Source organism: Xenopus laevis, chromosome 3L, assembly GCF_017654675.1.
Source record: "Xenopus laevis strain J_2021 chromosome 3L, Xenopus_laevis_v10.1, whole genome shotgun sequence".
NCBI classification, from domain to species: domain Eukaryota; kingdom Metazoa; phylum Chordata; class Amphibia; order Anura; family Pipidae; genus Xenopus; species Xenopus laevis.
In genome coordinates, this window is record NC_054375.1 from 156199090 (window position 1) to 156343268 (window position 144179).

At 40.6% G+C, this 144179-nt stretch overlaps 2 protein-coding genes across 5 annotated transcripts; both read right to left on the minus strand.

Moving 5' to 3' along the window:
* Nucleotides 1–12451: 12451 nt before the first annotated feature.
* On the minus strand, nt 12452–21262 carry gstp1.L (glutathione S-transferase pi 1 L homeolog; the record flags this gene model as incomplete). The annotated part of the gene is given in 6 exon segments (NM_001088783.1): nt 12452–12640; nt 13552–13659; nt 15107–15210; nt 17062–17149; nt 20097–20209; nt 21227–21262. Coding segments are annotated over 6 exon segments (638 nt in total), but the record flags the coding sequence as incomplete, so codon positions are not given.
* A 31651-nt stretch (nt 21263–52913) lies between these two features.
* On the minus strand, nt 52914–79516 carry pld2.L (phospholipase D2 L homeolog). Of its 4 annotated transcripts, none has more exons than XM_018253836.2 (25): nt 79388–79516; nt 71707–71830; nt 71500–71630; nt 71263–71414; nt 70879–70978; nt 65660–65725; nt 65480–65538; nt 65267–65359; nt 64904–65056; nt 64633–64782; nt 64289–64372; nt 63752–63830; nt 62609–62719; nt 62171–62344; nt 61265–61397; nt 60841–60959; nt 60654–60761; nt 60464–60568; nt 59376–59464; nt 59151–59264; nt 58818–58867; nt 57806–57943; nt 57298–57451; nt 57000–57117; nt 52914–54350 (listed from the first exon to the last, which is right to left on the minus strand). In XM_018253836.2, exons 2-25 carry the CDS (start codon nt 71816–71818, stop codon nt 54126–54128), a joined length of 2817 nt encoding a protein of 938 aa, XP_018109325.1. In that variant the 5' UTR covers nt 71819–71830; nt 79388–79516; the 3' UTR covers nt 52914–54125. The 4 variants fall into 4 exon arrangements, with proteins under 4 accessions (XP_018109325.1, XP_018109321.1, XP_018109322.1 ...); XM_018253832.2 differs by having other exon boundaries at nt 61265–61400; XM_018253833.2 differs by lacking the exon at nt 79388–79516 and adding an exon at nt 76103–76253 and having other exon boundaries at nt 61265–61400.
* Between the last annotated feature and the right edge of the window lie 64663 nt (nt 79517–144179).

Below are 144179 nucleotides of genomic sequence, written 5' to 3' on the forward strand. Positions count from 1 at the left end.
GACAGGCCATTCATCTAACCAAATACCTTTCTCTTTTGTACACAGTGATTACGCCCTTGTTGAATCCCCTCATATACACACTGAGAAACCAGGAGATCAGGTCTGCTCTAACTGTTTATATCTCAAAGTTAGTTGATTGGTTTTAACCACACTATTTTAGTTACCCTCTCTCAAAATATAAAAGATAGGAGCTATTGTAAGAACAGGAGAAAGCACATGCAATTTTTACTTGAACTAGAAAGACTTTCATATATGTGGTTGATAGAAGGAATCTAGAAGGTTCTGGAATTGTCACAGTTTTAGCAACCAAGACAAGGCAATACCTCTCCTGCACCTCCAAAATGGAATAGCAGAAATCTTCATACATGAAAATTGGTGTAGACAGAAAGTACCTGCAATAATATTCGTCAAGGTGTTACCTCTTTATGGAATTGGGTTTTTTGAAAAAAATAACATTAACCAATTGTTTGTGCTTAGAATGAGAAATGAAGGAGGTAAATCAGACATATGGCATTGTTATTATTGGATTTGAAGGAACCAGAAAAAATAAAATATTAATGTCTGTAATACTTTTTCTTCTTTACTTGAAGACTTTTACGTCTATAATGAGCCCTAAACTCAAATCCTGTTGAGCATGAGTTGTTGGTTTGTAGCCTTCAGTTTAGCACTCTTGTTTGTTTGCCATATGTTTGCCTTACAATTTTGTGGCTCTAATGTAATAAACCACTTCTTTAGTGACCTTCATCCTCTTTTGAAGCTCTCCTGCTCAGATACTTTTGTTGACATTGAGGTTCTTGTGATGGGAATTCTTATAATTGTCCTGGCATATGTATTAATTGTTGTAACGTACATTGGGATCTTCCACACAATTTTAGCGAGGTCAATGGTCAAAGGGAGACAGTAAGCCTTCTCCATTTGCCCCTCCCACTGGAAGGACCACAACAGTTGCTAATTATATGTCTGTATTGTACACAGTGATAACACCTTTGATAAATCCCATCATATACACACTGAGAAATCAGGAAATCAAGTCTACTTTAAATTCTTATGTCCACAAGACTATTGAACATCCAGGTTCAATATAGAGGGATATGGCAAGTGCCATTGAAGTGCCTCAACTTTTTTGATTGACCTTCACTTGACTCATTGTATATTTAGATGATAATAGAAAGAAAAAATGCAGGTTGTTAAAATGAATGTTATTAAGTGTTTTTGCTGTGAAAACCTCAAATTGTTGGGAAAAAACTAATATCAAATCTTTATAAATAATCCTCCAAATGCTGGCACAATTTCTTTTTTGCTTCACCAAACATAAGAATAAAGTCTCTTCCTAGTCAGATTCATGTTTTTATAAAGTTGTAAAATCTATATAATTGATAATAATAATAATAATATATTATTCCCTCTCTTACCAGGGTTTATGGCTTTTCTGAACAAGCAGACAAAGAATCCATACCAATAAGGGGCAGATTTATCAACGGTCGAGGTGAATTTTTGAATGAAAAAATTCGAATTCAAGCTATTTTTTGTGTACTTCGACTAGGGAATAGTCCAAATTTGATTAGACAATTCGAATATTGAAATTTATCATGCACTGTCTTTTTAAAAATTCAACTTCGACCATTTGCCATCTAAAACCTGCCGAATTGCTGTTTTAGCCTATGGGGGACCTCCTAGAACCTATTGGGAGTCAAATAGTGGACTTGAATACGAACATATTCGATCAAAAACAGACCTATTCGACCAAAAAAAAAAATCTTTTAACTTAATTTCGGTTGGTCTTTTTGAATTTGAATTTCGACCCTTGATAAATATGCCTTTAAGTGTATATTAAAGTGATTATATTGAATACTACATGAATGGATTGTTACACTAAAACACTATTTACACTATTTAAAGTAACAGTTACCATAACCCTAACCCTAATGCAGTTACATTATTGTTACCACCAGAGCAATGGAATAGAGGTCAGTTTCATTATGGCTTCCCTCTGGTCTGCAGTCCTCACAAGCTCTGTTGTAACAGGATCCTCCATCTCTTCACCCAGGCTGCTCTCTTCTCCAGGCTGCCCCCCAGCTGCTTCCCCATCTTCATCTCCCAGGTGTCCACCTTCATACAGGTTTTTGATACATGCCCCCACAGCTAACCTCCCAACTGACCCCTAACCTGCCCAATTGCAGTTGAATGAGTTCCTTACATACAGAAATGAGTTATATGGTTCCAGTAGCAACATACAGTCAAAGTACCATTACCAGGAAAACCTCAGTGTAACTTAAGATGTAAGTTTCATGGACTACCAGTTCTCTATGAAGTATATATTACCATATACTCTGTGTAAAACACCCTTGCCCTAGCCATCGGCCAGGAGAGCAGCCAGCAAGTTCACATGTATTCCTCTGATGGGTTTCAAGATTTGTCTTCTCACCTCAGCATCCTAATTTATGGGTTGGGGTCAGTCAATCAGAGCTGACCCTGTCATTTATAAGGCCAGCCCTCCCTACAACCAGTACCTAAGCATTGGTCTTTCTGAGCACTGCCCCTAGCTCTGGTTCCTGATCTGGGCTGAACCTTACCTTGCTTTGCCATGTCTGAACCTTGAATCTTGCTCATGCCCGGCTCTGCATTCCAGTCCTGTTCCAGACCCTGACTCTTCACCCTCATCTCCCTGATCCTGTCCTTTGCTCTTTGTGTCCCATGTGCACTAACAGCTCCTGCCTGAAGGACTCCTGATACCTATCCAACCAGCTTGGATTCCCATATAATGGATTGTGGATTGTGCCAGGTTTCTTCTGACGAATTCCAATTTCAGTTGGAATATGTATAACATTATGGCTTTACTGCTTCACAGCAATTTGTTTGTTAATAGGTGATCATCCTTCTCAAAATAAAGCCAGACAAAGCCTTAAAGAAGAATTGAACCCATTTGTAAAAAACCGAGTACACCCCAGGTTAAGTACCCCCCCCGGGGAAATGCCCCATACTCCATACTTACCCTTGGCACAGATTCTTCCAGTTGAGTTCAACACGTCCATCTTCTGCGTCCTCGGTAAGCTGACTGGGAGACCGACAATTTCTGCGTAATTCTGTGCATGTGCAGTTGTTGCAAACCAGCAAACTGCTGCAACTGCGCATGCGCAGAAATACCGTACTGTGCTGCTCTGCCCGTTTAATATTGACACGGCCTGTGACCCCAACGAAGCTATTGTTTCCTGATTCTGTACCGCTCTGCCTGTTTGGTAGTGACCCGGCCTGTGCCAGCTACGCTTCTTGTTCTCCGTTTCTGTATAATGTTTGGTTCCCTTGCCTGCCCAGAACTCTCTCCCTGGTCCTCTCATATTAAGACCTGGTGGCACCCAAGTAGCGGAGGGTGTCTCCCGAAATGAAAGATGGTAGTTATAAGCAGAAGACTGAGCCGTGACTGGGACCTTGGGGTTTGTTCTTGGTTTGGGATACCAATCGTAACAAAAACTCCATTATACTTTGACTGCCTGACCTAGACCATACTTTTCCTCTTTTTTAACCCCCTGATCTTTTATCTCTCTGCCAAGGAGCAAGTAGACATTCACCAGTAGCTATTTCAATACGCTGGTACAGTTTGAGATCATTACAGTAGCAGAAGACAAGAGCATAGTCAGAAAACAGGCCGGGTCAATAACAATATGCATCGTCAATACGGAAAAAGGAAGAATGGTCAAATACAGGCAGAGGTCAGGACAGGCAGCAAAACAGGACTTGGTCAGGATCAGGCTGGGCCAAAACAACTATAAACACACAGAATCACACCCAGGAACTATGAATATACCTTTATGTTGAGAAACTTAAAATTGGAGCCTGCACCTTTAAATATTCGAAGCTCGCAACAAACCACGAAGATGTCATCCGCACCACTGTTTCAAACCCAGAAACAAGCAGCGTGGCTATCCTATCAGTGTGCGCATCGGTGCTGAAGAGAGAAGATGTGGCGGGCGTCTCCGCCATGGGTGTGACGGACGTCCCCATTGCACCCCTGATAGACCACCATGGTGAGTTCTTACAGTTTTACTCAAGGCTAGAATTTCAAATAGAGTCTGAAACCTCTCCACGAATGGTAAAGAAATCAAATTAAGGGAAAATGAATGTATATTTACCTTTATACTTTTCATTAGACAGATACAAAGAGATCATGATAAATGAGGGTATGGTGGCTCTTTAGGAATTAATCAGTAGACTAAGGAATTAATCAGTAGATTCCTCTTTTAGAAAATATAATTATTTGCTTATAAAATAAAATAAATTCAACAGGCTTGATAGTTTCACTCGAAATTCAGTCCTTCAGGAATACTCAGCTCTCTGCAAACTCCACAAGGACATGTTCTCTAACCTATAACTGGTTACTCATGTCTAGCAATGTTCTCAGAGCTCCTTGCACCCATCCCAGTAACAGGCCTCCATGTGATAGACACCATGGTGAGTTACTGCTCTTCTGTTTGTAGGGACTGGAGTAAATAAGAACTGATAGGAACATGTTGCTTGTGTTGCCTTCCTCTTAAATGAGGGAAGAAGTTCCTACTTGCTAATGATAAGTTTCTCTGGACCTTTTTGACACATTAACCTGTTTAGTAAACTAACTTTTCCTCTGTAGGTAATACAGAAGAGATACAGTAAGTGAATCCATTAGAAATAAGTGAATTGCCTTTCTTATCTCTGTATACCTCTTTCTCTTCTTTTTTTTTCTTAATTCTTCCTATTTTTTCTCTTTATGACATTTAGGGGGCCCATTTATGAAACGTCAATTTTTTTCTGGTTGAGGTTTTTTTGTATGGAAAAAAACTTGAATTTTTAGAGATTTATCATACCCCAAAGCTGCTAACAATCTGAATCCAAAAATACTCCTTCTCAAACCTGTAGAAGTCAATGTCAAATGTCCCGGAAGTTGTTTTTGAAATTGTAATCTGCACTAGATAATCCGAAGAGTCTGGGTTTTCAGACAATTATCCGGAATAGTTTCGTTTTCGCAGCAAAAATTTGATAAAATCGAGTTTTCGGAGCATCAATCAGCCTCTTAATGTGGATATGTCTTATTTTACTAATTGAATCTGTTACCAAGGCTACACTAGGTTTCATTGCATTCAGTAGACTAGATGTCAAAGATTTGCAGCCTGGCACATACAAATATGCTAAATCTTACTCTCTCTATTTTACTGCTTTGAAAATGAAAAAAAGTAAAAAATAAAATCATTTTACGCTTGATTTAAATATAGCTGTTTGAAATGTATAGTGTAATTAAATGCGTGGGTTCCCTACATTTATGAGATCTGTGCAAAGGACCTTTAAGTGCAGTTGGCAATGCACAAAGTCCCATTAGTTAGGACACTAAAGGGATACTTCTATCAGGGCAAAAAATTGGAGGTCCGGATAATGATTTTGTGGTGGGACCTTGTAGCTATTTATAGTATTGTGGCAAAATGCACGATTGTATTATGATACTTTTGGACACCACCTAAATTAACATACTTGTTGTCCACAGCTGGTGGGAGCATGGTGGTCCTCTGCATTCAAGCAGAGCTAAGAAAAGCTGGAATATGCCCGACGTGAAGACTTGACTATGTCACATCAAATAAAGTAATTTAATATAAGGGATCATTGAAAACTTTCTTATGATACATATGCAGGCAGATAAAAGGGGTCATTTAATTACGTACCTGCCTCGAGTGTAGATGCATTAAGAGGTGCATCATCTTCAAGACCCCCAGTGCTCTTTTTCAAAGCATTTTTCACCCCACATGAAAGCACAGTGCGAGGGTCACTTTATTTTAGAATTCTAATCTAGTACATACTATACTATAAATGGAACACTTTTAAAACACCTAGAATATGTTGGCATTTTATCCATAAAGGATAATATTAACCTAGAAAAAAACAAGAAGGATCTGATGCAGAGAAGGAATTAACTGACTTGTTTAGGCAGCAGTCATGGAAAAGTTTTACTAGAAAGTGTCTGTGTAGGGAGGTATAGCTAAGGCCTTTATCCAATGATTTATTCCCAGAAAAAGAGAGATTGGGCCATTGGAAGAGACCAAGGAATGATTTTTTTCAAGGGTAAAGCTAAAAAAATTGTATTAACCGCTTTTCAATGCTTGGTGTGAGAAATGACGGAGACAAATCAGACGTCTGCCTTTGACATTATTATTCTTGGATTTGAAGGACCTACCCAGTTTAGGACATTATTGTCCGTGATACTTTTTCTTCTTTACTCGATGACTTTAGGAATGAATTCCCTAATCATAGTGTTAGTTTTAATCAGGCATCGCCTCCATTCTCCCATGTACTTTTTCCTGTGCCACCTGTCTATAACAGATATAATTGTTCCTTCCACCATTGTACCAAACTTGTTGTATGTCACTTTACTAGACAGAGGTACAATACCATTTTCCAACTGCCTTTCTCAAATGTTCTTCTTTGGTATAGCAACAGATGCCGAGTGTCTTATCCTTACTGTGATGTCCTATGACAGATATCTCGCCATATGTAGACCATTACATTATATGCCAATAATGAGTCTGAAACTTCAAATCCTGTTGGTTACCAGTTGTTGGTTTGTAGCTTTCAGTTTAGCCCTTATGGTTGTTTGTCATGTGTTGGTCTTACAATTTTGTGACTCCAATATCATTAACCACTTGTTTTGTGACCTGAATCCTCTCTTAAAGCTCTCCTGCTCAGATACATTTGTTGTCAACATGGAAGTTCTTGTCACTGGAACCCTTATACTTGTCCTGGCATGTGTACTCATTGTTGTAACTTACATCTGGATCTTCCACAGCATCTTAGGGAATTCTACCACTACAGGGAGGCAGAAAGCCATCTCCACCTGCAGCTCCCACTTGACAGTTGTCTGCACTTACTATGCAACACTGGTTACAAATTATATGATCCCACTGACTGGAAGGACCACAACTTTTGACAAATACACATCTCTTCTGTACATAGTGGTAACACCACTGATGAATCCCATCATATACACACTGAAAAATCAAGAAATCAGATCTGCATTAAATTTTAATATTCACTAGGCCTGGGAAGTATCCAGGTCTACTATATGTAATATATGGGCACGGTAAGTCCGATGAAAGTATTTCTTTTGCCTATGACTCACCTTGACAATATTAACTGTATATTGTAACATATTGTTGTTGTATGGAGATGTCATTTGATTTATGGCAATGGGATATATCAACCAACAGCCTGCAGAACATACAGCATGTCTAACAAAACTTTATGGCCTGGGTCCATAAGGGTATCAAAAAACAGTATTTCTTCGGATTCACAACCCATTCACAACATAGGATGTGCAGTTTAAGGGAGAGGATGTGACAATAAGTTGTGACAATACGTCAGGAGAGCCTTTATATGTAATGGATTTCCCCAACACCTTTTAGTGTCCCTGGCTTTCTTTGGCTTTCAGGAATCCTACTCCACAGATAAGCAAGACAGTTGATGGTAAGAAGGACCAACAGACACAGAAAATCAAAATATGGGTAAAGGACCATCACTATGAATTGCAAGACTTAAAAAAGCTCATTTACATCCTCTTTCCCCACAGTGAGTTAAGTCTAAAACCACGATCAATAAAGGTACTTGAGTCCAAAAGTTCTCTGCTCACCCACATAGTTGTGCTCAGTACTGATCAGTTCTCCTGCCTAATCTTCTGAAATGATCTCTGCAGCGCCTTTCGATGCATGATGCTGTGCGAACCCTGGATCTAACATCAGGGCCTGATTTACATAGCAGGCACCCCGAGGCCCGATGTCGTTCATCACCCCGTCCCCTCCCTTTTATTCAATCAAATTTTCATCATCGGGACCAGAACAATGGGGATTGGCATACAGGAAATTTTAAAAACTATTGTATCTCCTGCGCCTCCCCAGTGTTTCTGAACTAATGTGGGTGTTGTTGGGCAGCATGCCGCCCCCTAAAATCCTGCCACCCTAGGCCCGGGCCTTGGTGGCCTCTCCACAAATCCAGGCCTGTCTACCATCAACTGCTGACCAGGCCGTAGCTCCAAGCACCCTGCATCAATAGATGCAATGCAATTGCAACTAAAGAATTTGGTACATATGTCATTCACATACTGAACACTGGAACTGACGTGAGTGAACACCAGAATTGACACCAGGCAGACTATAAAATATTCAGGGCAGTTTATATCAGGTTTACCAGGAATTCCAGCGAAGATGGACTCAATTGAAATGATAATGACGCACAAGTGGCTCACACAACGCAAATCCTACCTGAAGGTTGAACAGGAGGACTGCGGGTGGAGAGAAGCCAGTGAGACTATTTAATAAAAAAGAAGCGAGGTACCAGGGTTAAGACAGAAGGCTTGGTCAAACAGGTCCAGGTCAAAGGCAAGCAGCATAGGTTCAGAGTCAGGTAACAAGCAGAAGGTCAAGACAGGCAGTAGAGGTTCATGGTCAATAACAGGCAGGATGGCAACTGGATATCACAATAGTAGGAGAAGTCTAGGCTTTAGGAATACATCTTAATAACCAGGCACATATTTGCTTCTGGCTTTTCCTTAAATAGTGTCAGATTTGGTGCCAATTCGCCAGTGTCCGAGTGTTATGTGTCAGAGCGTAGGCGATGTGACGCCCGGCGTCCGACGTGATGGGACGTCACCGGGACACGCAATGGACACTAGTAAATATCCTTACAATTTAAATCGAATCACATGTTCAGTTGCATAAATTTTTGTGAATTGGACACCACGCCCATGAGTCACACTTGCATACAATTCAACAACCGCACTGTGTAAACAATAAAGCATGAGTTGTGTGTGTGTGTGGGGGGGGGTGGTTATTTCCCAGCTTGGACACAGGGTTGGGAAGGAGCTGTAATGAATACTAACAGACTGGTAATTGGTTAAAGCAAACAAATCAGGAACAAAAGAGAAAAGGATAAGCATTTTTTATTACCTGTTATTTTAAGGAAAGGGTTATATATTTAAAGGGGTTGTTCACCCTTAAGTTAACTTTTAGTATGATATAGAGAGAGATATCTTTTGTCAAGGTCTTTGTGATACAGAATGGAGTGCAAGGTCCCAACGAATTCAGTTCTGTCCACATTTGGCCCTCAACCCATCCTCTTACTACTGTGTCATTAAGAGTCCAAGTTAGGAAGTGCCAGTGGGCTCAAAGGGCAACATTCAGTGCATTTATACACAGTGTGTATCACAATTCCTTTTGATTTGAGGATGAATACAGTATTATAAACATCCTATAAAAATGTTGAGCAATTCTATTGACTATGAGTTTTTTCCCCAGGTGCAAAGTTTCAAAATGTTCCAAAACTGACACACCCACTATAGATCCTACACTACAGACTTCTAATTCTCTCTTGCTTCATGGTCTCCTATGCTTTGCAGCCTGACTCAATCCTAGAGATTCCATGAATACTTCTCACCTATTCTGGAGCTCAGAAAATTAAAGTATTCATCTAAGTCTGGGTTTTTTGAGTGTTGGAGTCTCTATAATGACCCATATGCCCCAAGAGAGGTCAAGAACTCCTTAAAACCTAGAAGCTGAGAGGTGCTAAGTTGAATATACAGCCCTATATTGGATACAGGGATAGGCAGAGTGACATGGCAGAAGAGGAGCGGGTGCTTAGATGTATAAGCCTGGCAGCAGCATTCATTATGGACTGGAGAGGTGACAGTCTCTAGCAGGGAAGGCCAATTAATAGAGAGTTACAGTAGTCTAGACGTGATATGATGAGAGAGTGAATAAGAATTTTGGTGGCACCTTGGCTGATGATGGTATTTTGGATATGTTCCTTAGGTGAAAGTGACATGATTTAATAAGTGACTGGATATGAGGAGTTAAGGACAGGGCAGTACCTAGGATAACCCCAAGAAAAAATACAGATGCAGCACCTCTTTGTTGCAAAAAGTGAAAAGTTGGATTTAGTAGGTCAGACAACTATGCAATGTTTTGGGCCTCTTGAGAAAGGGCGAGAGTAAGCCTGAAATGTTGCCTGGTTGTCTGACCTAATAAATCCAACTATTCAAAGAGTTGCAGTAGCGGTATTTTTTCTTGAGTCTATGTAACTTCTGGCAAGAGTTTCTGGACTGATTCGCACCCAACTCACAAGGTTAAACAAGATGGTTGAAGCACACACAATTTTTACTACTCTAGGATAACCCCAAGGCACCGGGCCTGGGGATAAGGGGTGATAGTGGAATTGTTAACTATGATGGATACTTCTGGGATGTTACAGGTGTTAGTTGGGGGAAAGAGAACCAATTCCATTTTAGAGGTAGCGTTGTGACATCCAAGTAGAGATAGCGGACAGCTCTGGGTTAAGATCAGGAGATGAGAGATAGATCTGAGTATCGTCAGCATAGAGGTGGTAGTGGAAACCATACGAGTTGATTAGTTTGCCGAGGGAGGAAGTATATAGAGAAAATAATAAGGGGCCCAGGACAGAGCCTTGAGAAACCCCAACAGAAAGAGGTAGGGGAGAAGATGTTACTCCATTGTAAGGAACCATTTGTGAGGTAAGAAGAGAACCAGGACAGGGCCATGTTGCGAAGGCCAAACGAATGGCAGGATTGGAGGAGGAGAGGGTGATCCACAGTGCCAAATGCAGTCGAGAGATCAAGCAGTATTAGTAGTGAGAAGTGGTTGTTGGCTTTTGCTGTTAAGGGGTCCAGCAGGTTATTGTCAGAGAGGAATGGCTTTAGTTGGTTGTAATCTAGTTGTAGAATAATAAGTAGTAGAGATGAAAGGTAGCAGAGAGATAGGTTGGAGGTAATATAGATTGGAGGGATCAAGAGAGGTTTTCTTAGAGATAGAATAGAATATGCATAACTTAACTACTAGAAAAAGAGTAGTTTATTGGAGGGGGACATTGAATGCTACCATAGCAACATGAAGCCTATTGAAATCAGCACTAATTCCAATCTAATATAAAACTTGTAGTGCAATGTGTCTGCACATGATCAGCATGCATAGTGTGTTTTCCACATTTAGATACAATGCACCAAAAAAAAACCCGCCTGGCTTCACCTGTTAAAAAAAAGCATTAACTCAGAGGATTAAAACATAATTTTGCTTTTTTATAGGTCCCTGGTAAGGCCTCACCTGGAATATGGGGCAGTTTTGGGCTCCAGTCCTTAAGAGGGATATAAATGGAATTTATATTAAACTATAATTATTTTGAGTTTGAAGGGTTATTTCACAGACAGATCTGTGGGACGGCAATGGGACACCCTTTGCTCCTAATTATCCAGGATTGTATGTGGGTCTGTGGCAGGAGGAGAACGTGTGGGTTAATTCAATGTACCGTCAATTACCTGAGTCAATTACCTTTCTGGATTTAAGGATCGATATTATACAGTAGATGGTCAAATAATCACCTCTACCTTCTTCAAGGAGTGGATGCCAATTCCTATATTAATTATTGGAGCTGTCATCACCATCATTGGGTTGATAATGTGCCCATTGGACAGTTCTTTAGGATTAGAAGGAAATGCACAAGAGACAGTGAATTTGATAAACAGTCGGATAAATTGAGTGATAGATTGAGAGATAGGGGATACCCTGAACTCTGTATATATAAAATCGAAGATCACAACTTATGATTCCTAAAAGTAAATGTGAGATAAGGTTAAAGAATACAAGGGAAATTGTCCCCATTGTGCTAGATTGTAATGCAGATAGTTACACGATAAACAATGTAATTCATAAAAATTGGGAAATATTGAAACAAGACAAGGATCTATCATGGTTTATGTGGGATAAACCGAAAATAATTGAAACACGTGCAAGTAGTTTGAAAGAAATGTTGGTTCTATCAAGACTAAGAGAAAATAAAAGAGAAAAGAGGGATGATAGCCATGTTTTATCACCGTTATAGCAATGTATAGATATAACAAATGCGTTAATTGTAAGTATGTTCAGAAGGGCAAGGAGATTTATTTTGGACAGGGAGAATATAAATCATGTTGTGTGGCATATGGATTGAGCTGTATGTGTAACCTATATACAACATTGGGAAAACTGTTGGACCATTTACAGTTAGAGTGAGTGGCCACAAAAAGATCAGTGTCTATGATGGAAAAGAAATGTCAGATACAGTTTCCCAACTTTTTTGGAAACGGTTGTGTATATATATATATATATAAAGTCTGTGAGACTGCTGCACACACTTCAAAGAGGGTTAATGCCCTGGTGCTAACAGATATAGTATGTACCCTGTTATATATATATATATAGTTTTACCTGGAACTTGTTTTAGAAAAAAACTGAAACGATACAGTTATTTGGAAATAGATGGAATTTATTTGTATATAAATTGTATTTATTAAATGCATATGGTATTAAGTTACTCATGTAGCTATTATTAGATGCTGAGACCCTACAGGTAAAATAATGAATAAAAATCACTTCCCATTTTGGGGTGTCATTTGTTTTGGTCACTTTTTGTGTTTGGGGGTGATAGGCCGTTTATTGCGGGCATCTGATTTTAAGTATTCGCTGATTTTTGGCCGGGCAACAAGTCTTTCAACATAGGCAGTGAGCAAAGGGTAGGCTGAAAGGGACTTTGAACACAAATCAAGGTGACACTGAAGGATATCCAGGAGGTTATAATCAGCAAAGGAAATCTGTGGAAAGAACAAGAGAGAAATCACTTTATGAACATGGCAAAGCTCACACCCCGTTCAATAACCATCCCCCCAACCTCAAGCTGCTTCAAGATCATCTGGGGTCACTGAACATTGTTTTTCACATAAAAAGGGCCCAACCATCATTTTGTGTGGCTGGATGATGTAACAAAGGCTGCTCTACCTCACACTTGACTTTTTGGTAGACGTTGTGGCTGTGCCACTTGATATCTGTCTGGAGTAAAGATTTTTTTGGCTACCCCAAGTTTCATACAGTCAATAAACATATAAAACAGGTCATATGCTAATATATCAATGTATTTCTCTGTGTGTCCTCACTCAGGGTGGCCTTAGTTTTGCCTTATATGAACATGAACAGGCTACTGGTAAAATCTCTGCTTGCATGTGGCCAGCTTGTGATTAAAAGCATGGAGACATATGTAGACACCCTTCTATTATACAGTTCTGTACAATATGTTGGAGCTTAAAAATACATGTTAATAATAAAAATAATAAATGTGCCCAAGGGATGCCACCCCTGAAGCTTCTGCCACACTTCCCCGCACTTCTAGATGTAAATGATACATTTTCTATTTGCAACTAGTCATGGGCGAATAAATTCGCCAGGCACTAATACATTTGCGAAAATCCAACGAGACCAAAAAATGTGTTGCGTGTCAGAATAGTCATGCGCATAAAATTGTCGTGCGCCAGAATTATTCAGACGCCCATTGACTTTAATGCATTTGGACAAAATAGTCACACATATAAAAATTGACGCTTGCATCAAAATTGTCGCACGTGAAAATTATTTTGACACCCAATTGACTTCAATGCAAATTTTTCGCCCATCCCTGTTTGCAACATCCTACATTCCTGCTAACAATGATACTTCTAGTAATTATAAGTACCTTCTGTCCCACAACAAATTTAGATCCATTAGCATTTTTAGAAAGGATCCTCTCGAAGAAATCCAACTGACTGGGAAGGTCCTTGAGATATTTATCTTTACCTGTCTCCTGTGGAAAAAAACAACAATTTAAAGGAGAATTCTGCATATTTTGTAAGATATACAAAGTTTTCTAGCAGCACCACTGTACCATTGTTCTGAGCTAGAAAGCCTGGACTGATTTGGGTTCCTCATTAGCCTACAGGGGTTTCATCAGGACATCAGCATGTTGGCAGATGGTGCCAAATTCAAAGTGATTGGCAATGCAATGTGGGTCCCTTAACATAGGGGTTACAGGCAATGTAGTCCGAGTAGAAACTGGTTGGGGGGGTGCTGTAAGGTTTAATGGGGGTTAAAGAGAGAAATTAAATGAGAATTCAACAGATTTTGTGAGATGTTGTCCACCCCTCCCGAATTACTACAGAGTAGTAATTTGTACCACTGTGTCTGAGCTAGAAAGCCAGGACTGTCTTAGGTGCCTCATTAGCCCATGACCATCATATGGGTAGATGGGGATGTCCCTTAGCAAAGGGGTTATGGACAAGGTGGTCCTGTTAGTAATCGGTTGGGGGTTAGGCAGTAAGGTTTTTTTTAGGGGGGGTTAAAGAGAGAAAAGGCTTCTTTTAATTCCCCCCACCCACTTAAGAGGTAACAACAGTTGGTGGGTGATGCAATTGTCAGTCTCAGCCAGGCTCAGAGATGGGCAGTAGGCGAATGGTTGGGTCTAAAGCTGGTGGTTATGACTATAACATAAGCAATTGGAACAATCGCACACCCTTGTAGAGATCAGCCCGGTGCACAATATTAGAGGATCCGGCAACCTCACAATCGAAATGGGAAGAAGATATCGGCACACAAGGCATTACCATTGCAGGGAGGACACTGCTCGTTGCATTTCGGCACAATAAACAAGCAGGTTGCTCCCTGCAACGGTAATGCCTTGTGTGCCGATATCTTCTTCCCAGATCAGTTATGGCTAGAAGCCAATGTTGAGACTGGAGTAGTATAAAGTACCAAGCTCAGGGTTTTAATAGAGTGGGGAACATGATCCCCCCCAAGAGCTTCCTTCAGTGGATAATTGAGGTAATCTGTTTGGACAAATGTTTTCAAAATTGATGGTAATTATGCTTTGATTACGCATATAGTTACATTATATCAAGTTTACTGTGGGCTTTTCATCCCAAAGTAGTGTCTGTGAGAACTTTAGTAAAAGGAGTGATGGTGAGTGGTGGTGATAGGGATCATTCATGGGGCCACAACACCCATTCTACCTATGTCATTAATATGGGAGCTTCACCTGTAGTCCTGAAGGGAAACACTTCCGACATTATCAACACTTTCAATTAAATTAAGTAAAATCATGGATGGGAGTTTTAGTAAATAAACCCCCAAATGTCATGATGGTTTATGCAACGTTGTTGGATCTGATTAATACCAAATAAAGTATCACTGCCCTGAATCTTAATCCAATGTCGTAATGTTACACCTTGAAAATTTCCAGCCACTTCCATACTTACATATTCAAAAAAGATAAGCCGCCCATATTTCTGTCTCAGATCTTCCACGCCATCGTTCACCATGTCTATGTGACCACGTTCCTCATCATTGGCTCCAGTCAGTCCTGTAAAATGCGGAGACAATAGTTATATTTCATCCACTATATAACACTTTCATGGTCTGTATAGCAGTGGAAATCATTCCACTTCCTTTATTAAAGTAGAAAACCCCCATCTGAAGTTTCTCCTAGAGGGGGAAAAATGATTTCCTGACTCCGAGATTGAAGTCAGACCAGTCCCTAGATCAACTTTGTACTGAATTTCAGTATTTCAGTAACCCTGTATTTTGTTCAATTGCTAAAAGTTATCTCGTTATCTAATGTATCCACAAATTCCATATCTTACAGTTACATAGTCACATAGTTAAATCGGGTTGAAAAAAGACAAAGTCCATCAAGTCCAACCCCTCCAAATGAAAACCCAGCCCCATACACACACCCCTCCCTACTGTCACATAAATGATATATACCCATACCTATACTAACTATAGAGTTTAGTATCACAATAGCCTTTGATATTATGTCTGTCCAAAAAATCATCCAAGTCCCTCTTAGGGGCAGATTTATCAAGGGTCGAATTTCGAAGTAATGGGAGTTTTTTTGAACTCCCATAACTTCGAAATTCGAAGAAAAAAAGACCAACCGAAATTTATTAAAAACATTGAAGTTTTCTTCTGTGGGTGAATTGGCTGTATTCAAATAGTTTGAATCTAAGTTTTATCGTATTCGATCGAATTCGAATTGAAGGATTTGCCCCAAAAAACTTTGATTTTTCAAAGTCCACCAAATCACTCCAAATAAGTTCTAGGAGGTCCCCCATAGGCTAAAACAGCAATTCGGTAGGTTTTAGATGACGAATAGTCGAAGTCGAAGTTTTAAAGAGACAGTACATGATAAATTTCGATATTCCAATAGTGAATAATTTTTTTTCAAATTCAAATTGAATTTTGGCCTATTCGATAGTTGAAGTACACAAAAATAGCTCGAAATTCGAATTTTTTTACTTTGAATTTTCAATTCAACCCTTGATAAATTTGCCCCTTAATTCAGGCATCGGAGTTCACCGCAGCCATCTTCTGGGTCTTTGTGTCTTCTTCCGGCGCTTTGGCAATTTCCGTCCATTTCGGCACATGCACAGTTGTCATGAACCGGGAAATTGCTCAAACTGCGCATGCGCCACTTCACCTGTCTCCGTCTCAGCTTACCGAAGACCCGAAAGATGGCTGCGTGGAACTCTGATGCCTGAATCTGCGCCAAGGGATAAGTAAAAAGTTAGGGGCATTTCCCTGGGGGGGGCAGTTAGGCTGGGGGGAGGAGGGAGGGGGTCTACGTGGGGTGGGGGGTAGGGTTTTTTTTGCTAAAGGGTTGAATTATCCTTTAAAGTCATTAACTGAATCAGCCATCACAACATCAACCGGCAGTGCATTCCCCAACCTCACTGTCCTGACTGTGATGAACCCCCTACTCTGTTCCTTTAAATGAAACTTCTTTTCCTCTAGTCTGAAGGGGAGGCCTCTGGTACGTGATCCACTTTATGGGTAAAAAGGTCCCCTGCCATTTGTCTATAATGTCCTCTAATGTACTTGTAAACTCTAATCATGTCCCCTCACAAGCACCTTTTTTCCCCCAGAGAAAACAACCCCAACCTTGTCAGTCTCCCCTCATAATTTAAGTCTTCCCTCCCTCTAACCAATTTAGTTGCACTTAGTCTCTGCACTCTCTCCAGCTCATTTATATCCCTCTTAAGGACTGGAGTCCAAAACTGCCCCCATACTCCAGATGAGGCCTCACCAGGGACCTATAAAGAGGCAAAAGCTCTGGCTGTTGATGACATTCCATGAGAACAATCACACACATGTAGATGATATTCGTTTAATATTTAATTAAAACTTCTCATGTTAAAGGTATCATACTTACCATGTTTATTACCCAGATACCTTAGAATACTGTTACTCTGATAAAGGACATAGTCTCCATCCTGAAACTGAGGCAGCTGACCGAATACCTAAAACAAAAAGAAATTGGTTAAACAGCTGATTAAAAAGCCAGGAGAGCTCTTTAGGATAGTCTCTCAGGGTACAGACCTCAAACAGTATAAAGAAAGCCAGGATAATTAAGAGGTATGTGCTCCTACTGAATATGAGGCTCATTAATGAACATTTACTAAGGGGCTGATTTATCAAGGGTCGGAGTAAAAATTAGAATTTCAAATTAGAATTTTGAAATTAGAATTTTTGAGGTTTTTTTTTGTGAAATTCGACTAGGGAATAGTTAAAATTGGATTCAAGTTTTTAAAAAAATTTGAGTTCGGTTTTCGAAAATGTATCATACACTGGCCATTTAAGAATTCGAATTTGACTATTCGCCACCTTAAACCTGACAAATTGCTGTTTTAGCCTATGGGGGATGACCTGGGATCAATTTGGAGTTGTTTGCTGCCTTCCTGACATTCGAGTTTTTTCGGAGAATAAACTCGAATTGAATTCTATTTGAATTCGATTCCAGTTTGCGGGTCAATTCCATTCAAATATGCAATTTTGCTGTGGTGTGCAGTTTTACTTTTAAAGCAACAAAATTTTTTAGTTCAATTAAATCAAAAAGTCACATCCCAGGAACCCCCAGTCCAAGGGTTAACCATCGTTTAGTGGGATAAATCAGGCAAAAAATCGGGAGGGACCTACTGTTAAAGTGAGAAAGTAGCCCAAGTACTATTTAAAAGTTAAGAAAAATCTTTATTAGGACATACATTAGCCTAATGCGTTTCGTACCTAGGTGGGCCATTACTCGATTCCATTCACCCGAGTTTGAAAAATTTGAATTAATTAATAAATTCCGATTGGTCAATTTTGGTCGAATTTCGAGTTCATGGGAGTTAAAAAAAAACTCCCATGAACTCGAAATTCGACCCTTGATAAACCTGCAAGCAGGCAGCTGCCATTTTGTGAATAATGTTATTAAGGAAAGCTTTGCATCATGGCAAAATCGTATTTATGTGCCTGAATGGGGGACCCGATACCCAAGCCCACAAATACAGGCCGTGAAGAGGAACGGGGAATGTGTGAAGAGCAGAATGGAAAGTGAAAGTAATAGCCTGCCCCGCCTTTATGCCCGAGGCCTAAGGCATAGACACATGCCAGGTGATATATGATTGACAGCTGAGATTTTTAAATATCTTTATAACAGGTACGGTTGCTTTAATAAAAAAAAATAAAAATTGGACTTTTGTTATACAGAATTTTATGTCTGGGTGACATGCAGTAGCACAAGAGCTTACCTCCCAACATTTAGGAAATAAAAAGAGGGACAGAAAGAGTTGCCAAGCGTAGCGCGTCACTTTTTTGACCACGCCCATTTTGTGGCCACACTCCCTAATTACCATGTTCATTTTACAAAAAGTGGCAGTTTATGCACTTTGAACACATTTCTGTGTTTTTTTTCAGTTATTACAATTTTGCTAATGAAGGTGAATTGCCCTTTAAGCTGTGAGTCTAAATTCTCCCAAGAGACCTGTTTATCTTAATTGTTACAATTACTTATTTGCTTATCTCAAAACTGTTACAAAAGTATCTTAGTGCATCTGGTGGCTGTTCTGGGCTCTCTGTCAAAAGCTAATTAAGTTAGAAACTTTGTATCTTTTTCTGGCTGTTCAGTGCAGTGAAAGTCGGGACATTTCAGTACAAACGTTGGACTGTGAGTTGAGCTGTCAAAAGCGGGACTGTCCCGCTCAAAACTGGACAGTTGGGAGGTATGCAAGAGTAGCAGAGTACTTTTGTATGTTCATGAAGCTCCTCTGTGACTTTTAATACTCCTATAATGTAAAATAGGGCACCATTATTCTCTTTATATACTTTATATACTCCTTAATCACATCAAGGGGTTCAAGTTGATATAAGGGGTGATTTACTGTCACACAATATGCAAGTTAAAGAGCACTAAGGGGGACAAAAGCTCACACCATAGTGATTTAGTGGGTGAGTGCAAGTCCTGTGCTTCCCTCCTGTCATAGGGCTGGGGGTAAGTACAACACCCCATTGTGGCCTGCACTCATTGGCAGATCTGAATGAGATGTAAGTAAGGGGGGATATAGTAGTGATATAGTATTAAAGGGGAAGTAAAGTGTAAAATAGAATAAGGCTAGAAATGCTGTATTTTGTATACTAAACATAAACATGAACTTACTGCACCACAAGCCTAATCAAACAAATGATTTATGCTTTCAAAGTTGGCCACAGGGGGTCACCATCTTGTAACTTTGTTATACATCTTTGCAAGACCAAGACTGTGCACATGCTCAGTGTGGTCTGGGCTGCTTAGGGATCGTCATAAATGATCAAAACATCACAAGTCAAATAATATCTGCCAGAAGCCGATACAACAAGACTGATTAATAATCAGAATATACAGACTGCACTGGCTCCTGTGTTGTCATGTAATCTAATGTGGATTTTATAGTTTTTGTATTGTTTAATACAAACTTTCTCCAACTCTGCAGAACCAGTGGCTGCAGCAAAATAATCCTCCAAATAGAATCCCAGTTTATCTGTTTAAATCTGGCTCCATGATCTTTGTCCCTGCAGCTGGAGTTGGAAACAGTAAAGGGGATGTAAAGGCAAAAATAAAATCCAATACAAATCTCTACACAGTCACCGACTGCTCTACAGGGAAACAAACAAAGCTGCTTGAGTTCTGCATGGCTGGGAAGTAAGGCGGAGCTCCCCCTGCTGTACATAAGTATGATTGTTTCCCTGCAGAGCAGTTAGGGACCGTCTGACAATTCCTATCCACAGCAGTAAATGAAGGGAGAATTTCACTGCATACAGTCAAGTTTCTTACAAAACAGTACACATTCTTTAATTAAAGTATATTGGAGATAGGTTTCTTTTTCATTAAAGAAAGTAAAAATTGGATTTTATTTTTTTGCCTTTACATGCCCTTTAAGAAAAAAAACTCACCGCCTCTTTCTTTCTGGCATCTTTTCCTGAAAACCAGTCTGGAATCTGCACTTCATCCTCTTTCCAGGAAATGCCCTGATCTGCCAACAGCAGCCGGATAGGTTCAGCCCTTCCTATGAGAGAGTGATGGGGTGCCAGATATTAGGTGATCACCAGGAAGCACAGGCATAATAATAATAGTACAGGTATGGGACCTGTTATCCAGAATGCTCGGGACCTGGGGTTTTCTGAATAAGGGATCTTTCTGTAATTTGGATCTTCATACCTTAAGTCTACTAGAAAATCATATAAACATGAAATAAAGCCAATAGGCTGGTTTTGCCTCCAATAAGGATTAATTATATTTTAGTTGGGATCAAGTACAAGCTACTGTTTTATTATTACACAGAAAAAGGAAATCATTTTTAAAAATGTAGATTATTTAGATAAAATGGAGTCTATGGGAGATGGCCTATCCGTAATTTGGAGCTTTCTGGATAACGGGTTTCCGGATAACGGATCCCATAGTACTCTATGCATTTGCTTTTATTGTACATGTTCTGCTGCCCCTCAGCAACAAGACGAGGGAACAAGCAGGCCTTGGGGTGCTATTCCTCCCTCCAATTTTCAAATACCATATTGAAGTATGCGAGGACTATTTCCCCTAAGGCATACACTATCCTGAGTTATAATCTAGATAAGGACTGTATTATTCACTGGGTGACTGTATTGTCTCTCCCAGTCCTTCATGGGAATCTCACTGCTAATAGGTACAGTAAGTACTCACTAGTGATGGGCGAATTTATTCGGCAGGTGCAAATTCGCGGCGAATTTCCGTGTTTCGCCGCCTGCGAATAAATTTGCGAAGTTACTGCAAAAATTCACCGGTGTCCAAATAGTTTTGATGCTGGCGATAATTCTGACGCGGACGACAATTCTAGGCGCCCATTGACTTTAATGGGCGTCAGAATTGTCGCCAGCGTCGGAATTGTCGCCAGCATCAAAAATATTTGGACACCGGCGTCAAAATTTGCGTTTCGCGAATTTTTCGGCGAAGCGTAACGGGAAAAATTCGCCCATCGCTAGTACTCACACATGGCTTTGGTAGAGTTTTACACGACTGAAAGACATTTGTTCTTATGTGCACTTACCTCTGACGGGGAAATAGGTGAGGACGTAGCCAGGCACTGGGGGGAAAGAAATGAGAAGTAGCTTATTAAATGGCCACTTATTGTACAATGCTGCCGAATATGTTGGTGTTTTATAAATAGCTGATAATCTTAATAACTGTATTTGTGTGCTTTTTATTAGAGAATCAGGAATCCTGCCATTTAGATTGGTACATAAAATCCTCTGTGTGCCACAGCCTTAACAGAAGCTTCTGACACTGCTAGTGCAGGTAGGTATTACTGTGTTCAAATATTAGAGCATAATATTAAAGGGGTGCTTCACCTTTAAGTTAATTTTTAGTATGTTATGGAATGGGCAGTTCTAAGATTCTGACTCCAGCTTTCAAATGGGGGTCACTGACCCCATGTAATAAACAAATGCTCTGTAAGGCTACAAATGTATTGTTATTGTTACTTTTTATTCCTCATCTTTCTATTCAGGCCTCTCCTATTCATATCCCAGTCTCTTATTCAAATCAGTGCATGGTTGCTGGGGGAATTTGGACCCTAGAAACCAGATGGCTGAAATTGCAAACTGGAGAGCTGCTGAATAAAAAGCTAAATAAGTCAAGAAACACAAATGATAAAAAATGAAAACCAATTGCAAATTGTCTCAGAATATCACAATCTACAGCATACTAAGAGTTAATTTAAAGGTGTACGACCCCTTTAGTCGCTAGACTTTTTCATAAAGGCAAGATAATGATATGAATGATATCAGCCAATCAGAGAAATGGGATTATTCCATAATAAGAAACACAGATGTTAGAAATAAAATAGCAGTACCCCCATTAGCACCAGTGAACAGAATGACTTACTTGTCAGGATGGGCTGGAAACGGCGACTATTTTCAGTGGATAAAAGCTCGTCTGACTGCTGACTGTTCCCCGGCACAAGTTAATATAGAGAGAGGCTTGTGCTGAGTCACAATGAGAGCGAGGGAATTATGCAAAACAGGTATTGTGAGTTTGGGAGGAATGTCATAGTCTCAGAGTTTGCTGGTCTAGTAACCCATGGAAACCAATCAGCTGGCAGACAAAGGTCTCAGTGCAGCATGACTGGCAATTCAGTGTATGATAAATGACGTTACATATATATATATATAGATTAGAATTAAGATTAATAAACTGTCTGGCTTTCTTGGCCCACTGGTTAGAGTTAGATACTGTAGATAGTACTTAGATAGGCTATCCTAGTGAGTGCAGTTTATGGTAGCTTCGCAGCGAAATTCAAATTCGCGAAACTGGCGAAAAATTGGTGAAACTGCGATTTTGACGCTGGCATCGAAAGTGAAAATTTTTTCAACACCGTCGAATTTTCGCCAGCAAATTTTTCGGCAAATTCGCAAATTTATTCACCGGCAGCGAAACTGCCAAATTCGCGCCTGGCAAATAAATTCGCCCATCACTACTGAGGAGTGCTAGTGGGATATTAGTAATTCCAGTGGCGTCACAAGAATGTGTTGGGCCCCCCCTGCAGAAAAAGCTTTGGAAGGACCCAGTGTCAGGTGCGCACAGTAACTTACCTGCACATCTACATGGCAAAAAGTGCAGTGGCGGAACTACCAGGGGAGCAGGGGGTGCGAGCGGGCCAGGGCACCCCCTCAGGGCCCCCCGGCAGCCCGTGCGCCACTGACAAATGCGGCCGTATGGAGGGGGGCGGGGCCCAGCTGCACATCACGCACCAGGGCCCGCCCCCCTCTAGTGACGCTACTGAAAGTGTCCAATGGGAGTGCAGAGAGGATTTAGAGGAAGCAGACCCCAATGTTCAGACCCCCCAACCCCTGGGCCTCCCCCATGATGGCGGGGTCTGCTTCCTCTATAGTTACACCACTAAATCATTTCTAATTCCCCTACAAGGGATTCATTACACGGAGGTGTGCCGGAATAGTGAGCCCTACATTTTCAAGTTCCATCTCCTTATGATAATGGCGCCTCTTTGTCGGTGCTACGCCACTCAGTATACATTGCCTCACAATTTTTCAATGGAGCACCTGTGCGAAAATAAACCCTATTGATGGTTAACAGTCTCTGGTGCCTATTTATTTCTCAAGCTCTTGTGTGTTGAGTGTTACAGTTCAGCTTCCATCTCACCTTCCTCTAACAACATGACAAGGCCTCAGGTGAGTGTGGTCACAGTATTAAGGTCATACATACAGACTGATAAAACTACCCAACTCCGACTGAGTTGGCAACTTATTGTCTGCTTATGGGGCCCACAGACGGGCTTGCCCAACTGATACATGGTCAAAAACGGAGCAGATATCTATCAGGCAGATTATATTTTGCCAATACAAAGAGAACTGCATTGGCACATTGATGTGGTTTTTATCCAATGGGTTTGTAGGCCCCTCTATGTGATCCTTTCATTAGCCCTGGGTCAAAGATCAGATCAGCCTGATTTTGCCCAGAGTGTGGGTGACCGAATCAGGTCCAAATCTGTTTTTTTGACCATATCCCCAAATAACCAGTATGAGGGCAGCTTTACGTTGCTCTACTGGTCAGCAGCCAAGGTACCGTTATCCAGAAATGGAAACCCATTATCCAGAAAGCTCCACATTACAGAAAGGCCATCTCCCATAGACTCCCTTTTATCCAAATAATCAAAATTTTAAAAATTGATTTCCTTTTTCTGTGTAATAATAAAACAGTCGCTTGTACTTGATCCCAACTAAGATATAATTAATCCTTATTGGAAGCAAAATCAGCCTTGAAAAAAAACTTGAAAAGGTTTTTTCACTAGAAAACTGAATTTGTTGTGATTTATTATACCCCGATGCTGCAAAAACCCTGAATCTGAAAACCCCCCTTCGCAGACCTTCCAATATAATATAAGTCAATTTCAAAAATTTGAGCTATTCTATTTATTGATTTTTTTCACGATCCGATTAATTTGGGTTATTTTATTAATAAATCATGTCAGCATGGGAGTTAAGTTGGGGCTTTTTTTAAAATAAAATATGAGATAAATTCAGATTTTAGTAAATAACCCCCTTGATGTTTACATGATTTTCTAGTAGACTTAAAGTATAAAGATCCAAATTACAGTAAGATCTGTTATCTGGAAAACCCCAGTATAAGGGTAAGAATAAAACTTGTTGAGTGAACTATAGAAAAGTGCTGAGTAGTACAAATTATGACCCTGGTGTAAACCTAATACTGGAACCCCTGTACCTTGGGCTCTTGATCTTTATTGTCCCTGTATGAGAAGTTCTTTCCAACTCATAATCATGTCAGGACTGGAATGTGGCCTCACTGGAGAAAAGCTTCTGCTGAGTCACAATGAGAGAGCGAGGGGATGGGGCGGAACTGGTATAGTGAGAAGAACCCGTTGTGAGACTCAGTATTTGGATTGGATTGTATTTTTAACTAAAAACAGTTCTGTCACAATTGGATTCTAATGATACAATGCTCTTAACATCTATTATTAATATACAGTAGAACCCCCATTTGACGTTTTTTCAGGGGACCAGAAAAAAATGGTATAAAATCCAGGAAAATGTCTAATCCAGGAAATGTATTATATATTGGTGGGACCACAAAAAAAAACCAATATACAATTAGAGAAAAAAACATAAAATGAGGGTGTCGCTGTATGTAGAAACTAGTGATGGGCGAATAAACTAGCCTGGAACGAATTTGCGGCGAATTTCCGCATTTCGCAGCCGGCGAATAAATCCACGAATCTCCCGCGAAAATTTGTCAGAGTCAATTATCGATTTTCACGTTTTTTTCGTGAAAACGTTTAAATTGCTCGATTTTTTCGAATATACGTTTGAATTCTTTGATTTTTTTAGTGAAAACGTTCGAATTGCACGATTTTTTCGTGAAAACGTTTGAATTTCATGAATTTTCGCGGCTGCGCGAATTTTTGGGGAGAAATTCGCCCATCATTAGTAGAAGCCCAAAAAGAATGATTTTTGCTAGGATACAAAGTCCCCCAAATATTCGCACTGAGGACTTGCTATGAAATATTTCAGGAGTGTTGTGAATAAAGAAGAGCTAATGAAGTGTTTGCTTAAGCCAAGTCATTCCCGGCTGTTTGGCTTCCCTATCTAATCTCCAGTCATAAATCCAGTCGTTACTTATTAACTTTAGTGAATCCCGACCAATCAGCTCGCCCGCACGTGCCTCGTATCTCTCTCTCGCTGGAGCAACGTTGCCAATGCACATATATAGTGATAACAAGTATATACAAGGTCCAAAGGTTCATTTGCAACCACAAGTCCATTGTGTAAAGTACAATTTTGGACGCAATTCATTTTGTTTGTATACCCAGATTTTTTACCCACAATTCCAGCATCATTTTTTTCCCACAAAGGTTTTTTTTCTAATCAGGTACATTGAGAACTGAATCCATAGAAGCACAAAATGTGATCCAGGTAGTGGGACGGACACACTGGCACCCCTGGCCCTACACTTCTCCCTCCCCCAGTTCCAACGCCTACAATAGGTGCTACGTTGCACTAGTACTAGAACAGTAACATATTAGGAAAGCAACTGTGCCTACTAATATTCCTAATTCTATTTTTTTTTTATGAATTAAATTTTTTCTCTAAAAATTAATTTTTAAAAAATTTATATAAAACTCAAAAAACTTGAGATTCATAAAGGCCCTATAGAAGTCAATGGGAGCTGCGTTGATTCTATTCAATCATTTTTTAGCCATTAGGACTTTTAGAAATTTTCTGATTTTTTTTGCTGGTAATTGTCCGAAAAACTAAAATTTGTAGAGGTTTTTGAGGTTTTAATATCTTTTAGCACGTCGGGCAACATTTTTTGTTTGCTTGTGCTTTTGATATTTTGATTTTTTAATAAATGATCTGGTCTTTGTGGTTTTAAAGAAAACGAGTTTATTCATGGTATCAAAAACCTCTAGAAAACTGAGAATGTTGATAAATTGGTTTCCAAGTTTTGATTGGTTGATTTCTATATGATGCTGGAATGGTTCCAGTGTGACCCCCCCTCAGATAAACATTATGATCAACATTTTCAGTTAGCAGTATTTTTTTTTAACTTTTATGGTCTTTTTGAATAATATGCCTTCCTGGGAGTGCAGGGAGCAAGAGGAATTAACAGACTGATAGGGTCATATCAAGATTTTAGAATTGTTTTATCTGAATACTGAATCCACAACAACAGATTTGCATATTCCAATCTGAGGGGAAATTTAGAATTTGCATATTTTCTGCACAAAAAATTGTGGTTTTTAGTTTTACAGAGCTTTAAAGTCACGTGACTTTTATGGGATTCGTTTTTGGCAGGAACTCAGGACTCCAGGTTGGCCAAATTATAAACTGAACCCTAAGTTTAGTGCATCCCTAGTATTTCTGATTTTCACAATGAGATCACAGCCATTTTTATTATTAAATTATTTTTCAGATTAGGGTTCGTTCACTTTAAAATTGAAGCCACAGACACATCTTGCAGCTTTTATTCATTTTTCTTATTTTTCCATTTTGCATTTCCATTCTAAAGGTTTCCATTCAAACCAGCAGATAGAAGAACAAAAAGTTGCCTTAAAAAGAACCTAGATAATAGTAATGAAATACCAATTGCAAATGGTCTGTAGCTGGGCATACCTCGTTTGGTGAGGTGGCTTCTAGAAGAGCTTGAAAATAGTGTGTGAGCATATTAACGGATGATAAAACTCAACATACAGGGCATCTTAATCAAAAGTTCATGCAACCTCAAACTAAATGGAAATATAGAGTAGGTTAAAAACTTCCCGTTGGAAATTTGGGGACCAACCCTACATAGGCTCTCTAGATTTGACTAGAAATAATGATACACTGACCTCTATATATTTCTTTTAGACAAGCAGAAATGAATAAATAAATATTATGTTATAAAGGTTCTTTAAGCACTACATAAGAGGAACTAATTCAATTCCCAGTTTAGAAATAAGAATGTCGTGCTTATTAACTACAAATGATTCAACAAACTTGGGTAATTTCTCCAGAGATTGTACAGCCTTCAGGAACACTCATTTGTCTGCAGGCTCCACAGGGACATGTTCTCTAACCTATAACTGGTCACTCATGCCTAGCAGTGTTCTCAGAGCTCCTTGCACCAATCCCAGTAACAGGCCTCCATGTGGGAAGCATGATGGTGAGTTAATGATTTTATGCTCTGAATTTTCAGGAGGTAATAAGTCAAGGGATAAAAATATTGAGACTTTTTCCTGCTGAGACCGAGAAGAAGTTCCTGCCTGAAGAATTTCTTGGCACTCTTGCCTGCCAGTGTTTTCAGAGCTCCTCGCACCCATCCCAGGCACAGGCCTCCATGTGGGAGGCAAGATGGTGAGTTAATGATCTTTTGTCTTAAGTGATAGAAGGGAATAAGTAGTCAGGAGAGAAGGAGACTTTCACTTGCAGATACCAAACCATTGGGTCTGTCTAGACACACAAGGTATATACACCAAAAACCTTAGCACATTTTAAGAATTTCATCAGTTTGATTTTATTTATGTGTTTAGGTTTCCTGGGTTAAGAACCCAGAACTACAAACTTAGTATTGCAACATTTCCATTAGTTACTAGATGAGTTAATGGATTTTTTTACCGTATTTAGATCAGAGCAAAGACGTCCCCATATTACCCCACCCCAAACATTAGAGAGACTGAGACTGTATAAACTTGTCTCACACAACAGTGAGTGCTTAATCATCAAAGCTCCCAAGCCTGATCTCACCTGCAGTTCCTTTGCCTGATTCCTGCCTCTGTTTCCTGAGTCCCTACCTGTTCCTGCCCGTGTCCTGCCTGGTTCTCCACTTTGTGCCCCCTTTCCCCACTCCAGTTCCCTGCCTGATTCTTGTATGATTTCCTGGTATTGACCTCAGCTTGTTATTGGATTTTGCTTCTGTCTGCAGCCTGCCCCAGACCTCGGTCTGTTCACTGGATATTCCTTGTTTGCTGCCTGTCAAGACCCTCTGCCTGTTTTAGTGACCTGCCATTGCTAGCTGCCTGCCTTCAACCACTGGATTCGTATTAGTACTCGATATCTCTTTATGCTTGCTCATACTTTGTTGTGTCCTTGTCCTTCATTAAATCTTCTTTTCTTCATTGCAACATGACTACTGCCTTTCATCATCTCAATTACATGCACTGCCCGGGTTATATAGCACATAGGCTTCTACCTGCCAGCCATTCACCAGTGGTCAAACCTGACAGTAACACATTTGCTATGTTAAAAGACAATGGCTTTTATGTTGGTGGCCAAATGACAAGATCTTTACTTGTGTGCTCTGCTGTATCTGGTACTCTATCTAGCATAAAAACAAGAAGGTTCTACTCCAGTGAAGAAACTAACAGGATTTTACTGTCAGTGGTCATGGAAAATCCTAAGGTTTTACTACAGAACTGAGTACAGCACTGATCCTAAACTTTATCCTAGTGATGGCGGGTCATACACAGGCTATTAGCCTCTGACACCATGTTTATAGACCAAGTCAGCAGTTTACCAGTCCATGGTGCAGATTTACTCGAGGGTGAAAATTCGCCAGCGACCGCTTCGCACCCATCGCTACACTTCGCTAGGTGAAAATTCGCTAATTCACTGGAATGCGGAGTTTCATCGTGGTGACGTTTCGCTAGCGTTACTTCAGCAATGCAAGCAATTGAAAGTGAAGATGCGCTAGTGTTCATTTCTGCCTAGCGCAAATTCGCTAGAGGTCTACGGCGGGAAATTTAAAGTTGAATGGACGTATATGTTGCAGCAAATACATTACATTACACAAGCCCTGGAAACATTAATAAAGACAATAGAGTTGTAATAATGCCCTACACATGATCCCACTATATAGTTTGTGTTCCATATGTTAGAAAATGTATGGGGGAATCTGGTTACCCAAGAAAAATTTTAAGGACTTTTGCAGCCTATCACTCTGAAAAAAGGAAAAGACGCCAGCGTTTTTTGGACTTAGAAGCTTTTTCCACTAAAAAATATGATGTAAGTAACAGAAGATTGAGGAAGATCTATGCACTCCAGTGCACTTCCCTGGTCTGAACTGGTGAAGGCAAGTCTGGCGAAAGAGGTAACATTCAGTAAAATCCGCATTTCATTGCAGAGTAACGTCCATTCGGCAGAGCGAATTGTTGCCTGGCGATAGAGTGCAAATGGCCGCAAGCGTCTATCGCTTTCGCTAGCGAAGTGACGCCTGCGCCCATTAGTAAATTGCCAATGTTCCTGAGGGGCGGTAATGCTAGCGAATTGATGCTAGTGTTAGCCACTTCGCCCTCGAGTAAATCTGCCCCTGTGTTTGGAGCCCACCTAACCAATACCTGGCTGAAAATAGCCCAGATATCTATTGGGTAGGTAAGAAGTCATGTTGAACAAAAACCACATTGGCCAATTGTGGTTCTATTCCAACAGGTCTGCATAATCCCATATAATGTGATTGCTAGAATAGAGGTAAACTATCAGATCAGCCTGATTTGGCTGAGCATGTGTGGGTGGCCAAATGAGTAGATCTTTAATTGTATGACCAGCTTTACTCAGATATGTTCACATGATTCATATAAAATTGTACTTGTATGTTGTACAGTTTAAAATGACATTTGAGACAAAATACTGGGGAATCTTGGACACTGTGAACAGGGTGCAACATTGGGGGAGTTCATGCGTAACAAGAAGGTTCTACTCGTGAAAAAACTGACTGGATTTTACTGTTGGCGGTCATGGACAATCTAAAGAGGAACTGAGTACAGAGCTTAACCTAAAAATGTTATCCGAGTGACGGCTCTTAAAATAGTATAATTTATTTCAAGGGTGCATCTGAAAATTAGATCTACTATAGTAAATGTCGATGACTGGCATGAAGAAATGAAGGAGATAAATCAGACGTCTGTCTTTGACATTGTTATTATCGGATTTGAAGGACCTCTCAAGTTTAGAATATTAATGTCTGTTCTAATTTTTCTTTTTTACTTGATGACTTTAGGAATGAATTCCCTAATCATAGTGTTAGTTTCAATCAGTCATCGCCTCCATTCTCCCATGTACTTTTTCCTTTGTCATCTGTCTATAACAGATATAATTGTTACCTCCAGCATTGTACCATACTTGTTGTATGTCACTTTACTGGACAGAGGTACAATATCTTTATCCAATTGCCTTGCTCAGTTTTTCTTCTTTGGTATAGCAATAGATGCCGAGTGCCTTATCCTTACTTTAATGTCCTATGACAGGTTCCTCGCTATATGTAGGCCATTACATTATATGTCAGTAATGAGTCTGAAACTTCAAATCTTGTTGACCACCAGCTGTTGGTTTTTATCCTTCACTTTGGCACTCTTAGTAGTTTGTCATATGTTGACATTTCAGTTTTGTGGTTCTAATGTCATCAACCACTTGTTCTGTGACCTTCATCCTCTCTTGAACCTCTCCTGCTCAGATACATTTGTTGTTGACATGGAGGTTCTTGTGGCTGGAATTCTTTTAACTGTCCTGGCTTTTGTGTTCATTGTTGTAACTTACATTTGGATCTTCTACACAATCTTCGGACGTTCTATGGCCACAGATAAGCAGAAAGCCTTCTCCACCTGCAGCTCCCACTTGACAGTTGTCTGCACTTACTATGCAACAATGATTACAAATTATGTTATCCCAGTAATTGGAATGACCACAGATCTTGCCAAATACATATCTCTCTTGTACACAGTGATAACACCATTAATGAATCCCATCATATACACACTGAGAAATCGGGAAATCAGATCTGCTTTACATTACTATATCCACTAGGATTCAATATTTATAAATAAAAACAAAGTCATGGAATGTATTACCTCCCTATGGCAATTTCAGTGTATGTAATATGATGTACTGTAGATCTAGGGATAAGTTATTATATGGTTTATGGTAATAGAGAGAAAACGTTGGTCTATCTATCTATCAACTGGTCTCTGTCTTTCTCTATATTTATAGTTGTTGGATGAAGAAAGAACTGTGAATACTGAGAGGGTTTCACAAGTTAGCTTGATTTCATTAGGAAAATTCTAACTGAAATATTTTTGATATTTTTTTTAATTCTAAGGGGGTTAATTATTAAAGTCCAAATAATTGAAAAATGTGAGTTTTTTAATTTTTTTACTATAAAATCAGAATTTTTAGTGGTACAAACTCAAATTTTTTCGAGATTTATTAAACCCAGAGGATGGAAAAAGTCTGAATCTGAAAATCAGGCATCTCAGACCTACTGAGGTTGTATATAAGTCAATGGGAAAGGTCCCTATCCTATTTTGAAGTTTCTGTGGTCAGCGGTGGGATTATCCTAAAAATCTGACTATTTGGTACTTTTCGGGCAAAATTTCCAACAAATTCTGGCTTTTCGGGAAAAATTCTGTAAAAATAAAGCAATTTTGGAAAAACTCATTTTTTAACATTAAATAAGGTCTAGCTATGGATTCTAGTTTGGTCGGACTTTTTTTATTTAGGATTTTGATAAATAAGCCCCCCCCCATATATCAATTGTATAATTTGTACAATACATTTCATCATAGGAAAGAAAAATATGCATACCCAGCCTTCATATGACTAACCCTAACCCTAGCTAAATACTTATTGGGAGATACTGTAGTTCTGTGGCAAAGTTATTAGACAGTTCAAATCCAAAAATTGCTTGTGGGGGTCTTTAGAGAACCCTCCCAGTTCTCTACCTCCACCATGATATATTGTATAGTCAAAAATATGTATGCTCTTGTGCTGTTAAAAGTTAAAATCATTTAGCATTTTTATTTCAATACATTTAAAATGTATTCAGTCCCCACATAAATAGCCTAACATGTTTCATGCTTACAAGACTACATACATAATCAACACAACACATATTCAAGGACCCAATATAGATACATTTCTAGAAAAAATGACATTTATCTCCATTATATTCATAAACAGTTCATCTTTTGCTGGAAACAATCTATAAGTGTATACAGAATAACTGAGGTGTATAAAAGTCCATCATAAAATCATAGATGGTTACCCACTAGGGAAATACCTGCTTTTATATTGGTTTTGTATTATTTCAAATGTATCAGTCAATAAAAACAGAACTTGTAAGATGGAATGATGAAATTTACACACCATTGACATACCATGTGAATAAAATATTAGAAAGCCTTCTGATCAACTAAAAAAGATTTCATAATCATCTTCATAAAGATAAATACAATATATCTTCATCTTTTTTATACCTGTGTGTAATGTAAACGTGATGTTATTTTCTAACCAAATGTACCAATTTGTAGGACAAATCAATTAATCAAGAGAGTTAATCAATATATGAGCTTATGTTATGAACATGCAATGTGACAATGTTTGGGCCACTGGCTGTAACAACTTGTAGATAACTGGTACTTTCTATCTGTTTAGATGTTGTTGCACTATACATCTCTTACACAACGATATCTCAAGATTTACTCATGTAATACAATTAATGGATGGGCTTTTCAGTCTTCATTTGATTTAGGGGGTCAATGTCAAGCCAAGTGTCTAGATCAAGTAAAGGAGGAAAATAAGCACAAGCAGCTCACTCTGACACCAAGCAGGCCTCAGGTTGGGACCGAATAACTGTGAGGTTCAGATAGGCCAGTTAGGTCTAGATATTTGAAGAACCAAGGGTTAAGTAGAGACTAGGTCAGGTGGATCCAAGGTTGAGGCAGGCAGAACAAGTTTAAAACAGAGATAGGCTGAGGAGAAGGACAGGAGAAAGAAAAGGTGGCTTCCCTATCTAATCTCCAGTAATGAATACAGCTGGTATTCATTCCTCATTAGTACTCATAAGTTAATGCAGATGAATCAGTTCAGCCATACATGCCTCCTATTGGTTTCCAATCTCTCTCTAATAATGCATCAAAACACACAAATTTGCATGTGCTCATTTTGACTAGATGGGCACAGCAATGGTGGTCCCCCTGGTCCCAAGGCCTATGATAGATGCTAAATTGCACCAGTACAATGAGTGTAAAATATTAACAAAACATTTACGGGACTTAATAAAAGGAATATATGGAAGCATATACCGGAGCTGTTACCTTTTCCATCAGGGACCCATATTGGCATATTGTCATGACCACACAGAATGTGTTGAACCAAACTTGACTTATTTGCAGACTTCTCATAAGCAGACTGGGCAGATCAAGGCAGATATACCAGTAACTCTTTTGCAGTCACACAAACTTCACACGGTGTATCTCCCTCTGAAGCCCCTGTCTCCTCACAGGGCCCAAGCTTCTCCCAAACTGTCTCTTTCTACAGTTCATCTTCAAGGCCACTACCCTATTCTACACACTAACAGTCTCTATGTTGTGTACAATCACCACTGGGGCTCTACCTCCAAAATACTGACTCCCCGTGAGGACCCAGACTTCCCTTACTAGCTAACCTATCTAGCTCTCCTCCTAGAACATGCTAAATATCACCTCTGCCTCTCTGCCTAATCTAGCAAGGTCTGGGTGGCCCACCTGGTTCCTTTTTCCATTCACTGCTTGTCTGCATAAGATCTTCCCAGACACAACCAGAGAGCTTGCAAAAGCACTACCTTATATAGTCTCTCCATACATTACTGTGTATAGACTCTCCAGGAGGGCTCTGTGCCCCCTGGTGGCCGACCCTGCACATGGTTCTAATTATTTACACCTTTATTTTATCCCTTTACACTTCAACCCTCTGAAAATCAGACATAGAATTAGTTGAATTAAGAGGTTTATGACATTAAAAACCATCTCTACATATATGGGCTCTAGATTTAATTAATCATTGTGTGGTAGGAAAGCCTAAAATGTACAGAGAATTGTGCATTTACGGTGCTTTATATGGACTGACTAGAAAAAAATGGATATACCTTCCCTCCATCTAGGTGGCAGCTAAGAGCAGAACTTCTACTGCAGGTTAAAGTGGTGTGCTCCCACATGTATGGACTCTTATTTGGATAAGAAGACGGCTCTTCTTGAATATAAGAAAGAGGAATACAGGGCTGACCGATTCTTGTGTGTGTAAGGGAACCTAAGATGAGGTCAAGGAACTTGGGAGAAAGCACAAGACTTGTGAGACATTAAGTTATATGTACGAGGAAAAGCCTTGTGGGTTTTGACAGGGGCTTCGGCAATAGGCCCTCAACCCATTATAGTGTTATAGTTGAGCAGACACTTCAAAGACTATAGACAATCTTCCAGATAGATGTTGTAAAACAATCAGTTGTTTATTAGGTACATAAGGATACAGCCTTATGTATTTTTTATCTTACAGACACTTAATCATAGGCTGTGATTTAGGGGCAGATTTATCAAGGGTCAAATTTCGAAGTAATCGGAGTTTTTTTGAACCATAACTTTGAAATTCGAATAAAAAAAGAGCAACCAAAATTTATTAAGAAAATCAAAGTTTTTTTTTGCAGGTGAATAAGTTGTATTCGATTGTTCGAATCGAAGTAAAAACTAAAAGCCTGATGCATTTCGTGTCCATCCAGGACACTTAATCATAGGCTGACTTTTTTCTATTATTCATAATTTTGGCTCCTGGATTCCATTGACTGTCTGTAAGATACAAAACATGTAAGGCTGTATCCTTATGTACCTAATAAACTCCTGATTGTTTTACAACATCTGTCTGGAAGATTGGTCTTTGAAGTGCCTACGCAACTCAACTCAACAGCTGAAGGTTCAGGGCAGTGCACCTGGACCCATTCCTGTAATTGGTGAGTTTTACTTCTTTGAGACTAGAGGCCTCCACTTAGCTTGTGATTATTATTTTCTTTGGCCTCAACCCATTATAGACATGGTCATCTTTTATTTTCCGTAATTTTTTTCATCTTTGGAGAAGCTTTAAATAAACTGGCCAAGTACCAGTAATATTGCATTGAATTGTCTGTGTGACTGTTTTGGGTATCTTAACTGGATAATATGAAAATATCATTTTACTGTGATTAGTATTTTTCTGTAGTTGTTTCTCTGTACAGCCTATGTACCAACACAGGAGGTGTTTCCTGCTGCATCAATTCTATTCTACATAGTTACATAGTTACATAGGAAGATTGGGGGTCAGACACTTAATTAACAATGGAGTTTTACTCAAGGATGAATTTCAAGCTAATTCCCTTATCCTTTACAGAAGCTAAAGAAATCAAAGCAAGATGGAATTATTATACACTGAATTTTAATATTTTCATTAGGCAGATGCAAATGGATAAAATAATTGAAGTTCTCTAGACATTACACAGTAGAGACTACAACTACAGAATAATGTATTTAGTATCCACTTTTATAAAAAAAATGGTTTAGTTATAAAACTCAAAACAATTTATTACACTTGGTTAATTTCCCTAGAGATTGTACAGTTTATTGGAATACTCATCTCTGCAAGGACCTGTTCTCTGTGATATAAATTGGGCCCCTCATGCCTAGCAGTGTTCTCACACCCATCTTATGCTGAATTAGTGATCTTCTGTATCTCAGTGAAAGTGAAAGAGCTGTTCCAAGACAAGGAAATTGAACTCTGGGTCAAATGAATGATATTCCTCTTTACATGTTCTACAGAGGGGAATGCCCTGCTCACAGTGTGGTCCTGTGTTATCTCAGTGATCTCCTTTGTGGATTGTTCTGAATAAACAATGTCTGGTTAAGTTATAAGAACCACTGGTGCCCATTTTGTGAATGACTAATGATTAGAGTTCCAAAACACCCTACTTCCACACCATTGAGGGCCCACACTTGAGTAGATTGAATCTCATTGGAGGAAAAAATAGGGTAAAGCTGACAGTTTTGAGTAAAGGAGCCATTCCATTTACTGTAGCCATACATCTTCATAGAACAATTATGTTGTCCCTGCTTCCTGAGGCAGTCCTGCAGCAACCACTTTAATGATCTCGGCTTAATGATTTCCTTTGTGCTTGTCCTCTGGTACCTGGTGACTGTGTATGTTGTTTCTTTGGCCTTGATGCTGAAAGAGATTCAAGGGGTTCACCCATAGGTGACTGCAAATCGTCTGCAAGCTAACCCTTCTTTGTCACTCTGCCAGGTCTCTCAGTGGAAGGTGAAGACTCCTCAGTTGTCAAACCAAGTGAAGACTCCCCATATCTTCCAAAATTCTCTTTTGATACCCACCCAGCAGGTGTAAAGAAAGGTTTTTAGTAAAAATTCAAAAACTCTAGTTAACCAGACCTTGGATCAAGGCTGGGGAGCTTCGATGATCCAGCAACTATAATTTCTAGGAATTAGGCTCATAAAGCCCCTTAACTGACAGATTGAAGCCACATGCTATAAATTAGATAGGAGGGTATAACTATCTGGGACACACAGGTTGATTTTTGGTAAAACTGGTCAGCACAAATGAACATCTCAAAATTGAAATTTCCATTATAAAAAAGACCATGGATTGATGAATTTACACTCTGATTATGATACATTTTTCAATAACTTGAAAAAACTCATGGAACAGGTTGAAAAAGAAATAGAAAGAAAGACACAAAAATTCAAACATGATAAAAAGGACTATGACTGAGTAAAATTCAAATTATAATTGGTCAAGGTTTATTGTTAGGAGACACAGAGATTTTAAACCTGGTAATAAGAATTTTCAATATCATACATCTATCTTAAAATCTCCTAAATCTAAACATGTCAGTTTCTCAGGAAAAGATTTTGGTAGCACGAGAGAACAAGATACAAGTGGCTGATCCTACTCTTCTTTTTCTCCCTGAAAACATGTCCATTCAGAGCTCTAGAGGTTTTCTCAGGAGATGAAAAAGATCAGAGTTCAAAAAATGTACAAAAGAAGATATAAGGGAGAACTTAGGAAGATCAGCATCCAGGGAATCAGGAGAAGACGAGGAAGACCAAAGACCACCGAATTACACCCTGAGGGAGAGAAGGAAGAGAAGATACTGAATTTTGTCATAGGACTCTAACTAAAGATGAGTTAAGCTGACTACAAAAGGATGTTCTTTTTACATTAATAATTTTCTAAGAAAATTATTGTTAAAAAAACATTTCTTTCAAAAGAGTGGATCTACCCGTGGAATATGAAAAAAAAGTTCCCAGGATTTTTTACAGAAGACCTTTAAAAAAAACTTTACCGGATATGGGTAAAGTGAGTGCTGTATCATATTCTCAAAGTAATAGATTTGTTATTTCTAACCTTCATCCGGTTCATCTGAGAGGTAACATTTACAGTAACTGACGTATCTGTTTAAGAAGGTTACAAACAATCCCAATGAGAGAAACAAATTGAATTTAGCAAAAAGATAAAAAATTGCACTAGAAACTTTAACACTTGAAAAATATATAGTAATTAGAAAAACAGTAACGGGGGCCAAAAAGTAATATTACATAAACAAGATTGTATAGTTGGAGCCCTTAGACAACTCTCTGATGTAAATCTTATAAACAACTCACTTCTGATCCAACAAAGACATTTCAAAAATAACTCAATGATCTTATTGATAAAGCTTTACAAAATATCATTGAAGAAAAAACTGCTGTATGTATAAAACTGCTGTATGTATAAATCAATTTCTCCAAAAATTACCATTTTCCATAATCTTCCAAAGAAACAATTGGCTGCCTTAGGTCGATCCATCATTGCTGGAATAGGTTCTCTAGGGGAAAAACTGTAATAGATCATTTTCTTCAACTATTGGTTTTGAGGTTACACAAACATACAACATAACTTAATTGCAACTCAAGAAAAATTATTTATCTTATCACTTAGTCACCCTAAAAGAGAGAATCCGGGAACACATTCTCAATATAAAAAATACAAATAGCCAGACCACTGTAGCTAGACACTTTGCAAACTGCATAGGAAGATCCCTTAACTATTTCTCTGTAACTGGTATAAAAAGATTCAAGCAACGTGTAAGAAGAGGAAATTTCATGGATAAGCTCTTTAGAGAAGAAGATAAAAGTATATACTTTTTGGGAACGAGGCAACCTTGGGGTATGAACCTAGAGTATAATGTGTCCTTTTTGTGTAATACATCCTTGTAGAATAATAATTACACAATTAATAAAGAAAACTTCTCAAACATGTTTTTTCAAAAATGTCTCTTTTTACAGCAGGACACATCTGTAACACCTTCTCTAATTGGCTGTTCGGTTACTGTCTATGACTGGTTGTTTTATGATTAAATAATGTTACTTTTCTAGTGTTGTTTGAGCAAATGGCTAAGTGCCTATTATGTACTAAATGTGTAAGGATAATTTGAGATATTTTTTTCAACTTCAGCTCTTCGTGAGATGGTCCATTTTTTGTGCCAGCCTGTAGTAGAAGATAAGTGACCAACACAAAGTCTAAAACCCTCCAATGGCTCAACACAGTAATGCAGGAGAAGTCAATCACCCAGGTCAGGGTTCAATAACTGGCAGATCCTGACATGTACCTATGTTAGGCAAATACTAAAGTATAATTAATTATGAAGGTAGTGTAGTTATTTAGGCATTAACCAGCAGACTAATTAGAATCCACTTTTAGAAAATATATTTGTTTTAAGTTAAATTCCCCAAAGATTATACAGCCTTCAGGAATACTCATCTCTCTATAAACTCTACAGGGACCTGTTTTCTAACCTATAACTTGGCCCTTAAGTTCTCAGAGCTCCTTGCACACATCCCATGCCCAGGGCCTCTATGTGAGAGGCACGATGGTGAGTTACTGCTTTTCTTCTACAAAAGTAGTCACAGGATAAGGAGATTGTGTTTTTCCTTCTGCTGAACTCCAGGATAAGAAAAGGCATCACATGGAGACCTCTACATTCACACATTTTTCATATACACATTATCTCTTCTATGTGGAAACTGTATGCATTTAGTTTTATGGGGATGAAAAAAAATTATTTTCACTTTATCTAGAAGCCAAAAGTTCTAAATATTACAAAAAGCCCTGAATTGTTCAAATGAAATACACCTAACCTGTCTTCTACACATCCATGATAAATGTTCTGCTGTCAGTTCTGATATGACAAAAGGAACTTTATCCAATGAACACGGCTGTTACTAGTGTGAGCTGGGAAGGAAACCAATCACAATTAATTTAAAAATTATTTATAATGTCATCCTTACAGTGATCATAACACCATAAAAGCCCTGAGTTAGACATTTCTACATGCTGAAAATCATTATATCCAGGTTGCTCTGACATGTTACATGTTTTTCTTGGAATGAGTAAATCTTAAAATATATATTATTAAAATATATTAAAATAAATTATCCACCATAAAACAAAGTATTTAGTTATACACAGTATATATCCTAAATCATGACAAAAGACCAGAAATGTAAACTGGTCTTGGTCCAAGAAGTGTTATGATAAATGCACAAACAATACCATTCATCTGGTATTAATATGGAATAGCTATGAGAAGTTATTCACACAAAAAATTTGCAAATATCACTCTCTACTAAAACTAAAACTTATATTAAAATGAAATACTTTCTTTATGGTCTCCTATGCTTTGCAGTCTGAATATTCCTTTTCTAAAACAGAGTATTGACATGAGTTATTTGGGCAACCTCTCAATTTTGAGACTGGTATCTCAGATTCCCAGCCATGATTGAAAAAAAGTAGGGAAATAAGAAACACTGTATGGAGAACAGAAATGCCCAGGCTCCATGAGTTGTCCAGTTAATGGACTGCAAGTGGGGCCTTGCTATTTAGGATTCTTCCCTGTGTTTTAATTTCCTGTTTCAGCTGATGAGTCAAGAGGTCATGTGTGTAACAATAGGGGAGTAGACCATGAAGCAAACTGAGGGTGAAACCAGAATGATAAAGGGACCAGTGGGCTACAGGCTGATGAGCAGTTAAAATGTGTATTTACTAAATACTTTATGTTGGGCTCCAGAAAATATTTTTGCTGTGTGATCCTGTAACTAGTGACATCATTCCAAGAGGCCCTTCATTAATATGCATTATAACTTGTACATGTTTATAAAAGTATTGTCCAGAGCTGATTAAGTATGGTAGAACTCTGTATCTCTCACGTAAGTAACAGGGAAGTGTATTAAAATATGCAAAGCTAAAATACTTTAATAGTTCACAAAATATAAATGCATTAGGAACAGATCATAAAATGTTTTCTTAATAACATGAATCCTCTTTTGCAGCTACAACTCTTCCACTACCTCCAGGTTGTATGAGACAACTTTACAGAAAATCCAGAATGTGCTTCATCCTGAATTTTTGAGCCTTTTGCTTTGTCCTTCTTCAAAACTAGCCACTAGTGGGTGGGTAAAACTTGCTCCCTCTTCATCCCTCTGTTATTGCCACAAGGATCCTCCACCTATTTCACACGTAGACCAGTGTAATGAATGGGGAAGGAGGCCAATCCTTTGATTCCAAGACTGTTCTCACTTCCAATCTCCTTCTCTGTTATGAATTCATAATATGAAATGAAACGTTTTAAAAGTGCAATAGCTTTTGAGTGTATTCAATTGATCATCAAGAAAACTATGGGGTTTTTTTTCATAAAAGGGGATTTTACCTTTTTAGACCTATTGCATCCAAGGTGTAGACGTCTAAACAAAAACGATTTTTTTTATAATTAGAATTCTTTAAGAATAAACATTGACAAGAGAAGCTGAACACAACTTGAATATTATCTACATCACACAAACATTTGTGACATTTTAAATTAAATTGTCTTTTTATAAGAACACTAACCCAGCCAATGTCATTCATGATGTTTCATGCTTATATCCTTTTAACATGCTGCCATGGCTCACATATTTTATTTCTTTCTCAAGAGCAGGAGAATGTAAATAACCCAATGAGGAGTTTAGATAATTCAAATATAATACCAGGGTAATACATAAAGCTCACTCAGCAAAATGCCTGTAAGTGTTATTGTTTGCTATTAGTTTCAGAAGAGAGAAGGGGAAGTTTTCCAATTTGTGGGAAATCTTCTCTGGTAAAGGAACTGACTGTGGTTGGCACTGGAAATGCCAATGGTTCAATACAAAGGAACAGAGTATGGAGCTAAAACAATTTTTTAAAAAAACTAATTTATTCAAGGTTCCCCCCTTATAAAAGAGAGAATGGGCCTTTGGAAAAAGACTATGGAATAGTTTGTCCTGAAAGGTCATCTAAAAATATGTTAACCGCATAACAATACTTGGCAGGAACAAAATGAAGGAGATAAATCAGATGTCTGTCTTGGATATTGTTATTGTTGGATTTGAAGGACCACAAGACTTTAGAATTGTATCATCTGCAATACTTTTGCTTCTTTTCTTAATGACTCTAGCAGGAAATTCCCTAATCATGGTGATAATTTCGATTAGTCATCGCCTCCATTCTCCCATGTACTTCTTCCTTTGCCACCTGTCTATAACAGATATAATTGTTCCGTCCAACATTGTGCCAAACTTGTTGTATGTCACTTTAACAGAAAGAGGTACAATACCATTTTCAAACTGTCTTGCTCAGTTTTTCTTCTTTGGTATGGCCGCAAATGCCGAGTGCCTTATCCTTACTGTGATGTCATATGACAGATTCCTTGCTATATGTAGACCATTACATTACACGTCAATTAATCAACTGCTGGCTTGTAGCCTTCACTTTAGCTCTCTTAGTTGTTTGTCACATGTTGACATTTCAGTTTTGTGGTTCTAATATCATTAATCACTTGTTCTGTGACCTTCATCCTTTCTTGAAGCTCTCCTGCTCAGATACATTTGTTGTTGACATTGAGGTTCTTGTGACTGGAATTCTTGTAATTGTCCTGGCATGTGTACTCATTGTTGTAACTTACATCTGGATCTTCCACAGCATCTTAGGGAATTCTACCACTACAGGGAGGCAGAAAGCCATCTCCACCTGCAGCTCCCACTTGACAGTTGTCTGCACTTACTATGCAACACTGGTTACAAACTATATGATGCCACTGACTGGAAGGACCACAAATCTTGCCAAATACATATCTCTATTGTACACAGTGATAACACCATTGATGAATCCCATCATATACACACTGAGAAATAAGGAAATTAAATCTGCTTTAAATTCTTATATCCACTAAATGTATTCAAGTTATATATGTATTAAAAACAAGGACATGTTTAATGTAGATAACAGACGTGACAATGATTTATATTTCTCAAGGTAGCACAAAAGCTTAAAAAACTTGTGTCTTGGTATCTATTCTATTTGTAATCCAATGGATTGTTACAAATAGGATTGGATTGGACATTTTCAATCAATATGGGTGTAGGGATCCATAGGTTTAGTAAGTCCCTATGGCTTTAAATCCCTACACTTCCTTAATCTTCTTTATACAGGGCAAAAGTTCATGTATCCATTTGATCATTTAAATATTTCTGTCATTGGTCCATAGTCTTATGACCCCTTCCTGCCACACTTTAATAGTGAAAATTCACCAGCATGACGTCATTTTGGTTCTTCGATGATTTACTAACGGTCGCCGGCGTAACTTCACTAGCGGTACTTTGCTCCCTAACGCCTGGCGAATTTTTGCTCTGGTGAATGGACGTAACTACGCGAATTCATTAAATGCGAATTTTACTGAACATTATCTCTTGCCTTTGCCACCTCAGACCAGGAGAAGTGCAATAGAGTAGATAGGACTTCCTCAAAAAATAGTTTAATAATTTTTCTAAGTCCCAAAAAACGCTGGCATCTTTTCCTTTTTCAGGGTGATAGGCTGGAAAATAGCCGAAAATGTTTTTTGGGTAACTGGCTTCCCCCCCTACATTTCCTAACATATGGCACATAAACTATACACTGGGCTCATGTGTAGGGCAATATAACAACTTTATTATATTTTATTAAGGTTTCCCTGGGCTTGTGTAGTGTAATGTATTTGCTGCAACATATACGTCCATTCAACTTTAACTTCCCGCCGTATGCAAATTAGCCAACGCTAGCGTAACTTCGCTTCGCTTGTCACAGTAACGCTAGTGCAACTTTGCCGGCGTTCGGCGCCCTGGAAGCAACTTCGGATTTTAGTGAATTAGCATCGTCCTGGCGAATCTACACCTGGCAAAATGTTGCGCTGTGAGCAAAGCCATAGCTGGTGAATTTTCGGAGGTTAGTAAATTTGCCCCTATGTATGATATAGAGAGTGATATTCTAAGACAAATTGTCATTGGTTTTCATTTTTATTATTTGTGGTTTTCAGCAATTCTCAATTTGCAATTTCAGTTATCTGGTTGCTGGTTGCTAAATGACCCTAGTAACCACGCATTGATTTGAATAAGAGACTGGAATATGAATAGGAGAGGGCATAAATAGAAAGATGAGGAATAAAAAGAAGAAATAACAATAAATGTGTAGTTTTACAGAGCATTTGTTTTTAGATGGGGTCAGTGACGCCCATTTGAATGCTGGAAAGAGTTAGAAGAAAGAAACAAATAAATAAACTATAAAAAATAAATAATGAAGACCAATTGAAAAGTTGATTAGAATTGGCTATTCTATAACATACTAAAAGTTAACTAAAGGTGAACCACCCCTTTAACACTAAAGACATAGTAGTTAGAAAAGCAGAGAAAGGGGGCCAAATAGTCATCTTAAATAAACAAGATTATATAGTTGAACCCCTTAGACTACTCTCTGATGTAAAATCTTATGAACAACTCATTTCTAACACAACAAAAAAAATTTTCAGAAAGAACTCAATGATCTTATGGATAAAACTTTACAGAAAGATATAACTGAAGAAAAAAACTGTTGAGTACTTATGAGTCGATTTTCCAAAAATTTGCATTTTCTATCATCTTCCAAAGAAACCCAAATATGATAGGCCACCCTTAGGTTGAACCATCATTGCTGGAAAAGTTTCTCTGGGGAAATACTCTGTGAACTAATAGATCATTTTCTTCAACCATTGTTTTTTTTTTATTCAAACATTGGTTTGAGGTTACTCAGCTAGCTAAGAGATGCACGTCCTGCACTTTTTCAATGATTTTTAATGGCAAAGGAACATGTACGGTAAGTGGGCCTCAGTAAATATCACATCACTTTATTCAAGTATACCTCATGATTTAGGCCTCAATACCATCAAATATCATAGCTTTGGATACCTTCATATTTAATATAAGCAGTATGTAGAAACCATCCCCAAGTACAACTTTAAGTACTAGTGTACATACTGTTGGCTGTCCTCATTCACTTTCATAGTTTCAATGTAATTGTCGGCCACTGGAATTCATATTATGTAAAAGAATGATGTTGTCAAGACTTAGGAGGAAGTTGACAATGCAGAAGAAAGCAAAGCCCAATAATATACTATCTAGAGATGTGATCAATTGGGTAGTCAGAATTCAGGCAATAGTGAGGGCAGGCAACAACCAAAATAGTCAACAACAGGCAGGAAAGGTAAGTAAATTAGGAATAAGCAGAAATGTAATGTTCCCAAAAACAGTGGCCAGTGTGTGGTGATATCTCCAACTGTGCTTCATCATGCTGGTGTCAAAGACCGAGAAGGTCGGATCATGGGGGAATTGACTAACCAGTGTGAAAGATCTGACCACAACAGCTACAGAAAGGTGCATTGTCCTTGCTGATGATTCCCAGTTGTTGCTAATCTCTGTGCTTATATCATAAGGGGTTGGTGACCACCTACCCCAAAGGAGAAACCTTACTTATTAAGCTGCTACCTCAATTATTAATCAAATTTGACCAATGCATTTTGATTAAACCATTGTATTTGGAAAAATGTTTCTTCTGCAATCATACCTCAAGGCATTATGATAATCTATAAGGACTATATATTTGATTTGGTACTGGTATAGCCTACAATCTGAGATACACTTATTTTGTGGGTCCATGAATTTATGTATCAAATGTCTCTCTTTTCTAAGTATTGCAAATTGTGTACATTAATTATAATGGTTGTAGAACATCTGGTAAAATGATAGGCCATAGGTCTACTAGTCTACATACTAGTGAATGCACAAATAAGTATTTTTATTAGACTATTGTCCCATATACAGGCCTCAAAATTGGGAGTATAAAGTAGTTAAATGGACATCTATTATAAGGGCCGATTTATGACCTTGCAGTCGCACAAGGTTTGAGGTCTCTTGTCTACTATTTAGCCCCAAACCTCTCCATATAGTATAGTCCAAAGAGAAGGAACATGGCTGATCCTCGATTTTTCATATTAAGGATTACCTAATATCTTTAACAGGCCCTCAGGCCCAGTAGGGACATTTACCCATCACAGTGCACAGCTTACACTTTATACAATAGGGAAAGGTTAACTCTTTTATATCCCCTACATAATGTTACCCATTTCTAAATGTGTGTCTGACTTGTGTCTCTATACAGTCCATGAGCAAACCCTCCTGCAGCAACAATTGCTCATCATATCATTCCATTATCTGCTGTTTTTAGCTTTTTACACTCTTAGGGAGGAACTCCACGATGCATCTGGTGCACACACGATGCCATGCAACGAAACGCATGCACGTGTCGGATGTTGTGAAAATAACAGGAAGTGAAGGAGAAATCGCAGGAGAGAACTACATTTATCCGACTGTTGGTTGAAAATGCAGCAAAATGTAGTTCTTACCTGTGATTTCTCCTTCACTTCCTGTTATCTTCACAACATCCGACACGTCGCATGCGTTTCTGCGTGTCTGCACCAGATGCATCGCGGAGTTCCTCCCTTAGTCATATAAGATTACTGCAAAGCTACAATATTAAGTATAGTTTGGGCTTATACACTGTAGCATATGCTGAGTTGACTCAATATGGAGAGCTAGGGTATGATTAAGTTAGTGTACAGCTGTCTATAACGTTCCCTTCAATGAATGGAACAGCAGTCATAAACCAATAGGAGTCTTTTAGGTGTTTTGGCTTAATGGGGCTGACATGATACTGTATGGGATATACTTTCATCAATATGAGCCCTATTGTCTATGAAGATTCACATTCATCCATGTCATGATATAAAGTATCTAGCGCAGGGATCCCCAACCTTTAGAGCCAGTGAGCAACATTCAGAAGTAAAAGGAGGTGGGGAGCAACACAAGCATGAAAAATGTTCCTGGCGACCCAAATAAGGGCTGTGATTGGCCATTTAGTAGCCCCTATGTGGATTGTCAACCTATATTGAGGCTCTGTTTGGCAGTACATCTGGTTTTATGCAATTAAAAGTTGCCTCCAAGCCTGGAATTCAAAAAAAACACCTGCTTTGAAGCCATTGGGAGCAACATCCAAGGGGTTGGAGAGCAACATGTTGCTCACGAGCTACTGGTTGGGGATCATTGATCTAGCGAATTAAGCTAAAGGCATTCCCTGTTCAGTTGAACTAAAGAAGCCACTCGAATGAGTGGTGAATGTTTTCAAGAAAACTCTAAAAAGTCCAATTGCCTTTGACTTAATTCTAATACTAGATATGGGCCCTATTGAACACTATGTACTGAGTAAATATATTATTACTTTTAAATGTGGAGTGAATGATTTTGTGTACCCTGGTGATCGAACCAGCTGAGCGGTCATTAAAATCTGCACCTCTCGTTTGGGCCTAGTGGTTTTGAATTTAGGGGAATATGGAAGGAAATAAGAATTTGGGTAAATGTCCAGGAGACCATCCAGCCATCAGTAATACTCAGATCTCTGGAGTCTCCGTAGGGACCTAATCTGTAACCGATAGCTGGGCACTCGTGACTAGTAAGGGTTCTTAAAGCTCGTTTTGTATGAGGGCCAAATAGTATGGCCAACTTCAAATGTATTTGTGAAGACATCATAATGAGGGAAGAGGAGCTGTGTTAGTTCTACCTTTACTCATCTGCTCATGCACCATAAACTGGCTGATCATTTTTCTCATTTTCTAACTGGTCAGATTCAGAATCCATTCGGTATTCATGGATATGAGTGAAGCTTGGTGGGACAAAGATAATCGGACAAATTGTACAAAATGTAATCAGTTAAAGAAGATAACCGCTCCATCTGACACCTCTCCTCAAGGATTCTGTTGCCCAAACTGATATCAGCTCCATGTTTCTATGCTGTCACCACTGCACTGCTCCATACTAATATCATGTGTCAGTACAGTCAGTCCATATTTTAGTGGAGAAGGCCAAAATAGTCCATGCTGCTACACTGCTACTGGAGGTGGCTCTGGTTTGTTTTTAGGTCAAAAACCACCTGTACTTGCTGTGTTAGAGAGCTTTAGGTTATGTCAATGGGAAGCAGCATGGATGGCTTTTAAGCAAATTTCTACAATTTACACTGTTGATATTTATTTTTTTGTTCTTGTAATAAGTCCCATGAGTGCTCTTCTCTACATGTACATTAATTGACTTTAGGAGGCACCTCTGCATTAGGGACAATGACTTTCAAGAACAATATCTCTACACCCCAAATACATTACATTCAGTGAGAGGTTGGAATTGATTTCAGCACCCTACAGATCAATGTTAGCTCCAAACTCATCTGCACTACTGAATATTGAGAGAGAAATCCCAACCTCCCTAAATATGAGCTAGCACTGCAAGTCCCCTCCTGTACTAGACTCAATCACTGCTGTGTCTTACATCTGGTTACCTTATTTCCCAGTATAGAAGAATGTATCCATACCTGACCAATATGACTGCTCATTGGTTATAGAAAAAGAAGATCACCCTTTCCAGAACCACACTGATATTATGAATCCATTTGCCACCCAGTGGCAGATGTGCAAATAGCACCCAGAGGGAGAATCAGAAAAAAACGCTTTGTCATTTACTGTAGGACTGGGAATAATTGGATATAACTGAAGTAGTCTAACACCAGAAAGACACTCTATGGCAGGGGTCCCCAACCTTTTTCACCCGTGAGCAACATTCAGATTTAAAAAGAGTTGGGGAGCAACACAAGCACGGAAAATGTTCCTGGGTGGTGCCAAATAAGGGTTGTGATTGACTATTGGTAGCCCCTATGTGGACTTGCAGCCTCTAGGAGGGTCTGTTTGGCAGTACATCTGGTTTTTATGCAACCAAAACTTGCCTCCAAGCCTGAAATTCAAAAATAAGCTCCTGCTTTGAGGCCACTGGGAGCAACATCCAAGGGGTTGGAGAGCAACATGTTGCTCACGAGCTACTGGTTGGGGATCACTGCTCTATGGGATACAAAAAGGTAGATTTACCCAGATTCCATCAAAATAAAGAAACTTACTTAATGAGCTTTAAGAAGCTCATAGTACATTAGAAGCCCTATCGACACCCATTTTGTTGGTGTTACACTCCACGGTGGAGCTTACCTGATGACATGGGACAAACCTGAGCCACTCCACAGTGGTACTAGAAGAGACTGGGTACCTGGTACATATTAGAGTAGCATGCAATATGCTTGGTTTGCACACTCAAAGTAACTTATTTCTCAAACAGAGGTGGTATCACAAAAAAAAAATCTCTTTTAAATGTCTAGAATCAACATGGCAATTACAACAATGTTATATCAAAAGCATCAGTGTCCAGAACTTTAAACATATATAATGTACATACCACCCAATTGTATATACAAGGCAGAAAAAGACAACAAGGAGTGGATACACCTGCCAAAAAACAAGAATGGCCCCAATGTTTCAGCACAGCTGCCTTTATCAAGGGGATTCATATTAGCACAGTACCTCCACTTAGTGGATCTGGGAATGCACCAACGGGTGGCCCCACTAGGAACACTAGGAAGTAATAATGCACACACAGTAGTTGGTAAACTAAATAATGGTTTATCTGAAATAAAAGAAAGTAAGGGGAAATTAATACACCAAACACTCATAATCGGTGGCACTCACTAACTAACTAAGGCCAGCACAAACCATCTCCTCTCTAACTAAAACAATAAAGTCCTTTACTTAGTCCCAGAAAAGACAGTCTTTTAAATCTTCAAGCGCTCCTTTCTTGTGTGACTCCAGGAAAGTCAATGGGCAGGCTGAGGTCAGCGACAGGCTGAAGACAGAAGGTAGTCCAGAAAACAGGATGAGGTCAGTCGAAACAGGCAAGGATCAGTAACAAGGGCACAGAAACAAGGCAAGGACTTAGAGCTCAGGAACCAGGAACAAAACAGCATCAGGCAGGGGACAAGTAGGAAAAACAAGTAGCAGGTTGGATCTGGCTTGGAAGCGTCAATCACTGAGAGTTGCAGAAAGCCCCTAAATTAATTAATTGGGAACACTGGGGTGAGTGGAGCTGAGTGCAGCAGGGAGAGGAAACATAACCATCAAGTGGACGGACCCATACCAACTCAGAAATCCCCTGTGGCTAAGTGCAGGTACAAGACAAAGTCCAGCGTTTGATTCCTAAGAGCTAGCTTTTAAAAAGGTTGGCTATCTGCAGGAACTTTTAAATGTTGTTGATTGCCTTAGATCAAGCCTGTTTGATCTGGATGAATGCAGCTACTGAGTTATATGTTGAGTCAGTTTGTTTATACTAGCAGTATATAGTTTGGAGGTCTGCATTAAAGAGATTGTTTTATAGTTTTGTTAATTTATGACCTGCTAAGATAGTAGAATTTTGTTTGTAACATCACCAGTGTAACATCCCTAGTGTCCGACATGGGGAGGCCCATTTATTAAAGTCCAATTTTAGTGGTAGAGCTTTGTGAAAACACAACTAATTTTTTTATGTCTCTAAAACCTCGAATGCCATGAAAGTTATTAAAAGATCCAAATATAAAATAGTACAAATGAAAAAAAAAAGCTGAATGATGCACTAAAAATCTGAATGTCTCTAAATATTTTAGTCTTTTGGACAATTACTAGTGAAAAAGGGGTCCATGGGACTGTGGGAACTCATCTGCTTTTACGAAGAAAATATTTTTTTGTGGTTTTTACACTTATTAAATGTCACACTTTTTTTCCGAATTTTCGAGAAATAAAAAAAAACATTTTTAGAGAAAAAATATGATCTGTGAAAATCCGACAGTTAGTAAATCATCCCCTAAATATTGCCAAAACCTCTACATATAAGTTCCCAAAATTTCTAGTAATTTTGTACAGTCCTGTTACTTTTCTTAATCTATAAATGATCCCTGTTTTTTTTTCCATTTAATGCCCTGGGTAATGTGTTATCTGGTTTGTCGGTAAAACCGTACATTTGCTCTGTTTTTAATTTTCCAGTTCTTTTTTTAATTTTCCAGTTGGAACCTTGGTTTATTAGTATTTCTCTTTTTTGCTTCTCTTAATTGCTTTCAATGAGGATTAAGTATTTTCTTTAAAATGAAGTTCTCCTGGACTGGGAAGATAATTTCATAATTCGCCATGTGCTAAAACTTCTTTTTGTTTCGCACCTCTCTCCATTAGGTGTGGAAACATTTATCATAAAGATAATGATAAAGGAGGGGTCTGAGCTCTTTCAGTTTTGTTGTTGATTGGTGTAATTTCGGGAATAAACCTCGGGAAAGAGGAAGAAATCTATTCTACTGGAAGATTTGGGAGTTAAGGTGTAATACCTATTTTTTTGGTTCTGGCCTGTCCTTACCATTAGGCTATTATCCAGAATAGATTATAGTGTAAAACAGCCTTCATGTCTCTGGCGCCCACTGGGTCTCCAGGTGTATATTAAGGCATTTAGGAGAGATGGAGAATGTGTCAAACTGGAAGCTTATATATAATTACTATAATTATGGGGTTGTTGTACATTTCAACTTTCAAAAGCAGAATTCTATCATCTGCATCTAAGTGTTAGGTATTGTATTCATACATGGATCTAAGATACAACTGCATCCCCTTGGGTTTTATTATTTATTGATGATGGATAATGTTGTCAGCCTTGTGTGCCAAGATCTGGGTTCTTGACCTTTATTAAAGTAAATTTCTTGAATTATGATTATAGATACAGGTATGGGACCAGTTACCCAGAATGCTCGAGACCTAGGGTTTTCTGTACTTTAGATCGTCATACCTTAGAAAATCATATAAACATTAAATAAACCCAATAGGCTTGTTTGGCCTCCAATAAGGATTAATTATATCTTAGTTGGGATCAAGTACAAGCGACTGTTTTATTTAGTTTATATTTATTACAAAAATATTTTGCAGACAAAAAAATTGCTTATCACTAATGACATACAATGGGAACAGATTCAGAGGTTCTAAGGCTAGAGGCTCGGGCACCAAGACTATTAAAGAAAAAGGTCCTTACCAGCCCTATAAGTCATCAGATGCATGATGTCAGGCCAGGGGTGGGAGGAAGATACATCTTTCTTTACATGAATGGGGAAGCATATTACAAGATTCTTGAGTTCTGTAATTGATTCTGTCTAAGGTTGAAATTCCTGAATCTTCCCAAATAATGTTTTCTTCTCAACACTCAGAGATGAAATTTGGCAAAGCAATTGATTATGCAAGAGACAATCCTAAACTTTCTCCAGAACAAGGTTTCAGGTTCAGGCATTAATTCATTGGTTTATTTTCAGTACCAAAGCAAGATAGAGGCTCCAGGATGGTAGTCAATCTAAGATATCTCAATACCTTAATAAAAAGAAAACCTTTTTGTATGGAGTCAATAAGATCAGTTATCGATCTCCTGGAGAAAGGGGATTACATGGCCACCCTGGATTTAAAAGAAGCATATCTACATGTTCCAATTTTTCAACCTCATCTGAGGTATCGGAGAATAGCAGTTCCCATACAAGGGGAGATATGGCACCTGCAGTTCTCGCCAGCTCCCAGGGCATTTATGAAGATTGTAGTATCAATAGTGGCTGTCCTGAGGTCTCTGGACGACTGCTGGCTCGAGGCAGTGTCCTAGTCCCTTTTGAAGAAACATCTAGAGAGAACCCTAGAAATGCTACATTAGGTGAACACCCAGAAATCTTCCCTAGTTCCCAAGAGGGTGATTAAATTTTTGGGGTTCGTGATTAGACTCAGAAAGGATGTCTAGCATTTCTCAGGAAAGGAGGATCAAGCTTCTCAATCAAGTCAACAGTTTGAGGAGTGAGTCTGGACTCGGTTAGAAGGGCCATGAAAGTTTAAGGCTTAATGGCCTCAACAATTAAGACACTTCCATGAGCAAGACTTCTTATAAGGCCATTGCAACAAAAAGTTCTTTAGAAATGGGACAGGGAGATTTCTTCTTTAGAGGACATCTTGACCACAGCAATTCCAGCCGAGGGTGCGGAGCTCACCTGGATGGACTATCAGTTGAAAGCAGATGGTCGGTGATGGAGAGAACTCAATCTTCAAATTTCAGAGAGTTAAAGGCAGTAGGTCTTGCTCTACACAATTTTCAGTACCGTATTATAGGGAGATCCATAAAGGTCCAGACGGAGGAATGTAGAGGGATTATAAACTAGAAAGAAGAGCCCCACTTATACTTTATGTTGTGCAGGGGTAGGTTCAGGCTGTATCAAATCAAAAGGTATCAAATCATTTTGGAAACAGTAACATTTTAATGTAAATGAACTTATTTATAAGGGTTATAGGGGGGAAAAATTGCAAATTCAATTAGAAAAAAATAATATTCAAGATTTATTAAGCACAAAACTTGAAAAATTTTTTTAAAAAAAGTCTCACTAAAAAGCCGTCAAGTTCATGTAGAAGTTGACGCGAATTTTCAGTTTCAGTTTTCAAGTTGTTAGTGTTTTTTCAAAAAAAAAAAAAAGAAAAAAATTAAATCATTCCAAAAAAACTCAAAAATTTATTTTGGTAAATCTGCCTCCCTGTGTTTTCCAGGCCTAGCAGGTCTAACCCCCACTACTCAAATGGGCAGAGCAGAAAAAGGACAAACAACAACATAAAAATAAGTACAAAGTTTATTGTCTACAAAGATGACCATGTTTGTTTTATTTCCACCCGGGAAAGAGTGGTGCAAACCCCTTGCAGGAGATATAGCATGGAAGACAGAATTAACTCTTGCTCTCTCTCTCTCTCTATATATATTAATATATGCATAGGCTATACATACAGATTATTGTGGAGCACTAAGGTACACAATGATATATGTACGGCACTTTAATAAAACCGTATTAGTGTAAGACTGAATGAGTACAAGACACTACAACTGTAGTAGTGTTATAAGTACACAATAACATTTTATTTGTGTACAGAATAGTACATGATGTACATGAGGGCCTGGCTGAACCGAATTCAAACCTTAGTAATCACATGATTTCTTGAATGATTATGACTATAGATCATTAATATTACTTGTGATTTGTCCAAAATCTTTTATAGTGAATTTGGTATTCGCCTACATCCTACAATTGCTGAATTGTGCATCCCTAGGACTGGGATTAGTATAGAATGCAGTCTATGTAGGGCTAAAATTAGTACAGGAGAGTGTAAGTGTAGAACTGGGATTAGTACAGGAGAGTGTAAGTGTAGAACTGGGATTAGTACAGGAGAGTGTAAGTGTAGAACTGGGATTAGTACAGGATACAGAGTGGGTAGAACTGGGATAAATGCAGGATACGGAGAGTAGAACTGGGATTAGTACAGGATACAGAGTGGGTAGAACTGGGATAAGTGCAGGATACTCAGTGTAGAACTGGGATTAGTACAGGATACAGACTGGGTAGAACTGGGATAAGTAAAGGATAGTGCATGTGTAGAGCCGAGTTAGTATTGGATACTGAGCATGTAGAACTAGGATTAGTACAGGAAAGCAAATGTATAGAGCTGGGGTTAGTACAGGATATGGAGTGTGTAGAACTGTGATTAGTAAAGTATATGGTGTGGGCAGAACTGGGTTTAGTACAGGATACTGAGTGTGTAGGACTGGGATTACATTAGTTCAGGGCATGTTTATATCAATGGTGAGTGACAGATAGTAATGGACAAGGTGGCAGTCAGTGGAATGATGGATAGTATGTGAGAGATGAAAAGACTAGTGCAATACTCTGTGCAGTTCAGGGAGCAGCTTGGGTGCCGTTTCTAGAGACTAGTCCAGCATATTGTGCGGAGTCTAAAGAAGAAAGTGCATTAGTTGAAGCTGCTGTGCCCAGGGCTCATGTCCAAACCTGAGATGATATCAGTCCCTCCTTACTGCTGAGAGGGGGCAGGAGATTCTCCCCAGAGAGGAAATGCAGAGGACAATTCACCAGATGGCCCCGGATGCCAGGGAGCTGCTCCCGAGCCTGGCCGGGGTTTAGTGCAGCCAAGTTTTTGACGGCAGTGTACTCCTGCAGCGTGCGGTTACTTGTCACTGCATTAGCGGGGAGGCACCGGAAAATCTGGGACATGAAGAAAAGCATGAAAGGAATTAGGCAGTTCCAAAAAAGCTGGTTTTTATCTTGGTCCACAGCTAAAATAACAGGGTACTTTTTGAATCTATGAGCAATATTCAGAAGAAAAAGGAGTTGGGGAGCAACACAAGCATGAAAAATGTTCTTGGGGTGCCAAATGCTGTGATTGGCCATCTGGTAGCCCCTATGTGAATTGCCTACATTGAGGCTCTGTTTTACAGTGAACCTGGTTTTTATACAACCAAAACTTGCCTCCAAGCCTGGAATTCAAAAAGAATCACCTGCTTTGAGGCCATTGGGAGCAACATCCAAGAGGTTGGAGAGCAACATGTTACTAATGAGCTACTGGTTGGGGATCACTGATGAAGAGGAATCAAACACATATTATGACTTGGACTGCAGAGTTGTGGGTACCCATGAGCGGCAAAAACATCAAAGAACAAAAACGGCTTCAAATTGACTGGGGATTTCCAATCAGCTAAACAAGCTGAAAAGAACTGACCCAGGCAGAACAAAATCAGATCCCAAATCTCTAACCAGAATATTTGCTCTAGTTTATGAAACCCAACTCAGCATTAAGTAGTGATAAGAAAGGCAACCCCTCACCTTCCTAGTCAAGATGCAACCAATCTCCTGAGCTGTAGCTAGAATCCTTAGTTATGTCATTAGAGAGGTTGTCACTCAACAGCAAGAATTTGACAAATTCTACTGTATAAATTACACTTTTATAGGTACATACTTCAACTCACAACAAAACCACTTTCTAGACCTATACCTGTTCCAATGATATCAATTGGACTCGTCATTTTTTTGTACCACCAAATCTCAAAAGAAGAGATAGAGACCACCATTGCTTCCTGGTTCTTACTACCTACCCTCACACTGGTATTAGACCTTAACCAAACATCTCTCAGAAGTGAATGGGGAATTGTCTATGAAGATTCTCATCTAGGCCATGCTATACAATATCTAGTAGAATAAAGTCAAAAGCAACTGGACATTTAGGGGGGTATATTTACTTAAACTCGATTTTATCTGGTTATCCTTTATTAAAACAAAGTCGACCTAACTCCCATCCACAAATTTAATACATTTATCAAATAATCATCTTGAAAAAAATCGGTGTGGAAAAAGTCTCGACAAAATTGAATAAAAATTTGAATCCTGTAACATTTTTGGATTTGAAGACCGAATCGCTCGTTTTTTTTTGCGATGACGTCTGAAAACCCAGCATTTTTCGGGTTATCGTACAAAACCCAGGCCAGATCATATCGTCAAATTGTAAAAGGGATATCTGCCATTGACTTGAACTCGACAGGTTTTAGCTGGAGTATTTTCGGATTTTTAGCAGCTTTGGGGTGTAAAAATTTTGTTTTTTTTCCCTCTAAAAATTTGAGATTTCCCCTTTAAAAACTCAACCAGAAAAAAAATTGAGCTTTAATAAAATTTTAATAAACAGTTTTTCTTGAAAACATTTCACCACGCATCCTAGTGGCTTCTTCAGTTCAACTGGAGTGGTAGGGAATTCACCGGCTTTTAAACTTTTACTAGCTCAGCTTTTCCCCTGTATGTTTTTTGGGAAAATTAACAGCATCATATGAGACTGGAGGTTTAGCACTTCCAAATTTGTTATCATTACTTGGCTACACAATTGTACTATTTACTGTATGCTGCCGGTTCCTTACAAATCTCTACAGTTAAGACTCACTTCCTCATACCCTGCTATTGGAATTCATTATGGGTACCGCCATCTTCTCATGTTGTCAACTGGTAGATTTGCCAAAACTGCCTTCTTCTCCATTAACTCCCTATAGGGTATAGCAAGCTATGCTCAACCTCTACAAATCTCAACCACCCATTCAATCTTCTAGACTTCCCATTTGTAGCAAATCTAATCTCCCTTGTTTATGATCTATACAGGACTTCATTTCTGGGCCCCATCAAAATATCTAATAATTGGAGATCTTAATCTAACTCATCGCTCCTCTCCTATCTTGAACGCACTCAGAAATACAAATCTCACCCCAATACCATTTACAATGCCTTTAAAGCCCAGTTATTCGCCCTAAATCCAGAAATCTAATACTTTCCATTCTCACTTACCCCAAATACACTTATATTTGTTTTATGGCAGTTTCAAAGCCTAGTGGATAGAAGCTAAAAGCCATTCAGCATGGCAAAAGACAGATAGCTCAACAAAATCCACAGACTATCACTAAATCACTAATCTCTACTAGAGACTGGCTTACCCAATATAAAAACAGGTATCTCTTGTACATAATCCCAGAAAGGCCTTGTATAAACCTTATTTGCAAGCTTTTTCCATATGCTATGGGCTATTTTTTTTTTGGACTTTTTTTAACAGAATACTGAAACCATACACACCTTGGCTCAGGACATGAGGTTCCCTCGGGTTCTATCAACCATTACCTATATGCTAGGTGTTATGGGCCAAATGATTCATATCATATGCTAGAAAAAGCAGCCAGGTTCTGGACTAACTTACCCATGGTTACTCCCCAAGCTTCAGCACAAATGGGACCTACTAAATGACTGAATCATCTCTTGCAAGTGAGAGATTTATTCCACTATGGTTACCAATGTTGATATGTCTCAGGCCCCCCATCTTTCACATACCTGGTCATAGATATTGGTGTTGGTAGCAGCTGTCTGGTTCCAAACCTCATTAAAGAAATGGTCAGTAACTGGGTCAGACACATCAATGTCAGGGGAGGCGCGTGCCCCTAGAATGGTACTGGAAAAGAGGAACAAAGAGCAAGTTACACATCATTAGCAGTGTAGGAGAGTTGGTGTTGCTGCTGCCTACACTGTACTGGTGCTGTGAGGTTGAAAAAGAAACATCCATCGGGTTCAACTTTTGGCCAAGTAAAACATTTTTAGCATAGTGTGTGTCTATATAAGGCTGGCCACTTACTTGAAACAGTCCATTCTAAGGCTGAGGGCAAATTTCCCCGCCTGGTACGGCTGTCCATCCATCATTGAGCTCACCAACTCCGTGTCTTCCACCAGCACAGCCAGCTCACTATCTCGGTTTCCCAGCATGCTCCTGTCATTGATGTTGGCCGAGCCTGCAGAATGGCACACACTGTATGTGATATGGAACCACCAAGATGACCCTTATCTTCCTTGTTTCCAAAGAACACAGATGCATGGAGGAGGCCACTGAGCAGCTTTTGTAAAGCTTTGGGTGCACCAGAACAGAAGAAACAGCATGCAGCAAGGACAGAGAGAGCAAAGCAGGTTCCGAGGATATAAAGAGAGTCCTGATTGGACAACTCTGCATGAATAAAAAGGTGACAGCCCTGCATGCACATGGGTAGACAGAAGGGCCAGAGAATTTGTTTGGCTGGTCATTTATTGGACAAATAATAATTTGACCATTGCCTTCCTGATGAGAAACCCCACTCAATCCCATCACCTACCAATGATAACTCTCCTGTCATCCACGATAAGCATCTTGCTGTGAATGTAAACAAGTTCCGTAACGAGAGAGCCATCGGGCATGTCCCCGTGGGTACGAAGGCCACACACTGACAAGTACTTGCTCCAGTCTTCCCCCACTGTGTGGCAAAGAGAGACATAGATAATAGAGCCCCAATATTTAGGAATTATCTGGAATAGGCAGTTAGAAACAAAAACAATGGCAAGCACTCCCTTACATTTATTTATCAGCCTCACACTGTTGGGAAGTCCCTCAACACTGATAGATACCTACCATGTCATCGCTGTGCCCCTTTCAAGGTGATAATGCCATCATGTTGTCACTAAAACAACAGTTGTGAAAATGGGCTCCAAAGAGCCTGCCCACTCTTGGCTCTTCACATCTTGTTTTGTGTGTGTTCTTGTTAATCTGGCCAATGAAGACTCACAACCAGCACATGGCATGCACATTGGAGGTGAAGGTGCTTTTGTTGGTGATCAGTTATGGGTGGGAGCCATTCCCACAGCCCCATGGGTTAGAGCTTAGATTCTTTTTTGGCTGGAGGGCCTGGCTACATAGAATAACATCATTAATTCTAACACAGTGGAAATCTTCCCTATGTATGAACTTTGTGGCTGCACCCTCATTGCGCCTAAATTGTTGCACAGGATTCCCTTTTTTCTTCTAGTCTGTTTCCTGCTACTGCTGTTCTCTTCCACCTTATCCTCTCTTCTAAATGAGCAACCTTGTACAACATAGTTATGATTCTACCAAACAAGGCAAAGGAACTGGATCTAAATTCTTGGAGGCTGTCAATTACCAGACCAGGCAAAAGGGTGATATAGGTGAAGAGCCCCAATGGAATGAGTCCCTGTTGGGGTTCCATTACTCAAGCTATCAACTACAATCCTCTACAGTCCCATTGTGGAGAATATCTGATTCTGACTAGAGAGGATATATATAGAAGGGGTCACTTAAATTAATATTGTATCTCCCCCCCCATCATTACTTACTGGTCTCTTTGAGTCGAGAGATAATGGAGTTGTCTCCTCTGCAAATAGAGCTGAAATAGAAACCAGAATTACAATCACCACCATATACTTATACATGTCCTTGTTTAATATTCTATCGATCAGAGATATATCAATAAATAACACTTTGTATATGAAAGAAATGTCCATGTGCTTCCAAATGTTGTGTATAAGAGGATATCATTTTTTTCACTTGAATGAGGCCTCTTTTAATCATGGCATTCAGACAAAACATGGAATTTAAGAAAATGGAAGTGAATTATAGAGGGTGGAAATGTGACCCAATGGCATAGGAGGAGGAGAGAGCATCAGTACCTATAAGTGTAGTGGAGTATTGCTTGGATGGAGTATCCTCCTCCCACCTCAATGTTCCCCTGAAATCCTGGAAGCAAGGGAATGACAATGAAGACCCGGAAATTTGCTTTGGCACTGCAAAGAATGAAACAGGTTGTTATTCTACACCAAGACTCAAAGCTAGAAAATATCCCTAGGGCACCTTATCAATGCCTGTAATTCAGTGATCCACAACCAGTGGCTTACCTATGAGCTTGCTGTATCCTTTTTACAAGGACATCTCCAATAGTGTTTAGGATCGTCCTCCCATCAGCACAGGTAATGAAGAACTGATTCTGGAGATTGAGAAGGGAAGGTCAGAGCAAGAAAGACTTGGAGGCATCAGGCCTAACATTTCATCCTGGGACAGATAGTCTTTTTTTTAATGATAATATAACCCATGCATGAAAGGTGTTGCTAGGGACTCAATGGGGGCCACAGACTCTACAAACTAAATACAACTAATTCAACCAAACTAAATCTCACTCATCTTCTCTTTCTTCTACTAGTTTGCCATACTCTCCACAGCTTTCGATTTCCTTCTTTTTATTCTTCTGCATCTCATTACCAAATTTTATTCTCGTTCCTTGTCTTTTCTTCCTTTCTCTTCCCTCTCTTCCAACTCCTCTTCCTCTCTTTTGCAATTTTATCCCCATTATTTCTTTTTTTCTCCATGTTTTTAAGCTTCCACCAAATTTCTCTTTATCTCATGTTCTCCCCACTTCACGTTCCTTCTTTCCCCATCTGTTGTGCACTTCTTTCAACCTCCATTTCTGCTTTCCATATCTTCTGACCTCTCATTTCTCTCTTACTGACCCCTCTGCAACCACCTCCCTTTTTTGCCATGCCTTATGATCCCCACATTACACCCCCCCTGACATTGTACCCAAGAGTATCCCTAATGGGCTCCCCCGCTACCATTTTATCCCATTGCTTGACCTCTTGCCCAACAAGATTAGCAACACATTAACTTGAATACCAGGCATTTGAATCTGTGGCACAGGGGAGTTATATAAACTCAGCCAATAAACTTTATTGTTTAATAAAATGTAAATCAGAGAGAGGCAGGCCAATACAGTGCCAGTGTGACAATAGCAGCATGGCTCATAGGAAACCAGTTTAAACCCACAATACAGGTATGGGAGCACATGCCCCAGGTGCCTATAGTTTCCAACATCTAGGACAGGAGTTTTGCAGGAAAACATTATTATAAAGACATCTAAAAATGATAATTTTTTAAACAGAAATAATAGGAAATGAATCGGATGGGTTGGTCAGGGGAAAGAGAGCCTCACCTCTATGTAAACATAGTGCTGGGCATTTTCTATACAGTCTAAATAGGCACCGAGGATTGAGCTCTCGGTACAACCGGCCGACCACCAATCCACTGATCTCAGTACCTAATGGGGTAAAGTGTCAGTCTGTTATATTTAATGCAATGAAGATTAATGAGATGAAGAACACGTCAGTGTAAGACTGTCTCACCTGTACAGTCGCTGTGTGACATCCAGGGACGGTGTAGTGCTGTTTGTCTGCTGTGCTGAGGGACTTGGGGAGCAGGTGGGGGTACGTAGTAGTTTTATACTTCATTGTCTGAGCAAGAAAGAGGGAGAATGTATCAGAGGACGTTGTGCTAATGTTTGTATTTGGAATAAAGGTGCCTACTGCTCACCTTGGTGTAATTCCAACGCTGGATGAAGTGACGGGAGACATCTCTAGCAGCTTTCCCATGGACTACAGCTCCCACATCCCTCCAAGGCATTCTGGGATTTTTGATTCTGTCAATAAAATCTTATCCAAGAGATGTAAAGGTGTATGAATAATACCGAGAAAAGTATTGCACCCCTTAAGCTGCCCACAAACAAAATTGGTAGGTTGATCCAAAAAATGGTGTATGGATCCTTATTTAGAATCACTCAGTCTGGACTGGCAGTTGAACAATAGGATACATCACAGAATTGGCCCAACGATGGTCACCTTTAACTTCTCACCAATTGCAACACAACACAGACAAGAGGAGCCGTGTATCTGTCCCTCCCCCTCAGTCACACCGCAATGAGCCATTCCACCTCGGGCTGGGCCTGATAAACACTTACCCTCAAATGGCTTATCCAGTTGAATCCAGTCCTTGTAGATGGAGTTGCTGTAGTCTTTCCCCAGCCAATACTGAGCGACATTCTGAGACTGTTGCACCTCATCCATTGGTATATCTCCTCCCGTGGTAGTGTTCTGCTGAGAGACAGCAGCATGCGACCTTACAGTGACCGAGAGACAGGCAACAAGAGACGGACAGAGAGAAGGAAATGAAAGATCAGAGTAAATGAATAGGAGGAGTTAGAGGGAGAGTTACATGGAGCAATAGTAGGAGTTATAGGGAGGGTTATATGGAGCAGTAGGAGGAGTTATAGGGAGGGTTATATGGACCAATAGGAGTTATAGGGAGGGGTATATGGAGCAAATAGGAGGAGTTACAGTATATCAGTGGAGTAACTAGAGGTCAATGGGCCCCACAGCAAATTCAATGTAGAGCCCCAAAATATTGATAAGTTGATCTTTTCTACCAAAATAAGTTAAAATTGCTCATTATTTAGGACCTCACTGGACCCCCTACACTCCTGGCCCCCATTCAACCGCAGGGTCTGCTTCCTCTGTAGTTACACCCCCGAGTTATAGGGAGGGGTATTTGGAGAAATAGTAGTTATATGAAGCAGTAGGAGGAGTTATAGAACAAGGAGGTACAGAGAAGGTTCATACACAGCAATATTTAGTGCAGATATCAGATACATGTAGTTAAAATAATAAGGTATATTTCAACATAAATCCCATGATCCCTAAGCTTAGCTCCTCCCCTGGATCATTGTTATAGGGATCCTAAATCTCTGGTCTGGTAGTGTATATAAAATACAGCACTTTTAGTCCCAAATCAGTAAATTCAGTTCACAAAGGATGAAACTTACCCCAATGTAACTGGGTGGATAAGGATCAAGGTTACGTGCCATTACCTGCTGCTGTACTGTGGGCCCCACGTCTGTAAGTCTGTAATCATGATCATCCCACCGGCCATAGGCCAAATCAAGGCCTCCCAGGAAAACCACAGACTGGTCAATAGCCACCATCTTCTCATGATGAGCCCACAGGAAGACCACAGAGGACACATGGTCTGGGTGGCGCATCACCTGATGGGAAAACATGGTGTGTGAGAGGAGGTGGCACTGCCACTGAATGCCCTGTATCTAAGCGTCTGTCTGTCATAGTGTAGCAGTGTGTCTGCATATTCTGGACAGTTCAAACAGGTGTGAGTATGAGGATGAGGTTCTCCAAGGCTGAAGTCCCATTTGCACATGGATTACTAAAAGACTAATAAGATTTATTCTGAATGAAGAGCAAATGGAGCCAATGTGATTAGTGTTGTTCGATGGGGACCCTTGCATGGTTCTCACCTTGATGTTGGGGTGTAGGAGCATTAACACTCTCTTGCTGTAATCGCTGTTAATCCCCAGTGCCATCTGCACCTCCTTAAAGAGCAGCACACACACACGAACTCCGGCCTCCTGGAAAGTGAACATTGATAGTTTGTATACATTTCATACTGATCTTCCATAACATACAGCCTCCTCTACTGATCCCTCCCAGCACATACAACATCCTGTACGGATCCCTCCCAGCGAATACAGCCTACTCTACTAATACCTCCCAGCACATACAGCCTCCTCTACTAATACCTCCCAGCACATACAGCCTCCTCTACTAATACCTCCCAGCACATACAGCCTCCTCTACTGATCCCTCCCAGCACAAACAGCCTCCTCTACTGATCCCTCCCAGCACAAACAGCCTCCTCTACTGATCCCTCCCAGCACATACAGCCTCCTGTAGGGATCCCTCCCAGCACATACAGCCTCCTGTAGGGATCCCTCTCAGCACATACAGCCTCCTCTACGGATCCCTCCCAGCACATACAGCCTCCTCTACGGATCCCTCCCAGCACATACAGCCTCCTCTACGGATCCCTCCCAGCACATACAGCCTCCTCTACGGATCCCTCTCAGCACATACAGCCTCCTCTACCGATCCCTCCCAGCACATACAGCCTCCTCTACTGATCCCTCCCAGCACATACAGCCTCCTCTACTGATCCCTCCCAGCACATACAGCCTCCTCTACTGATCCCTCTCAGCACATACAGCCTCCTCTACTGATCCCTCCCAGCACATACAGCCTCCTCTACTGATCCCTCCCAGCACATACAGCATCCTCTACTGATCCCTCCCAGCACATACAGCCTCCTCTACTGATCCCTCCCAGCACATACAGCCTCCTCTACTGATCCCTCCCAGCACATACAGCCTACTCTCCGGATCCCTCCCAGCACATACAGCCTCCTGTAGGGATCCCTCCCAGCATATACAGCCTCCTCTACGGATCCCTCCCAGCACATACAGCCTCCTCTACTGATCCCTCCAAACACATACAGCCTCCTCTACTGATCCCTCCCAGCACATACAACATCGGGTACTGATGCCTGTGCATTGACCCCGATGCAGCACACAAATAATGCTGTAGCAACTGCACAATCTACTGACCGCTCTGCGCTTGAGTATAATATCCAGTCTCCAGTCATCAGTTTGCGCCGGGCGTTTGAGATGAACTTCAGGGCTGAGCCTGCAGAACACAAGTACCCAAAATATTCACATCGGTGTCACTATGACCAGGGGAAGACAGGATGGACCCAAGTTCAGGAGACCAAAGTCACCTGACAGGAGTTCCCAAGAGATGCCAAGGTCCAATCTTCAGAAGGGGACGGGGGATTGCAACAGGAGTGGGCTGCTTTTGTGCAGATCGAGGGTGTGTTCTGGCCATAGTGGGGTGAATGGGGGGGGGGAGCGTCCAGGCATTTCAATTACTTTTACATGTTTTAACTGAGCTTTAATTTTACAGGGAGGTCCCTGCCAACTAAGTAGTATGGGCCCATTATGATTTATAATGGTGGCCTTGAACTACAAGGATGTGCACCAGTAGTACTACAGAGAAGCTGTACTCATATATGTGAAAATATTACATTAAAGACTCCTAAATTACAATGTGAGGTGCAAAAGCCACATCGAATGGGGGGCTCTTACCACCAGTCTGTGATAAAGATCTCTTCCTGCGCCTGCATGAGAGCATCAGCAACTGCAGCAAAGTATGTGGCGCCATTCACAAACCTGCAGAAAGAAAGGGTGAAAAGAAAAAGTAAGACACAAGAGACTGTAGGGGGGGGGGCAGCAACAACACATACACTTAAATGTGCATGGACATTGGTTAAGTTTTAGCAAAAAGACAAACCTCAGTCCTGGTCGTGTCCCCAGAAAGGAAGGGCTTCAATATGAAAGGGGAGGGTTAGGATTCCAAAATGAAAGGAAGGGAAGGTATTGAAGGGCCACCATCAGTTGAAGGCCAGGTCATTCTGCTTTATAACACTCACCACTTCACTTGAGTTTTCTCCCTGACTGGAGCAAAACCTTCAAATCGATGCCGGCTTAAGAAATCCTTCCCATGATCCTCAGCGAGTCTGCGGATTTGTTGACCCCACCAACTGGCCTGACGGTATCCACTGCACTTTAATGTGAGTGCCCTGTGGGAATTGGGGACTTCCATAAGGACAAACTTAAATAAACACCACAACCTGTTTGATTGGTTGTCTTCTGCTATGTCCAAACGTTCATCCATCATAATAAAGTGTTTGCCCCATTTACCTTGTAAAGTTCTGAATTTTGACTCCATATTTTGTCTCTGTAGCTCTTTTTCCAATATCAATACTGAATCCAGGGTCAAAGAGTAGAACAAAAGATATTTCCCCTGTGTCTGGCTTCAAATAGAGCAGAAAGGAATCTTTGACCACCAGCCACCTGGATAAAGGAAAAAAAAATTCTACTTAGTCAGCGATACCTCTTTTTCCTATGTTTCTGCAAATGAGCACTATGGAAAGCTTTGCTTAATTTCTGTCTTCTACAGAAGGAGGCATGATAAGGAGAGAAGGTAAGAACTGAAAGATATAGGAGTGAAGGTCAAAAATAATGAAGTTAAGGTCATTGCAAGACAATTCCAGTTGGACTTACCTCTTAGACCATCGGTAACAGATTTGGTGATGCCCAAAGCAGTTGAGTCCTTGAATGCGATGTCCTCCAGAGCGTTTCACGATAAAGCCTTCCCTGGAAAGGGATATTTTGTTAGAGGAGGGGGATATTGTAAGAGAGGCTTGAGATCCATCAACAGGTACCAAAAACTACTGAATGGCTACTCTATAGTAAAGTTTACTACAATCAACTCACAGTCCTTTAGGTCCCAAGTCAGCAACAAAGGAAAGTTGACTAACATCCAGAAACTCCCTCTGTGGAAAAAAAAAAATATGTAAATGATGGTATGAAGATAGGGATGCGATCCAGAAGGCTTGGAAATATTAAATATGGTCTGCAGCACCCCACTCCTCAAGGAGGAAGATGCAGGCTTACCATGGCATGGTAATTTCTATAGAAGGACTTCTCCAGCAGCACATTGAGGTAGTTAGTCAGATAAGCCTGCAACAAAGTACAGAAGGGAGTGTGAGTTCTCTGTTGGCTTGGTCCTTCCATGGTGGATTCATCGGTCTTCAGGCATAACTGACAGCAGCTGCCACTCCTACTCCTTAATCTTTAACTGGTCTTCAAAAATCACCAGGGACCACAGATAAAAGACATCCTTTTAAGACATTCAAGTTAGCTGGGGCAGCTGAAGCTTTTAGGTACAAGGAGGTCAATAAAGCATGTGAAAAAGCTAAAATAGATATGAAAAAGGGTATTGCAGAGAGGAGTAAAATTAACCCAAAATCATTTTTTAAATAGATTAAAAAAGGACAAAAATGAAGTAGGAAGGGTGGGACCTTTAATATCAGAGGAGGGTGAGTTGGCCAATGATAAACAGGGAAAAAGCAGGAACTCTGAACGGTTATTTTTCTACACAACTGAGGAACCAGCTAATGAAAGTTTCCTTTTTAGCAGACCATTTGTAAACTTATAATATATTTATTGATTACTCAGGAGGAAATTTAAAAAAATTAGAATATGGAAAGGTCCTGGACCAGATGGTATTCATCCCAGGGTACTAAATGAGCTAAGCTCTGTGATTATTTTACTTTGGCTTTACTTAATATTTTAGGATTCATTGAGGTCTAGCATGGTGCGGAGAGATTTTCTCAGCCTGAAAACTATAGACCAGTTAGTCTGACATCAGTGGTAGAAAAGCTAGTATGAGATAAAATACTTGAACACATTGCAAATAAAAATATTAGGAAATTGTGCCAGCATGGTTTTAGGAGCAACAGATCTGGTCATACTAATTTAGTTGCCTTTTATCAGGAGGAGAGCAGGAACTTCACCTTCAGGATGGCTGTGGATGTGATCTACTTAGACTTTACTAAAGCATTTGATACAGTACCAAACAGAAGTTTATTGATTAAATTAAGGAATATTGGACTGGAACTCAATATTTGTAATCTATCATTCACCCAGTTGTCTATCCAAGTACAAAGAGTGGTGGTAAATGGGGCAGTTTTTAATTGGACCAGTGCTGTTATGAATAAAAAAAAAAATCGATGTATGAAAAAATGAAATAAGTAAACAAGATGCTGGGCTGTCCCTGCTATTTTCCAGCAGGGGAAACTACTCTACATGATAAGCAGCCTGTTCACCACTGTTCACCTGTACAGGGAATGTCAAAGGCCAGGATATGGATAGTATACTGCAAGCAAATTTGTTGTAGCCCTGGAGCTGTCAGGCAGGACACCACAGGAGGGTGCAAGAGAGGTGGCACTGCCAGTGGCACAGATGTTATTGAATCGGTACCCATGTAAATGACATTGTATTGTTCCAATATTCCTGCGGATCCTTCAGCTGGTAATCCTAAGAACTCCACCTTTAGCCTCCGCAACCAAAGAGTTTACCCTCTGTCTACGGATACTAAATTGTGCAGAACTATAGGTTCCATGCAGGATACTGCCACTTTGCAGCAAAAGGCTCAGGTTACACAGCAGATAAGCTCTGTAGAACATAATGGTGTTATCTGTTTTCCACTATTTAACCTTTGCCATATAGCCTTTTTTCAGTTTCCGCCATTGCTACACAACAGCTTGTTTATCTGAACTATAGTAGTGTTTCTGAAGCAAACAGGTCAATACTCATTAAAACACTCATTTTTTGGCATTACTGTTCCAGATCTGGGATTTTTTGTGGATAACAAGTTGTTTAATTCCAGGCAGTGTCATTCTGTGGCTACTTAAGCAAATAAAGTTCTGTCTTGTATAAAAAAGGGCATTAACTCAAGGGATGAAAACATAATTGTGTCTCTTTATAGGTCCCTGGTGAGGCCTCATCTGGAGTATGGGGGCAGTTTTGGACTCCAGTCCTTAAGAGGGATATAAATGAGCTGGAGAGAGTGCAGAGACTAAGTGCAACTAAACTGGTTAGAGGGCATTCAGACTGGGCCCCCTTAGCTCATAACAAGGTTACAGATATATAGAAACATTGGGGTGTCACCCTGCTATAGTTCCAGGGGTACCCAGGGTACAAATAAGCACTCACCCCAAATCTCCCCCTAACTGACCTTCAGGCTGGGCCCCCTTAGCTCATAACAATGTTACAGATAAATATATATGATCCATACAAGGGACCAGGAGAGAACCTGGGGTTCAGGAAAAGACTAGTTGTTAATGTCGTATGTAAGTAACTGGGGTACATTTGGTGTCTGTGCCGAGTGCAATGAAGTTGGGGCCACAGCTGTGGGGAAGGTACATTGATGTTGAATACAAACACCTCTTTCTGGATATTTTAAAAGCTGATTTCTCTCATGCAAATAAAAATTATAACTATAATATAAAATGTACAACTTACACCTTAACAGTTCTTATTTATAGGTGTTAAAGGTCCTGGGACACAGTTATTGTCTTAAAAGCATTAAACCCCGCCCATCAATCAAGATAAACCAATCACAACCCATGCAATCATTATTCAATACATAACATATTCAGTAAATACATTGCCCACTATTTGGGACTGTGGCCCATTCTCCCAGGCAGATCAGCTCAACTGGCAGTTAGAGTAAAAGTAGGTGTGGCCATACTGGATTCACATCTGCCAGCCTAACATGCCAACTTGGCCACACCCAGCTCTTGTATAACAGAGACTCCGGGAAACCTGCTCTCAGGGCACAGACTGGTGAGACGAGGAGAGAGAATTCACTCACCCAGTCAGTACGGGAAAGTAAACAGTATATATTGTATAGCAAGTTTCTCTTGGCCCCAAGCCTCACCACTCCCAGGGGCCACAGAGCTACACATATTTATACTGATAAGACATACATATATATATATATATATATATATATACACACACACACACACTGATAATATAGTGATGTTCCCAGGTTTCTAATGAGACAAGAACTCACTAGGGAAAGTATCCCAGCACTGTGGAACAAAGACAAATTAAAGGGGAAGTTCACTTTTACCAAAATGTTTAGTTTTCTTATTTCTCTATGTAGGGACCTATATGATATCCTATCCCTATAGAGTTAATCCCCTACCTTTTGTATGTAGTTCTCTTTTCCCTTGTTATTGGGCCAAGCCCTTCTAACTGGTAAAGTGTAACACCCACACCTATTGGACAAAGAGTGTAATGACACTCCCCTGCCACACTGCTATATAGTGCTGTGCAGGTAGTGGCCTCTTCCTCCTTGACTCCTGGTGCTGCTGCTCGGTGAATCCCCATTGAGCCTGGGATCACCATAGGCCCCAGTAAGCTTTTACCCCAGAGGGACCTGACACCTTTGGTGCTAAGTCGGGGACCAGGTAACCCCGTGAACGAGGACCAGCTAATATAGTAAGATCTTGTTATAGTCTCTCTAGGAGAGTGAGACAGAGAGGTGTAGCAGAAAGAGCAGTTGTCGCTCCAACGAGAATTGTAGGAGGAAGTAGCTTCCCACAAGGCCTGTTTGGCATCTAGGTGAGCAAAGGACTACCTGTACCCTACCTGATCGATCCCGATCCCCTCACTGGCAACGTCGGTTAACTGGGAATTGATGTACACCTATCTGCAATATCCTTTGGGAGTCGCATCTGTCTGACTGTGAGCCTTGTAATGTCCAAAGTGATTCCACCTGCTGTGTCCTATATCTTCTGTAAGTAAACCTGTGGTCATTTGCCTCTGGCATAATATACCTGTACTCCTGTTTTACTATCTAAGAACCTCCTGGCGTCCATTTTCCTATCTTTACACTTATATGTCTGTGAGTTGTAGTTTAACTACAGTTTAAAGGGGAAGCTTCCATTTGGCGAAGGCTCTGCCCTGGGTGAAGATTCGCAATGTAACCCATCCTCACTACCTAGCTGGTCACCCTTAACTCCTAATTGGCAGAATAGGCCAAGAAAGCGTTACATCTATAATGTTTTAATTAGTGATTTCTCACTCTCTCTCATGTTTTAGGCCTCTCTAAACTGTTACAATTTGGGATCAGTGGGTGGTAAAGTTCAGGCCAGAACCCACCAAGGAAAAATGTCTGGATCCCTCGGGATGATGTGTCGGCCGGCCCGAAACCCACAGCTTTGCAACCCACACATCACTCCCACAGGCAGGTCATTGGCCAAATGTCTAGCAAGGCTCCTCCCACAACACTGCCCAATGGAAAGCCAGGCCCTCTTTGATGTCATTAGAGGAGCAGATTAGGCTCGAGACATTCACCCTGACTTTGCTTTGCTTTCCCTAGATTCTATGAAGAGGATGCAGACTCAGCACCGTCTGACAACACACAGTTAATTCAAATGCTGCAGACTACTCAGTTTACCTTTAGTTTACTACTAAACTATGGCAGCACAGGTATTCCCTGTACTAAGCACAATTCAGCAGGAACAGTCCCCTAAGTTTGCTCATAGTCTGTACAGAGAGATCCCATAAAACTATGGCAGCATAGGTATTCCCTGTACTAAGCACAATTCAGCAGGAACAGCCCCCTAAGTTTGCTCATAGTCTGTACAGAGAGATCCCATAAAACTATGGCAGCATAGGTATTCCCTGTACTAAGCACAATTCAGCAGGAACAGTCCCCTAAGTTTGCTCATAGTCTGTACAGAGAGATCCCATAAAACTATGGCAGCATAGGTATTCCCTGTACTAAGCACAATTCAGCAGGAACAGCCCCCTAAGTTTGCTCATAGTCTGTACAGAGAGATCCCATAAAACTATGGCAGCATAGGTATTCCCTGTACTAAGCACAATTCAGCAGGAACAGCCCCCTAAGTTTGCTCATAGTCTGTACAGAGAGATCCCATAAAACTATGGCAGCATAGGTATTCCCTGTACTAAGCACAATTCAGCAGGAACAGCCCCCTAAGTTTGCTCATAGTCTGTACAGAGAGATCCCATAAAACTATGGCAGCATAGGTATTCCCTGTATTAAGCACAATTCAGCGGGAAAAGCCCCTAAGTTTGCTCATAGTCTGTACAGAGAGATCCCATAAAACTATGGCAGCATAGGTATTCCCTGTACTAAGCACAATTCAGCAGGAACAGTCCCCTAAGTTTGCTCATAGTCTGTACAGAGAGATCCCTACTAAGCACAATTCAGAGGAGACAGTCCACATTCGCTATAATACCAGGGCAGAGCGTTTCCAGAGTTTAACAGACCAATTCCCAGCAGTCAGTACCTTTTTGCTTGCCATTCTCTGAGAGGCCTCACCGGAGGCGTGGGGGAGAGACGGCATCTCAGAGGAAGTGGTTTCAATCCTCGACCTCGTCACATGGAAACTGAAAGATGAAACACGAGGATTTGAGACAAAAACAATGGCGTAACCTTGAGCCGAGCCCCATCACATACCAGAGCCCTGAGCCTCAGTGACGGAAGAAAACACCGGACTGGGCCGCACGGACTGGAAAGAGCCAGACTAGAGCTGACTATGGAATAACCAGACTATCTGCAACTGTCGCTCCTAAACTGGCTCTTGTGCCACCACCAAACCAACCATCACCCACGGGACAAGAACCTGAAATAGACGTCAGGCCATTAATCCCGGGAGGAAACCAAGACTCACCGGGACAGGGGGTTAAAGGGCAAGAAGCTGATAAATATCTTGTGGCGGAGAAGGTCCCGGTGAAGCTCCTGGAAGTGCTTGAACTTCTTCTTGACGGTCCATGTGAAGTGTCCGTGGGTCAGTATGAGGGTATAGAGAGTGCTGTGCCGCACCTGGGGGAGGGGAGCAGAGCGTGAGACAGCAACTCCCACATACCTTCTCTCTGTGCCACCCTGCAGGGGGCGGAGTCAGACTCACCTTGGTGCCCCGGGTGTAACGCTCTGTATCAGATACCCGAGCGATGACTGGGACTCCCTTCATGAACACGGGCCTTTCATGCTTCAAGGGTCTCATGTCATAAATGGTGAGAAACGGACTGTGCACGGAGCCTGGGGGAGACAGAATGTCAGTGGGACCCAATTCTACCCAAGGCCAATCAATGGTTTGAGTATGAAGGTCTCTTACCCTCCTCTTCTTCGTCACCACTGAAATCCACCTCATCAATGTCATTCACTAGAGCTCCAGAGTCCAGGTTGTCCGGCAGCAGATGCCCATCCACTGGGTTCTGGGTCTCCATGATGGGAGGATCCTAGAGAAGAAGAAAGGGGAGGTTATAACAGGAACACCAGCAGGGGGCGTAACCGGGCACCTTGTCTATATAACATTTTATAACCTTCAGCCTTCAGGCTACGTCCTTACTGGACCCTACTGGGGGCGTCTCAGAAGGCTGTGGGCTAGTTCACCTTTAAGTTAACGTTTAGTATATTATAGAATGGCTAATTTCTAAGCAACATTCCAATTGGTCTTCATTATTTATTTTTAAGAGTTTTTTTTAGTTATTTGCCTTCTTATATTGCAGTCGCTTATTCAAATAAATGCATTGTTGTTAGGGTAGTTTGGACCCTAGCAACCAGATGGCTGACATGGCAAACTGAAGAACTGCTGAATAAAGAGTTAATTCAAAAACCACAAATAATAAAAAATAAAAACCAATTGCAAATTGTCTCATAATATCCCTCTCTACATCATACTAACAGTTAAAGGAACAGTAACACCAAAAAATGAAAAAGTGTTTTAAAGTAATGAAAATATCATGCACTGTTGCCTTGCACTGGTAAAACTGATCTGTTTGCTTCAGAAACACTACTATAGTTCATATAAACAAGCTGCTGTGTAGTAAAGGCGGAAATTGAAAAACGGCTACATGGCACAGGTTAACTAATCGATAACAGATAACACCATTAGACAGACAGAGCTTATCTGCTATCCGCTGTGTAACCTGAGCCTTTTCTCCTTTGAATGGCTGCCCCCATTGCTACACAGCAGCTTGTTTATATAAACTATAGTAGTACTTATCTGTTATCTACTGTGTATCCTGTGCTTGAATGGCTGCCCCCATGGCTACACAGCAGCTTGTTTATATAAACTATAGTAGTACTTATCTGTTATCTACTGTGTATCCTGTGCTTGAATGGCTGCCCCCATGGCTACACAGCAGCTTGTTTATATAAACTATAGTAGTACTTATCTGTTATCTACTGTGTATCCTGTGCTTGAATGGCTGCCCCCATGGCTACACAGCAGCTTGTTTATATAAACTATAGTAGTACTTATCTGTTATCTACTGTGTATCCTGTGCTTGAATGACTGCCCCCATGGCTACACAGCAGCTTGTTTATATAAACAATAGTAGTACTTATCTGTTATCTACTGTGTATCCTGTGCTTGAATGACTGCCCCCATGGCTACACAGCAGCTTGTTTATATAAACTATAGTAGTACTTATCTGTTATCTACTGTGTATCCTGTGCTTGAATGGCTGCCCCCATGGCTACACAGCAGCTTGTTTATATAAACTATAGTAGTACTTATCTGTTATCTACTGTGTATCCTGTGCTTGAATGGCTGCCCCCATGGCTACACAGCAGCTTGTTTATATAAACTATAGTAGTACTTATCTGTTATCTACTGTGTATCCTGTGCTTGAATGGCTGCCCCATGGCTACACAGCAGCTTATTTATATAAACAATAGTAGTGTTTCTGAAGCAAACACAGCAATTTTACCAGTGCAGGACAACACTTCATTATATTCTCATTACTTTAAAACACTTATTTTTTGACGTTACTGTTCCTTTAACTCAAAGGTGAACAGCCCCTTTAAACGGATTTCCTATAAGTAACCAATAAACCTCCATAGCTGGCAAACAGCTGCCATTTAGTATTCTGTGCAGCAACTTAGGCAAACTTGCTCTGGAACTGCAGGAAAGTAGCATTTCCGTACTTCCCCTTTAGTCCCTTATCTAATTAGTGATAATCAGCGGGAAGCCTATCATTACCCAGATTAACTTTATCTCGGGCTCAGATTAGGGCAATCACTATAATGACTGTCACTCAGACAGTCCAAGCCGCATAGTGTTTTATTGTTGCCATGATCCCTGACGTAGCAACCAGAGAATATTTTATATGTCACATTGGAGAGGAGCCAAGACTGGGTGCCATCATGGTGTCCCCGGGAGACCCCACCCTACACTGAACATGGTGTATAACAGGGAAGAAACTGAAGTGGTTTAATAATTACAAGTGATAATTACAGCCTGGGCCTCAGATTGTGCAGCAAGTACAGTACTAGGCACAGCGCCACATTCCCTCCCCCATCACCCCTGGGGGCAGCAAAGAAGATCCGAGCAGCTACTGAACTACATCTCCCACAATCCTTAGCTAGTCAAGGCTGCAGGAATAGCAACTGTACCAATGATCTCTCTTATTATAATACATGATGTGGCCCCCAGACTTGTGCCTCCCCTGCAACATCTCACCCCCTGCTGTGCCACGTATGTCTCCTCTGTGCCACTTCTTCTATCAGCCCCCCCACACACACATAACAATACACAATGCACCCCCATATAACCCCCATCACCTCCAACCCGACTGCAGCTCCCTCCTCTGCTCTGTGTCCTGTGATTCTTATCGTGCCCCTCCCTGCTGGACCCGACCCAACACAGCAACGCCCAGAGGCTGACACACGGGAATGGGAAATGTGTGTCTCTGTGTGTGTGTGTGTGTGTGTGTGTGTGTCAGCCTCCTCCCTCACTCACTGACTGACTGCTGGTTCCCCTCTTACACACTCACTGCTGCTCATACACACACACACACACAGAGACACACACACACACACACAGAGACACACACTCACACACACAGAGAGACACACTCACACACAGAGACACACACACACACACACAGAGAGACACACACACACTCACACACAGAGACACACTCACACACAGAGACACACACACTCACACACACACAGAGACACACACACACACACACAGAGACAGACAGACAGAGACACAGACAGACACACAGACAGAGATAGACACAAACTGACACCCACAAAGACAGACAGACACACAGATAGGGTTGCCACCTTTTCTAGAAAAAAAAATACCGGCCTTCCTATGTTTTTATGGTTTTTCCCTATACTTTACATTGCAATCATGCAACATTTTTACCGGCCAGGCCGGTAAAATACCGGCCAGGTGGCAACCCTACCCACAGACAGAGACTGACACACAGAGACTGACACACACAAAGACAGACACAGAGAGAGACAGAGACACAGAGAGAGAGAGACAGAGACACAGAGAGAGAGAGACAGAGACACAGAGAGAGAGAGACAGAGACACAGAGAGAGAGACAGAGACACAGAGAGAGAGACAGAGACACAGAGAGAGAGACAGAGACACAGAGAGAGAGACAGAGACACAGAGAGAGAGACAGAGACACAGAGAGAGAGACAGAGACACAGAGAGAGAGACAGAGACACAGAGAGAGACAGAGACACAGAGAGAGACAGAGACACAGAGAGAGACACACAGAGACTGACACACAGAGACTGACACACAGAGACTGACACACAGAGACTGACACACAGAGACTGACACACAGAGACTGACACACACACACAGAGAAACAGACAGAGACAGACACACAGGAGAGACACACAGACAAAGACAGACACAAACTGACACACACAAACACAGACAGACAGAAAGACAGACACACAGACAAAGACAGACACACAAAATCAGACACACACACACAAAGACAGACATACAGAACAGGTCCGGACTGAGAATTAAAATAGGCCCTGGCATTTCAGGTACACAGAGGTCCAATAAGCCCACACAGAGGCCCAAACAGCCCCACCAGCCCACTAAATACTGACTTTCTATGGCACCTTATAGCAGCCCCTCTGGCATTTGCCACAACCCACAGATTGCCAGTCCGGGCCTGAGACTGACACACACAAAGACAGACACACAGAATGACACACACAAAGACAGAGACAGACACACAGAGAGAGAGACAGACAGACACACAGACAGACACTCTCACTGCTGTTCCAGCTTGGATCAGTCTCCCTTTGGGTTTATCAGATAAGGAATATAATAAGCTGCACCAGTCCAAGGGGGGAGACATTTGATTATGGGGGTTCTTCTGTACCCCTCACACTGAGTGTTTTCTCTCTCCCTTACACAGAGGGTCTAATAAAGTGAACCCAACCCAAACCTTTCACACCCTGAAACATGATGGTCCTGCCAAGTGAGTGTGGGTGGGAGGCTGGGAAACTTATTTGCAAGGCTAATGGGCTGGAGTAGAATTGCCTTAATTACATTTCATTTAATTACCCACTGCCCACCCACTATCAGCATTGTCTATAGGTGCCCGAACCCCAGGGAGTATGAGGATCAGCATGGGCCCCACCCAGGTGGATTTACTGTTCTTCTGGGGGATTCCAAGGATCTCAAAGCAATAAGGTCACCCAGCACCCATGTCCCTCCCCCACCCCGTTACCTGCTCCCTTATTTCTGTTCAGTGGTGCAGGTGAGACATTCAGCTCAGGCAGAGAGTTGCAGTTGAACAGCAAGTCTGCAGGAAGGACATCATGGGTGAGAGAGGTCCCAGGTGAGAAGTGACAGGTGAGCAAAGAAACCCGAGCTCCTGACCCACAGACATACATTATACATGAGCTTTATACGTTGTGGCGCCACTCCCAGGAGCAACTAGCCAAACGGGATTCCCTGCACCTCTGCTTCCCCCGGGTTCAGATGCCACAGAATAAATTATGCAGGGCCCGTGGCTCACAGACTATTTATTCACCTGCCCCCACAAAAAGATTTCAAAAATGCTGCTGAGCAAATACCCCGACATCAACAGGGAACAGGAAAGCTGCCTATTAGATATGTTGTGTAACGGCTTTGCAATTGGTCTCTGTTTTACATAAGTCCCTTTAAGCAGAGCCCCCAAACTTGTTCCCCTCCAGTACCTCTTGTCTGTTAAATGGATGTACAGGTACGGGGCCTGTTATCCAGAATGCCTGGGGCGTTCTGTAGAACGGATCTTTCTGTAATTTGGATCTTCATGCCTTAACTCTACTAGAAAATCATGTAAACATTAAATAAAGCCAATAGGCTGGTTTTGCCTCCAATAAGGATTAATTATATCTTAGTTGGGATCAAGTACAAGTTACTGTTTATTATTACACAGAATTTTTTTTTTTTTAAATTTGGATTATTTGGATAAAATGGAGTCTATGGGAGGCGGCCTTTCTGTAATTCGGAGCTTTCTGGATAATGGGTTTCCGGATAACTGATCCTATACCTGTACACACAAACAACATTGTGTTCCAGTAACTAGTACACCCTGCAGCTTTCCCACTCCCTATTCTGTAACCCTAATGCAACTGCCAAAGTGTCACCTCCATTCTACATTGCACAGCAGCACAACGGGTGCCATTGCATGAAGCACAGGGGCCCGTACCCCCACAGCACAAAACAAAGACCAACACCTCCACAGCACATGACACGGGGGCCAATGCAGCCCCCCATAAAGTGACAGTGCATAGTCGTTAGATGACATCACACAGTAACATCCATTGAGACGGGGAGCAGGGGGTGCAGTCAATACACGAGGCCTCCTTTACTGGAAATCCGCTGACACCGTCTCATTTCTACGTGCGGAATATTAAAGGCCTGGGCAGTGGAGGCTACAGATTGGGCTACGGGTGAATGGATTTGGCATGAGAACAAAGTGCAGCGAGGGGGCCCCAGTGGGAGACAATACACAGTTCTGCTGGGATCTCCGGCTCCACATTCCTCCTCTGCCTCATATAAAGTCTGTTTGTTTTGTATTTCCATATGAAAAGTAGGAGCAGGGCGGGGGCTTTAGAGCAGAGACAGACGCTCAGATTTGGGGAGATTAGTCGCCCAGCGATAAATCTCCTCTTCCTTGGGGCGACTAATCTCCCCAAACTGCCTCCCACCTGCTAGACTGTAAATAGCCGGCAAGATGGCACTTGGTGCACTTCGTTTACTGAAGTCGCCTCATTAGGAAACTTCGAAGGACTTCGGAAAACGATGGTCTCCAAGTGCCATCTCGCCGGCTATTTACAGTCTAGCAGGTGGGAGGCAGTTTGGGGAGATTAGTCGCCCCAAAGAAGAGGCGATTTATTGCTGGGCGACTAGGGATGGGCGAATATTTTTTCGCCTTGTTTCGCCGAAAAAATGACGCCCGTAGACTTGTATGGTGTTGTGCGTCAAAATAAATAGACGCGAGTCAAAAAAATTAAAAAAAAATTTTGACGCCCATAGACTTTAATGGGCGTTGGCGACATTTTGCCGGTGTCAAATTTTTGGCGAAACTAAACTGATCAAATTCGCCCATCCCTATGGGCAACTAAATCTCCCCGAATCTGAGCGTCTGTCTTTGCCCTTACTATATGTATTTATTAGTCCGGGGGTTTGTAGGGACACCTGCCTCACCCACACACACACACATATATATATATATATATACACACAAACACTGTTGTTATTGTATAAACAAAGCTCACCTGGGAGTCTGTACAGGCCCAGCCTGACAATCTGTGGGTTCTGTATAATGGGTGGGAGGGGAGTAAGATGCCATAACAAAAAAAAAAAAAGTCATTATATAATGGGTCTGTGGGGAGTCTGTTTGGGCCTCTGTGTACCTGAAACGCCAGGACTAGCGATGGGTTAATCTGTTGCTGGTGGAAAATTAGCCAGCAACAAAAAGTCCCAAGAACCCCTCCCCCCTCCCAATACCCACAAGTCAAAAATCTGCTCAACTAAACCCACATCGTAACTTAACTCTTACGCTCAGGACCCAAATCAAAATTATTTTTCTGCTACATTTTAAAGGGATTGTTCCCCTTTAAATGAACTGTTAGTCTGATGTAGAGAGGGATATTCTGAGACAATTTGCAATTGGTTTTCATTTTTTATTATTTGTGGAGTTATTTAGCTTTTTATTCAGCAGCTCTCCAGTTTGCAAATCCAGCGATCTGGTTGCTAGGGTCCAAATTCCCCTAGCAACCATGCACTGATTTGAATAAGAGACTGGAATATGAATAGGAGACTGACTGAATAGAAAGATGAGTAATAAAAAGTAACAATACATTTGTAGCCTTACAGAGCATTTGTGTTTAGATGGGGTCAGCGACCCTCATTTGAAAGCTGGAAAGGATCAGAAGAAAAAGTGTAAAACCATAGAGAAAGTATAATAAAATGAAGACCAATTGAGAGTTTGCTCAGAAGGAGTCAGTGTATAATAAAGAGTAATGTGAGTGTAAATAGGGGAGACCAATACAACTCACTGCTCCTCCCACTTTTGGTCACTGCTGGGCACAGCCCTCATTTAACTCCTCACTTACCAACAGCCCTCACACATATATACATGTATATACACACACACACATATATATATCAGACATATCTCATCAGTCTCACACCGGCAGCGAACATTTCCCTTTCCCCAAGCCTCGCTCTCACACACTCTCTCTCTCACACACACACACACACACACACACACGAGTCAGTGTCAGTCAGTGAGTCGGTGACACAGAGGAGGGAGATGCCCTCGCACTGCCAGGAAATAGTCCGCTCTGGGTCTCTCTCACCCCCGGAGCTACATCACCCGACACTCGTGTATAGTCTCCCCGCACTCACTCACTGACATCCCCGCAGCCGGGCCCCTCCCGAACACTCAGCTCCTCCCTCAACAATAATTCCCCACGCACCGACCCGTTATACACCGGCAGCACCGAGTCTCCTCACGTACCTGTAACTTCCGCTCCCTCCTGCACCTCAAACCGGATCCCGTGTTCCTTCCCCCGGATCCGCCCTCCGGTCCTACCTGTCCCTCCTTTACCCCTCCCTAATTAGCCCAACCCTTTATCCAGCTCTCCTCCCAAATAACCCTATCCTTCCCCTTAACTAACCCAGCTCTTCCCTTACTAACCCAACCTCCCACCCAACTAACCCAGCTCTTCCTTAACTACCCACCCACCCAAATAACCCAGCTCTTCCCTTACTAACCCAACCTCCCACCCAACGAACCCAGCTCTTCCTTAACTACCCACCCACCCAAATAACCCAGCTCTTCCCTTACTAACCCAACCTCCCACCCAAATAACCCAGCTCTTCCCTTACTAACCCAACCACCCAATTTACCCAGTTCTTCCCTTACTAGCCAACCTCCCACCCAACGAACCCAGCTCTTCCTTAACTACCCACCCACCCAAATAACCCAGCTCTTCCCTTACTAACCCAACCTCCCACCCAACTAACCCAGCTCTTCCTTAACTACCCACCCACCCAAATAACCCAGCTCTTCCCTTACTAACCCAACCTCCCACCCAAATAACCCAGCTCTTCCTTAACTACCCACCCACCCAAATAACCCAGCTCTTCCCTTACTAACCCAACCTCCCACCCAACTAACCCAGCTCTTCCTTAACTACCCACCCACCCAAATAACCCAGCTCTTCCCTTACTAACCCAACCTCCCACCCAACTAACCCAGCTCTTCCTTAACTACCCACCCACCCAAATAACCCAGCGCTTCCCTTACTAACCCAATTTACCCAGTTCCTCCCACCCAACGAACCCAGCTCTTCCTTAACTACCCACCCACCCAAATAACCCAGCTCTTCCCTTACTAACCCAACCTCCCACCCAAATAACCCAGCTCTTCCCTTACTAACCCAACCACCCAATTTACCCAGTTCTTCCCTTACTAGCCAACCTCCCCACCCAACGAACCCAGCTCTTCCTTAACTACCCACCCACCCAATAACCCAGCTCTTCCCTTACTAACCCAACCTCCCACCCAACTAACCCAGCTCTTCCTTAACTACCCACCCACCCAAATAACCCAGCTCTTCCCTTACTAACCCAACCTCCCACCCAACTAACCCAGCTCTTCCTTAACTACCCACCCACCCAAATAACCCAGCTCTTCCCTTACTAACCCAACCTCCCACCCAAATAACCCAGCTCTTCCTTAACTACCCACCCACCCAAATAACCCAGCTCTTCCCTTACTAACCCAACCTCCCACCCAACTAACCCAGCTCTTCCTTAACTACCCACCCACCCAAATAACCCAGCTCTTCCCTTACTAACCCAACCTCCCACCCAACTAACCCAGCTCTTCCTTAACTACCCACCCACCCAAATAACCCAGCGCTTCCCTTACTAACCCAATTTACCCAGTTCCTCCCACCCAACTAACTCAGCTCTTCCTTAACTACCCACCCACCCAAACAACCCAGCTCTCACCCAAATAACCCAGCTCTTCCCTTACTAACCCAACCTCCCACCCAACTAACTCAGCTCTTCCTTAACTACCCACCCACCAAATAACCCAGCTCTTCCCTTACTAACCCAACCTCCCACCCAACTAACCCAGCTTTTCCTTAACTACCCACCCACCCAAATAACCCAGTTCTTCCCTTACTAACCCAACCTCCCACCCAACTAACCCAGCTCTTCCTTAACTACCCACCCACCCAAATAACCCAGCTCTTCCCTTACTAACCCAACCTCCCACCCAAATAACCCAGCTCTTCCCTTACTAACCCATCCTCCCACCCAACTAACCCAGGTCTTCCTTAACTACCCACCCACCCAAATAACCCAGCTCTTCCTTTACTAACCCAACCTCCCACCCAACTAACCCAGCTCTTCCTTAACTACCCACCCACCCAAATAACCCAGCTCTTCCTTTACTAACCCAACCTCCCACCCAACTAACCCAGCTCTTCCTTAACTACCCACCCACCAAATAACCCAGCTCTTCCCTTACTAACCCAACCTCCCACCCAACTAACCCAGCTTTTCCTTAACTACCCACCCACCCACCCAAATAACCCAGTTCTTCCCTTACTAGCCCAACCTCTCACCCAACTAACCCAGCTCTTCCTTAACTACCCACCCACCCAAATAACCCAGCTCTTCCCTTACTAACCCAACCTCCCACCCAACTAACCCAGCTCTTCCTTAACTACCCACCCACCCAAATAACCCAGCTCTTCCCTTACTAACCCAACCTCCCACCCAACTAACCCAGCCCTTCCCTTACTAGCCCACCCACCTAACCCAGCCCTTCCCTTACTAGCCACCCACCTAACCCAGCCCTTCCCTTACTAGCCCAACCACCCACCCAAATAACCCAGCTCTACCCTTACTAACCCAACCTCCCACCCAACTAACCCAGCTCTTACTTAACTATCCACCCAAATAACCCAGCTCTTCCCTTACTAGCCCAACCACCGACCCAACTAAGCCAGCCCTTCCTTAAAGGACCAGTAACATAAAAAAAAAAATTAGGATCCGTTGTGCAGCGTTCGATTGCCGCACAATGGATTGTCTCCCTGACGCCATTTCTGAAGAGGAGCAAATCCAGAGAATCGGTGAGTAATTTCCTAATAAAAGCTTTGCGATTTAAAAGTTAAAACTGTCTTGGAGTTTATGTTACTGGTCCTTTAACTACCCTAACCACCCACCCAGCTAACCCAGCCCTTCCTTAACTAACCCAGCCACTCTCCTAAGTCCTGTGCTTTCCAAACGACTCATCCTATTCCTTTCCCTAACTCTAATCTCCCCAACACAAATGTCACCGTTCCTATTTATCCACAAAATAAAGTTCTCAAGGAACGATCCAGACTGCAGGATTAACTGCTCAATTAGGTGTTTATTGTTCAACACAACATGTTTCGAGTCTCAATGGACTCTTTGTCACCGTTCCTATTTACTTTCAGTCTCTTCTGGTTGTGACTCGAGTCTGTGATGTCAGAAGATCCACTGACCAATGACAAGCTGCTATTTAGCTGCCAGACACAGAGGTCAGTTTATGGTGACGCTGCGCTAGGGTTGGTCGGTAAGAATTCCACTGTTATTAATAGGTGAGAAAGAGACAAATATAAAAATATATATAAACTTCATTTCTCTCTTGTCACTAATTAGTCTTTCCTTTCCAGATTCTTCTTAACTCAATTCATTTTTTTAATTAAATTAAGCTTTCTTTTTTATTACCTTCTATTCCCAGATCCTCGTTTTCATGCTATTTCCTTGCACTCTATAGGTTTGCACTGCGGGTGTTGTTTTGTCTGTAGAGCAGCAGCCAATTTCGGGCCCTTATTACAAATTTATCATTAATGTACTTGCCAAATAGTAACATCCTTCACTTGTTTCACCTCTTCTCCTTCCCAATTCCTGCTCCATCCCATCCTGATCTCCAGAATCCACCCCAAGGCCACCCATTGATGCCATCACCAATACTCCACCAATACATATCACTGTTGTGCCCCATCGGCCCACTCCCAGCATGCCCCTCTTTATATTTGAGGATTGAAAAGATGGCAACCCCACTTGTACACCACTACCCTTACATTATTATTTAGATATAGGAGGTGCCATTCCCTAGATACCTACCCCAACCATGCCCCCTGCCCAAGACTAGATACAACCCCTGAGCTTAGTAACACTTATAATTAAATAACTAACCTTCCATTTGTGCCCCTCGTACAGAATTGTGTAGTGCTATTAGTGTCCCCACAGTTGCCCCATCTACACCATCCCACAATGCTGTTTGTCACAATGTGCACAATAACCCCAATCAAGCAAAGTGTAAAACAAACAATTAGACACTACCCAAATGTCAGGGTGCGGGGGCTCCGCTAGGATTTACGGACCTAGGAGGAAGCAACAAGTCCAACACAGTTCAAGGTATCCAAAGAGTAGAAGAAGAAGAAGAATAGTCAAGTCCAGGCAAAGGGTCAATTCAGGCAGCAAGGTTCTTAGTCGATATAACAGGCCGAGGTCAAACACAGGAATCAAGATCAATATCAGAAGTCACACCCAGGAACCCAGAGGTTGAACCTATAATTGGGCAAGGTCTGCAATGTTCTGGCATCTCATATAGGCTGGTTTTCACGCCAAACAGGCATTATGACATCATGCATAACATGCTAGCGATGTGTGTAGACACAGCACGTTTTAACGCGCCGGCGTCATGACGCTACGCATGTTTTGAAGCATTGGCGTCAGAATGTGTCATGTGGAGGACCTGGGTGCCGCCATCTTGCCTATGGCGCCGGAGACTGGAACGCTGGTGGAGTCGGGTATTCCTTACAGTACCCCCTCCCTTATAAGGGGCCTCAGGACCACCACAATGAGGTTTAGAGGGGCTTGCCCATCGAGCTTGTCTGGGATTTAGTTGTTTAAGTGTTTGAATATACTCCAAATTTTTGTGGTCATTGAAGATTGTCACCAGAACAGTAGAGCCTTCTAATAAATGTCTCCTTTCTTCCAGGGCAAGTTTGAAAGCCAAAAGTTCACGATTCCCCACGTCATAATTCTGTTTTGGAGGGGAACATTTTTTAGAAAAGAAAGCACAGGGGTGTAATTTTCCGTTACATAATAGCCTCTGGGATAAGATGGCCCCGGCTCCAACATCTGAAGCATCTACTTTGATACAAATTGGAAGAAGGGGATCTGGATGTCTGAGGATTGGAGCAGAGGAAAATGACTCATTCAAGCTTTTGAAGGCTTCTAAGGCTTGTGGCGACCAGCATTTGGGTTTTCCTCCCTTACGGATAAGTGTTAGAATGGGAGCGATTTTAGATGAAAAGCCTTTGATAAACTGTCAATAGTAATTGGCGAAGCCAATAAACCGGTGTATGGATCTTGTACTGGTTGGAAGAGGCCACTCCTGGATCACGGAGACTTTGGCAGGATCAAATCCTTTCTGGGAAATGATGTACCCCAAAATAGGAATCTTGGAGGTTTCAAAAGTACACTTCTTCAAGTTGGCAAAGCGAGCATTCCTTTTTAACCGGGAAAGGACTTCACTGACTTGGATTCGATGTTCTGCCTAGGTCTTAGAAAAAATAAAATGTCATCCAAGTATACTACAGCACATTGGCATAGCAGGTCTCAAAAAATGTTGTTGACGAACTCCTGGACAACTGAGGCACGTTGCAGAGCGCAAAAGGCATTACGAGTTGCTCGTAGTGCCCGTCACGAGTGCTAAAAGCAGTTTTACACTGATCGCCATCTCGGATGCGAATCAGATTATAGGCTCCCCGAAGATCCAACTTGGTGAAGAGGCAGGCTCCTTTAAGTTGGTTGAACAACCCTGAGATAAGTGGAAGGGGATAACAATTTTTAGAGGTGATTTTATTTAAGCCACAATAATCTATGCAGGGTCAAAAACTGCCATCTTTTTTTTTTTTTTTTTTTTGCACAAAGAAGAATCCTGCTCCCGCCGGTGAGGAAATAGGACGAATGAATCCCCTCTGAAGATTTTCTCCAATATACTCCTTCATTGGTTTCTGAAGGAGAGAGGGGGTAGATGTGTCCACGGGGAGGCATGGTGCCAGGGAGTAATTCAATAGGGCAGTCATAGAAACGAAGATTTTTGGCAGACTTCTTGCTGAATACATCTGAGAAGTCTTGATAAGTGGGAGGGAGAGAGAGAGTAAAGATCTACAGCCGCGGTGGACACTTTCAACAGAGTGTTGGGAAGAAGACAATTCTGTTGGCAGAAGGGGCTCCAATGAGATATATGAACTTCCGACCAATCGATGACTGGATTGTGGAGGTGCAATCAAGGTAACCCCAAAACCAGGACAATCAATGATGAGGAAAGACAGTCTTTCAGTATGAAGTGTGCCAACTTTAAAAGATTGCTCCAAGAAAGATTTAGAGATGATAGCCGTAGACAAGGGTCTATCATCGATAGCCAGAACACGTAGAGGCACAGACAAGGCTTTTGTATGGCATGGCGTACAGCAAAAGTTTGGTCCATAAAATTTCCAGCTGCACCAGAATCTAGGAAGGCTTGCACATGAATGACTCTTGAAGCTGTACGGGAAGGAGCAGTCTTTGAGAAGCTTAATGGGAAAAAGGATTCCCCCCCCCCAGGTGAGTCTCCCCAAACGTACCTAGGTATGGAAGTTTCCCTGTTTCGCAGGGCAGTTGTAGGCAAAATGAGCTTTGCCCCCGCAATACAGGCGTAACCCGGCAGCACCTCTTGCTGTTGTCTCTTGTTCGGAGAGTTGAGCTCCCCCAATTTGCATAGGTTATTTGGAAGAAACCGGAGGAGAAGCAGCGGGCGTGCTGAGAATTAAGGGTTTCTGGAAATGTGGGGCCAGCACGGGTTGAAACTTCCTACTCCTCTCTTCATCAGACTGATTCTCTCTAAGGCGAGTATCTACCTTGATGGCTAGCACGATGAGGTCATCCAATTGGGTAGGAAGATCACGAGAGACCAGATCATCCTTCAGTCGAGTAGAGAATCCATGATAGAATGCGGCATAGTAGGCTTCATTGTTCCAGCCTGTCTCAGTGCCTAACGTGCGGAAATCGATGGCGTATTTGCTAGCACTCTGATTTCCTTGGCGAATCTGTAACAGCCGCAAGGAAGCAGAAGCAACCCGGCCTGGTGCATCAAAAACAGTCAGAAAAGGCTGGAGGAAAGCTTTGGCATCTTGAATTAAGGGAGAGTATTTTTCCCACAGAGGAGACGTCCATTCTAGAGCTTTCCCTTCCAGATGGGTAATCATGCACCCCACCTTGGCTCGTTAGGACACATGCTGTGTAGGCGATTGCCGGGCCCCATAGGCCTCCATGCGGGATGCCAATCCACGAAAGGCCCTGCCGAAGTCGAGTTGGGCTTCCTCAGAAGGGTCCATGGCCCAATTATACTGTCAGGGCCCCGAGGCTCCGCTAGGATTTGTGGACCTAGGAGGAAGCAACAAGTCCAACACAGTTCACGGTATCCAAAGGGTAGAAGAAGAAGAATAGTCAAGTCCAGGCAAAAGGTCAATTCAGGCAGCAAAGTTCTTAGTCGATATAACATGCCGAGATCAAACACAGGAATCAAGATCAATATCAGAAGTCACAACGAGGAACACAATAAGTTGAATCTATAATTGGACAAGGTCTGCAATGATCTGGCATCTTATATAAGCTAGTTTTTGCACCAAACGGGCGTGATGACGTCATGCGTCATGTGCTGATGCTGCGTGTTGGCGATGTGCATTTTGATGCGCCGGTTTCATGAAGCTGCGCACGTTTTGGTGCATTGGTGTCAGAACATGCCACAATGAGGACCTGGGTATCGCCATCTTGCCTATGGCACCAGAGACCGGAACGCTGGTGGAGGTAAGTATTCCTCACACCAAACCTCACATCCAGTAAGGCCCACAGCACCCAACAGTCTGTAGTCCCTTTAATAGTTTAACTAGGGAAGGTTTGGAACAACTAGGGGGATCTATACATGAACCCTTTCCTTCATATATCATGAAATAACTGTTGTACACACAGAGTTTATACTACAGTGAGTTCATTGTGTGGGATGTACTGGTGGAATTTTAGTTGACCATTGAAGAGCAAAAGACTCATCAATACAAATATTTTGGGAGCGTGTTAAAGGAATTCAAAATTATCTGGATTGGGGGTAAAATTAAATCCATTCTATTACCCAGGAGACTCGCTAGTAGAGCCAGATACACTGGACCTCTCTCTCTAATGGACTGAGGGTGTTTGTAACATACTATATCCCAAACACAGAACTAACACCAAGGTCCCAGTCACGGCTCACTCTTCTGCCTATAACAGCCACCTTTCACTTCAGCTGGAACTCTCAGCTACTCAGATGACACCAGGTGAGAGGACCAGGTTGAGAGTTCTGTGCAGGCAAGGGAACCAAATGTGTACAGAAGGGATGGGGAGCAGGTAACGTAGTTGTGGAACAAGCCGGGTCAATACCAAACAGATGTGGTACCAAATCAGGAAGCAGAATCATAGTCGAGGTCACAGGCTGTAGTCAACACCAAACAGTAGGGTTTTGTAAGGAGATGGGGATAAGAGCAGCCCAGAGGAAGTTCCAGAAAGAAGGGCAATAGTACAAATGATGGGGGAGGGGAGAGTCTAATTAGATTTCTTACAGAATATATCAGAAAAGTCTCTACAGTATATGCAGGAGGTAGGGCTTGAAGGTCAACGTAGACATTGGGTAAATGATGAATAAAGGGAGTTGGCAGACAATTCTTAAGTCAGTAGGGACTCCATCGAAATTTGAATGAAAGATCAGTCTCGTAGGGGTTATACAAGTGAAATCTAAGAGATTCACTTGCACTCAAGCTTGACAAAGGTTCAACCCCAAAACATTGCACAATCTACAGATAAAACGCAAGGCCAGGGTGTACAAGCAGTGCCTCATATCCTGAATTGGTTATATAAGTGAAGCCATGGTAAGGGCAGTTTATGATGAGGAACGATCATTTCTCTTTGTGTTGAGTGCCCACAGTCTTAGGTGATCCCCCTCATTGTTTCGGAAATTATATCTGGCGTCAAAGGTCTAATCATCAATTGCCAATCCTCACAAGGGGGTAGACATGAGAAAAAGGAAATACTGTCAGGCTCTGCTGGGATTCAAGCAAGGGACCTATGGGTTTCTGGTTCTCTGCCTTAACCTTTGGGCCAGGTGAGCACCCGGCAGGCCGGCTCACTATCTACTACCTGGCCTCTGCAGCCCTAGCCCAGTAGCAGCCTGATTGGTAGCTTGGGGTCAGCCAATCAGGGCTGACTCTGCCCTATATAAGGCCAGCCCTTCTCATCTTCCTTGCCTAAACATTGGCCTTCCTTTGCACTGTGGCATTGCCCTTAGCTGGGTTTCCTGCTCTAGCCTTCTAACTTGCTTAGTCTTCCTTGCCGTGTCTTCCTTGCACCTTTCCTTGCTAGTCTGAACCTTGCTCTGTACCTCACTCTGATACTTGCCTTGTCCTGACCTTGACTTGCCTGACCTTGTTTCTGCTCCAGTCCTTGTTCCTTTTCTACGCTCGCTCCATCCTGTCCTATCCAGTTTGCTCCTGTTCCTGCTATGCCATTTTCGTCCTGTCTAGTCCAGTTTTGACACTTCACCAGTTCTCCCTGTTCCTGCTCTTCCCTTTCCGTGTCCCTTAGGCACATACAGCTCCTGCCTCAAGAGCTCACCCTTCCCTCATCTGCTTCCACAGCGCCCCCTAACCTCACACATGACAGAATGCTTTGAAACAGTGGTGCCAGGATTGGTTGGAATCTTTTGCCACAGCCTTTATCTGCTTCGTGTTTTTTAAGGTGGATGTCGACTTGATGCATTTAGATGCTCCAGATGTTCAGGTAGATCTCTGGATACTAGATCATCCTTAAGCTTATCAAACAATCCCTAGTAAAAGGCAGCCACACAAGCCTCAATGGTCCAGGCAGTTTCTGCTGCCAGTGTTTTGAAGTCAATTGCCTACTCTCTAGCACTGTGATTCTCTTGGCGAATCTGCAAGAGGTAAGAAGAGGCTGTAGTGACATGGCCTGGAGCACCAATGACAGTCTGAAAGGTCTGAAGGAAGGCTTTAGCATCATGGATTAGAGGAGAATTATTTTCCCAGAAAGGAGAAGCCCATTCCACAGCTTTGCCTTCCAACATGGAGATGCCATATCTCTCTTAGCTTGCTTGGAAGCATAGTAAGTGGGTTGGAGTTCAAACTGTATGAGTCAGAAGGAGCTTCCTCAGTGTGGTCTATGGCCCGAATATACTGTCAGGGACAGTATACGGCCTTACCAGGGTAAAGGTCTGTAACCCAGATAGGCAGGAAAAATCCAATACACAATATCCAAGGGGTTTGAAATGCTGAAAGTTGAAATCCAAGCCAAAGTCAGGGCAGGCAGGTATTGGCATAGTCAGAATCAAAGCAGGAGAGTGAGGAACCAGGAATCAAGTCAGAAAAGTAATTTAGGCACACACAGGAACTCACAGAGTAAGATCTATATTTTAGAAAGAACCTGAATCCTCAGCATCTATTTATTCTAAATTTTTGCACCAAAAAGCAACTTAATGTGCGATGGCATAACGTTGCATCCATGGGTGCCGCCATCTTGGAACCAAAGCGCTCCTGACAGGTAGTCCTAAAAAATTTATCTATTACATCCCTGGCACTAAGAGCCTTTGCCTACCTGTACACATATTTCTATCATTATTAGGTTTTATTCTTGGTTTAAAATAAACAAAAGGTCGATACATGCAGTTAACACCCACTAGTCCAGGTGGAGTAACTAAATTTTACAAATTTACTGGCACGCACATTGTCAGTAGATTTGTATTACCTGTCCTGGCATTGGCTGGTACGTTACCAGCAAATCTATATTTTCCTTGAGCAGAGATGACGTGCCCAGTTATTTGTAAACACAACAGAAAGGTCTTGGTTTCTGCACTCTACTGCCATAGACTCCGTTAGGTCAGATGTCTATAGAGACAGTCTACTCCAAGGTATTGTATTTTATCTAGAGGTAAGTGATATGAATGCTGAGTTCATGGTTGCCTTGAGCTTTTGAAACATTTTTTCTAAGTTAAGCACAGAGTTTTCTCTGCTGTTTTCTTCACTGCACTCTCTGCCTAGTGGTAGAAGGTACAATCTATAATAACATTTTGGGGTGACTTAAATTATATAAATAAATATAAGGAAAAGCAATAGTTTCCCTATAAGGGCTGAGATAACTACACTACAGTTATGTTAAGATTTCATCCTTGGTGTTGCATTTAGATTCCCAGGTACAGGTATGGGACCTGTTATCCAGAATGCTTGGGACCTGGGGTTTTCCAGATAACAAGTCTTTCTGTAATTTGGATCTTCATACCTCAAATCTACTAGAAAATCATGTAAACATTAAATAAACATTACATAGGCTGGTTTTGCTTCCAATAAGGACTAATTATATCTTAGTAGGGATCAAGTACAAGCTAATGTTTTATTACTACACAGAAAAATGAAATCGTTTTTAAAAATTTGGATTATGTGGATAAAATGGAGGCTATGGGAGACGGCCATTCCGTAATTTTGATCTTTCTGGATAACGGGTTTCAGGATAACAGATTCTATACCTGTACTAACACATTATTTGGAGAAATCATTGTTTAATTAACTCAGATACCAAGCTACCCTCTCTACCTGCACTTGGTCTCTTATTGTCAGAAACAGATACATTTTATGAAACCTTTCTATTGTTTTCTTTCTAATTGGTCTGTAAGGGAATTCTCTTGGTTGATGGAACTCTACAAGGAACAACCTCATAGCCTTATAAAAAGGATGAATATATCAGATGTTCTTCATTGTGTGTGGCAGCTACTTTGTCACTAGTGAGACCTTTCAAACCTTCTTCCATGTTGTTTATGGGCTGCAGAACTGATACCAACCTACTGGTGGTTCCATGATTGAAGCTTCAATGTTGTTGTTGTTCTACAAATCAATCTTTTAGCCTTTTGGTGAAGCAACTGATATGAGGACTGATATCAACTGGCTGGTGGTTCCATTTTATACCAGCGTGTATCATTCTATAAACTGCCCTTGTGATCAGTGACAGTGGTGGGACACACTGTATAGGGCAGTAATGTAAGATGATGGTTTGGTCTTCACCTCCATAGTCCTTCATGAGACACCATAGTCTTCTCCAGTAAGAGATAATGCTATTTTGTGGATAGTTCCTTTCCTGCCACTGCCAGTCAGTATAGTACTTCTATAACCACATTACATGGGCACCCAAGCCAATTTGCTCATGGTCTAGATAGCATTCCAACATTATAAATGGGATTTTATTGTATGACAATATGTTTTCCTTTAACAGAGGTCGCAGAGGTAAAGTAGCTTAACATTAAAAAATACAAATATACCCAAATATAACCCACTATGAGATGAAACAACTTTAACAACTTTAAGTGAGATAATTATTAAATGTTAACCATACAATCCCTTTCCTTTAAATGTGTTGTCTATGAATATTCTTTCTTTGAGTCACCAGATTCCAGCCATCTTTAAGATGATGGGGGAATAAAGTACCACATAAAACAGTTAAACATATTTTTTTACTGTCAAACTTTAATCCCTCAGATTTAGGAATCTAAAAGGTAGTGCGACTCCTTGTGAGATAGGCACCCAAGGAGGAGGAGGACACCTATCTCCCAAACAGACAAAATTAGGGGCCCTTGAAGTGAAAAGGAACCTATCTTGTCTGTGACATATCAGTTTGGAGTAAAACAACACTGAAATTCCTTTAAAAATGAGCCTTATATTAATTTCACAATGAATTCCATGAGCACTTGCAATCAAAGCAGAATAACGGAAATCGTTCTGGTGGGATTTTCTGCTACTTGTCCCCTCAAGGTGTTGCTCTTCTCTATATGTCTTGTGATATACATTGTGGCACTGAGTGTAAACCTCATGATCATTGCTTTGTATATGGGAAATCACCACCTTAGGTCTCCAATGTATTTCTTCCTGAGTAATCTCTCTGCAAATGATATTGCCCTCTCTACAAGCGTTGGGCCAAATTTTCTTTGTAGCTTTCTAAAAGATGGCAACCCAATGTCTGTCTCTGCTTGTGTCACTCAGTTCTTTGCTTCAGGTTTCTTCACTGGAGGTGAGTGTTTGCTGCTCACAGTTATGGCTTACGACCGATACCTGGCCATCTGTAAACCATTGCACTATGTCACCATAATGAACAATAAGCATTGTCTCCATCTGCTTATTTGGTGTTGGTTGGAAATTGTATTACTCCTACTTCCTATCACTGTTATGATCTCGCGTTGGAGGTTCTGTGGATGCAATACCCTGGACTACATTTATTGTGATATTGCTCCACTTCTTAAAATGTCATGCTCTGATGTGTTTGTTATGGAAAGAGCAATCACACTAATTACAATACCAGTGATGGTGATTCCTTTATTGTTCATTGTTACAACATATGTCATCATCTCACTCTCCATCTTCAGGATTTCCTCCAACACTGGAAGACAGAAAGCCTTCTCCACTTGTAGCTCCCACCTCACAGTGGTCTCCATATTTTATGGGATACTAATTGCTAAATATACAATTCCATTCAAAGGCCAGTCATTAAATATGAACAACACAATCTCTCTTTTATATACTTTGGTTGCACCTTTATTCAACCCCATCATTTACAGTTTTAGGAATAGGGAAATACAGAAAGCTCTAAGTAGATGGATTTGTGTAAAGATTCTCACATAAAGGTCAATCGTTAGCTGATTTGCTCTATTACCTAAAGGCACATTGATGGGTTGTATGCATTTTTTATACAATGGGATTAGGGATTTAGGTACTGAAACACAAGCAAACTATTTCTGTGTCCCAAGACCTTAAGGGGCATATTTATCAAGGGTCGAATTTCGAATTGAAAAAAAATCTGCCCCTAAGTATCTATCTACATTGGCTAAAATTACAAACAGAAGCCAAGTCAAACTAAATTGGACCGCAAACATTAGAACATTGTTGTTCAGGCTATTACACTATTAGTTACACTGTAGAATAGAGTAAATTCCATTGCAACTCCACTACAGTAGGGTCTCCCAGAATGATACTTGCTTAAATGTAAAAGCAGGGTTACATGAGGTAGCTATTTTATATTCACTATAATTGAATATAGGAGGATTACAGCAACCAGAAACTAGCATGTTCCATTGCCTTTAAGAGCGGCAGACAGTTACCATACCCGAGTATAAGCCGAGGTACCTAATTTACCTAAGAAAACTGGGAAAAATTTATTGACTTGAGTATAAGCCTAGGGGTGAGAAATTAATTTTAGGACATGACCAATTGAAGCTTTAAAGTTGCTGCTTACTCACTGATCTGAAGCATGCAGTGACTCTTCCGTGCTGCCCATACTTCTCCCCCCTCCTCGCTTGATTCTGCTTCCTTAGCTCTCAGCCCCTCCCCTTTCAGCTCTTGTCACTCAGTCCTCCCTCTTCTAGCGCTACCTTTTCTCCACAGATTGAACCATGCTTCACCTCTCTTTTTTCTGACATGCGCCATATTTAAAAAGTATAACTTCAGAGCTGCAGCCCCTCCTGCAACTATGCGTCACGAAGGAAGCAGGGCATGTCACAAAGGGAGAAGACGCGCGCCTCTGCTCCCTGTACAGGTGCGCGCTCGTATCACAGAGTGAGCGCGCACCTCATCCAACTGTCATCTTGAGCGCTCCTCTTCCAAACTCTTGCGTGCTCCTATTAAAAATAATGCGCACACATTTTCCCCACATCTCCTGCGCACTATGCGGAAAAAAAGGGAAAGGGCTGAGGAGGGCGAGTACTGAGTGACGAGAGCTGATTGGGGAGGGGCTAAGGAAGCAGAATCAAGCCACGAGGCGGGAGAAGTATGGGCAGCATGGAGGAGTCACTGCACGCTTCAATCAGTGAGTAAGCAGCAACTTTTTTAGCTGACTCGAGTATAAGCCGAGGTAGACTTTTTCAGCACATTTTGGGTGCTGAAAAACTCGGCTTATACTCTAGTATATGCGGTATTAAATATCTTATGGACAATAGAATAGAATATCTTCAGTAGTGATGGGCAAATAAATTCGCCAGGCTCGAATTAGCTGCAAATTTCTGATTTTCACTACCAGGCATGTCAGAATAGTCGTTTGCATCAAAACTTTTGTGTCTCAACATTATTCGGATGCCCATTGGCTTTAATGCAGGTGTCAAGATTGATGCGGCCATCAAGATTCACCCATCACTGATCTCCAGTTCTTAGATCTCTTATGGACACTAATATAGAATCTTTTCAGTTCTCAATTCTTATTGAAATCACTTGGGTCTTTAAAATGTTATTACAACTCTAGAGTTCTTAAATCTATTATGCACACTAGAATAGATTTGTCCAAGTTCTTAAATCTGATTGATATCACTTGGGTCTCTGCATTGGTTTCTGACACCTGAAAAGGTGAGTGTGTGTCTGGAAAAGAACAGGGGTGTAGATATCTGGTGCATTATTTAAGCTATACAGATTTGGATAGTGGTAAAAATATTACTCTTGTCAGTTAGTGGCGGATGAGAGCAGAGCTCATAATGCAGGTAAAATGGTTGTTCTCCCAATTCTAGTGGTTATTTCTTGTGTGAGAGAAAGAGGGACATGGCTCTCCCTTAGATGTGAGAGAGACACTTCTGATCCTTCAGTGAGAGACACTGCAACTCATATAACCGGGGTTGTGTGGTTGTCTGGCATTCGCCCTAGAGTGGAGCCTTGGATTAACTCTACTGGAATAAGGACAATAGTCCACATTGCAAAGGTGTTGTAAAGAGACAGCTGTCTGCCTGTGATATTGTTTTGAACCAGGAACTTGTTGCATTCCAACCAATGCTCCTCCTGCTCCTCCTGCACAGGAGGCAGTGTGGGGTTAGTCTGACTCTGACAGGACGCCTTCTGTTTTACTGCCTCCAGGCCAGTATTCTTGACACATGCCTTCTATCCAGCTATGAAAAGTATTTAAGCTCACTTCCCAGACTTCCCCTTGCTGGATTATTGGCCTTCCTGCTGACTTCAAGTCTCTTGTCCCGGTGTTCCTGGTCCAGTAACCGTGCTCATATGCAAATTAGGGTTCGGATTCGGTTCCGTATTCGGCTGAATCTTTCACAAAGGATTTGGGGGTTCGGCCGAATACAAAATAGTGGATTCGGTGCATCCCTAAGTGTTACCATAGATTACTAAACAAGAAAGGCCTGACACTTCTATTCCAGTATTAAAAATGTCACTAGCCATTTGGGATAAAGTCACACAAAAAAACAACCTTGAAATCACTCCATTGGCCAGTTATGCCTATATTTGGAAATCCTACTTTTTTTTTTTTTTTAAATGTTTTTATTTATGAAAATTTTCTGAGAAAAAACAACATTCACATAGCATGACAATTTGTAAGGTATTGCATCAATGAAATTAATACAGAGTTACAAATGTAGTAAACAGTTACATAATTTAACCCTACTTGAGAAAGTGGTTTGCCTTCGGCTACTTCGTATTGTCAGCAGAAAAAATGTCCCAATGTAAGTAAACTATAATCCACGATAACGGGTATTCGGTTAAGGCTATCAGATAGCAATAGGGACAGTTCCCTGTATAATGCAAATAGAGCATAACAGAGGGGCGGGTGGGTATATTCTTGTTGGCTATTTAAATTTAGCCTAAAGATCATAAATGTATTTAAAGTGTAACATTAGGTATCCTGGGAATATAGAAAATAAAATCCTATAGAGGAGAGAAAAAAAAAAGGGGGAAAGGGGGGATAAAACCTAAAGGGGCTAAGAACAGCTGTTAAATTTGCATCTTTAGTCACGTTAGGAAATCCTACTTTTAATACAGGATTACAGGACAAGGATTTTCAATGGTGGCAAGCACATACCGTAATATGAAATATGTGAACCGATTTTTGGGACTTCAAGGTATTGGACGTCCATAGTTACACAAAAGTAATCCCCAAAAATGAAATGTTTTAGATAGATGCAAATTCATAATTTTCTTAAAAAAATGGTTAAGGGGTATAAAAATATTCTCACATCAACAGCTTGGGAGCAGATGTGCATTTAATTTCCGTATAGCAGAGGGGTAATAAATATTCTTTATAAAGCAATTTTAAATGCATCAACCCCTTTCCTCCCAGCTTATACGAAGCAATGGGAAAAAGATCTGAATAAAATTATAGATGAAACATAATGGCATCTTGGGAAACTACAGCTAAGAGTTCTATAAATATTCTGGCACAAGAACCACTGTATAAGTAATATCTGGATGGTATATGGTCCCTACTAAATTACATAAATATTATCCCAGTTCTAGCCTACTTTGTTAACGAAACTGTGGCAATGTAGAGAGGTGCTATGATTTTGGTCCAGGATAATTACATTAATTGACTCAATTATGGGGATCAAATTTCAGAAAGATCCCACACAAGTATTACTCAATAAAACAATTCCAACATTGAATAAATAGCATCGTAAATTGATACAATTTTTCTTTATAGCAGCAAAACAGACTATAGCCGATTCCTGGAAAAAGTGTTTAATTCCTATAAATATGTTTCATCTTAAAATGAACTGGATAATGGTAAATGAGAGAATGTTGAGTATAACTACAGATAAGTACAATATCTATACAAAAATCTGGGCACCTTGGATAATAATATACTAGAGTATAACAAAAATGATCTATATAATAATCAAAGACATGTTTGTATAAACAGAAATGTAAAGTAAATAAAATAAAATAAAAAAAGCTTAGAGAGTTGAAACCCAAAACTAAAAACCAGTTCACATTGGAACCCCTAGTAACTTAAGTCATTACCTTGGATCCAAATCCATGATAACGATGAAATAATATTTAATAAAGGAAGAAAAAGTGATTGCAACTCACGGTGTTCACAAAGTATTTACAAACTTGTAGTAGAAAGCGGCAGGCAGGTATACAGTCCATAAACAGGCAAAACAGTAAAGGCAGGCGGCAGACAAACAAAGTTGAGGGACAGGCCAGGAGTCAGAACCGGGGAATCCACAAGCAGAGCAAGGAGGGGTACTAGGGTACAGGAACAAGGCAGGAAGGAACTTGGAAGAAGGTGGGTCACAGGAACTAGTAACAGGATCAGAGAATTCAGGAACAGCAAGGTCAAGGGAACAGCTTAATGAACAAGCCCTGGGCAGAGGTCAAGGGCAGGGCTTATAAAGGGTCAGGATTAGATCATGAGAAACATATGGGAATAATGAGATGGGCGGAGAGGTAAAGCAGAAGACTGCGGTTTATCAGGAACACAAATGAACAAAACAAGACAAAGGACCTCCAGTGGCATGACAGGCAAGGGCACCGGTAAGTTATTCCAGAGTTCAAAACTGAGCACTTCCTGATGTATAATATAGAAGAAATTAAATTTTCATTGTTTACTTAAAGGGATAGTGACACTTCTCAGGTTTCAGATTCATTAACATATGCTTAACGATCTTGTTATTAGGAACCTTGTGTAGTGAACGGCACCTTTGGATGCACAGGTGGGCTTTCTGCTGCAGAAGCCAACAAGGAAGTGTGTAGCAAGAACGTAAATGAGGTACCAGCAGGTATAAAGAGAAAGCGTAGTTGGAGTCAGGTGAAGAGTTCAAGGCAGGAGGCAATAATTGTAGTCAAAAGATCAGGCAAAAGTCAAAACCAGGATATCAATAAACAGGAATATGCTTGAGCAGGAACAGATAAACTGAAGCCTAGCTTGGGCACTCACAAAATGGAGGACTGGGCCTTTAAAGCTGATTTGGTAACAAAACTTGATTCTGGCACCTATTCGTTATGTCATGAGGATTGGCGTTGTGCGGCGTCAACGTGGCCACGAACCCAGAAGTGCGCACCTGCGCACAGAATTCCTTGAAGAGACAGTACAGTACCCCTCCCTTCAGGAGTAACCTCTGGGGATTCCCAACACTTATCTAGGCCCGAATCAGACGAGGAGCACGAGTGTCAGCAGCTCTCACCCAAGATCTCTCTTCAGGTCCAAAACCCTTCCAATGGACCAAATATTGGACCTTGCCTCTCACCTTCCTGAAATCCAGAATCTCCTGAACATCAAACTCTTGGTGATCATGAAGAATGATAGGAGCAGGGGGAGGTTGATCAGTAGAAAAACTGTTTCTAACAAAAGGCAGGGAAACATGAAAGGAATTGGAAATGTTCATGTTGGAAGGAAGTTCTAAACGAAAAGACACAGGATTAATCACCTCCTTAATCTTGAAGGGTCCCACATAGCGAGGTCCAAACTTGGAAGAGGGTAGATGAAGTTTGATGTGCCTAGTGAATAGTATATCATATAGGAAGACCTAGGCAGGTCCACAATAAAGTCCATAGCCACATCTTGCCAGGGTTGAGTGGGAATGGGTAAGGGTTGGAGAAGGCCACAGGGTTAGGAACAAGGACACTTCTGTTGTGCACAGACTGTGCAGGCCGAAACAAAGAGCTTGACATCTTTAACGAGTGAAGGCCACCAGCAATAACTCAAAACGAATGATGCTAGATGACCAGAAACCTTAGAAGAATGAGCCGATTCGAGAATTTGGGCCATCCTTGACTGCGGTACAAATACTCTCCCAGAGGGTCATTCAGGAGAACATTCCAAACCAAGAAAAAAAAGAAACCAGCTACAGCCAAGGATGTGGACTTCCTGATGAACCCTTTAGAAAGATTCTCCTGAAAATATTCTTTCATGGCTTGGGTCTCAACAGGACAATCGTATGGATGATGAGGAGGTAAGATTTCCGCATTTCGCTTCTCAAACACATCTGCTAAATCCTTGTAGACATCAGGGAGAAGAGGACTGGAGACTGGGAGCAAAGATAAGGTGGCCACAGGAATAACAGAAGAGGAAATGCAATTGGAGCGACAAAACAAACTCCAGGCCGTAAGTTCCCCCGAAGATCAGTCAATAGATGGGTTATGGAGTCGAAGCCAAGGAAGCCCCAAAATGATAGGAGTTTCAGGACAATCAATAAGCAGAAAACACATATCAGCCCAGGCAGAAAGAGAGATATGGAACTCAGACCACAGGACTTGGCAAAGATGTTATCAATGAAATTTCCTGCTGCTCCGAAATCAAGAAAAGCTTGGCAAGAAAACGTACCAGACAGGGTGGAAAAGGAAGCAGGGAGAAACAAACGAGATTTAAAGGAAACTGGGAGTGCAGAAATCTTGCCTAGGGGAGACTCCCCCCTCACACCTAGGCTGATGCATTTTCCTAATTCTCAGGTCAGGTAGGACAGGATCTTAGCATATGTCCAGCAAGGCTGCAATGTAAACAGAGACCAGAATTTCTCCTACAGATCTTCTCCTCTGGAGTTAGGCGAGTAGCTCCTATCTGCATAGGTTCATCGTGAACTGGCGGCATGGAAGCCACAGGAGGAGGAAAGTCAGGCCTGACATAGGTTGAAACCAAAGGCTTGCGGGCACAAAACTTAAGGGAAGACTTCTCTCTCATTCGGAAATCTATCTTGGCGATAAATACTACAAAGTCATCAAAAGAAGTAGGCAGATCCCGGATCACCCCTAAAATGAACTGGAGCTGGAATCTTAGGAACCTTTGCAGGTGCAGGCGGTGGAGAGTGTGCAGTGGTCCCAGAAATTTGAAGTGTCTCCAAACGTAAAGTAATATGCTGCCCAGATGTTTCATCATCACTGCGAAGTAAGCTTTCACGGATGAGGAAGCAGCAGCCTGGGAAGGTTCCATGGCCCAAGCTACCTGCATTGATCTAGTTTTTAGGAACCTTGTGTAGTGAACGGTACCTTTGGATGCACAGGTACCTTTGGTGTTCACCGACTCCCTTTTGGGGCCCCGACTTTCTGCTGAGGAAGCCAACAAGGAAGTGCGTAGCAAGAACGTAAACTGGTACTGGTACTGGCAGGGATAAAGAGAAAGCGTAGTTGGAGTCAGGCGATAAGTTTAAAGTGATACTGACACTAAAAAACTACTTATTAAAATATGAATGTATATTAAAAGTTACCTATAGGTCATGCTGATAAGAAGAATACAAAGTAAATTTTATGGTAGATGTAAAAAAAGGTTCAATTTCTAGTGTCAGTATCTCTTTAAGGCAGTTGGCAATAATCGTAGACAAAAGATCAGGTAAAAGTCAAAACCAGGATATCCGGCGCCTATTCGTGACTTCACGACGCTTGGTGCCGTTACGTGAACTTCATAGTGCTTGGCGTCAAAGTGGCCGCAAACCAGGAAGTGCCTGCACAAAGACTTCCTTGAAGAGACACGTCAGGAGGTAAGAGAATGCCGGAATCTCCCGGCGCGTCTTACAATATGCCTATAATATGCCTATATAATATGCCTATATGTCCTTTATACCATTTTACAGCCTCCTTATTACAGTGCTGCTGCTTCATTTCATATTCAGGTATGTGACTATACAATATCAATCCTCCTCCACCACCAAAACTCCTCTTCTGCACTGCTCTGTGCTGCTCATATTTTTAATGGTGCTTTTAACTTATTCTGCCTTACTTGATTATGTGTGGCCCTAGCCTGCCTTCTCTGCAGTGCCCAGAATGATCTGTGCCAAGACTGCTCGCAAGATTAACCTTTTAACCCCCAGAGCTGAAGTAGTTCAAAAGTGCAGGAAAAGTCAAGCAGGCAGGAAAAGGACACCATATATAACCCAATAAGAGGCAATGAGCCAAAAACACCATCTGAAAAAAAAACAAACCAGGGTGGGAGAGGAGATTTTCAGAAAGAGGAGGCTTTTATTTTTTGTAGGTGTGAGATAAGAGAGGCTGAAAGCAGTAGTACTCGCCCCCTACAGGAAGTAGTATCCTCCATATGAGCAAGTGGAGTGTATATCTAATACAATATATTTTACTAATTTTGTAATTTTTAATAGTTATTATTGCCATCAAAGTAGAGATCCAAGCACAAAACTAGAAGTGTCAATATCACTTTAAGGAATCACTATTTTATCAAGAATACCTATCCTGCCCAGAATATATGACTTGCTTGTGTGATTTGTGAAATAAAAATGTTTTAAGCCTCATTTTATTTGAGTACTAAGCCTACTGTTATATAGAAACAAATCACAATTGTTTTATTCATCTCAATCCATATAGCTGAACCCTTCAATAGATATATTTATATGTAGGGCATTGGAGTATCTTTGTCCCAGCTCCCTCCTGTCAGCCTGTTGAGCCATCCTGTACCTTAGCTTTCCCTGACTGTGACATTGTATGGTTATAGTCAGGCAAAAGTTCAGTTATAAAACTAGGGGGGTTGTGGGTGCACACCTGAGGCCGATTTCAAAAAGTTTAAAGCCCTGTCTAAATGATTCAAGTAAATATGCAAGTGCATGTAATTTTGAAACAGGGTTTTTTGTTACAAAGTTATGATCATAATATTGATAAGCCACCATACCACATCAAGGTAAAACCCCACATGGTGGTCCCTAACTTATTTATCTCTAATCATAGTAAAAAAGGAATATTACCTCTTTGTGTAGTACCAATTCTTTATGTAAACATCTCCTGTGCCTTGGTTTCAAACTCTGTGCTAAATCCTCCCCCGCCAACTGCTGAGCGGCTTTTAAGAGGGAGAGACTGCCTTAACCAATGCCCATTTTAGAAAAGTAGAAATAAGGTGTTGTAATTAAAAACAAAGTAGAATGCTATGTGCAGTTGCACAATAGTGTGTATACATGTATAAGTGAAATGTGAAGGTGTGTATAGTTAAGAGTTCAGTTATAATGGGAGGTAGGAAAAATGCCCATAGCACGGTGGGAGCCCTAGAGTACATCTGGGAAGGGAGGAGGACCATGGAAAAGTCTACTTCTGGCACCTACAAGAGGTTTTTGAAAGATCCCCCTATGCCATTGCCAGAAAGAGAGAGAGAATGTCTAGGAGACCAGGGAGAAAGCTACCTCTGCTCTGTCCAGCCAGGCAATGAGGTCTGAATCTCCTTCTGAACAGAGACCCCACCATGTTAGCTCTGCACTTTTAGCCCTTAGTTCTGCTACTGTGAAGTGTGAAGTGAGATCACATGTTGCCAGGTAATAAGCGAGTCTGCATTAAATTAACAGAAAGCCATGAATGTAAAATTAAGAGACTTGGCACTTTGGGATAGATTTCCTTTGATGAGAAAAACATTTACTAATTTAATGGAGACCTAACCCCCCAATAAGAAAAGCCCCATCTACGACCCTAGACAGTCCCCCTCCCTGCTTCTTACGCACATGGTGCATTATTCCCCTGGACAACATACTCACTTTTTTATGCAGAGTAGCTCAGCGGAGCTTATGGGTCTCATCTTTTGGGTCTTCGGTCTTCTTCGGTAAGGGAATGCCGTATTTGGTGCATGCACAGTTGCCACAGTCCAGTATATGCCGAAGGGAAGGAGGATCCGAAGAAGACTGAAGACCCGGAAGATGTCACCAATGAGCTCCGCTGTGCTACTCTGCACAAATGAGTGAGCATGCTGGGAGGGGGTTAGTTCTCTTTTAATTCCAACTCTATAGATTTCCATTGAGTTTTCACGAAAAACCATGAAATAGGTTTTTCTCATGGAACGCAGTCTGGTCCCATAGACTTCAAGTGGTAGTGCCATAGAATCTACAGTTTATTGTATGTAATGGATTACGGAGAGGGAAACAAACAAATAAAATGGACAGGACGTCCTAAAACAAGGTCCTGAATGTTCTACACTTCAAATTAATTTTAATTATATTTTTCTCATTCTTTGTAACGTCTTATTTTGTTTTGTGATACCTAATTGGCCTGTATGGAATAGTCATGATTGCTGGAACTCCACAAGGAACAATCTCAAACCTTTATAAAACCATAATATAGATGTATTATGGCAAGCAGACATTTTTCATCCTCTGCTGTCATACAGTACAACAACCCAACAAAATAATTCGTTTAATGCAAATCCTCATCTTAAGGAATTGGGTAAATTGCCATTTATTGAAACACAAATATAATTGATGCTTAGATATCAGTTTTCCCTGGACTCAACTTTCAGTGCCTGCTCTCACTCAAGTCTTTTGGTTATGAACATGGGCCTAAAAACACAGCTACACTATTGTAACTAAGACCCAGTGACAAATTAAACCTTTTCAGATATTGGTGATTCAGAGTAAGTAGAAGTATTTTTTCCATGCCTTGCAGCCCAGTCACAAAAATTACTTTGTGGTATATAAATAATTTCCTATATGCCAACCTATAACAACATCAGCCTTTTTTGTATCAAGTATAAAATAGGCTCTTGTTGAAACATTTTGATCACTTAGTAAAGTTTTATTTTAATCATAAAGGTTCTAGTTTATTTTTATTATTTAAAAAAGAATTGGGTGTAGAGATAAGAAAGCTCATCTCTGTAATTAGTTTATTTCTCTAATTTTCTATAACCAGATAAGAAATATAGGAAAAAAAACTTGTACATTTTCAGATGAGCAGATCCCCTCACCTTTTTATTTTGATAAAATAATGGTGTTTATTGTCCTAGATCAGGAGGGCCCATACTTTACTAATGTGAGGTCTACTTTTAGTGATGTTGTCCCTTTATGATCTACATCCATAAAAGCATTGTTAGCATTCTTTTTTATGGAAAATATTGATTTATGTAAACATGTATGTTGCTATATTTAAGACACAACTGTTTCTAATGTCATCTTAACATAATATATATCTGAATGAAAAGCAAGAAACAGGAGGGTGATTAAGACAAGCTGTTTGTTGACAGTGTCTTCAGATCTGCTGATCACCAGCTAAAGGTCTACTGGTAGATCCCAATCTACTTTTTGGGCACCACTGCCCTAGATATTCCTGTCTAATATATAAGGATAGACATAAAGTATTAAAGCGCTTACTGATCTGATTTAACTTTCCATAATTAAATAGGAATTGGTAGCATTACAAGTACTCTTTCATTTGACCTATTGGGTCTTGGCATCAATAGGTTAGCTTTTAGTGTTAACATAAACAGGCACTCCCAATTTTCTCAGTCTACCTCTATAAACAGGTGTTCTGCTGGATTTGTGAAGACTTCACCTGTCATTAATTTCACAATGGATTCCATGAGTAATTGCAATCAAAGCAAAATAACAGAATTTCTTCTGGTGGGATTTTCTGCTACTCGTCCAGTCAGGGTTCTGCTCTTCTCTATATGTTTTGTGATATACATTAAGGTACTTGGTGTAAACTTCATGATTATTGCTTTGTATTATGGAAGTCACAACCTCAGGTTTCCCATGTATTTCTTCCTGTATAATCTCTCTGCAATTGATATCTTGCTCTCTACAAGTGTTGGGCCTAATTTGCTTTGCAGCTTTCTAAAAAATGGAAACCCCATGTCTGTCTCTGCCTGTGTTACTCAGTACTGTGTTTCTGGTTTCTTCACTGGAGTTGAGTGTTTCCTACTCACGATTATGGCTTATGATCGATACCTGGCCATCTGCAAACCATTGCACTATGCCACCATAATGACCAATAAGCATTGTCTCCGTCTGGTTATTTGGACTTGGCTGATAATGTTTCTATTTGTGTTTCCTATTGTTGTTACAATCTCAAAGTCAGGTTTCTGTGGATGCAAAACCCTGGATTATATTTACTGTGATGCTGCCCCTCTTCTTAAATTGTCCTGCTCAGATTTGTTGTTTCTGGAGAGGGCAATCACAGTGCTAATTATACCTGTGGCTGTGATGCCATTATCATTTATCATTACAACATATGTCATTATCTCATTCTCCATCTTCAGGATCTCCTCCAACACTGGAAGGCAGAAAGCCTTCTCCACCTGTAGCTCCCACCTCACAGTGGTCTCCATATTTTATGGGATTATAATTGCTAAATATGCAGTTCCATCCAAGGGTCCTTCTTTAAATATGAAGAAAATAATCTCTCTTCTGTACACTTTATTTACACCATTATTCAATCCCATCATATACAGTTTAAGGAATCAGGAAATCTGGAAAGCTCTGAGTAGACGGGTTGCTGCAAAGGTCCACACACAAGACTAAGCTTTAGCTAACATTCTCTCTTTACCTGAGGTCACATTTCCAGTTTGTGTGCACACTGACTCTGTACTTGAATAGCTAAAATTGCATTGATCCTGGTATCACAAGAGTGGGGTTAAAGGCTTTTGTGATTTAAGGGCCGTTGAAGTCCAGACCCAACTATTATGACTAAAAGGCCTGCTTCTATGAAATTTTAGCTGTTATTGTACAGTGTGTAGCCAAATCACTATCACTTGGGTGAGCACATGCCTAGTACAGAACTTTTTTTCTTTAAAATAATAAGCTTGTACCCTGTTAGATATGACTCAGTGGACACCTTGGGAGCCCCAAAAAAATGTGGTGCAAAAAAATGTAGCTCCTGTAAAAAATGTGGCACATAAGAATGTCCTGGTGAGACGATCGTGCCCCTTTACTCGTCCAGAACCGTTAGATTTGCTCCTCTCTCTGGCGGCATCCAATTAGCCGAGGGCTCCTCCCAAGGTGAAAGACGGCGGTTAAAGGCAGAAGTGAGAGCCGAGACCAGGAAGCTTAGCTTGGGTTCTGGATATAGGGTGCCAAACGTGACACTGGTCTTTAGCTCAGGCATTTTATTGAGCCAATAATGACATACCATAATTTCCATTTGAAATGAATGTAAAATACAAATTATAAAGGTATGTTAAAATAATAGAATTTCCAAAAAAACATAATCTATAAGGATGCAAAATATAGGATGAGGACATATTTAAGACATCTTTAAGTTTATTAAGCAGATTATTTATATTTTATAGTTGGTTTCCTTGTTGATCATAATTTGATTGCAGCAGGAAATTGATGAAGTATCTTATCTGGTGGTCATCTAGAGAGCCAATACCAGCCATCATCATTAAAAATGTTTTCCACCGGGGTCAATTGTCAGCTATTTATTTTAGCACCACACTCCATTTTTTTTGGATACATTTTATGCAAAACCACACTAGCAATAATTAAACTTAACTTTTGTATGCACACATCAATTGATACTGTTTTGGAATAAAAACGCCATTGAATTCCATTTTAAAAATATGTTTTTAACTCAAAATACACATATGAAAGCATCCAATAGATGTGATTCAGCAACACTCATTTCAGAGTCACCAACTTCACCAGGACTCAAGAGGGAACAGGACTTTATAGTCTGGCTAAATTAGCATCAGGCCAGAACAATTTGAAAATTAGTACAGAGCCAGGTATTGGTATTTATGAAAGTTTAATAGTTTCCACAAACCAGAGAGTAGGGAGCAGAACACAACTAGCAATGGGCACAGATTCGCAGTGAAATTCTGCATTTCGCTATCTGCTAATTTTTTCACAACACTGTGGCAAAAATTGTCACCATAAGAAAAAACGCCCATTGACTTTAATGCATTTGGACAAAAAAAGTCACTGAGACAAAAAAGTCACTGAGACAAAATTGTCATAACAAGAATAAAGCCCATTGACTTTAATGCAGTATCGCAAATTTTTTGAATGAGACAGATTCATTATCGCTAAACACAACTTAATTGACAACAAAGCCCCCAAGATAACAATTGCATTTTGCTTTTGTCCAGTTTGCCAAACAGCTTTTACAGATGCGGCCAGGCAAACAGCCAAAGACAAATTGCAGGATAATTGAAAATATGCCAATGAAGTGGCACCAGTAGATACCAACCAGATGGGGAGTAGCTTTCTAGTACCTTCTATTTGATTTCCAAGGTAAAAACTACCATATAGTTTCCATTTTTAATGACCACCACTACAATCACACATTACCCATTAAAAAAAGCCCTCTTTTTTAAACAAAACAGGGATTTTATTATGAAATAATAGAACTCATAATGAACCTGATAAAAATAATTGTAGGACTGGCCAGACCAGAGATGACTTTGATGTTGTTGGCCAGCCAGAATATATTGTCATTATGGACAAATAATCCTGGTTTTCTTTGAAGGGGAGGGCATTTTTTAGTAGCGCAAAATGTCTTAAAGGAGAACTAAACCCTAAAAATTAATATGGCTAAAAATGACATATTTCATATAGTGAACTTATTGCACGAGGCTAAAGTTTGAGCTTGTCAATAGCAGCAATGATCCAGGACTTCAAACTTGTCACAGGGTGTCACCATCTTGGAAAGTGTCTGTGACACTCACATACATAGTAACATAGTAAGTTAGGTTGAAAAAAGACACACGTCCATCAAGTTCAACCTTTTAGGTTTTTTTTTTTTTTTGCCTAACTGCCAGTTGATCCAGAGGAAATCAAAAAAACGCATCTGAAGCCTCTCCAATTTGCCTCAGAGGGGAAAAAAATCCTTCCTGACTCCAAAATGGCAATGGGACCAGTCCCTGGATCAACTTGTACTATGAGCTATCTCCCATATCCCTGTATTCCCTCACTTGCTAAAAAACTATCCAACCCCTTCTTAAAGGACTATACCCCTCAAACAATGTAGGTCTCTATAAAAAGATATTGCATTCAACAGCTCATATGTAAAACCCTGCTTCATGTAAATAAACCATTTTCATAATAATGTACTTTTTTAGTAGTATGTGCCATAATCATAAATCATAATCATAAAGTGAAAATTGTCATTTTAAAAAATAAGGCCTGCCCCTGGGATTGTATGATTTACGGTGAACACAAACATACCAACAAACCATACATGTTAGGTCACATGAGCCAATTTATAGACAGTTCTGTCTTTTGCTTCAACACTTCTTCCTGTTACAATTAGAGCTGCAGTATTTCTGGTCAGGTGATCTCTGAGGCAGCACACAGACCATCACGAAATGGTGGTTCAAGGCAAGAGATGTAAAAGGGCAAGATTTACTTAAATATATATATCCGTATGACAAGATTCTTTAATATGCCACTTAATTTGATATAAACTAAAGGTATTCATTTTGGGGGTATAGTTTTCCTTTAAAGCTATCTAATGTATCAGCCTGTACAACTGATTCAGGGAGAGAATTCCACATCTTCACAGCTCTCACTGTAACAAACCCCTTCCCAATATTTAGGCAGAATCTTTTTTCTTCTAATCGGAATGAGTGACCTCTTGTCAGCTGGTAAGACATATTGTGACATTTCTATTCTATGTGTACTGTATATTGTGAGTGGCTCCCTAAGCTCAGTAAGTGACAGCAGCACAGAGCATGTGCAGTGAATCAGCAGAAAAGAAGATGGGGAGCTACTGGGGCATCTTTGGAGACACAGATCTTTACTGCTAAAGGGCTGTGGTTGCCTTGGGCTGGTACAGAAGCACAAAACATCATGTACATGTCTACCTACTTCTTTAGTCAAGCTTTAGTTCTCCTTTAATGTCCTCACTATATATAGGCAAGTGAACAGGACCTCTTGACTTTGTCCCTATGAATTCTCTACCAGCAGAGTTAGCACAAAATGAGGAATGATATTATATTCAGTGGCCCTAGATTCTTGTACTGATTTCATAGAGACCAGATATCACTGCTGTGTGACCTGCCCTTGCCCAGATATTCCCATCTAATAGACAGAGTGCCCAAAACCCATCATGTTTCAGCTAACAAGTATGGACTTTAAGTGTTTAAATGTATTTGAGTTTATGTTATAGAGTGACTCCCACATCACAGCAAGGGGTCTTGCTGTGAACGCTAATTCACCCCTACATGGGCTCTCGCTCCCCCCCCCTGTCATGGCTCTTATCAGCCTGTTATAAACCAGGCTTAGACCAGGCACCACAAGTTGCGACCACCTTTTCACATGGGTAGTTCTAAACCATAGTAAAAATAAATATATTTTTCTGGTATTTGCAAAAAATATTTTCTGTCATACCTTGGACTGTTTATTAACTAACACAAGCCTGTATCATGGCAGTAACCAGTAAAGTTAATAAACTAGTAATGAATTAGTATAATAAAATAGGTCTTAGTTTTCTTAAAACTATAAAAGGTTATTCTATATACTGCCGAATTAGCTGCATTTTATGTGGGGTAAAGCCACAAAAAATATATAGTGAATAAAGTACCCCCTATTGTAAAATATAAGGATATTATAAGTGACCGAGGAGTTTCATGACCATATAAAAGTACGAGGCCAAAGGCCGAGTGTTTTTATACAGGTCATGGAACTCCGAGGTAACTTCTAATATCCTCATATTTTGCAACTGGGGGTACTTTATTTATTATAATACACAAGTTTCAGTGAGTCATGTGACGGAAATGACATCAGAACTCACCGTTTATAACTGATGACATCAGAACTCACCGTTTATAAGGATATAATTTACAGGATATTCATGGCTTTTGTGTATATTATATATATATATATATATATACCCCCAAGTCCCTATATTTTAGGGATATTTTAAGTACACTCTCAGGTGAATCCAAAATGGGTACCTATGTCTCTGTATTCTAAACTGCTGAACTTTCCTAAAATTAGTAGTTTTAATGAAATTCCAGAAAATTGCCACAAAGCTTCTATTTTACAGCATCTAATCCCCTACACCTAAGAAAAAACATCCTATATATGAATGCTAGGGGTTGCACAACATTGTGCATGGGATCACCAAAGTATCTTTCATGGAGAGACCACAAAATAAAATTATTGAATTGTAGGTCACTTCAGCTACTATCAGCATATTTACAGCATTTTTTGTGGGGTAAAGATGTTCCCTCCAAAACCATATTTTTTATAAGTACACATTATGTCATATCCAAAATGGGTAAATATGTCTTTCTACTGAAAACAACCAAACTACAAAGTTAACCTAAATGTATAGTTTTTTATGAAATTTTAAAAAATCCTCTACTTACTTACATTTTACCCCATTATACCTCCCACATTTTGTAAATGTGGCCACGTAAAACATCCTAAATACACACAACAAGGGTCCACTGAACAGTTTGATAAAAATTCAAGTTGCAGTGGCAACAATCCGATTAAGTCGAGATTTGAGAGTGTCAATTCAAAAAAGTCGCCGATTTAGCTGTGACATTTTTTCACATCAACTTTTTTGAGCTGCTTTTTTGATAAATGAGTTAAATTCATGGATCGGAGTTAGGTCGACTGTTTCAATAAAAAAATTAGAAAAAGTCGAGTTTAAGGGGCAGACTTTTTTGTGTACTTCGACTAGGGACTATTCCAATTTCGAATATCAAAATTTATCATGTACTGTCTCTTTAAAACTTCGACTTCCACCATTCGCCATCTAAAACCTGCCGAATTGCTGTTTTAGCCTATGGGGACCTCCTAGAACCTATACGGTGTCAATTGGTGGATTTTGAAAAATTTAAGCTTTATTTAAAAATACTTTGAATCGAATTAGATCGAATTAGATTGAATTCAAATCTTACTTAGTTTCGAATGATTGAATACAGCCTATTCACCCACAAAAAACCTTCGATTTTTTAAATAAGTTTCAAATGGTCTTTTTTTTATTCGAATTTCGAAGTTATGGGAGTTTAAAAAACTCCCATTACTTCGAAATTCGACCCTTGATAAATCTGCCCCTTAGTGTACGTGAGGAAGGGGTTATCCCCGAAAGCTTCTGCCACATTTCTGCTGCAATAAATGTTTTAAAAGGCAGGAGCTGAAGTATGGTGTGCTTCTTTTTCACTTTTTCAAGAAATTATCACAATGTAACACAGATTTTTTATTATTGTATAAATATGTATTTCTGTTATAGCAATCTCCTGTAATGTAGTTTTGATATAAACAAAATAAACCTGGAATAAACAAAGAAAAAAAGAAGAGACTGCACCCAGGGCCGGAACTAGGGTTAGGTAGAGTAGGCACGTGCCTAGGGTGCAATGCTGGGGGGCGCCAGGCACATACCTTCACTGCCTCCTAGTCCAGTCCCTGCTCTGGCCGATTGTGCACTTGCGCATGCGTGTGTACTAGCAATGCATGTGCGACCATCTTTGCGCATGTGCACAAACATGTTTCCGTGTATGTGCATATGTGCCCAATGAGTGCCGCAACCAGCTGGGTGGCCTAGGGTGCCTGGCAGGTCAGGCCTTGCTCTGACTGCACCATTAACACCACTCTCTGTACAATTCTTTAGCCAGTTTCCTATCCATGTAAAGGTATGGGGTATATCTGTTATATGGAAACCTTGTACTTGATTCTAATGAAGATATAATTAATACTTATCTTCATGGGCTTTCCAGCATGATAAATCTGCATGAGTGGCTCTGTAAATTCCTCTTGGTTCTGTGGTCTCTGGTTCTCTGTTCGTCACATCTGAGAACCTTTGTGCCTTGCCCTTTGTTCCTAATGATCTAACCACTGGGCTAGATTGTCCTTACATTGCTCCTGTTTTATTAGATCTGAAACTGCAGTTTCTGAGCTGCATCTGATTCAGGTACACTTCAGGCATCTCCAGGAACAATGATCCAGGTAATATTCCCACCAGATCTTGGCAGGTCACTATACAAAGGGTACTATATGGAATCCAGTTCAGTCCATACATTTGTGTCCAAATTCCTCTATTTCTTGCTGGAGGGAGGAAGAGCTTTCCAAACAGAAGACTCCATAAACTAGCAGAGGTATTTGTTTTTTGCACTCTCCTGCCATATACTTCTACAGGTCAGATTTAGACCTTAAGAAGCCTATGCAGGCAATGTGCTCCAAGGTACTGTCATTGATTGAAGGGTAAGATAAAAATGCTTAGAGGACTGGTTTTATTGCTGATTGAACCTGTGCCAATGCCACTTCCCAATGCCTTTTTTCAGAGATATTGTATCTTCTAGATTTGCCCAGTGATGGCCAGCTAATAACACAGTATTTGGAGAGAGCTACTAAACAGATGATGAGGCTCACGGACAATGTTATCCAGAGAATATTCTCCCCTCTGTCACACATTCTATGTAATTTTGTTTTGGTGTGTGGCACCTAATTGGCCTATAAGGAATTATCTTGGTTGTTGGAATTCTACAAGGAAAGAGCTCAAAGCTTTATAACAGGCTGGAAATTTCAGATGTGCTGCATAGTGCAGGGTAACCACTTTGTCACCAGTGAGATCCTTAATATCTTCCTTCCATATTGATTAAGGACTAAAGAACTGATATCCGACTGCTGGTGGTTCCATGGGACTTTAGCTTGAGTGCAGTGCCAAGAGCTGCTTCCTTGAAGTTGTGTGGTCCTATGATCAGTTCCAACCAGGGGACCATCTGCCATAAAGGTTTGTGTTCTCCCGAAGCTTGTGTGATTGGCTTATGGGTACTCTGGTTTTCTCCCATACTCCCAAAAATAAATAGGAAATTTAATTGCATTTTGATAAAATTGAATATAGTATGTAACTGTGAAAAGGACCTTATACTACAAGCTCCATTGGGCAAGGGTCTAATTAGAACACTGTATATTGTTTCTAAAGTCCCATGAAATATGTTTGTATAACACAGAATAAAAGTAATAACATCTTCGATTGTCTATTCTACTTTCTCCTCTCTTCTGACTTGGATCTGAAGGCAGAGGAGGCAAAAAATATGTGTAAGACTTTTGATATATTTGGGACTGTGTTGTAGGTTTATCTAGTTGCTAAGACACCAGATAAGGGCCCAGTGTACAATTGTGTCTTCATAAAAACATTTATAATTAGCCTTGCTGGGATCATTTTTCTTCTATGCATGACCTGACCTCTTAACAGGTGTTCAGTTGGATGTTTAATGATATTACTTGCTCTTTACTGTAAATTGACAGCCTTTCCTTAATTTCACAATGAATAACATGAGCACTTGCAATCAAAGCAAAATAACAGAATTTCTTCTGCTGGGATTTTCTGCTACTCATCCCCTCAAGGTGCTGCTCTTCTCTGTATTTCTTGTGATATACATTATGACACTGGGTGTAAACCTCATTATCATTGCTTTGTATCTGAGAAGCCACCGCCTTAGGTCCCCCATGTATTTCTTTCTGAGTAATCTCTCTGCAACTGATATCTTGCTCTCTACAAGTGTTGGGCCTAATTTGCTTTGTACCTTTTTAAAAGGTGGGAACCCCATGTCTGTCTCTGCATGTGTTACTCAGTTCTTTGCTTATGGTGCATTCACTGCTGTTGAGTGTTTTCTACTCACAGTTATGGCTTATGACCGATACCTGGCCATCTGCAAACCACTTCACTATGTCACCATAATGACCAATAAGCATTGTCTTCAACTGGTTATTTGGTCTTGGTTAGGAATACTATTATTAAGTGTGCCTATCACAGTCATGATTTCACACTCAGGGTTCTGTGGATGCAATATACTGGACTACATTTATTGTGACTTTGCTCCTCTTCTTAAAGTCTCATGCTCATTCTTCTTTTATGTGAACACAATGGCAACCATAATTGTAACATTGGTAACTGTACTTGTCTTACTGTTACCTTTATCAGTGGTCATTAGAACATATGTGTGCATCTCCCTCACCATTCTGAATATCTCCACCAAGACAGGGAAGCAGAAAGCCTTCTCCACCTGTGGCTCCCACCTCACTGTTGTCTGTGCATATTATGGTATACTAATTTCAAAATATACATTTTCATCCAAAGGACAGTCTATAACTGTAAATAAATTAACTTCTCTTCTGTATACTTTGGTTACTCCATTATTCAACCCCATTGTATACAGTTTTAGGAACCAGGAAATACAGAATTCCTTGTGTAAACTGATCTCTGTAAGGCTCTAAGAATATGAAAAAGGTTGCAGAAAGGACCCAAACAGCAGACATGTGTCTGTTACATGTGTTTTTTTGCCTGGTTCAGTTCTTTGAGCACCAAGGTGAGTGAACCACCAAAGGCAAAGGTGCAAGTTTGTGGCCCCTGTGTGAGGACAGGTCTTGTTTGTTTGTCTGGTACATGGAAGCAATTACCATTTCCAAGGAGAGGTACTTGGGGTAGGTAGTGCTACCTTGGGTAATAAAAGCTCTTAGGAAGGGACATATTGCAAATAACTAAATGGTTAATTTGTTTATCTTATCCAGCGATAAAATGTGGGACTGTTATATTCTTAGGACTGTGCTAGTGAGACAGTCAGGCAATATTTCTGCTAGTGAGTCAAATAGTTTCCAACTGTGCCCATTGCAGGATTCATTGCATGTATTAAATGCCTGTTGCATGTTTTTATTTCTATATAAAGTTTATTACTGTTGCAAATGTCTGTCTTTTTTATTTCCTAGTTCAACCCCCTCAAATGTATTCCTCGTTGTCCAGTAGGTAGAGGCACTGTGCTGTAAAATCCCAGTTTCACAGTTTTTCACAACTTCCACAGACATTCCAGGTTTGTCAGACTGCTGCTGTTAAATGTGCCAGGTCAAAGGGATTGTATTCCTTTTCTAAGGGAGTGTGCCACAAAAGGAGTATACCGCCATAAGTTATTATTATCCTAGAATGTTAATGACAAATTCTCAAAAAATTATCAAAAGAAGTATTAATAAATCTGAGGCAGATTTATATAGAGGAACATGAAAATAAAATAAAAAATAAATGAGTGTACCATATAACAAGAGGCAACTCAAAATCTGAAATAGTTTTCAAATCTAGTAACCAATATTGTCCATAGCTGATATTTAATTAATCAAGCAAAGACTTATCTTATTTCACTTGTACATGGAATGGGTACATTGGGCACAATAATAGATTATGTGTCAACTTCATTTAATTTCATTTAAATTATAGACAGAATCACTATTGGAAACTTTTCATATTCAGACCATACCCAGTGACTATACATTCATACTCATATACTTCATGGAGACGTTCTATTGTTTTGTCTTTAAGACTAGACTTCAAGCAAATGGTAGAAGATTGGGTAAACTTCCTTAGTGATATTGAAGAAAATTAAGGTTACCATGAAATTCTTGGGACACATGGAAATCTACCATCAGTGGGTTGATAAGGGTCTATAAAAATCAATTTTATGAGAAAAATACATTTTCAACTAATTAAAGGAATAAACCATAGTGAAGTTTATTGAGAAAATAGAATAGCATATGAAAAGGCAATTAAAAACTTGGTTAGTTTCAAGGGACAAAGCTATCCAAACAAATATTAAGGGGCAGATTTATCCAGGGTTGAATTTTCAAGTCTTTTTATTGGCAAAACTGTCAAATTCGACTAGGGAGTTATCCAAATTCGATTACAGTTTTAAAAAAAATGTAATTACATTTTCGAGATTTATCATACTCTGGCCCTTTAAGAACTCAAATTTGACTTTTCACCACCTAAAACCTGCCAAATTGCTGTATAAGTCTATGGGAGAGGTCCAGGGATCAATTTGGTGATGTTTGCAGCCTTCCTAATATTCAAGTTTTTAAAACTCGGATCAAATTCGATTCGAGTTTTTGGGTTGATCCTAGTCACCTGAGTTAAAAAAATTAGATTTTTATAATACATTTCGATTGGTCAAATTTCAAGTTCATGGGAGTTTAAAAAAACTCACATGAATTTTAAATTCGACCCTTGATAAATGTGCCTCCAAATCCTAATATTTTACTTTGGCGAAAATATCTGATAAACTCTTACCCAGTCCTACTAAATTCATTTGGAAAAGTAAAGTATTAAAAATCTCCCTATATAAGCTAAATACATGAAAATTAAAGCATTGGGAGTGCCACATTTCAGAACAGTAATCTATCAATCTATTGAATAATTTGGTTTTCTGGTTTAGAAATGGAATCAATTGAAATTATTTTGGATTTCATTCAGTGACATTGGAATCAGCTTCCTTGTAAAATAAATGAAAATCCTGTCTATATCATGACATAGAATATCCTCCAAAAACTATATACTTTATGTTGAACTACCAATTCACCCCTTAATTAGTGGGAAATAGTGATGGGCGAATTTGTCCCGTTTCGCTTCACCACAAAGTTTGCACATTTCCAGCGAAATTCATGAAACAGGCAAAAAATTGACGTAGTGCATATTTTGATGCAGGCAACAATTCACTGGTGTCAAAATTGGCACCGGCATCAAAGTTGCCACCGGCACCCATTAAAGTCAACAGGCATCCATTAATCGTCGCCGACATCGAAATTGTTGCTGGCTGTAAACTTACAGAAATTATATTTGTATTGACTGATGGGAAAAGTCTGAGAAATGTAAAATGTATGCCCTATTTTACCTACGTAAAAATTAAATTTGACAAGAGACATTGAGGGGGTTATTTATCAAAGGTCGAGTTGTGTTTTCCACTAGAAAATTCGAGTTTTTGATGATATTTTTTAGTCAAAAATCTATTTTTCAGGTTACATTTTTTTAAAAAAACCTAAATAAAATTTTTTCAAGATTTATTATACCCTGAAGCTAGAAATAGCTTGAATCTGAAAATACACCATCTAAAATCTGCCAAAGTCATGTAGAAGTCAATGGTAGAGGTCCCTTAAACTATTTTTAAGATGTTAATAGCCTTCATGATGTTATCTTTTTGGTGGGGTTTGTCCAAAAATGTGATCAATTTAAGCATTTCGAGTTTTCTCATCTGATTACACTGATTTGAGTTTTTTACATTCAAGTTTTTTCGCAGTTAAAAAAGCTCACAAAGCTCTAAAACCTCGACCTTTGATAAATAACACCCTTCAGTATATAGAGTGGTGTTTGAATTTGTATACCCTTTTGGATTTGTAATATTTCTGCATAAACATGACCTAAACATTTTTTTGTTTTGTTTCACACAAGTCCCTAAACTAAATAATGAGAAACCAATTAAATGATTTAAAAACATAATGCTTGTTTGTTAATTATTTAGAAAAACATGATTCAAAGTTACATTGTTTGTATATAAAAAGTATGTTAACCTCAGTTTATTTAAAGGTAAATTAAGAATCAGATGTCAAAATCGCTGGAATAATAATCAGGTGTGATTATGGGAGGCTTGAAACAACAGGAGATTTCTGAAGATCTCAAAAAAACATAGCAAAAAAAGGGAATGTTTTGCTCACCACTAAATGTTAACAGCTATATAGTTAATACAGGAGCAGTGGCCAGCTCTGAGTTCCCATCATTCCCAGCTACAGTCAGGTGATCCCAGTGGCTTCATACACAAAATGTTTCAAGGTCTGAAATATATTGATAAAGGGTTGGGTGCAGAGGACCTCTTGTCTTTTTTGTATCTCTAAATAAGCACTACTAATGCTCACCAGAATGAAAAAGGCTACAAAAAATATGGAGGGCCAGTCCACCAAGAGCAAGGCTTCTCTTGCATCATCAAATATCAGTGTAAATGAGTTCACCATCAGGAGAACACATAGCAACAATGTCAGGGTTGCAGAAATAAAAAGAGAAATATTACACCACCTATAATTTGCTAAAGGCCTTTTGAATAAGTCAGAAGTCTACTGAAAGTATGTTCTGTGGATGGGTGAGACTAAAATAGAATAGAAGCTCAAAAGAAATTGGGGCATGCAAAATGGCTGTAAACAAACAAGTTGATCTACCAAAAAATGCTTAAAACAGAAGAAAGTTAATACTTCTAAATGCTTTGGAGTCAAAGTTGACCATAATCCTATAGAAATGTTGTTGAAGTAGTTGAAGTGGGCAGTTCTTGTCAGGAAGCCCACCAGCATACAAGAGTTGAAGCTGTTCTATCAGGTGAAATGAGCTGAAAGGCTTCCAAGTTGGTGTGCAGTACCGATCAACTATTGTCAGAAACATTTGCAGTTATTGCTGCCCAAGGTGGGTACACCAGTTACTATAAGCAAAGGTTCACCGTACTTTTGCCTCACACATAAATCTGGAACTAATTTTCTTCAATAAAAATATCAACAAGTATGTTTTTCACTCATTTATTTAATTAGGCCATAGTAAAGTTCATAGTTATTCAGAAATTTAATGAATTGAACATTTTTTGAGCTTTTAAATAAAAAAGCACCCATTTAAGTTTAGTGAGTTTTCAAGTTTTTGTTTCATTTAAAAATAAATTACATTATTTTGGTGACTGCACAAAAAAAACAAATCTTTTAGTGAATATTCATTTAAAGTAGGCATCCCCACTGGCCCGCTAGACCGCCAGGGTGAGTCTTCAAATTACCACCCCTCGAGGAGGGGCCACTGGACCCCAGGTTTGTCAGGAAACTTGAGATGAAATTGTTTCCTAAGACGATCAGCCCTGACATCACAAACAGGAACCCAAAAGTTCTCCTTAGGACCATATCCCTTCCATGGAACTAGGTACTGTAACTTCCCCCACACAAGGCGAGAGTCAAGGAGTCTCTGGATTAAAAATTTGGGCTGACCTTCTACCAACACTGGAGGAAGAAAAGATTGCTGTTGTACCTGTATGGCTGGTTTTACAAGAGAAACATGGAAAGAGTTAGAGATTTTGAAATTATCAGGTAGTTTGAGACGGACACAGGAAGGAATAACAATTTCCACAATAGTATAATAACCAAAAAACCTGGGACCTTAAGTTTAATATTCTTTGCGGATAACCAGACTGGATCTCCCACCTGATATTCAAGTGCCTCCCAATGGACCCTATTGGCTGCTCTCTTTTGAGCAACCACAGCTCTTGAAAGGGAATCATGTACCCCAGACCAAATCTTAGCAAAATATTTTAAAGAGGAGTTTACAGAAGGTACAGGGGATTACAAACCACAGTAATAAAATACCTTAGGGTGCAAACCATAAACAATAAAAAATTGAGATTGCCCAGAAGATGCATGAGATGCATTATTATAGGCAAATTCTGCCCAAGGTAACAGCTCCGCCCATGAGGATTAGTTACCAGAAACATAGCATCTTAAGAATTGCTCCAGGGACCGGTTAACTCTCTCGTCTGACCATTGGTTTGGGGATGGTATGCGGTGGAAATTGATAAATTGATCCCCACTAAAGAGCAAAAAGCCTTCCAGAATTTAGAAACAGATTGTACCCCCGTGTCGGATGCAATATTGATCGGAAAAACATGCAGTCTGAAAATGTTAGAAATAAACAATTCAGCCTTAGTCTTAGCAGAAGGAAGGTATGGAAGAGGAATAAAGTGACTCATTTTGCTGAACCTATCAACCACTACCCAGATCACAGTTTTCCCCTGAGGGGGGGAAGATCCACTATAAAACCCATAGACAGATGGAACCAGGGTCTATCAGGAATAGGCAATGACTTTACAAAGCCTTGTGATAAATTCCTAGAAGATTTTGACCTTTGACAAATAGGACAAGCTTTTACAAAACTTTGCACTTCTTGTTTAATTGAAGGCCACCAAACATTTCGGAATATAATAAAGCTGTAAATATTTGAGTTTGTTTTTCCTCTAAAAATTTGAGTTTTCCCCTTTTAAAACTCGACCATAAAAAAATCAAGGTTTAATAAATAGGCCCCTATATGATATAAATAAGCAAAGAAGCAACAGATATGTTTCTGTAACTTAAGCTTCTGGCTTTCTAGCTCCAGGCAGAGTAATAGGGACTCTCCTGCTTCAAATTCTTGCAGTGCAAAACTGCTAATATCATGAAAATTGCAAAATTACTTAGATGAACATGTAGAGGTCTATTTTTTAACATTCACATTTCTACATTATTACATAATATATTCTATACATTATTCTTGGATCAAATTTTCTCTCTAAAAATTGTGCACTTTTTCTTTCTGTAAATCTTGAAAAATTTGAGATTTAGAAAACCATAAAAAACTCTAATGCATACTTTGCAAGTAAAAGCAGTAAAGGTCCTATAGAAGTATGCACAGATCCTACTTGACCATTTTTTAGCCAAATGAGGTCTTCAGATTTATTTGCTAGTAACTGCCCAAAAAACTCACATTTTTTTAGGTTTTTCAGGAATTCATATTTTTTGCAGTTTGTTTTACCTTTTCATTGTGTTAGAATAATCCACAAGGATCAATCTTAAACCTTCATAAGCAGGCCTAAAGTATAATTTGTGGAACACACTTCTATGTGCAGACTTAAACTCAAGGTATCAATATGCTTGTATTTTGTCTCTGAGGCTACTGAAGAAGAGGCCACGGAAAATCCACTCGATAAGTGAATTAATGAAGTTCTCAATTATCACAAAAGGAAAAACAATCCACTATTGAAAATATTGTGTTTTCTTAGTTTTTCAGCACACAGTTTTTGCCAAGACAAGGAACCGATCTACAAGATGTCTTCTTCTGTCCTACCAACTACTGGATTATCCAACAAACTGTAGACCAAATATATCAGTCCTTTTATAATCTAATGTAACTAATCTTTTCTCAGTAATCATCTTTATTCTAGCAAATATATTTGAGGTTATCGGGCTCATATACTAACTGATACCTTGCTCTGTCCAAATTTTATTTCCAGCTTGCTCAATGCTGTTGAGTTGAGTCTTTCAACCATCTTGGGTAAAGCAAGTAAACTCATGCAGATAAAACACAGATAAGATCACTAAAATACTATAAGGGATTCTCTCAATCACAAGGCTTTATAAAAGGTTGAACATATCAGTGCTGCATTTTGTAGGGAACCTTCTTTGTCACATCTTCCATGTTGTTTATGGACTGCAGAACTGATATATTATATTATTGCTTCCAGGTAACCTAGGTTTCTCCTACCTTCAAAGAACCTACAGGCAGGCTACTTGGCTCCTGATAAAACTGACTTGTGTGTGTGAATATGATAGGGACCTTAGACTGGGGATGGGACCCTAAATCATGGAAAGTCTCCGTATAATGACATTATATTATCTATTGAATATATTGGTTCTAAAAATAAAAGTAAAACCTCCCACTAGTTTACCACTTCTGCTTTCCCTGTCTCTTCTTCCATCGAACTGTTTTTGAAGGCAGATGAGGCAGAAGAGAGGAGGGAGAGTATCACCTACTCTCATTTATATATATATCACAACTTTATAGTAGACTTGGGAATGGGTTGCAGGCATGTAATGTTCTGGTTACTGGGACAGAAGATTAATGTTCATGTTGCCTTAAAATGTTTATCTTCAGTCTTATTGTGATGCATTCATTTCTAAGCATGGCCTGATCTTTTACCAGGTATTCTGCTACATTTTTAAATACATTATTTGCTCTTTAATGTAAACTGACAGTCCCAATTAATTTCATAGGCACTTGCAATCAAAGCAACATAACTGAATTTCTCCTGATTTTCTGCTATCAAGTTTATGTTTAATGACAGCTCTTTACTGTAAACTGTCAGCCTTTCCTTAATTTCACAATGAATAACATGAACATTGGTAATCTGGTGGGATTTTCTGATACTCTTCCCCTCAAGGTGCTGCTCTTCTCTATATGTCTTGTGATATACATCATGACACAGAGTGTAAACCTCATGATCATTGCTTTGTATTTGGGAAGTCACCACCTTAGGTCTCCCATGTATTTCTTCCTGAGTAATCTCTCTGCAACTGATATCTCGCTCTCTACAAGTGTTGGGCCAAATTTGCTTTGTACCTTGTTGAAAGATAGGAACCCCATGTCTATCTCTGCCTGTGTCACTCAGTTCTTTGCTTATGGTTTTTTCACTGGATTTGAGTGTCTTCTACTCACAGTTATGGCTTATGATCGATACCTGGCCATCTGCAAACCATTGCACCATAATGACCAATAAGCATTGTCTACATCTGGTTGTTTGGTCTTGGTTGGAGATTTTAATACTGAGCTTGTCTAGTACAATTATGATCTCACACTCAGGATTATGTGGATGTAAAACCCTTGACAATGTTTATTGTGACTTTGCGCCGCTTCTTGAATCATCATGCTCAGATATCTTTGTTATGGCCAGAATGGAAACCATACTTCTAACAGTTGCAACTGTACTTATATTCCTGTCACCCTTATCATTTGTCATCACAACGTATATCATCATCTCGCTCTCCATTTTCAGGATCTCCTCCAAGATTGGGAGGCAGAAAGCCTTCTCCACCTGTAGCTCCCACCTCAATGTTGTCGGCACATATTATGGGATACTCATTTCAAAATATACAGATCCATCCAAAGTGCAGTCTGTAAATGTAAATATATTAACCTCACTTCTGTACACGTTGGTAACACCATTATTCAACCCCATCATTTACAGTTTTAGGAACCAGGAAATCCAAAATGCTCTGAAAAAACTGATGTCACATTCGGTACCCTAAATCCAGAACCAGTGCTAGGCTCCCTGGTCTCAGCTCTTGCTTCTGCCTTTAACAGCTGCCTTTCACTTCGGGAGGAGCACTCAGCTAATTGGATGCCGCCGGGTCTTAATAAGAAAGGAGCCAAGCAAAGGGTTCTGGAAGAGCAAAGGGGCACAATCGTTTTACCAAGGATATTGGATGGAAGGCAACACAACTCAGGAGACGGGTCAGATGGGAAAGAGTGGTCAGGCAGGCTGGGCCAGCACAAGCAGCGCACAAGAATAGTCAGAACAGGCCGGGTCGGTACAGGCAGAGTACAATGAATGGTCAGACAGGCTAGGATTGGAGAGTTCAGAATAGTCAGCAGACAGGCAGGGATCAATATCAATATAATCAAGCAGGATTCACAAGTTAGACCTAACAACAGGCAACTTTCTAAATACAAAATTCCTTTAAATACATTTTGAATTTCGCGCCAATGCGCAATGACATCATCACGCCGCCGTGTAAAACTAGGAAGTGCGCGCAATAGGAGAACCAAAGCTGGAGGGAGACGGAACCACGCGGCGGGCATCCCCGCCGGCCACTAGACAACCAGGGTAAGTCCTTACATTTGAACTCTGTAAGGCCCAAAGGGTATGTTAGAGAAGAATAAATTTGAATAAATTTGACTATAGAATGTTTATTGATTGGCCTGAGTTTAATAGTTCTGATTTATTTTTGAATGTAACAATGTTTTACAAGCTGTCCATTCAATCCAATGTAGTGCTGTTAGCTCTTTTAGGGGGAAATGTAATACAATTTGCATAGAGCAAAACTTTGTGAATAAAAATTTGCCTGTCGCAATGTAATATTCTTCTTTAGGCTTTTATTACATTGCAAATCTTAATTGCTCATTGCAAACTTTTAACACCTGCTCTGGAGTTTCTTTAAATATTTTATTGCAAAAAACAGCTGGCAATTGCAAAATTTTATTATATATCCTGCTCATTATCGCAAACTATAAAATTCGCAATCGCTCTCATACTGTTGCATGAGGGGCAATGTGTTCACAGAGGCAATATTTTTATATTTGCAAACATTTCTTTGCATTGCAAACGTTTTTTGCGTTAGCGACCAATATTATATTCCCCCCTTAAAGGGATACTGTCATGGGAAAAATTTTTTTTTTCAAAATGAACCAGTTAATAGTGCTACTCCAGCAGAATTCTGCACTGAAATCCATTTCTCAAAAGAGCAAACAGATTTTTTTATATTTAATTTTGAAATCTGACATGGGGCTAGAAATTTTGTCAATTTCCCAGCTGCCCCTGGTCATGTGACTTGTGCCTGCACTTTAGGAGAGAAATGCTTTCTGGCAGGCTGCTGTTTTCCCATCTCAATGTAACTGAATGTGTCTCAGTGAGACATGGGTTTTTACTATTAAGTGCTGTTCTTAGATCTACCAGGCAGCTGTTATCTTGTGTTAGGGAGCTGTTATCTGGTTACCTTCCCATTGTTCTGTTGTTTGGCTGCTGGGGGGGGGAAGGGAGGGGGGTGATATCACTCCAACTTGCAGTACAGCAGTAAAGAGTGATTGAAGGTTATCAGAGCACAAGTCACATGACTTGGGGCAGCTGGGAAATTGGCAATATGTCTAGCCCCATGTCAGATTTCAAAATTGAATATAAAAAAATCTGTTTGCTCTTTTGAGAAATGGATTTCAGTGCAGAATTCTGCTGGAGCAGCACTATTAACTGATTCATTTTGAAAAAAAATTTTTTTCCCATGACAGTATCCCTTTAATATGTTGCTAAAAAAAAGAACTTTATTGAATCCTGTAGTATATATAGCTACTCATTGTAATATTGTATTAGCAGAAGACGACAGCAATCATAGAAATAACACATTCACTCCTGTGGAGTTCAGCTGAGGTAGAACAAATCAATTCAGTTGCATATGAACTGGACTAGATACAGAGACACCAAGGGGCACATTTATCAAAGGTTTTTGAGCTATTTTTTGTGTACTTTGACTAGGGAATAGTCCAAATTCGAATATCGAAATTTATCATGTACTGTCTCTTTAAAAATTCTATTTCGACCATTCACCATTAGGGATGGGCGAATTTTTTCACCTTGTTTTGCCGTGGAAATGACGCCCATAGACTTGTATGGAGGTGTGCGTCCAAAAAAAAATAACAGCGTCCAAAAAATTTTTTTGACGCCCATAGACTTTAATGTGTGTTGGCGACAATTCGCTGGCGACAAATTTTTGGTGAAACTAAATGGCTCAAATTCGCCCATCCCTATTCGTCATCTGAAACCTTCCAAATTTCTGTTTTAGCCTATGGGGGACCTCCTAGAACCTATTTGGAGTCAGTTGGTGGACTCTGAAAAATCAAAGTTTTTTTGGGGAAAAACGTCGAATTGAATTTGATCGAATGCGCTATTCTTTAGATTTGTACGATTTGAATTTAACCGAATACGGACCTATTCGATCAAAAACTGACCTATTTGACCAAAAAAAAAACTTCAACTTAATTTCGGTTGGTCTTTTTGAATTCGAATTTGGAAGTTTTTTCAATTCGAAATTCGACCCTTGATAAATATGCCCCCAAGAGTGGATGCAGGAGTAGGGATGTATGCTGGGTCCCTTTCCACTGTGGTCCCTATTCTAGGCCATGGCAGAGTCTGATTATAAATATCTATTTCTCAGTCACAGCATCCTGGTATCCAGACTTAATCCAAAAAGTCCAGTCTCCGGACTCTCAGCACTCCTATCTCAACACTCTATCTACCCTACCAAAAGCCAAGAACATTTTATAATCTACTGTAGGTAGAGGAACATCCCACAATATCACAGCACCTCCCTTCCACAGTGCAAAGGTCACACCTATCTCAGGTTAGGGCTAACCCTATAATTGGTAGTGTCAAGTCTTGCAATCTACTGCAGTTACTCTGGGGAAGAAAAATACTAAGCAGAATTTAGGGGACTGGGGTGGTTGAAGAGTTTCCTGAATGTTGTCTCACTGGAAAAGATACATAGCATTACTGCTGATTTATCAATCCTAACTAAGGTTATATGGGGCAATTTTACATATTTTACTCATATTTTACTGAGGGTGTCATATTTTATGTGAATAGGTTCCTATATTGTTGGTGGATTTTTTTTAAAAATTATCTTAAAGACTGTAAGCTCTATGGGACAGGAATCTCTTTCCTACTGTTTTTTTCCTTACCACATGCCACTTAAGCTCTGTGTACAAGTGTATTTTTTAGGCAGCCTTCTCAGGTCACTGCTTCTGATCCTTCACCTAAGATAATATTTCACAATGGAAATGCTTTCAGATAACTATTGTTTCTCCTACTCAATGTAACTGGAGTCATGGTGGGGCTTGGGTGTTTTATTATTCAGTGATATTTTCATATCTATCTTTGATAACATTTTTAGCAATACAGGTGTCAGGGAGCTGTTATCTGGTTACCTTCCCATTGTTCTGCTGATGTGAGGGGGTGATTTCACTCCATCTTGCAGTGCAGCAGTAAAGAGTGATTAAAGTGTTTCAGACACAAGTCACATGACTGGAGGCACTTGGAAAACTTACAACATGTCTAGCCCCATGTCAGATTTCAAAATTAAATATAAAAAGTATTTTGTCTCTTTGAAAGATGGATTTCAGTACAGAATTCTGCTGGAGCAACACTATTAACTGATGTGTTTTGAAAAAAAAACCATGTTTTACCATGACAGAATCCCTTTAAGGGATTCGTTTATTTAAACAGAATTAATTTATTTTAATTAACATAGCTACATACAATACAGCTCCTAACATACCATATATACTCTTATGCTCTAAACACTCTTATGCACTCTTCTACTAGCAAACTGTTGTAGGGGACATGAGGAATACTTCCCCTGTTTGTCTGCCTGTGACATCATCCAGCCCAGTTGCATGCTGGATAGCGACTCGATTGGCTGGGAACCCCAGTGCATCCTTGGGAGAAAGAGTGTACCTGACTTTGGAGCCAAATGCACAGGGGCCCCCAGAGAGAGAGCTGAGAGAGCCAGCGTGAGTAGCTGTAAGACTGTGAGGTACAGAGAAGAATCTGGGGAGATTGAGCCCAGCCTGTCCCCTGCCAAGCGGCTTGAAACTCAGAAAGAGAAAGGTGCCACTAGTGAGATTGATTCTGCTGCAAAGCTGTATGTGATCTCCAGTGTGAATTCCTCTGAGAGCACCCGGTGAGTGAGCCACAGAAGGAGGATCTTGGCACGGATACAAGTGTGGGGCCCCACAGTGAAGACAGGTCTCAAATATTTACCTGCTACGAGGGAGCTGCTGCCAACTTCTTTTGGGGAATAAGGTAGCGCTACCTGAGGAATAAAAGCTCTGGGGAAGGGACAATCATTTGAACTGTGTGGTTATTAACCCCTTCCGGAGGATTGGGACTGTGATATTTACCAAGGACTGTGTAAAAGCAACAGTTAAGCACTTAATAGTGGTTTATGTAGTGTCCCACGTGTCCCCAGTGTAGGAGTGAAGTGTCTATTAGTTGCCCCAGTGTTAAACTGTTTATATAAAGTTTATATTTGTTCAATTGCAAACTGTGAGTTTTATTATTCCTAGTGGAACCCCCCTGAGGTGTGTTCGTCAGTGCTCACTAGGTGGAGGCACTGCACTGTAATTCCCAGTACTTTTCATATGCAAAAGGGACTCAGGGCCCCTGGATTGCCATGGGTAAATTGTTATTTAAAGAGACAGTAAACAAATTAGTGTTATACTGTAGTCATTTAAAACTCTGTTAAACCATTACTGTTCTCAGTCATTGGTGGAGTTCTTCAGCGATTGTAAAGAGTCCAGCAAATTAATTGTAGGAGTAGCTATAAGCCCCCTAATGTAAGTGACGAGGAGGGGGCTAAGCTCCTGATGCAAATAGAAAAGGCTGCTAGTTTGGTTAATGATAATGGGGGATTTTAATTACCCAGATATTGACTGGAGCAACAGTACTACCAGATCAGTTAATGGGAACAAGTTTATAATCTTGTTGCATGAAAATTTTATGGCACAAGTTGTTGAGGAGCCAACCAGAAAAAATGCTATTCTGGATATAGTAATCTCAAATGTCCCAGAACTTATAGCAAATGTGCAAGTCATTGAACCCCTGGTTAATAGTGACCATAATGTTATATCATTTAGGGGCATATTTATCAAAGGTCAAAGTTAAAAAACTTCGAATTGAAAAAGAATTCGAATGGAGGTCGAAGTTTTTTTGGGGTCGGATCGTACTTCGATCGTACTTGATTCAAAGTTTTTTTAACTTGACCTTCGATCTCCCAATCTCTCCCAATTGCCTCCATACAGATTGTAGGAGGTCCCCCACAGGCTAAAACAGCACTTCGGCAGCTTTTAGGTGGCTAATGGTCGAAGTCTTTTCAAGTTTTTTCAAATTCAAATCGAGGTATGACTATTCCCTAGTCGAAGTACACAAAAAATAACTCTAAATCACTTTGAAACTTCACCTCGACCTTTGCTAAACCTGCCCCTTAATGTCTGGTGCAAAAAACAAACATACACTGGGGAAACAAAAACCATGAATTTCAGAAAAGCTAATTTTAGTGCCTTGAGGGCTGCCCTTCAGAGCATAGATTGGGGCATTAAGTTATCAGCTAAAAACACAGAACAGAAATTGTTGTCATTTAAAATGATATTAGGGGGCGCATGCGCGTCATGACTAGGTGAGGACGTTTGTTTTCGGAGCTCCGTAGTAATAGGCCATAATCCCCCGAATTTAAGCTACATTTAGCACACAGAAGATCTGGGAATCTTCAGACACGGCAGGGAACTTATGGGGAAAAAGAAAAATCGGGAAACAGCAGGCACGCTGTCTCCTTTCCTGCAGAAACGCTCGGCTGCTGACAAGCTCCGTAAGATCCAACATGGCGGCGCCACTCCGGACATGAGGCAGGATCCACCCAAGGGCTCCCCGACTGCTCCCCTCAAACCAACACCTCAGCCGCACATGTCAACTGCGGTGGAGAAGCTGCGCAAGGCGCGGGAGATCAGTGAGGATCAGGACACGGGAAGTGCGTCTATTCCTGGCTCCCCCTCAGGCTCGCTTTCACGCAGTCCTCCTCACCTCCTGACGGCTTTACCGGAGGAGTTCTCTGAGGTAAGGAGAGATGGCAACTGCCCCGACCCTGGGCACTCCTCGTCTTCCAGCTCCCCAAGTGCCGCATGCTCCCAGGCCTCTTCGCCACACGGGCACAGAGCTATGGAGATGAGGCCTGACTACAAAGATGGCGGCAATGACTCTGCACTGGACCATAGCAATATCTCAGACGCATCTGCGGGTCTCCGCACTCCAGAGCATCAGCCCGACCTACCCGTTCATGAAGTAAGTGACCTTCAAGTATCCGTTCCTGTCACTGCTGATATATTAGCCCAACAACTCTCTGCTTTGCACAATTCGCTTTCGGCAACCATAGCGGGGGCTGTTAAGGAAGCTGTCCATGAGTTTCAGGCTGAACTGCACGCAATAGGTCAGAGAGTAGATAAGTTGGAAACTATTACAGACAACTTAATACTGCGTCATAACACTCTGGAGGATGACCAACTCACTTTACAAGATGAATTGGCCAGTCTTAAATCATACTGTGAAGACTTGGAAAATAGGAACCGCAGACAAAATCTTCGAATAAGAGGGGTCCCTGAAAGTGTCCTACCGAAAGACATCAGACAACACTTAAGGGCCCTGTTCTCCAAGCTATGCCCAGATTTACCTACGGAAGCATGGAGATTTGACAGAGCACACAGAGCCTTGGGCCCAAAAAAGCCAGGCCAATCAAGTCCCAGGGATATCATACTTTGCTGCCATTATTTTGAGAGCAAAGAAAAAATCATTGCGGCAACTAGAAATTCTACGCACATTGACTTCCAGGGTGCAAAACTACAAATTTATAATGATATTTCTCCTATCACTTTGGCTAAGAGGAGAGATCTCAGACCGGTTACGCAACTTCTGAGGGCCCATGAGGTTCCTTACCGGTGGGGATTCCCGTTCAAGTTAATGGTTATGATGAAAGGTCAGCAATACGTTCTCTCCGATCCTCGGAACGGTAACAAATTTCTCACAGATCTTGGATTACCTCCATTGCCAACAGCCGGGGATTCTCTCAAAGCAGGCCTACCCAGACTTGCTCCAGAATGGGAGACAACTAGCCCACGCCGGATCCCAACAGCTACTTCGCTGATGCCTACCTGATCACTGATCCGATGACGGTGGAATGTGTTTTCTCTTTTTCCCGGATTTTCGATTTTTGATACTCTTGGTCTCGCCCTGCCGTTGTCACTGTTGACTTTCTTGGGCCTATCCTGCGGGGGACCGACTCTTCTCCCCTGGTTTTTTCTGCCTGGACGCTTCACCGGACACTGGTTCTTGGAAATCATTTACCGATAGGGTCCCTGGTTACCGAAAGTCAGGTAACACCTCTGTACATACCAATGTTTTGTTTACTTTTGTTAACATGTATTTTTGGTTTGGCTATTTTGGATTTTGTTTTTTTTCTTTCTTCAACCACACAACTCAGCTGGATGATCCACTGGCACCGCTCTATTGGGGTTTTTGTGCTGTCGGCATTGGGAATTCCTTCTCCTTTTTTCCCTCCCTTCCCTCCGTTAAGGCTTCTGGAAACCAACCTCGATCTTGTGGGATTGTTCAAGGTCCCTCCAGCCGTTCGACGACTCCACCAGAGTAACTTTGGGTTTTGCAAAAGAGGTTCCTCTATTTTCACTGGGACTCTGCTAATTACACAATTGGTTATTATGAATGTTGATATTGTTTGGTGTCTCGGGGTTACACTGGCGTATGAGCCCTGCAGATTAGCTTTCTCCTTTCTATTGCCGCGATGATTCGCCTAATTTCTTTAAATGTGAAGGGACTGAATAGCCCCAGGAAGCGAACACTAGCCCTTCGGGAACTTCAACGATTTCAGGCAGACATTGCCTTCTTTCAGGAGACACATTTTAAGGCCTTCGATAACTGTAGACTCAATTCTCGCCTCTATACCAGAACCTACCAGGCATCAGGTCCCCACAAAAAAGCTGGGGTTATGATTCTGATCCATAAGGATTGCCCTTTTACAGTCTCTAAGCAAGTTGCAGACCCACAGGGCCATTATATACTTCTGCAGGGCTCCTACGTTGGTACCCCAGTTACTTTGCTTAAAGTCTATGTTCCAAATGTTAAGCAGATTAGTATGGTACGCAAAACTTTGGCTTTGACTAATAAGTACTCTTCTGCAACTCTGATAGCGGGTGGTGATTACAACTTAGTGTTTTCTGAGAACCAGGACAGAGATACCCTCCCCTCTCGCACTTCCCAGGTCCCACAGAAGGCCAAGCAATTTCGGTCCCTGATCAGGTCTTATGCTCTGTTTGACCCTTGGCGTATTAATAATCCTAGGGATAAACGGTTCACGTTTTACTCCTCCCCCCACCAGACTTCCATGAGATTAGACTATTTTTTTGTTTCCCAGAATTGTTTGAAATTCCCTATTACTACCTCTGTACAAGCTATCTCATGGTCTGATCATGCCCCCATAACATTGAACATCTCCATCCCTCCCATGATACAGAGACAGACTCACTGGAGATTAAATGAAACTATTTTAAATGACATTAACTCCAGCGATGCTATTGGGGAACACTTAAAAGAATACTTTACTCATAATAAGGGGTCGATTTCTTCATTGGCCGTTCTGTGGGAGGCTCATAAGGCGGTTATTAGGGGCCATATCATATCCCTATCTACAGCTCAGAGGCGCAATAAAAGAAAGGAAAGGTACGATTTAGAGAATAACCTTCTTAAATTAGATGCTACCTATTCGTCTAACCCAGACCCTATCATAGCCCAAGAGATTCAGAGGTTACGTTCCGCATTGAAACAACTTGCCATCCAGAATGCAGAAAAGACTTTGCTTTGGTCAAAACGGAGATATTACCAAATGGGTAACAAAGCCCATACTATTCTAGCGAATCAACGCACTAGGCAGTCCCAAATTCTAACGATTCAATCTGACAGAGGAGAACCCCTACACAATCCTATCGAGATTTCAAAGGCCTTCCACACTTATTACTCCACACTCTACAATCTATTCCCTGCGTCTACTCCTGTGACATGCTCTAAAACGAAACAGATAGCTCAGTTCTTGGAAGGGTGTCTCTTGCCTAAATTAACAGAGGACGAACTGGAAGGTCTTAATAAACCTATCACGCAGGAAGAAATAATCGATGTGCTGTTATCTCTTCCGCTCCATAAGTCCCCAGGACCTGACGGGTTCTCTAACTCCTATTATAAGACTTTCCGTGGGATTCTGGCACCAATACTCACTGACCTATTTAATGCCTTTTTGCAAGGGGAGGAAACTATACCCGATACCATGCTTGCCTCCTACATTACGGTCCTGCCCAAGGATGGCAAAGACCCCTCATTGTGTGGGAACTATAGGCCCATCGCACTTTTGAATAGCGATTTGAAGATCTTTACGAAATTACTAGCCCAAAGACTGACACCATTATTGCCCAGATTGATCAATAGTGACCAGGTGGGCTTTGTGGTGGGCAGGCAAGCAGGGGACAACACACGCAGGGCCATAGATTTAATTGATATCATACAATCCCGGGGTATCTCCTCTGTCATGTTGAGTTTGGATGCGGAGAAAGCCTTTGATAGGCTGGACTGGACTTACATGACCCAGATGCTTCAGCACATGGGCTTTCGGGGCTCCTTTTTGCAGGCGATCACTCTTCTATATTCCACTCCCTTAGCCTATTTGAAATTGAATGGGGATGTAGGGACACCGATCCATATCAGGAACGGGACCAGGCAGGGCTGTCCTCTCTCTCCTCTGCTCTATGCCCTCAGTATAGAACCCCTGGTGTCTAAGATAAGAGAACATCCAGATATCTCTGGAATAACAGTAGGCGAGGGAGAATATAAAATATCCCTCTTTGCGGATGACGTCCTATTGACCCTTAGTAATCCGCTAATATCCCTACCTAATCTCCATAATACTTTATCAGAATATAGTAAAGTAGCGGGATACAAAATCAATTGGGCGAAATCGGAAGCACTTATGTTCCATACTGAGGGTAATATTCGGAGGGCTCTGCAGGATAAGTTGCAATACAAGTGGCACAAGTCCCATATTAACTATTTGGGTATCAAACTAACCCCTCATTACCACCAACTGTTTCAAAGTAATTTTTCGCCTATGGTGAAACAAATCACAAAGGATCTCCAAGATTGGCAGCAATACCATATTTCCTGGCTCGGGCATATAGCTGCAATTAAAATGACTATACTCCCCAAGTTATTGTATTTGTTTGAAACCATTCCACTTCGTCTTTCACCATCGCAGCTGGGCCATATTCAAAAGCTTATATTTAAATTCATCTGGGGTTCCACGAAGGCTCGTTTCCCTCGATCGGTACTCTTGACTGGGAGGAGCCAAGGTGGCCTGGCAGTTCCAGATGTGGGGAAATATTATGAAGCCACTCATCTTCGCCAAACTTTAGTGTGGCTGCAAACTTCTCCTCCAACCAAATGGGCTCAGTTAGAGGCAGCGTGGACTTCTCCCCTTCACATAAGCAATTTGATACTATCTGATAAACCCAAACTACAGCTTTCGACTCTGGCCCCAAAACCCATCTCATTCACATGTACTATATGGCGACAGTGCCAAAGGAAATATAAATTTAGCCATCACCCATCGGCCCTAACACTGCTTCAGGGGAATCCAGACTTCCAACCGGGTCAGAGACCGACTTTCCAATCTCATTGGGCGGCCTTTAATTTTGTAAGAATCATTGATTTCGTAGATCCGCTAAGGCACAGGCTGTATACATATCAGGAACTTGCTCGTAGATGTAAGTGGAGTTCGGGGAAAGAAATGGAATTCCTCCAGATTAATCATTTCATTACCACTCTCTTTGGACAGCAAGCTATTATTAGGCTATCCCCCGTTGAGCAAATTTTAGGTAGCCTGTTCCCGTTTAAGGGTCTAATCTCACGTTTATACAGCTCTTTGAACGCCCTCCCAGAAGACCCCTTCCCTAAACACTCCTACATGCTGTACTGGGAATCTGTGTGGGATCCAGGTATAACCCTCGCCCAATGGGGCAAAATATGGGAAAATGCCCGCAAAATGACGACTTGTGTTCAACAAAAAGAGAGTATATATAAAACACTGATGAAATGGTACCTCACTCCAGATAGGCTTTCCAAGATGTTTCCACAGAGCAGCCCTCTATGTTGGAGGGGGTGTCACCATAAGGGCACGCTTCATCATATTTTATGGGCCTGTCCTAAACTGACTGAGTTCTGGCAGGAGATTGTTAATTTAATAACAGCAGTCCTCAGAACTCCTTTGAATATCGACATGCCCCACTTACTTTTAGCCCTCCCGATTTCGGGTTTGAAAGGTGCGTCTCAAAAGTGGGTCAACCAGGTAACTACTGTGGCCAGATTGGCAATAACTTACAAATGGAAATCCTCCGCCATCCCTTCCGCACAGGAAATAATCCTTAGGCTTGCAAATAACAAACGATTTGAGGAAATGACTGCCCGTATTAACAATTCCTTGCAATTACATAATATTTGGGGCAACTGGGATTATTATCTAACTTCCAGAGATGACCGATCCTGATTTCCCTATTGCTTTCAACACAGCTCGGAATTCGTAATGTCTCTATTGGCTGCTTCTTCCCCTTCCTATGATATCTCTTGTGTTGGTTGCTTTCTTCTCTCCCTCTTCTTACTTTCCAAACTTTTTTTTTTTTTTTTTTTATTATTTTGACTGTTGCTTTTCCATTACGGTTGTGCTGTTTTGATACTTTTCTGTAATTCAAACTTCAGTCTGTACTGTAATTTAGATACCTTTGCATGGAACGGAACTGATTGTTATAGATGATGACATGAGTCTTTTGTTGTTGACTATGTAAGTTTATTGTGAAGCTCAATAAAATCTTAGTTACAAAAAAAATGATATTAAATCATGACTGTTCTCAATTTATTCCCGTAAGAAGTAAATGTAGAAGCACCAAGAAACACCCTATGTGGCTTAATACAGAAGTAAACAAGTTAATAGGAAAGAAGAGAAAGGCATTTAATAACTTCAAGTCTGTGGGGACAAAAGCTGTATTTAACAATGTTGTAAAACAGCAATACAAAAGGCAAAGACAGAAACGAGGCAGAGGCTAAGACTAACCCCACAAAGTTTTATATTAATAAAATGTATTTATTAAATAAAAAAGATGCAGGTTGAGAGTTTGGCTCCTTTAAATAATGGTACCAGTATGGTTATAACAGATTTACAAAGGGATTGACATTTGTGGTGGGCAAATTATTTAGACTTGTTAAGGGATCATATACAAAATGTTGTCCTAGTGAATGTCATTATGAGCAGCAATCAGCATGGCTTTATGAAGGATAGGTCATGTCAGACAAATTTGATTGCTTTTTATGATAAGGTAAGTAAGATGCCGGACATTGGGTGGGGCGGTAGATCTATTTGGATTTTGCCAAAGCATTTGATACCGTGCCTCACAAAGTGACTGCTTTGTAAAAGTAAGGGCTAACCTGAGGGTGGTTGGACTTAATGAGACATTTGATTATGGATAGGAAACTGGCTACAGGATCGGGTACAGAGGGTGGTTGTTAATGGGACATTCTCTACTTGGAGTAAGGTTCTTAGTGGGGTCCCTCAGGGCTCAGTATTGGGTGCACTTTTATTTAACTGTTTAATTAATGTTTTAGGGGAGGAAATTGTAAGTAATGTATCAGTGTTTGCGATGACACAAAACTATCAGCCCAATTAATTCCATTCAGGATGTGACATCCTTGCAGCAGTATCTCGACAAACTGGCAATTGGGGCAGGTAAGTGGCAAATGAGATTCAATGTTGATAAATGTAAAGTCTCTAAATGTAACTCTCCAGTGCTCAAACAGGACATTATTAAATTAGAGAGGATCCAGAGATGGGCAACTAAGCTGATGAAAGGTACGGAAAATCTCAGCTATGATGAAAGACTGGCCAAGTTGAGTTTGCTCATGCTGGAGAAGAGGCACTTAAGGGGGGATATGATCAATATGTATAAATAAAAGGGGATCATATAATAATCTGCCCTTTGGTCCTTCAACTGACACGAGGTCACCCATTCAGATTAGAAGAAATTGATTTTTTACAGTGAAGATGTGGAATTGTCTCCCTGAATCAGTGTTACAGGCTGATACATTAGATAGGTATAAGAAGGGGTTGGATGGTGTTTAGCAAGTGAGGGAATACAGGGATATAGGAGATAGCTCATAGTACAAGTTGATCCGTGGACTAGTCAGATTGCCATTTTGGAGTCAAGAAGGAATTTTTTGAGGCAAATTGGAGAGGCTTCAGATGGATTTTTCTGCCTTCCTCTGGATCAACTGGCAGGTTTTCATAAAGATTTAAAAGGTTGAACTTGATGGACGTGTATCTTTTTCAAACCTAACTTACTACATAACTATATAACCGATAGGGGCACTGATGTCTCAGCTCAACATGTCAGACTCAGGACATGGTTCATAACACTTTATGCAAAATGAATGAGAACAACGAACCAGGGTCAGAGGAAATACATACATACATACACTGCCGGGTGATGTTGTGATGGCTGATTCAGTTAATGCCTTTAAGAATTTCTTGGATGATTTTTTGGACAGACATAATATCAAAGGCTACTGTGATACTAAGCTCTATAGTTAGTATAGATATGGGTATATAGAATTTAATTAAAAGTAGGGAGGGGTGTGTGTATGGGGCTGGGTTTTCATTTGGAGGGGTTGAACTTGATGGACTTTGTCTTTTTCAACCCAATTTAATTATTTAACTATGTAACTATGTATTGTCGGATACTTAGAAAGCTTACCGGTAGTTCAGTTTTATCCAGGCATCTACATGTAGACATGTTTTTCTCTGGTATGGTACCTATGGATTGGAGGAAAGCTGATATAATTAGTACTGATTGCCATCTTGGAGTAAGTACGGATTTGTTTTCTGCCTGTGAGACGTCAGATGGGTTTTTGCCTTCCTTTGGATCAACTGGCAATTAGGTAAGTTTTATAAAGACAAAAAAGTTTGAACTCAATGGACGTGTCTTTTTTTAACCTAAGTTACTATGTTACTGTGTCTGTAATGGTTAAAGCATCCTACAATCAGATCTTATATGTTCTAGTTTCACCTTAATTTACACTATATTTTCCTTATTCTATTTAATGTTTCTATTCTGGTTTATGGCATCTAATTGGCCTATAAGGGATTCTCTTAGTTGCTGGAACTCCACATGGAACAATGCCATAGATTTATAAAAGGCTGAAAATATCAGCTGTTCTGCATTGTGCAAGGCATCTACTGTGTCACCAGTGAGACCTTTCATATCTTCCTTCCATGTTGTTTATGGGCTGCAGAACTGATATCAACTTGCTGGAGGTGCCTGATTGTACTTTACAAGCTGTTCTTGGAATTGATTGTGTGATTAGTGATAGTGGTAGACGAAACTATGAAGGACAGCAATGCAAGAAAGTGGTTCACCTCCTAACTGTTAAGCCAGTCAGAAGACCTACCCAATCAAAAGTAACAGAGCTCTGTGGATGCTTTCTTTCTGCCTGTACAGAAATCCTAAACACTTTCCAGAAGAAATGAAGGGACAGGGAGATTACTCCTTACATTTGGGAACTAAAGATATAGTCAACCCATCCCATGCTAAAGTTAACACTCAAGCAGGTAAACACTCAACACCCAAATTGCCCTTGGAAGCCAGGTGGTGGTCTCCATCCCACAGTTCTGGTTCTGGGGAACCATATGCCCTAAAAAAATTCTATTGATTTAAAAATTTACGTGTAAACAAAACATAGGAAATGGAACCCCACAGAAATGGTGAATATGGTGCACAGGCCACAGCAAAATTATTTGGTTACCGCTAAATAAAAATGGAGAACAACATGAACCATATGTAATTGTATTGTAAATTCTCAAAAAGAATTGCAGTAGCACGTCACACCACCCAAGACAAGACAGGTGGTGATTTAGAGGGGGGAGGTGGGAATAAAACATAGATTTTAATTAGGAAATTAAAAATCACTGCAATAAAAAAACATCATTATTTCCCCCTAGAAAGTAATGGGAATGTGTACATGATATAAACCCTAAGTATCCAGTGTAAATCTTTCAAGTAAACTCTGCATATTATACCACTGGATCATTGGCCTAAGGAATAAGTATTAAGGTGGGATGTGGCCCCAAGTGTATGATATTGGTGCCCGCACAGTTTAACACAGGCCACTTCTAGCCATTCAGACAGTGACAAACTTGGGCTTCAGATGGGGTTTTTTGTGCCTTCCTCTGGATCAAATAGCAGTTAGGCAGGTTATATATAGACATAAAAGGTTGAACTTGATGGACAAGTGTCTTTTTTCAATGTAACGTGCTATGTTACTTATATATTAAAGTTTCTGATTTCTTAAATATATAATTTTCAGCCTTAATATGTGTTCTGCTGGATTTCTGAAAACATTACTGTAAACTAACAGTCTGTGGTTGTGCTTAATTTCACAATGAATACCATGATCACTTGCAATCAAAGCAGAATAACAGAATTCCTTCTGGTGGGATTTTCTGCTACTCGTCCCCTCAAGGTGCTGCTCTTCTCTATATGTCTTGTGATATACATTATGGCACTGAGTGTAAACCTCATGATCATTACTTTGTATTTGGGAAATCGCCACCTTAGGTCTCCCATGTATTTCTTCCTGAGTAATCTCTCTGCAACTGATATCTTGCTCTCTACAAGTGTTGGGCCTAATTTACTTTGTACCTTTTTAAAAGATGGGAACCTCATGTCTGTCTCTGCTTGTGTCACTCAGTACTTTGCATCTGGTTACTTCACTGGAGTTGAGTGTTTTCTACTCACAGTTATGGCTTATGATCGTTACCTGGCCATCTGTAAACCATTGCACTATGTCACCATAATGACCAACAAGCATTGTCTCCATCTGGTTATTTGGTCCTGGTTGGAAATTGTATTATGTATGCTTCCTGTTACTATTACAGTCTCACACTTGGGGTTCTGTGGGTGCAAAACCCTGGACTACATTTACTGTGATACACCTCCTCTTCTTAAGATGTCATGCTCAGATGTGTTTCTTCTGGGAATAGCAATCACGGTGATGGCTATACCTGTGACTGTGATACCTTTATTGTTCATCATTACAACATATGTCATCATCTTGCTCTGCATCCTAAGGATCTCCTCCAACACTGGTAGACAAAAAGCCTTCTCCACTTGTAGCTCCCACCTCACAGTGGTCTCCATATTTTATGGGATACTTATTGCTAAATATACAGTTCCATCCAAAGGGCCTTCATTAAATATGAACAAAACAATCTCATTTCTATACACTTTAGTTACACCATTATTCAACCCCATCATATACAGTTTTAAGAATCGGGAAATATTGAAATCTCTGAGGAGATGGGTTTCTGTTTAGAAGGTTTTCAGAAAGAGAACAATCCTTAGCAAAAAATGCTTTTTTTTTTACCTGAGGGGACATTTTAAGTTGTGTGCAGGCTACATATAAGCTCATTACTACTGATTGCCATCTTGGAGTCAGTATTGGTTTGTTTTCCCCCTGTAAGGCTTTTAGATGGTGTTTTTTTGGCCTTCCTCTGGATCAACTAGCAGTTAAGCAAGTTTTATATGTATAACTCAACGGACAGGTCTTTTTCAACCTAACTTACTATGTTACTGTGTCTGTAATGGTTAAAGCATCCTACAATCATATTCTTTATGTTCTAGTTTCATCTTAACCATTTCATTGCGAACTGTTGTTGCCAGACAGTTTAGGGACCTTTCCTGGAGTGAATTTAAGGTTTACTCAGGAAAACAATATATTGTTTTGTTTAAGAACAGCCTTAACTTTGAAAATATGATAGCTGCTATTTTGATGTTATTCCACTTCTGTAATAAGTTATAAGCTTCTAACTGTCAGAAAAAAAACATATATTCCATAATAAACAGATATCAATATATTGAGGACTTTACCTAAGTACAGTATGTGGCATTTACAGTCCCCAAAATTTACCTTGTGAATACTAATTTCATTCTTACACTAATTCAAAAACACTGCCAGTTTTATGTGTGGTAAAAGCTGCAAAAAAAGTACAATGAACCATATATTTAACCATATAAAATTTGAATTTAGTCCAAATTCGATTTGAATTTGAAAAAAATTAAAAAATTTGAATATCAAAATTTATCATGTACTGTCTCTTTAAAAATTAGACTTTGACCATTCGCGAGCTAAAACCTACCGAATTGCTGTTTTAGCTTATGTGGGACCTCCTAGAACCTTTTTGGAGTCAATCTAAGTTTTTTTTGGAAAAACTTTGAATCAAATTTGATCGAATGCACTATTTCTTCGATTCGTACAATTCGAATTTGGCCGAATACGGACCTATTCGACCAAAAAGAAAACTTCGCCTTCATTTCGGTTGGTCTTTTTGAATTCGAATTTCGAAGTTTTTTCAATTCGAAATTCCACCCTTGATAAATATGCCCCTTAGAGTTTATTTTTTTTTTAAAAAAAATGTTTCACCACTCACCCAAGTGTCTTTCTCAGTTCAACTGAAGTGGTAGGAAATTTCCCGGCATTTAAACCCTTGAGGTTAGTAAAGTCCCAGATATCAAATCACAATGGTTCCATTGAATTTCAGTAAGGTGTTGGCTGAAACTCACAGATGTGTGAAAGTGGGATCCAGTCACAATGGTACCATGATTTTCATTGAGGCTGGTGTTTATCTTTCAATGCACATGACTAGAAGTGTGAATTGTTGTGAAGCCGTCGGGCTGAGGATGTCAAAGAGGGATTGTAGTTTGAGAAGAAGAGGTGTCTCATGCCCCCTACTCTGTCCAGGGATGGTTTTTCCATTTTGGCATAAATGGCCTCTTTCACGCCTTTTTCAAACCATCTGTCCTCTCTATCCAAAATGTGCACATTGTTGTCCTCAAAAGAATGTCCCTTTTCACTGAGATATAGCTAGACTGTGGAGTATAGTCCTGAGGAATTAGCCCTTCTATGTTGGGCAATTCTTTTACAAAGCAGTTGTTTTGTCTCCCCAATGTATAGATCAGAGCACTCTTCACTACAGCATAGCCACATTACTGTTCACGTGCTTTGGCGTTGGGTCTTTAGGGTACACCAGTTCTGTGCTATGATTTTGCTGGTTTTGAAATACACAGGAATGAAATCTTTCTTGAAAATTCTCTTAAGTTTTTCTTTCTATATCACCCTAACTGTAAAAGGACCCCCAGAAAACCATATATTTTGGAAAGTTAATTTTCTGACAAATCCAACAAGGGTAAAGATGCCTTTCTACACCAAACTACCATTCTGAAAACCCTCAGTGTCGGACTGGGCCGGCCCAGATCCGCTACTTAGTTGGGCGGTGGGACCCCACTTTGTCGGGGATGCGGTAGAATATGAGATCTGCGCATGCGCACAAAGGTAGCGCTGCATGCGTGCACATAAGCGCGGCGCGCATGCGCACCAGCCAAATAAAGCACACCGGAGCGGCAGTGGGGGCCGGAGCGAGGCCCTAGGGCAGTAGCCCCCCAGTCCGACCCTGAAAACCCTTCCTAAATTTAGGGGGTTATTTACTAAGCCTCGAATTTAAAAATCTCGAGAAATTTCAGATTTTTTTTTAAGAAAATCAGGCTTTTAAAAAAATCACTAATTTTTCAAAATTTATTAAACCCCAAGGCTGGAAAACTCTGAATCTGAAATCTCGGCATCTCAGACCTGTTGAGGTTGTATATAAATCAATGGGAGAAGTCCCAATGATTTTATTGATTTGCGCTGGGCAAAAATCTGAGGTTTCGGGTGAAAACTCCGAAAAAATCATGAAAATCGGGTGAAACCTCCGAAAAAATCGTGAAAAATCGTGAGTTTTTAACGCAAAGCAAATTTTCTGAAAAATGTAATAATGAATAAGTGTTAAAAACCCGAGCGGCTTAGATCAGAATTTGTAGCAGCCAATATTGAGATAAGTTCGGACCTTGATAAATAACCCCTTAGTGTTTTTTATGACATTTCTGAAAATCGCCCAAAAATGTTGCAATTTGCCACATTTATCTCACACAGGACTAGGCGCCTAATGCTAGCGCTAATTCGCTAGCGTAGCGCATTTTCATTAATTCGCTGATTCACTAACGGACACTGGCGTAAATTCGCTAGTGTTACTTCGCACCCTTACGCCTGGCGAATTTGGCGCCGTATGCAAATTAAGCATCATTAGCATAACTTCGCTTTGCCTGGCGAATTAACGCTAGTGCAACCTTTTGTTTCCCCTGAGCGCAACTTCGGATTTTAGTGAATTTGCGTAGCGCTGGCGAAAATTCGCCTGGCGAAGTGCGGCGAAGCGGACGCTGGCGCAACTACGAATCTTAGTGAATTTGCCCCACAGTGTTTTAAGTACAAAGGAAAATCACCCTCAATATGAACACCAGAGTTCTATTGAATATACAGAGATTTACCAAAGTATGTGGTATTTATGGACCCCAAATGAAAATAGTGGCAGGAAAATAGTTAAAGGGGTGGTTCACCTTCAAGTTAACTTTTAGTATGTTGTAAAATTACTTATTCTAAGCAACTTTTCAATAGGCCTTTTTTTAATTTTTTTTTTTTTTTATAGTTTTTGAATGATTTAACTTCTTCTGATTTTTTCAAGCTTTGAAATGAGGGTCACTTACCCCTTCTAAAGATAAATGCTCAGGAAGGCTACACATTTATTGTTATTGCTACTTTTTATTATTCATAAGGGAATTTGGACCCTCTCAACCAGATGGCTGGAATTACAAACTGAAGAGCTATTGAATAAAAAGCCAATAACCCAAACATCACAAATAATAAAAAAATAAAAAACAATTGCAAATTGTCTTACAACAACACTCTCAACATCATACTAGAAGTTCATTTAACTGTGAACAACCCTTTTCATTTACACTGTATTTTTCTTCTTCTATTTATTTTTTCTATTTTGGTTTGTGACATCTAATTGGCAAGAAATGATGGTGCAGGAAGATTCCTCCTTAAACTTTGGGAACCAAAAATATAGTGAACCCATCCCATGTTAAAACTAACACCCAACACCTAGGAGCACATTTACTAAGCTCGAGTGAAGGATTCGAGGTAAAAAAACTTTGAATTTCGAAGGTTTTTTTGGGTACTTCGACCATCGAATAGGCTACTTTGACCTTCGACTTCGATTCGAACGTGTCGAACTAAAAATCGTTCGACTGTTCGACCATTCGATAGTCAAAGTACTGTCTCTTTAAAAAAAACTTTGACTACCTACTTTGCCACTTTAAACCTACCGAGCTACAATGTTAGCCTATGGGGACCTTCCCCATAAGTTTCCTAAGCTATTTCTGATCGAAGAAAAATCGTTTGGTCGATCGATTAAAATCCTTCGAATCGTTCGATTCGAAGGATTTAATCGTTCGATCAAACGAATTTTTACTTCAATCAATCTAAGTATTTGCGGTAAATCCTTCGACTTCGATATTCGAAGTCGAAGGATTTTACCTCGAGGGTCGAATTAGAGGGTTAATTAACCCTCAATATTCGACCCTTAGTAAATGTGCCCCTTTAAATGCCTTTGGGAGTGAGGGTGGTCTCCAGCCCACAGTTATGATTCTGGTGAACCACATTAGGCACACTGCCCTAAACAAATATATGTTTATATGTATTTAAAATAAACATATAACCAAAAAAGAATCCAAATAGGAAAAAAAGAAAATGGGACCATGCATAGATGGAGTGTGGTGTATGGGAAATGTGGTGCACAGGCCATAGCAAAATGATTCAGTGACCACCAAACAAAAATAGAGATGACATGGACCATATGTAATTGCAGTGTAAATTCTCAAAAAAAAAAGAGCTGTAGTAGTAGGTCACACCACCCAAGACAAGACAGGTGACAATATAGAAGGTGTAGGAGGGAATAAAATATAGATTTTAATTAGGAAATTAAAAATCAATGTAATATAAAAGTATCTATATGGTGCTTTCTCCATAGAAAGTAATGTGAATGTTGACATGATATAAACCCTAAGTATTCAGTGTGAATCTGTCAGGTAAACTCTGCATATTATACCACTGGATCATTGGCCTAAGGAATAAGTATTAGGGTGGGATGTGGCCCCAAGTTTCTTATAGTGGTGCTGAGGTAAGTAAGATGCTGGACAGTGGGGGGCAGTAGATGTGATCTATTTGGATTTTGCCAAAGTGTTTGATACTGTGCCCCACAAACGTCTGCTTTCTAAACTAAGGTCTGTTGGGCTTAATGAAGTCGTTTGCACATGGATAGAAAACTGGCTACAGGATCGGGTACAGAGGGGGGTTGTTAATGGGACATTCTCTACTTGGAGTAAGGTTCTTAGTGGGGTCCCCCAGGGCTCAGTATTGGGTCCACTTTTATTTAACTTGTTCATTAATGACTTAGGGGAGGGTGTTGTAAGTAATGTATCAGTGTTTGCAGATGAGACAAAACTATCAGCCCAATTAATTCCATCCAGGATGTGACACTTGCAACAGGATCTTGACTAACTGGCAATCTGGGCAGCTAAGTGGCAAATGAGATTCAATGTTGATAAATGTAAAGTCCTGCACCTGGGATGTAACAATATCCACTTATACCCTTAATGGGACTGCACTAGGCAAATCCATAATGGAGACGGAGCTTGGAGTCCTTGTAGATAATAAACTTGTCTGTAGCAAGTAATGCCAGTCAGCAGCATCAAGGGCAAATAAGGGCTTGAGTTGTATTAAATGGGGCAGAGAGTCACGGGAGGAGGGGGTCCCACTGTATAGAGCACTGGTAAGGCCCCATCTAGAATATGCCCTACAGTTTTGGTCTCCATCACTCAAACAGGACATTATTGTATTAGAGAGGGGACAGAGAAGGGCAACTAAACTGGTAAAGGGAAAATCTTAGCTATGAGGAAAGACTGGCCAAATTGGGGATGTTCATGCTGGAGAAGAGGCGCTTAAGGGGTGATATGATAACTATGTATAAATATATAAGGGGATCATATAATAATCTCTCTAATGATTTATTTACCAGTAGGTCTTTCCAG

Excerpts from the sequence above, each read along its gene's own strand:
- pld2.L (XM_018253832.2), bottom strand. The coding sequence starts at position 71,818 with ATGGAGACCCAGAACCCAGTGGATGGGCATCTGCTGCCGGACAACCTG. Across the intron at positions 65,539-65,659 it reads ATAGAAATTACCATGCCATG|AGGGAGTTTCTGGATGTTAG; the intron begins GTAAGCCTGCAT and ends TTTTTTCCACAG. Across the intron at positions 65,057-65,266 it reads TGTTACCGATGGTCTAAGAG|GTGGCTGGTGGTCAAAGATT; the intron begins GTAAGTCCAACT and ends TCCTTTATCCAG.